Here is a 144,179-nt window from a genome sequence, read left to right on the forward strand (position 1 = left end):
GTCAAAAAAAAATAACGCTTCTCTTATGATATGGACTCCAGAAATCAATAGAAACAAAATAAGAGTTTTAATGGTAAGTAAAACTCCACTTTTAATCAGTTTGAATAACAAATGGTCAATTTTTTTCATAATAGATGAAGAAGAATGTGGAAGTCTGGACATTTACAGGGCTTCCCACGCTAGCTTCCCAATGCCCAGACTTCCATATTCTTCTTTATCTATGTTGAGATGTATTTTTTTTTAAATAACTCCTAATTGGAGATAATCCAGATATGTAACAAGTATTTGGACAAACTCAAAATGTTGTAAATAAAAATAGTTAATTATGCAGTAATATTTAGTTCTCTTGTCCGCCTTCGTAGTGTAATGGTGAGCACCCTGGGCTACCGTACTGGAGGTCCCGGGTTCTCTTCCCAGCGGGGGGTAAAATAAATGAAAAGTGATTTTTCACTACAATATTTATTCAATATTACCCTGGACTGGCTCCTGAAGCGGAGGGCTGATCACCTTTCCTTCATGTGTTAATTGATCAAGATAACACTGCGTTTATATGAAGCAGTGCCATATGCACCATCGAGTACAGATAAGGGTTAAAAAAAAATCTAAAATTAGTTCAGATTCAAATAAAAGGCGAAAAATAGTGCATTCAATTTGATAAAAATCACATCACTTAAGCCAGTGGTTCTTAACCTGGGTTCGATCGAAAACCAGGGGTTCGGTGAGTCAGTCTCCCGGGTTCGACGGAGCTCAAAACACACACCCGACTTATTGTACGATATTATGAAAAGTGATACAACATACAATTTATTCATTTATCCAACAGATCTAGTATATTATTTGAAAGGAATATATCAATCTAGCAATAAATTTTTCCAATTGAGGGTTCGGTGAACGCGCATATGAAACTGGTAGGGTTCGGTACCTCCAACATCGTTAAGAACCACTGACTTAAGCTATGGTTTTAGTCTGTCAATTATAATTTTTAAAACTCATATCATACCTTGACCGGCAAAGTTGTCTAATAATTTTCCAGAAGGGTCCTTTCCCTGTTGCGCCCAGGCGATGAGTGCCAAACATTTGTACATGGAAGTCCTGGTGACGGGACCTCGCCCAGGTCCCGATAGCTCCCATATTCTCTCCAGATAGGAGGACTCGAGACCCGTTAGCCGTAGGAGAGTCTGGAATACATCCCGAGCAACGGCAGTGCCGGAAGGAGAACAGATGTCAAAGATATCACGGTAGTATGAGGGCACGGAACCTAAAAAAAAAATTGCTTTGTGTTAGATCTGGTGTTGGGAGAAACAAATAAGCGGGAATACCAATTGCATCATTTCCTTTGACTAACATGCATACCGTTGTCCGCCTCCGTAGTGTAATGGTCAGCACGCTCTGCTACCATTCTGTAGGTACCGAGTTCGATTCCCAAGGGGGGTAAAATAAATATAAATGATTTTTTCACTGTTATATTTATTGAATATTACCCTGGACTGGTACCTGAAGTGGAGGGCTGATCACCTTTCCTTCATGCGTAAACGATCAAGATAACACTGCATTTACATGACGCAGTGCCCTATGCACCATTGGGGTGCGGATAAGGGTTTTATTATTATTATTATTAACATGCATACCAATCTTACAATTAGTAATAAAATCCAAATATTAATTTAAGACTTCTTCTAAATTAGGTGAATATGTTGGCAATTTTATATATTCTGACCAACTAAAATCTGTTAAGGATAAATAAGGTATTGTCACTCGGTGGGAATATCGGACTTAACAATATAAGTTTAGTCCAATTATTTTAACTCAATTATTTTATTAAAATTTTAACAGGTTTGTTAAATAAGCTATAAAATATAAACCAATATTTTCTATAGTACATATTTTAAATAAGTAGGTACCTTATAATATAACCATCTATTTAATTATTTATTTTGATTTTTTTTAAACATTTTTCGCAAAGATTTCCAATAGGTACCTAAGTATGAGAGCAAAAATATTTTAATCAAAATTAAAAAAACAACCGTGACATTTGACGTGCAGGATAGCCAAGCAACAGGTAGAACTCAGAAATAACACATGGAACTCTCCACATTTGCATTTAATTTGTTTGCAATAAATTTTAAATATAAATTTATAATATACTAACCTACTGTCATGTCGGTACTCATTGTTGTTGGGAAAGTTTCTCGGCGAATGATTGGACAGTTTAGACACGGGGGACACGAGTTATGTCAGAAGCACAGTCATGCATTGCGTTCGCGATCCGCAGATCAAAGTAATCATCAATTTCTAAACTGTCCCTAGGATGAATCTCAACAAAACCGCAACTTAAATCAAATTAAAAAACATAGGAACATACAGGTACTTCTAAAAACTTGTTTGCGTAAATAATAAATTTCGTAATACACGACTTCACAGATCGAAAACACTCCCGGCTCCCGCGCGCTCAACTACGCGAGTGTGAACGGATGACGTGATGACATTTTCAATAGAATACTATAGCTGAATTAATAATTTTACGTCATTACGGCACAACTAACATTACTTGTCTGTCGAATAAAAAAATATATAAACATAATTTATATCGTACACATAAATTATTCCACAAAAAATAACGGTCCGCAACATCACGAGGTAAATATTTTTGACGTTTAGAGAAATCAGCTGTCATTTTATAAACTTTTTCAAAATCAGCGGTAGAAAACCTTTTGGTAGATAATTACAATAAAATTACGTGGAAACGCTTTTAAAAAATTCGGTACGTATTATCACGATTCAGATATTTAAAAACAACATTTAAATACTTCCAAACTATTCATTGTATTACTGGAAATATGTGTATTTATTTAATATTTTGCTTAAAGTTTTCATTTAGAAATATTACCTATTTGATATTTACAAACCTGTCGTCCTGAAAGTTACCATTTACCAATAAAGGAACGTGTGCGAAATAAAACATGCCATTTTCTAACAACTCCCCACTCCAATCTTGACGCCTCGGCCTTTGAGAAGGATTGAAATTTAATGGTATTATCTTAGTAGAGTCGATTTCTTGCCATCTGAGTTTGAAACTTCTGAAATGGGATTTTATTATCATTTCAGATTAAAATATACCTAACTATCGGGGAAAACAAAGTACCATTCATAAAAAAGTGGAATTTGGTAAGCCATTATAAACATAAAAATTGTCGTATTTCGTAAAGATTTTATTGCGATTTTGCTATGTAAACAAAATAATATTATTCAATATCAAATATTGTTTATAAAGTTAGCTTATAAACAATATTTGATATTAAATGATAGACTTTGTTGTCATACTTATTTCTCTCTTGGTATCTTATCATATATAAAGTCAAAAAAAGTGCAAGCAAAACACTTTACATAGGTAGATACATTGATAAATAAACAATAAAAAGACTTAAAACTATTCGTGATATCGATATTACATTGAAAGAGTAGTAGGTAATACAGCAAATATATTAAAAAAATAATAATAATAATAATAAAACCCTTATCCGCACCCCAATGGTGCATAGGGCACTGCGTCATATAAACGCAGTGTTATCTTGATCGTTTACACATGAAGGAAAGATGATCAGCCCTCCGCTTCAAGTACCAGTCCAGGGTAATATTGAATAAATATGACAGTGAAAAAATCACTAATATTTATTTTACCCCCCTTGGGAATCGAACCCGGGACCTCCAGAACGGTAGCCGAGCGTGCTGACCATTACACTACGGAGGCGGCATTAAAAAAATACATATACAAATATACAAAAATACATAAGTATTATCGATAAAATAAAAATATGCCTTAATATTGCTGCATTCACACTACAGGTAACTAAAAAAAACTACAAATATTTATTTTAAGTAACAGATCAAATAAATATTATACGTTATACGTAGGTTATTGCTGAATGTTTTTTCGGAATTTCCTATTGTTTATTCCACGTATCAAAACATTACGTGCTGAGGCTTAAAAAATATATTAATGTTATAATTCATAGCTACTAACCTTGTAACTGAAAAAGAGCATAAAGATTTATGTTTCAGTGTTTCAAATGCAGCTATCAAGTAATCCGGTTTTATAAACGGAGAGGTGCATTGTATTAGCGCCAGAACGTCCACTTCGGCGTGGTATTGCAGAAACTCTTGTACTGCAAAAATGGAGGTCGCTGTATCCGTAGCACTTTCATGCGAACGGTTGTGAACTTGCGCTCCACCTTATTTAAAATAATACAAATTATTAAATAAACGTACAATGATGAACACTATCATTATTCATAAAAGAATAGCGAATTGTTCAAAAGGTTTTCCCTATAAGTATAATATATTCACCTCGCAAAGCGGGTTAGCTAGCGATTTTACAAATATTTTTCACCATGTTATTCACAAAATATTTTAGATTTTGAAACCATCTTTGGTGTTAATAATATTTGGAAAAGAATAATATAAAAGCAATGAGTATTATGATTATTACTACAAATGTTAGTGGATACTGCACTGCGAACTGCACTAAAGTAAAGTTGAGCTTCGTGAAAATTTTGGAAAAGCTGAAATGGCTTACATGCATCACTATATACTGTCTTTTTTTTAATGTATACCTATCATATTAGTAACGCAACGCATGGTGTTTTAATACAATGCGGGTTAGTATTTTGATTCATAAATTAAATAAAATTAAATAGTAGTTTAAAAAATAAGGTGATTTTATAAAGTCAGATTTAAAAAAATAAACATCACCTACCTTTTTGTGAAATAATAATTACGTTATAAATAAAATAGAATAACATAATTTTCTTTGATAAGAATACATCTAATAGCACAGTGTACATTATTTAATAACACGTTTATTTTTTTTCTCTAGAACACCGTTATGCAGAAAGTTTTCACAATATTCAAAGGTTGCAATATCCAAACAAAGGAAAACAATACTCTCCCATCAAAATAATATGTCTATATTTCTCCCAGTATTGTTCTGTATTGGAATTTTTCTCAATTTTGGTTTCTAAATTCCCACGTTCTTTCAGATAAATATTCTAATATAAAGGTAGGGAAACTTTGTTTCTACAGATGAAGACAGAGTGTAGGGAAAATAAGTTGAAAAAATTGAATATATATAAAACAGAATAATCGAATATTATGTATTTTACTATCCTCCAGGAACAGGAATCTCTAAACGTGATAGACTTCCCAAATGCCTGCAATGGACTTTTTGTCCTGCTCTATAATATTAATATGGAAAAGTATTGGCTATATTTTTTTATTGATGTAAAACGAATGCCTCGAAATGTAAATATTTAATGTAAAATATATACACGCACCCACATAAATTGTACGCGTCTACACGTTGCAAAAAATCAAACTTTATATACTGAGAAATCCAAAAATGACGGTACCACGTAGATGCCTAATCATCCACTAAACTATGCCTCACCGTACACATTTTTTCTATAAATCCGCAAGGATTTTGCTGTTTTCATGAATATTATTTACTAATAAAACACTATTTTCTCACATTTATTTGTAATGAAAGAAAAGAAGAAAAAAATCGTCAAAAGTTATAAATAAAATTACCTGACATTAACTCTTACTGGTAAAAAATATTATTATGATTCTAGGGTTTGTAGGTACTCGGTGTTGTGGTTGGCAAGTTTCACAAGAATATATACACCAGGGGTGTGCGATGACAAAAAGAAATATGTAGGTATTTTACTTAAAGATATAAAAAGCACAAAACAAGGTTCACATTCAAAACTCAACGGCAGTATACATCACAATATTTACTAATAAACCAAATGTATTTTGGACTTCATGAACGGTGTTTTAAAGTTGTTTGTCGATTTATTAGTAAGCCAAAGCTAAATTACTAAACAAATTCTTATTATAGGTCGCATACATCTAAAGGGACAATCTGCTAATATGGTGGGCTAATATGAACATTTATTTTGTAATGTCTTTTTACTATGTACGACCAATATTTTTTTTAACTGGGCTGGTCACAAGCAAGAAAATTAGAAACTAGAGGTTTTCTGTCCATGGCCGATATCTTGGGTTTCTGCACTACAGACGTAAATAGGTACGTTTAGGGTTAATATTATCCAATGTAAAATATATATACTTATGTAAGTCTTACCTTTCTTTGCTTCCTCGGCTATTAAATCGTGATCCGTGGAAACCCAAATAGAATCAAATACATCAGCCTGATGAATAGCATTCAAAGATCTTCTTAGTAATGGTACTCCTCCAACTTTAGCAATGTTCTTTAGTTTTATTCCTTTAGAACCACCCCTTGCCAAAATTAAAGAGGCAACATGAAATTCCTTCCAATTATCATGTGAACACGAAAGATCTTCGTTAACGTTGCTGTAAGCATTACTTGTCATTTTATCAATAATCATGTTATTTACAGTTTCCGAGAAAGAACTATCACTATTTTCTTTATTAAATATGTAAGCAATTTGCTTGAAAATTATGTCATGGAAAAAAATTGTCCACCTACCTTACAGCATCAGTTTTGCAAACTTTTAACAAACCAAATGTATCACTAATCACTTTAAATAATATAAAAACCTTGATGCAAAATTTAACTTCGCTTAACATTTTGTAACCTTTTGTTTATTATTAAATATAATCAAACGTTAACATAAATTTCAAAAGTCCTTTGGTGAAGGATTTACTCTCCAGAAATCTTTCTGCAGAGTGAATTAAATACTGTTGATACCCGCAATAAAATATCCTGACCCAACGACTACGATCTCACAACTTTTTTGTATGTAACTATCATATTTATTTATTACATAAATTTCATAAGTAAACGTATTATTGATAAAGGCTTATTAGCATACAAGTATACTCGGCATACCAAACCTACGGCAAAGATTTGAGGTGCGTAAATTGTCCGTATCTCGGAAATACGCGTAAAAAGCACTCTAGATACCATATTTTTTCATTGTCTTTATGCTGCAATCTTTAATTTGGACATAATAACAATAGAACATAGTGTAAAGCTTTCAAAGGTGGTAGGCCAGTAAGCTTTATTTTCAAAGAAAAATATTTAAATCTTATTCTGTGAGAGCCTAATCATATCCGTATTCAGACGTTCGTAAATAGAATGTCCGTATACCGAGGTAGGCTCGTACATAATAATATTATTGTTTGATAAATTAATAATAGCTGGTATTATTACTTCACTTGGAGCATCACAGTTTCATTGATTTGATATGATTAACTTCTGACATGCATCCGGTAAGTAATGCTCTCAACTGCCTACATATGGTACATGCTCTCTGCTCAGAGTGAGGAAATATCAAATTAATATGATTAGTTGGTGAATTGGCTTCTTGCCAAGTTTTTGAGTATACTCTTCGATTTTGGCGTAAACGCAACCATTTTAAGGATGCTTCATACCTATGTACTTTACCATATGCTCATGCTCAAGTTAAAAGTCCTTTTTGAAGTCATAGAAGTGCATTCGGATTTTCCGGAGACTAGATTTAATTTATCTAGCTCTTCAAATTACAGGTTTGGGCAGACATCAAATAATGAAGACACCGTACAAATTGCTCAAGAATAATATTTATGCTGTCCTTTTTTTAACCTAAATTTTACCTAATTTATTTTAAATCCGCCTTCGATAAGTTGTTAATAGTTGAAAAATGTAAAACAACGTATCGAAAAACAACGTAACATGGTTATGTAAAAGGCGTATGTTTTATTTTTGCAAATCATGTCATAATTTGATCTTCTCCGCCTAATTAATAAAAATTATTGTTTGCGTGTAAAATTCGCTTATATTTGCACGTTTTAGTAAATAAAATAAAAAATGAAAAATATCCATTGGTGCATGTTTTTACAGGTGTGTGCTGTATGAATAGTACATTTTTATAAAATAACATTCTTCGTTTTATTATTTGCTATATTCAAACAAAATAGTCGCATGCAAATTATAAATAAATAAAATACTCGTTTACTGTAAAATGTACGTTTAATTAAAATATGCATTTTGAAACAAAATAATAAAAGAGTATTGGATGATTATAATATAAACACATATTATGTCTTGCTGATTATCCCCGGATTTTTTGTACACCTATTGCACACAATTATTTCCTGTATGATTTACAAAAATTCAAAATGTTATGAAAGCCTGCAAAATTCACTGCGTGATTCGACATTACTTCTTGCCCGATCCTTTTGTTTGATTTTGAACCCGTCTGGAAGATAATTTGGACCTGTCGGATCTCTCCGTGGTTACACAAGGAGAACCTTCCAAGGAAAACCCTTTAACATTTTCATCGCCCATAAGATCATTTTTATTCATGTCATGAAGTTTATTCTTCAAGCTTTCTATCTTGGCCTGTCGCATTTTGATTTCATCTGCTCTAGACATAGATCTGCTGTTTGATTCTGAACCTAGTTTGTTACCGCTCTTCACATCATCTGTAGTCGAATTCGACGTTGGGGAAGAAACAGTTCCCGTCCTCGTGGACTGATTATTATTTTTGGATTTTGTTTGACTTTGCCTTCTTATGGATGAATCTAATTTTGTATCTCCTCTCGCTTGATGTTCATCAACACACAAAACATTAAGAGCGTCTATTTTTCTAATTCGTTCTGCAATTTGGTCTGCAATCACTTCACGATGTTTTACGCCTTCGCCCAAAGCCTCCATATCTCGGAGCCATTCTTCGCGCTCTTGAATTTGTGTGAGAACTGAAAATAAAAGCACAATTAAGTATGTCCGATAATGTAACTTGAACTTTTATGGAACCCAATAAAATAAATTTTATACCAGGTCTTTCATTAATTAAAAAAAAAAATCAGTTGCCTTATTTTGCTTCTTTTTTATTATTCTCATTAAGGTGTATGAATATCGTTACGCACTGTTTGGAATATTTTCATTTACTTCAACAGAGAAAAATGATAATATGCAAGTACCCATGTGTACACCTGTATTTACATACACAATACATATTAATATTTTGTAGGTATTTTAGGAATAATACATTTTTATCAAGTTTACTTTTAACTAGGTACATCAGTTTATGTTATGTATAAATTAAATATTTTATGGGTACATAGAAATTGACTCACGATCATGAAGGATATCCATTTTCGTCGGTAAGCTTTTTTTCTTGAATACCTTTATAGGATTCAGTTTAACCATAGCTAGTTGATCATCGTCATTCTTACCAAATTCCATTATATTTTGCAAATGCTTTTTTACAACCTCGCGATCTTCGATTCTCTTCGTTGGTTTGAATCTAAAATATTGAATATTGTTAATAAATTAGACAGTTATTATAATTAGCATATTGTCTAAGGCCCTGTCGGTCGCCTAGCAGCTGCCCAGTGTCGTAATGTTAAGCCGGCTCTGTACTTTATATGAAAAGCGATAATAATAAAAAAGAAAATACGTTGGCAATATTATAAATTGGGTTTTGGTCCCGTATGATGGATTCTGAGTTCCAGAGTTTCTGGGTTCGAGTGTGATGGACTCTTGAGTCATAGTTTCTGGTATTTTTAATAACGGGCCGCTTAGATCTACAAAAATAGTTTGAAAATGATTTGTGTATGTAATAAGAACACAAATATTTATCTTATTTTGATTAAAAAGAACAGATAATAAAATTTTAATTCTACTACATTTTTTTTACTTCTTTGACCTCTTTGCACCGAGATGGTACATTAAATACATCATTAAATTGACGCGGAGATAGTATGATTATATAAAGGCGATGTGATTAATTTTGCTCTCCGGAAGTCGAATAACTTATGGTAAAGAACATAACTACTATATGGGAAAGGAAATCAATAAGGAATGATAGGTAGAAAAGGGAGAATAGTAGTAATGGCTAAAACGCTCGTGGTTGCAAACATGTACTCGTACTAGTTTGTGTCACTGCTAATGTGTACAAGTCTAAAGAGGTTTATTTTATTACATACGTTTCTCTTTCCAAGTCTCCGGAATTCTTTATGACTGAATATGATCTTCTTCTCGAAGTTTTTGGTCTGATGACAATATCGTTTAGAGCGCTCCTACTTCTTGATTCTTCCTTAGACAGATCCATCAAAGAATTACCAGATCTAAGACACCAATCCATTTGCTTTCTTTGACTTAGTGTTAATTTAGCCTCTTCCATCAAAACTAAAACATAACAACAACAAAACTAAAGAATGGCATTTTTTGCAATTTTGAATGGTGTTGTAAAGGTGGAGACTGACCGGAGCATTTCGACGTAACATAACGTCGTAACATCGCTCGCGGCGAGCATCATCGAGCATCCGAAACTATGGATGGAGCGCTCGATTCGGTGCACTGACTGCCTGAATGCTCGCATCGTAACGTGTTCGTTACGACGAAATGCTCCGGTCAGTCTCCACCTTAAGAATTTATTACGATTAGCATTAATAAGTATTTGAAAAACCTTTTAGCATTTTTTGGGTCTCGGGAGTATATTGAACTTTTGCTTGGTGGAACAGACCACCAGGCGCAATACGTTTACTTGGCCATTGTTTATCAATGCATCCATTTTCGTCCATTTTATCGTTTTTGTATATAAATCAAAATAATAATCTGCAATGAACAAGCCACGTAAAAATAGTGTGCTTGAAGTGACTGACATAAATTTTTTATTGATTTAACATTTTTGTTTTCATAGTAACGTATCTATTGTATTTAGGCATTTTTTCTTGAGTATGAAGATAAAGAACAATATTTATTAATGCGAGTACTTACTTCTGATGTGCTAATTGCCAACTTTGCGCTGCAGGTGAGTTCTTTATTCAATTAAGGCCTTACTCACAATAATGGATTTCATTAAGCGCCTGGCTGCGTTGAGAGCGGGTTGTCACCTCACAACCGATTTTTTAACTAACTAACTAACTAATCATCACGCCGCTTCCCCGCAGGGGTAGGCAGAGAGAATAGAGCGCCACACCACTCTGTCCTTGCAAACATTCTTCGCCTCTTCCACGTTCATGCATCTCCTCATACATACCCGCCGATTGTTACGACTCCTAACCTGACCACTTTCAAGTATTTGGCATACCTGATCGTGCCATGTTTTTCTAAAGAAAAATTTACCGATTTTTTAAAGAATATTTATTGTATTTTTTTTTGTTTTTTAGAATATATATTTAAGAAAAAAAATTTTTGAACACTACAATTCAATAATTTTTTTCTTTTCAAAACAATACATGTATTTATTTCGATTTTTTTCTAAACAAAAATGGTGTTTTACGAATAAAATATCAATTACGTCAAATGTTAGTTAAGTTTACGATTCAATGTACATATCGCTCACTCCTTTCAAGAACGTCATAAATCAAAAAAGTAGATTTTTCATTAGATCGTTTTTCGAGTTTAAAAATGTAATGCAATGTATTGAAAATAAATATCAAGCCACTTATTAAACTTTTTATTGTGCAACAGATCTTTTGAGGTAAAATCTGAAGGGTTTTTCTCCATTTGAAAAATATTTAGTGTATCTAAAAAAATTATTAAATAATACCTTTTCTTCAAAATGCAAAAACATCACTCTCTGCCCTGTAGCGGGTAAATATTAAGTTTAAAATATGCCGCTTTTAGTTACATTTTAGTTACATATAGTACATTTTCTTGGCATTCCGAAAACATGCACAACTGAAAATTGACGATTTTCGATTTATGACGTTCTTGAAAGGAGTGAGCGATATGTTGGACCTATTATGTCCAACATACGTTGATTGTATAACCTTTTTTCATAATAAATTAATTTACTATAAATAGGTTACTTTTTGAATATTATGGTAAATACGGACGAATTTTTAAAAATGGTTTCATTGATATTTGAGGTGGAGCACTTCGATTTTTTAAATGTTTTTTTCGAGTAGAAAAATCCGGATTGTGAATTTTTGTATTGGATTTATTGATTCGTAATTCCGGAATAGCGGAAAACCAATGCATTGATCCGCCCAAAGACATTGTTAAAAAAGTTATGTTGGTATTTCTGAATTCATTGGACTGTCATATTTTTGAGGTTATGTTAATACAAATTAGTCTTTGGTTATGCTGTAATGTTTTTTTTTTAATGAATTTTGATTGCTGCGCAGATTTCGAAGTTATAAATATTCGCGAATGTATTAACGCTTTTAAAACATTACATTAAATCAATACTCATTTAAAATGCTGTCAAGGTTGATTTATTCAAATTCTCTTCGGTATTCTAATACAACAGCCAGGTATTGAAATACATTTCTTATAATATTTTATTTTTCGATTGATTGTTATGTATGAGTCGTAATAAACGGACATATTTTTTTAGATCCATTGTTCCTAAAGTGTTGTTTACAAATACCGATGTTTCTGTTCGTTTGATGTCTGGAACAAAAGAGGAGGCTGGAGTCAGTAAGGAACCACTTCCCTATTTTGGCAGTGAGGCATCCAAATGGAAAGCGGAATATAATCGCAGGGGTCCGGATCTAGACACGCCGTGGTATCAACCTCACGTAGTCACGATCAGTACAATTATATTTTTAGTTTATTTCTGCATCCTGCGAGAAGAAAGTGATATTGATCAAAAATTTAACCAATCACTTTTTACATCAGTGCCAGAGCTGGAGAAAACACAATTATTACTCGTTTACAAATATAATATGGATAATGGAAAGGATGTCAAAGACATCGAAGCAAGATTAAAGGAAATTGAGGAAGAGGAAAGGATAAAAGCTTTGAATCCGGTCAATTAAAAGATAAAACAAACTGCTCTGTTTGAAATGTTATTAGCACAGGCATTAGTCAGGCAAAAATATTCCTTAGAAGATTTAGAATATTCCAGATTTCTGTGCATATTTTAGATTGAATAATTTTCAGTTTCTTTTTGTCATGTGCTATATACTGCAAATACACCAATAATATTTATATGTTAAGTTACTTAAAATTTTATTTAAAATATAGTAGTTTTTAATAACAACCATTGTTTTACTTGTCTGAATCTTATAAGCCACTGCTAGACATAGGTCTGCCTCGTGGCTACCCCACCTTGATTCCTGTCCTGAACTTGGATCCTTTAAAACATGGCCAAATTTTAGAAATGAGATTTCCTATTGGGCCATAAAACTAAATTTCTTTAATTATAAAAAACAAACTTTTATTTTTTGTCTAAAGACGATATAAAAAATGATAATCAATCATATTTATTGACTTAGAGTTAGGCTATAATCAAACGTTTTTATTGAATTAGGGACAGGCTTATTTTTGAGAAATCAGTTTTCTTTTATGGACATAGAATTTTAATAACACTCTCCAAACATTCCTTAGCCATTTCACAAACTGAATATAGGTACGATTTTTTTGTTAGTATCATGGCTACTGCATAACTAGCTTTTTTTACAATGTATTTTGACTCTTGAATCACTCTAGTCAGTCGGTTATAGCAGCATCAATGTGTATTTAAAAGTCAATCGCAAAATGTAGTGATTGTTTGTTAAAACAAATATACCATAGATGATGAGATATTTCCATATATGGGATATGATACGAACAACGCACGATGGAATGTTCTATTGGTGGTTTTACGTACACTTAAAGAAAAAAATGTGTGATATGCTCCGCGGGCCACAAGAAGACACCTGGCGGGCCGCAGGTTGGCTACCCTCGCTTTAAAACATTGAATGTTCCTGCCATTTTGGTGGTGTCCTCACAGATCTTGTAGCTCCGGGTCAAAGACTAACTAAATTGCTCTAGGTTTCCAATTTAGCAGTCACTTCATCTGTTGGTCATCGGTTCGTTACTCATATCTACCGATATTAATATACCATTTTATCGTGTCTTGGTCAATTTTTCCAATGAGTGAAAATAAAACAAATTTTATTTACTGCTTACATTTATTAACATTCAATTTCACGTGAAGCTCATTGTTTTAAATTTATGAGATATATAGTTGAATATATAGTTTTACACACTGATCCCAATAGGTTATTATGGTATATTAGTGGTAATTACACAAGAAAACATCCATTTTTTTGTTGATTTTATAACATCAAATATCTATGTACGAGTATGTCAAATTTTATATCGGTTAAAGTTAATAAAATTTAACATTTTAACCATGATTATGTATAAAGAGGCCGTATGATTAACATGGAATAGTTCATAATGTAAATTAAAAATATTGTTTTTATATAATCCACAGCAATAACAAAATATAATACATATGTATATACAAATAATTAAGAGAAAATTCAATTTATTTGAAGGTCAAATGTGTCTACATAAAGAAAAGTAAATGGGTAAAAGTTCTGTGGACTTGAATAATGAAATATAAGAATACTTACTTGAGTTTCCTTCATAAAATACACATTCATGGAGAAAAACTGATTTTCAAGTAAATCAATATCTAGTATGTATACATCAATAAGTATAATTAACATCAATAATTATTTCTGGTTAAATATATGAATGATTTAACACACAAAGGATTAAAAGCTATTGATAAGACAAGTTCTGTATATTTATACCACTACCGTGTATGTATGGAATGCCGTGTGGACATCGTCACTAAATAGTTACACATAATATATGGGAGGACTTAATGTACACAAGTTTACAACATTCATTACTGCTGGGTGGTGATTCGACACTTCTAACAGTTATATTGTGAGAGTGTATTGTAGTTAACATCAATTCAACATTCATTGGGAAAATTTAAACAATGTCTTACATGTAAAGAATGAACATTTATACTATGAATGATTTTTACAAAATAAAACATAGCTTGATATCAGATCTATATCACAGTAAACGGAAGGAAATAATACAAATATCGAACTTAATGAATACTTAGAATTATTTTACATATACAAAAAATACTTTACAAGAATTTACAAGTGTGATGGCAGTCTCTGCCGCAATAAATTTGATCGTAATAATTACGTCTCGAGAAAATGGCATCCGATCTAATGCATTTTATGTAAACTTTTTAAACAGCGAATCATTCTGAGTATAAGATGCTGATGACTAAACCGGTGACAGGCAGATATTTACAATAAAAAGCGGGTATAAAACATTTGATTATACTATGTATTCAATTGAGTAAAATGATATTTAAAAATTAACAGTCTAATGCTTTATACGATAGATATAATAATGCTACATCTTTCAAGGCTAGTTTGCAGTCTTTCTACAATAATAAAACATCGCTCGAGATACGGCAGCAATGTGTCAAAACCCAAATGAGTAAAAAAATAGTAATGTTTTAACAATGTTATTAACAATAACTTGTCAATTCATCTGTCAGTAGTCATATGATTAATACTGGATTTCCAAACGTAAAGCGTTCTGAAGTTTCCGTACATATCCAACACGTGGACCTAATAAAGACAATTCAATATATTTATAAAATTGACATCAATCTTCAGTCATCATCGTACTAAAAAAAAAAGAACAAACTATATTTACAACTAAGCAAATGACTCAATTTCAAATGAAGTAAAAAAGATACAAAACAACATTATCAACTAATTCAAATAAATAAAATGGTCGATGGAAAAATTCAAGGATAGAAAAATATACTGTCTTAATAAATTCAATACCGCGTATGAGCTATTGATTTCACCATTCATATTTTTGGCGCTTTCAGTTAAATGCCACATAGTACATTGATTGGTGCATAAAAAAGTTAATTTGACCAATAATAATAAACAATCCTCACTAAAAAGCATACAAGACCGTTTTTACCCTTGATTGCAATTGCGAGGCTTTTTGTCCTCCTTTAAACATTTTGAAAAATGATTCATCTGCGGTATTGGACTAACAATGACAATATAATATATTTTATACATATATTTCACATGCATAGTCATAATTACTAATAGATTCTTAGCATAAACAGCAAGTCTTATGTCATATCATTTGCACGAGGGGTAAAGAACAGCTGAGAGATACACAGAATACGTGGGAAAATTACACAGAACGTTATTTGGTGCAGATGTTTGACCATTTATTTGCCTTTATTACATCGGAACATGAATCCATGGAGACTTCCTGACTCATCCAGTACTATGTTTGTAATGGTTACACAGTCTACACTCCATCGCAGTCATATTCCAGGACGGTCTTATGGTAGAATAGAAGATACCTTGAAAAAATAAATACATTTTAATACATAGAACAAAAAAAAAAAAAAAAACGTCATTTTGATGAGAAATTGTGAGGTGTAAATTGAATTAACAATTATGAATATATATTACCCTTCACTATCCAGAACTTCTCTCAGTGAGGCACGCGTAATCATGTGATCATCACACTTGAACCAGCATCCTTGCATCTGTCTCACGTATGCCGTGTAGTGGCCGGCATCCAGGGAACCCAGGTGGTTCACCACCGCAAACAGAGAATACCGGTTATCCGCAAACTGCGAAGCATCCCCTCCCTGGATGCCCGACGCCTCGGCGTTATTGTTGTTGTTGTGATGCCGCATCCTCGCGTCTCCCGCTTGCTGTCTCCTGTGAGTGGACATGAAGGGAGTCATGTCCAGTTCGGCGGGGAAGGAAATAAAGGTGGAGATCTTCCTGTCTATCTGGCTGGAGTGCTCGAAGCGCTTCAGGTGGAAACTGGCGACAATCGGCAACGTTTCGAGCGTCAGTTGCTTGGTAGATTCTTGATAGGCCCTGCAGTTGGAGCATTTGATTTTAGCCCCCGAGCCGAGATGCTCTGCGCGAGTGAACCTTTCCAGACATCCTTGCAACGATCCCGGTCCCCCCACATCGAGGGAGATATCCCAGAATGGATCGATGGTAGTAGAAACGCCGCTGCAAGACTGGCAAACCACATCACTCTGCAAGCCCCCGGTAAATATCTGATCGATGATGCAATCGCATCGGGTGTTTCCTTCTTTTTTCTGAACCGGCTCATCCATTCCATTCCGACAATGTCTGGAAAAAAGCAATATTACAATAACAATATTTGCAAACATTAAATAAAATGATCCATTTTATAGGATAATTTAAAAAGTAAATACCTATGCAAGACATCTAAGGTGGCAATAAAGAACTCGTGAGCGTCCTGTTGTTCATATCCTGCGAGATGTCGGGCATGTGTCCAGATAAGGTGCAGCAAGCGATGAAGAATCAGCGGGGTCTTAGATCCTGAATAAAATTCCTAAAAAACAAAAATTATAAAACTACTTAGTACTGTATAGCGAGAGAATGTGCAGGGAGTGTTTAAAAAATAATTGCTTAAATATAAGCCGAAAAATTATTCTTCAAGTATGAAAATAAAGGTAATATGCAAAGCTTTAAAAAATAATAATACAGGACAAAACATGTCAATATTTACCTGGAAAAGTTTGGACACTTCACAAACTAAACATTTGCCCGGTCCACCAGATGGAATCTTACACTTGTGTTTTTCTCCGAGAAAATAATCTCTCAGAAGAGGAGTGTGAATAAGAGCCTAAAACAATAAATGTTTAAAGTGTGACCAAAAACATCACAATAAAGTTAAACACATAAATGAAACACTAAACAGAAAATATTTTTTTTTCATTATTGTTCCTTTTCGTTAATTTTCCTATATGTATGTAATAAAAACTTGACATTTCATTGTTTTGTGGGTGGACTGCAAAATACATACATTGATTTAAAATAAGAGTAGGTAAATGAATTTTTCCAGACACAAGAAATAAATATTTCCATTTGAACAGGATACAACTCAAGTTCATTACTGATTTTAATTGGAAAATTTATTTGGCTTCCACGGTTGTGCAAAGGCAATGAAATTACTCAAATTCAGTAAGAAAAAATAATACCTTTCCTTATTCAATTAATATATGTATACAAGATATAAATATTTTTTCCCTTCTCAGAATTTTTCTTTGATCAATTCAAAGAAATGAGGCAAGAAGTTGAAATAAATAAATTTTAATGAAAAAAAAAATTCAATCAAAAAGTTTTTAATTAATAAGAGGAAGTGTGTCATGGGTTAATTAATTAACACATTTCTGAAGGGTGTGTTGCCTGCGGACTGCTGACGACAGGATTTGAAAATATAGATATAAAAATATGTACATATAGTTAAGACCATAAAAACAAAGAGACCGGTACATAATATTCATAAATAAAAACATTAAATATGTAATTCCTTTTTTTCTGAAATGAGGCCGGCGCAGAATGTAAAAATACCCTTCCCGTCCTTGAGCATCAATCGACCGAACAGGTAGAAATACCTTTCCTGTCTACAGTGTGATAGATAGGGTTTCATTTACCAGGAGTTGACCTTTTTTACGAGTCGTGTTTTTGCAATATAGGGGATGTAACGAGGTGATTACCTGGACGATGCAGTTCATGAAGCAAGTGGAGCCGAGGTTCTGGAGTCCCCGAAGGCCGATGGTGGTGGTGGAGCTGAGGACCCTACGTTTCCTCAGTCGACGAAGAGCCGCCACTTCGTTCTGACTCGGGATCCACGGCATGTAGGGGGCGCTCATGCCGAGAGATCTAGAAAGTTCGTGAATACTTTTCCGCTGATTAAATAAACTCCGCTAAGAATCAATTACATGGCAACTTACTAGGGTGACCATTTAAAACAAAATTACAGCATGCGCAAATATTACTCATCACTTTCTCGTCCAAGGTCAAATCAAACCATTTCTTGCATTGCATTTTTTTTCTCTTTGATAGCATTTTCTTATGCTTTTGAGATTGTAAATTTTCCCTGTAGTAGATTATTATTATTATTTTTGTATAAAACTATATGCAATATCAATATATATTTTTTAAATACATACATATTTAAAAGTCATCTCATTTTAAAAGGTCAATAATTTACTTATTTGGATGAGAAAGCGTTTGAGTAAAAAATTATAGTAAAAGAAACTTGAAAATTTAAATAAAAACATTTTGTGCCTTTCACGATTCATTAATAAACTGTTCAAAATTTGTATGTTTTAATTTACCTGCCTTTCAAAGATTGTTTAGCATTTATTTTTAACTAAGGATATTTTTTTATATAGATAAATACATTGTGGTATTTATTATAATATTTTTACAAACGTGAATTGATGTTTTTCTTACAAGTTATTTTTTTTGTAACAAAGTGGTGTATGAATTAGTTAATTACATAACAATAAAAAAAATTATTTACATTTCAATGTAAAAAGTATGAACTATTCAGTACATTTTTTAATTATTCATTCGTAGTCAGCTAAAACATTATAAATATTGAAAAAAATATTGACTACATAATTTTCAGCTGCCCGCCCTACTTAGCAAAATTAATATTATATTCCATCCACAATGAAGTCCAAGAGTACTAAAATGTTGGTGAAGGTATGTTTTAGCAATCATAAACAAGCAGGAAAAAATTAAAAGGATAACCATGTAAAAATGATACGAATGGTCACCCTATTTAAAAAAAATAATAAACTCAAAGAAATGTTAAAAAATATCGCATAAGTAGATATTTGAGTCTCCTAGCTTTATAAAACTTTCCGATACGGAGAAAAAAAACATCACAAAACATCACATAGGTTTTGGAACAGGACAAAGTAGTAGTAATCTATCACGCTCCGGAATGGGAAAGTTAACAACTATCACTAACATCACAACATTTTACGCAGGTAGAGAAGATGGAATGCTAAAATTGTTATAATATATCAAGTAAAATAAAAAAAACACATTTTTAATATAATACATTCCTTTTCTCTCTATCCTTATTCACACTTAATGGTGTGTAAATCACTGCATCGGAAGAGTTATCATAGTTGTAAATTTGATGAAGATAAAATTGTAAAATCTAGCCTCTAAGCATCTGACGAGATAAAAATACTAATATTATTTATTTTAATCTAAGGTAAAATAACAAATTTCTAAAACTTTAATTACTCATTGAATAGCAGTTTCCAAGGAATTTTTTACATGGCACCTAACAGCATGCAAAGAACATTTAGTGTCTTATTTTGACAATTACCAATAAAAGTATTTAACAAAAAAAATATTGCAAGTAGATATGCATAATTATAATTATAATTTCGTAACATTCGTAGATTATTCTGTACACACATTTTGATTGTCAATAGTCAGTTTATATTAATAAATAAAAAAAGTCAAAGGTTTTTTGCAAAAAGCAGAAAAGATTTAAGCATACAGATAAGTCTAACATCTTTGATTGGTAGCAAAAGTTTTCACTGTGATTACTACCCTTGAAATATTGAAGTACAACATATTTTTTTTTATCCAGACTGTTTTTTTAACTTTAGTCAGGGGAAAAACATACGATAAATTTATTTAGAACTAATCAAAATGTTGAATTAAAATAAAATGTGGGGTCAATACATTTATGATTGACATCATAAATTAATAAAATGCATCCAAAATACATTTAATGCATAAAAAATATCACCCATGAGGTAATATATGCCCCTTTGAATTTTTTACAGAAAAGGCGAAAAACTGCATAATCTAGATTTTTGTGTTGTATTTGGCACAATTATGTTTATATATATATAAGCATTAAAGTAAAGTAAATATAATGCAAAATCTAGATATTGAGTAGGTTTTTTGCCTCCCCTACAAAAAAAATACTATGCGACTTGCGAGACATAGCTTTGTTATAAGTGACATATTGTAAATTCATTGAAAGAAAATATATTTAAAACAATATAATTGAAGAAAATCGAAAAAAGAAAACATGCAATTTATGCGAAAAGTTCGATAAACTTACTTGGTTTCTTGTACTTTATTGATATTTCCTATATCAGCCAGTTCTCTGTCGTATATATAGTCCTGGCATTGCGCGCAAAAGACGTTTCCATGAGATAGGTCCACGTACATAAAATGTTTTTTCTGCTTGGAATGTTCCTGGATATGGCCGGAGTAGCAGCCGAAGAAAATGCAATGCAGACATGAGTGTAGCCGGGGTCCTGGTAAATGGCATATGAAACATAGACATGCCGTGGCCTAAAAACAATTTTTCATATTCAAATCGACCCAATTAACCGTAATAAATAAATATTTAAAAAATAAAAACCGAACAATATGCCGAGATTTTTTTTTACCGTCGCGCGCATGAAAACATTCGTATCAGCTGTTTTCCAGACCTCTCTACAAGTCTAGAGAAAATTGTATACACTGATACAAGAGGAAACAAAATTAAAAAGATATTTGCGCAAAATTAAAATTGGTATATTTTTACCCCAGAGTAGCGCGCAGTGTAAGAAACAAAAATTAAAAAAAAATAAACAGCTTTACCTTGTAGGTTCTGGCTTCGTAGGATGTGCACGCTACGAAAAAAGCGTGCACAATTTTGTAAGGCTGGGTGCCTTTAGCCGCCTTGAAGTTGTTTAAATGAATGCACCCACCGTCGTTCATTTTCGCTATTCAGTCTCTCGGAACTGCAGCTGGGTCAACCCAGCCAAGTCGAGGGCACGATCTGACAGAAAATTCGATAAACGCCAGGAACTGCACACCGCACACCGGTTCCCGTCCCGTACGAAACAAAGGTTTTACAAATTGCGTTTGTTACGTTGGCAATCCGAATCGGGAAAAATCAGCTGATTCAGTGAACGATATCCGGAAATATAAACCGAAAACCGACGTACGTTCCTCAGTGCGTCCTGTTTTATTTACAATTTGACAAACATAGTGACGTTTACATTTTCAAGTACTGCCACGATGGCGGAGGAATCCGTTTTAGCAAACGAAAAGACAATTATAATGGAAAATGATTCCTCTGAACTTGATATTGAAACGGTAAAATAAAATATAAATATGTTTCCCGACTGTCAGCCTTCTTTTGGGTCCAGTTGGCATACTGCCGCTAATGTTTATTTTAACCCTTACAAATTTCTTGCAGGAGCACCGGCCGCTCGAAGAAATACAATTTCAAGTCTCCCAGGTGATAGAACGCTTGGAAGCTGGGGCTGGTTTGGGGGAGAGGTCTCCCGTAGCCCTGAAGAAGCAGAGCACCGGCTTCTTGGGGCCTGAAGAAACGCCATTGGAAGATATAATGAAAACAATCGAAGACTTGGTGTTCAAAAACGATCCCAACACCGGGGAAAGTTCCTGGCCTCTTCCGACCCTTAACCACATAGCCAAGATCTCTGTGATGTCTCACAGTATCGGGGCTTACGCTGGCAGTTTAGAAAGGGGGCATCTTCAAAAGTTAAGCTCTCGTATTAATACTGACACAACACGGTGGCTCAGTCATTTATTCAGGTTAGTGTATCCAGTCTTCACCACTAAATCAATAGTCATTTCCAATCTATCGTTTGCTATTCCATTGCAAGAATTATGTATATTTCAATAATCTTTGTGTATATAATTTAAATACACAGCTACTACAAATTCATATCTATACAGAGAATCATTTCAACCCTTTTGAGATTATGTTTGTAGACAAGTAAATTCAATGTGTGATCTTTATAAATTTTCACAATACTTATCTAAAATATTTAAATACCCTAAAACATATTTTGTAAATGATATCCAATTTTTAAATAGCCTAGGAATATCTTTTAACATGCTTCATACATTAAGTTTTAAAATATAATATTGCACAATATGATTGGTCTGCTGATATTTGCAATTTTTGTTTAATGTGTTGTTTTCAAAATAAGAACCCTGAAACCATTATTTTATTTATTTATTCCAAAATGGAACCTAAATTGATTAATTCTGAAGTAGTATTTGATTCTTACAAAACACTTCATTTGTAGGTTTATTGATTGCAATGCGTGCTATCACCATGATCAGCTAGAAGGACTCGTGAAAGTGACCAGGTTGATGCTTCATTACAAGTATCCTAGTTATTTAGAAGAAGGAGGTAAATATAAAACTTGTTTTAATAGATAATTCAGTTTTAGCGCTGTATAAAATTGTTTATTCACATGATATAATATAATGGATATGTAAATGTGACCCATTAGCTTTTAAATACAAAGAAAATAAACAGGAAGATCATTAAATGATTTACGTATTTAATGTTCATTCCACAAAGTATCTTTTGATTTGTATCAATTTGTAGTCACATTGTTACCTTACCGAAAGAACGAAATACATACAGAAATACACTATTTTCACATGACATCGTCAACCATACTTTTTGGCCTGGTGCCCTTCAAAAGTCTAACCCGAATATTGTAAATCCTACTCATACCTGAATGAGACAGAAAAATGGGACTCCGAGAATTTAATTAGAATTTAATAATAAGAGAAGTGTTTATCGGTCTTTGTCCGTATATAATAAAACACATTGCAAACATATCACACTCTTAGTTTAAAACTATGAAACCTTGGCTTGTGAGATTACAAAGTAAAAATAAAAATTCACAATTTTTTAACCACCGTACAGACAGGCGCCATGGCGTAGTTTGGTAGACACTCAACTGCGAAACTGGTATTACATGTTGGATCCCCGCAAATTGCAAAATAAATTCAAGAAAGATTTATTTTCAATTTGTCTGGGTGTTTGTGAGTTATTTAAAAAATAGGCTATACGGTCATTGGATGGGACAAAAGGAAATCTGTAATTTTTTGTTGTTATGTTATTGGAAATTTGTTGCATAGCCAAGAAACCATAGAATTAAGTATGTTTTTGGTAAATAACATGATAAGATGCTATGCAGGGGCTAATTTGTGGTGTCTTAAGTTTCCTTCTTATGATTGAAATTTTTGACAGTTGCCAATTGTCCCATCTAATAGCAGTAAAACCCAAAAATAATACATTTTGTAGATACACGAGAAAGTGACCATGTGCATTTTTTACAAAAATGTGATTATGACTGTTTGATATCTTACTAGCTTAATATTGCCCTGAAAAATCCCAAAGTGATTTTAAACTTAGAAGTATAATACATTGACATGTTAAAAATGACTAACTGCATTGATGTTTATTTTCTTGCTAAGCAAAACTGACTTAATGGCCCTCCTGAACATTTTACGTTTTGTTAGTTGGCCACTTTCTCCTGTACGACTACAATTTGTGCGTTTTTTCTATTATTATATTATATAAAAACCATTCTCATGGTTTTTTGACGTAAGGGATAGCATTTTATTTGTAAGACCCCATCAAAATGTTCATTTTTTTGTGCTGAAAATGCTGTATCAGATACTTGAATATCAATGTCCACCACAATTTCATATTCGGCTTTTATATTCATCAAAAATATGTAAATATAAGTAGATATTTTTAAGCTCAATAAAATAAGCGCATTATAACATGCAAGTTTATTTTAATTTTAAAGATATATACATAATTGACAGAAAACTACCAGATACGAAAACAAAATATTCTTAGAAATCTTTTTTGCAAATTGCAATGTATATGTTTTTTCAATTCAGGATTTTTTCTCCCAAAGAACAACATTTCTGTTTTCCTTATAATATTGCATTAAGTACACACTTTATTGTATTAAAAAAAAAAACATGTTAGAGCTCTTACATTCACATATATTTTTACATATCCTGAAAAACGGTTCATTCTCTTATCCTCTAAATTATTTTAAGTGCTGAAATGTAGCTGTCTGATAAAAATAGCACACTATGATAACAATTTATTATGCTGTAATAAACCCGATACCCATATACCTAATATGTATTTAGATAATATGGCATTTCCAATAAATACATGTATTTTACGCATGGTTTTCAAATACATAAACCAATATATTTGCTTAGCTATATATTTGTTTAAACAAACCTTTGAACATAATTATGTTATTATGCATTACATGTATGTTATATACTATTATTCCAGTACTTTATGTACCTGCTTTGTTTTTATTTACCCATTTAATTTTTAAATGTTACTCAATTGTCACACTGTTATGATTTTTGTTGATTTAGTTGGTTGGATTATATTTTATCTTACATAATTAGTCAGCTTATATATTTTTACAAGAAGATTTAAACAAATTGTTCAATTCTAAATATTTTTTTAAATAATGGTTTAATGAATTTTCAATTTCACAGGCTAGTAGGGAAAATAATAACCCTGCTTTTAAAAATTAATTATATTTTTTTATTTTATATTTACATAAATTGTATACATTTATTTAAATCACAATTTTAAACATATTTTTATTCTTTTGCAAACCCACCAAGCCACCTTGTGTGTCTTGTCGGTGGAGTTCTTTTTGAATACATTTTTTATTGTTTTTAACCATTTTAACCTAATATACAAACCAAAAAGAGAGAAAAATAAATTGATTTCGCTCTTGTATAATGAAAGCTATTTTTTTGTTGTTGTATGTAACAATGTAAAAAAAAGGATATGATCTGTGAAGTACCTATTGTGCTTTTATCACTGATTGCTGTAAGAATAATATTTTTCTTCTTACCACTCCCCAATGCTCAAACCTCTCCTAGGAGCCAGTACCACTTACTTAACATTGCAACACAAAGCCGGCGAATTGCCGGCTGACCTTGGTCAGTTTGTCACTGACTCACAAAGACGGCAATTCGCCGGTTTGTCTTTGAAGTGATTTTGTTACATTTAAACAGAATGACAATAACTTTATTAATAAAAATGATATGGTAAAATACGAACAACAAAAAATTATGATTTTATGTTTTATCATTTTTATTTTGTTTGTAAAAATGTTATTGTAATAAAAAATGTGTCAAAATTAAAAAGTGTGTTGTATGAACAAATTATGTAATCTTTATTAGTGGTGCAATGGGTTAAGCATCACTTATTTAGACCAACAGTTCGTTGTTGTATGGTGTTTTTCACGATCTCAGAAAGGTAGTGGTGTCGAACAAATTGTATAACCTATATAAAACTATTTGTCGCCCATCTTTTGCCATAGACTTGGTTTTTCGACAAATTGATTGGACCTTTGTTTTCTTACCAGGTGGAGCCCTCATGAAGCAGCTTCCTTGTATATACAGTTCTGTGGCCAGCCCTCTCGGAATCGTTCAACACCTCTGTCGTCAGCTCAGCCTTCCTTTTGCGTGCGTCAGGCCTGTTCTTGTCAATACAGTTTTTGGTATGTGATAAACTAATTAAATTACTTTCCGGTCCAATCTCGATATTTGTATTTAAAAAAAAATAGTATCACTTTTTTTTACATTTATGACATCTCAACATAGATGAAGAAAAATATGGGAGTCTGGGCATTTACAGGGCTTACGATAGTCATAGGCCGGTTATATGATCACTTTACACACAATGTAACATTCGACAATTCTACTCATGATTGACAACCACACTACTCGAATTTTCGAAACTCCTAGATATATTGATCAATCATGTGACACAGTACATGTGAGTTCACAACAGCCATCTATGTTGGAATAAAAAATGCTTTCATTAAGCAGAGATTTATAAATACATAGCATAGATAAAGAAGAATATGGAAGTCTGGGCATTTACACTTTATGTTAACTTACACATGTGTAAAATGATCACGTAACCAGCCTACCAGGCTTGCCAGGTCGCAAGCCCTGTAGAGCAAATTGTCACCAATATTTGAGAAGATTTTGCAACGACTTTGTTGATAATGTAACAATTATGACTGATGGATGATTAATTTTTATATCAATTCATATTTTTAATAAAAAATATGTCATTATGTGAAAAGTTTATTCGTTGCATTATATATTTATTTTTTTACTTCTGTGTTTACTAAAAACACATCTTCTATTGTTTAATGATCTTTCACTTTCTGTTTGTCTAATAAAACGGAAATTAAGTCTTTATATTAAGTGTCTCAGGAAAAAAGAAAATGCTGACTGTGCCAGTTGTGAAAATACATGATGGTAAACAGGATGTAGAACATCTAGTATCGAACATAAGCATAATTATCATTAATAAATTCTTTCCGTACACTTATATCAACAAATAAATGTCTTAATGGGATCTTTACCTTTTGGTCTGGAATATAATTGGTGACTGCTATAACACAGCATATGAATAATAAATAAATAATATATTTGACAAGCTTGTGTAGAGTTGATATTGTATGTATGTTTACAGAATTTATATCGGTAGTGTAAAGGCAAAGGGGTATATCTGTCTCAGACCAAATTTTACAGGAGAGCAAAAACAAACTTGTGAAATTAAATAACTCATTTATTTTATGTATTTTTATATTCTTCTTCTCTAATTGTTTTATTTATGTCACCAAATGGACAAAAAAATATGCTGTCATAAGGAAATATTACTTGAAATCAATTTATTTAATTTGATCCTCCGTAGTGTAATGGTCAGCACGCTCGGTTACCATACTGGAGGTCCCGGGTTCGATTCCCAGGGGGGTGGTCACATAAATATAAGTTATTTATTTTTCACTCTAATATTTATGCAATATTACCCTGGACTGGTACCTGAAGCGGAGGGCTGATAACCTTTCCTTCATGTGCTAATGATCAAGATAAAACTGTGTTTATACAATGCAGTGCCCTATACACCATCTGGTGCGGATAAGGGTTAAAACTAACAAAAAAAGATTTTTTAAGTTGTAAGACAAAAATACATCATTCCACCAGTTTGTTGTTGCTATAATTTGCCTTTTTACTCAAATGTATGCTGAATCTGTATCATTTTTATACTGTTAAACATAGAAATTATATTAAGCTGGTATTTTCTCATTCTTATCGTAAATCTTTTAGAATCTTGCGCCTGTTGCAATGTGGTTTCTTTTTCAAACCTTCGGTGAAGCCATCTCGTTCTGATCTGCTCAGGTTCCAATCAGACAATGGACGTATCCGCCCTGCAGCGCATGATAGCCGAGGACGTAGCGGCAGGGCGGATCCCGCTGATGGTGCTGGCCGACGCTGGCACCACCATCGCCGGGCACTGCGACAACATATCCCGACTGCACGACCTGTGTCGCCTGCACGACTGCTGGCTGCACTTGCGGGGAAACACCCTCGCCGCTCTAGCTATCACTAATGGCAACACAGGCATTGTGAGTTGCGCAAACCTCTTTGTTTTGAGTAATAAGATAATAAAATTATTTTTATTCTTATTTTATATAGGTATACAAATTCTTTCATTAATTGATTCGGCAGTCACTTTGGGGTAAAATCTATCCATTTTAAATTAATGTTTTACTTAGTAAATACCACTATTTCTTCAAATCTACTGTGACACGTGTTTCGATGCATTCCGCATCATTTTCAAACACATACGGTGTTTGAAAATGATGCGGAATGCATCGAAAAAATACAAATTGTTATTTCCCGTAATATGTGTTGATGGTGGCACCCGCCGTGTGGCATGTTGCGCTATCTTGTTGAAACCACAGCTCTGTCACATCAATGCCATTCAACCGAGGTACGAAGAAGTCAGTAATCATGGTTCTGTAGCGCTCTCCATTGACCGTAACATTTCGTCGTAACGTAATGTCGTAATACGCTCGCGGCGAGTATCAGCCAGCATCCGAAACTATGGATGAAGCGCTCGGCTCGCTGTACTGACTGCCTGAATGCTCGAATCTTAACGTGTTGTGTTACGACAAAATGGCTCCGGTCAGTCACCACCTTAATATAGTATCTAAATTCTCTCATGAATGGCAAAAACTTCCTTTTTCCGAGTTATTACAATGCAAACCTAAGTATGGCAATTTTCAAATGATAATTTTATTTATTCGTATAATTTTATCTTCTGTGTCAAGTAAATACATGTATATTGTAAACTCTGAAACAAATAATTCACTCTCTTTTATCAGCATTGAAGTATGTACATATTTGTGTGATATACATAATTATAATTTATACGCTGAGATTTGTTTATACAGTACAATTTTTATTCTTTAAATGATGAGTATAACCTATAATATAGTAAAATTAACTGTTATTTTTTGCTTTTTCAGCCTCCGAGAATTTCTGATTCGATAACTTTACCACTCGGGACGTGGCTCGGTATTCCTGGATTGCCAACTGTTGTATCCTTTCTTAATATTTTTTTCAAACATATTAACAGTGTGCTACTGCCACTACTACTAGGAATAAACTGATTAGTAAATTTGTGCACCATTATTGGCTCGCTTACTGAGAACTGAATAATTTTAATTTTAATATATTAAACACTGATTTTTAGTTTAAAGTCTGCTAAATTGTATTTTAGTGTCAAAAACACATAGAAATTATTTCTTGAATGTTTTTCGCAGATATTTTGTGGCACATTTTATAAACTTAAAATTAAACAACTTTGTTTTAACCACTTTTTTATTATTAGTTTTTTATTATTTGTGTGTGTGTGCTCCACTTTACGTATGCGTGAGCGGCTTCATATTGTTTTTGGGTCATTCCATTCGTAGTTGCTATTTGAGGTTGCTTCGCAATGCACAATAAAAATAACATTTAGGATTTTTTACGGAGTGTGTGGAAGTTTTTGGTAAGGGAATGTAATTAATTATGAGTATTTTAATGTTTTAGAATTTAATAAACCCTGATGATAACATGGTTCTTGTCGAAACCGGTAAGTTAAAGCGTACTAATAATAAAAAAGTGGTTAAAACAAAGTTAATTTGATAAAGTTTACATAGACATTAGTTTGAAAATTCCATAACGAGGCGAAACAATTGTCACAAATTTTATTTTCAAGTATTTTTAACAATATAATACACATTAGTAGACTCAAAAAAATGAAGTGTTTGATTTTGACATTTAATATATAAATTAAAACGGAGTTATACAAATTAATAACCAAATCTATAAATAAGTTTAATTTATTTAGTTTTATTGTGTCTGCTTTGGCTTAAGGAGTTTGGTAAGTGTCATGTGGATATTTGAAATATCGTGCACCCTTGACTGATCTAATCTTTGGGTATTTAACGATATGCAAAAAAGATAATATAACTATTCGAGAGAGACTCGAGATAAACTACATTTGGACGAGAAAATTTGTTGGTGCAAGAAATCGTCACCAATAAGTCGAATCAAGGCTGCCCGAACTCCGCTCGGGTTAGTCAATAAAAACAAATACATAATTATAAATTAATAAAGATAAAGATAAATACATAAATATATTTGGTTGAGGCAAATTAATACCAAGAAGCCGGAATACGGAGCACAATAGCAGCACTCGGCTGATAATTACAATGCAAACTCCTTGCCCAAGTCACACTCGGGCTAAACTGGGAATTGGTTAATCAATCAATTGTGCCCAGTCATATATATAAGCAAAGGGACAATCCAATCTTGATATATAAACATTTAAAATTACTGCCGGTACGTGGAATATTGTGGATGAGTATCATCGTTGAACAACAAACTAGACAAAAATATCGAAATCCTTTAGTACACAACCATGATACACGATTTACACACAACGAAGGTTTGATAGTCCCAAAAATTAACAATAAATATGGGAGTCGAACACTGCAATATATCGTTCCGAACATTTTTAATTTGTTGCCGACGGATGTTAGAGGTCAAAATAAAATATGGAACAAAGGCAAAATAAAGGAATGGGTAAATGATCAAGAGTTAATTTTATGAAAATTGTAAAATGTTTATATTCGCAATTTTTTTCTCTTTTTTGTGTCTATATTAGGTTAAAATCGTTAAAAACGATAAAAAATGTATTAAAAAAGAACACTACCGACAAGACACACAAGGTGGCTTGGTAGATCTCTGCAAAAAAAAAAGTTCTAAATATGTAGATATTGTGATTTAAATAAATCTAAACAAAAAAAAATAATAATAAATAAATAAAAAAAATGCAAAGTCCTATGTATAAAGATGTTTGGTGCGGATGAGATTGCATTATTCCTTGACCGAGTATTAGACACTGTACCGGCTGCTGGAGTCGGGCGCCGGGGCCCGGGGGCGCGAGGGGGCCCTGCCCCTGCTGGCGGGGCTCACGTCTGACCACGCGGCCCGCCGCCTGGTGGCCCTGCCGCTGTGGACGGCGCTCAAGGCGGCCGGCCGGGAGGCCATCGTCTCGCGCCTCACGGCCGCCTTCAACAGCGTCTGGCTCGTGTGGAACGAGGTGGCCAGGATGCCGTTTATTAGGATACTAGTGAGTAATTCTTTATATTTTGTATATCGAAAGCGTTGTTAACTTTGTAGTATGGTAATATAACACTCTCCTTATCATTCATCGTTCACTTTGTGTAATACCACTTAAATAAAGACTAATTCGTGACAACCGGAATTATCATTCCATCATCAGGTCATTTAAATGAAATTATTATGGTCTGACATTTATACAAAAATAAAATTTTGAATTTTAATGACCTGATGATGGAATGATTATTTCGAAACCGGTGGTCACAATAAGTGTTTATTAATGTCTTCCTATTTGTCATCCGTTTGCCGTCAAATTATACCAATTATACAAAGGCAAGGTGATCGGTTCTACTCCACAGGTTTTTTTTTTAATGTTTAATAGATATATAGATTAGAATATGGTTTAATTAATTTACCAATTAATTTTACTTAAACTTGGTATTCTTAAAATCTATTTTAGCATGTGTTTCAATGCATTCCGCATCTTTTTGAAACACCGAATACAGGTTTATAACATATTAATAATCAAAATATTATATTTCAGAGTAAACAACCTGGCGGAGAAGGTGGCGCTTATTCCATTGAAGACCTGACTACGAAACCTCTCAACACAACGGTTAGTTTCTTACGATTTTCTTACCAAACCAAACATATCGCTTACTCCTTTCAACAACGTCATATATCAAAAATCATCAATTTTCAGTATGCACGTTTTCAGAATGCCCAGAAAATGTACTATATCCCAGCAAAAGCGGCATATTTTTAACTTAATATTTACCCGCTACAGGGCAGAAAGTGTTGTTTTTGCATTTTGAAGAAAAGGTATTGTTCTTTTTTTTTTTAAACTAAATATTTTTCAAATAGAGAAAAAACCTTCAGGTTTTACCTTAAAAGATCTGTTACATAGTAAAAAGTTCAATAAGTGGCTTGATATTTATTTTTAATACATTTCATTATTTTCTTAAACTTTGAAAACGATCTCCTGAAAAATCAAGTTCTTTGATATATGACGTTGTTGAAAGGAGTGAGCTTATATACTTACATTATTTTCATATACATAATACGCTTATCCTATCCTATTATTTTCAGACAATATTTGATGTGGCGGTGTCCTGCGTAGTTTTCCAATTTGTTCCTGAAGTACCCGAAGGAACTGTACTGGGAAGGGTCCCCCCCTATTATGATAAACTCAATTCCTGGCTAGGACAGATATTACAACGGGACACAGACCAGGTAAATGTCATTACAATTTGATCACTTTATTTATTGACAATTCTTGACGGGGTTCCCTGTAATTTTTAAAATGTGAATTGTCCGAATTTGGACAGTAAATACTTATGTTACATAAAATTTATGTATGTTAACACTGTATATTTTACATAATTTTTCTACTGGTTTATGTAAAAAAAAATACATTGGCTAAAGTCAGTATATTTACCAATGTTCTGACTTTAGCCAATGTATTTTTTTTGATGTTTGATGCCAAAAAGAATTAATTTTACATATCTTAGTTGTATAGGAGAAAGTGACCAAGTGTATTTTTTACAAAAATGTGATCATTGGCTATTTGTTATCTTACTAGCTTAATATTGCCGTGAAAAAAATTCCAAAGGATTTTAAACTTGGAAGCATAATATACTGACTTGTTAAAAATGACTAACTGCATTGATGTTTTCTTGCCAAGCAAAAGTGACTTAAATGGCCCTTCTGAACATTTTACGTTTTGTTAGTTGGTCACTTTCTCCTGTACGACGATGATATGATTAAAAATGCAACCACCTGTGTCATAAAAGTTTTTTGGTTTTGAAATTTCAAATATTTTTTTTTCAATGGGAATCCATAGCTGTATGTGAAATCAACGCATAACTTCCATAAATGCTAGTACTGAATTTTTTTTTAAAAGTATTAAATAGAAAACTTTTGTAGTAATTAGAAACCAGGTTTAGAAAATATCTAAATCAGGGATCTGTCACAATAGATCTGACAGGAGAATAAAAATAGGTTCATAATTGTTTTTTTTGTTTCCATTCCAGATAACCATAGAGATCTGCGAGTCGGACACGTACGGCATAGTGCTCCGCTACTGCCCTCTGGAGGCCCCGGCGGACGTGTGGGCGCAGGAGGAGAGTGCGGTGATGGCGGACCGCCTGGAGGGGCTGTCCCTGTGCCTGGAGCAGCAGGTGGACATCCTCATATCCACCGTCACGCACAAGGAGGTCTTCCAGCGCCTCGTGGAGGCCAACCCCTCGCTGCGCCTCGTCGAGATGCCAGGATGGGCGGGTACTAGTCTTCACTATTCTGTTAATTGATTCTGCAGTCACTTTGTGGTGAAATCAATCCATTTTTAATTTAAGTTTAACTTAGTAAATACATATATTATTAGATTAAAACCAATATTTTTAGCTTTTCCAATTTTTTTTATTTGACCAGCGACCGGGTTTCGTCGTTACCGACATCATCATTAGATGTCGGTAACGACGAAACCCGGTCGCTGGTCAAATAAAAAAAAGTGGAAAAGCTAAAAATATTGGTTTTAATCTAATAATATATTAAAAATGCAATTCCATCACGAAGTGTCAGTGGATAATATAAATCTATTAGTAAATACATACCACTATTCCTTAAAATCTATTGTGACACGTGTTTTGATGCATTCCGCATAATTTTCAAACACCGTATGTGAAGCTAAGTTTTAATTTTAGAGTTGTATCCTTGGGACTTCATCTACTTATAAGAAATAAAAAAAATAAGAAACAGATCCTATCGCCTCTTCAACCTTCAACATCCCAAAGACACAACTCTAAAATTCAGACTTAGCTTCAAATTAACGTCTTCGATTCAGAAATCCTGTAATACTTCATATAAATCCAAGAACTAGAAGTGTTTTTAAAGGGAGGGTTGCATTGTTTTTTCGCTCGCTATGTACAAGGTTTATATAACATCCAAACTTTTTGGTTCTTCAATGATAGGATCGGGAGAGTCGACTGTGGCCGGTTAATAAGAAAATAACTGAACCTATCGAGGAACTGTTCTCAGCATTTGCTCCGGTGACTGTATAACAACTGAAAATTTATTATCTTGGTGTTTTCCCTGGAGGAAATCATAATACTGGAGCATTTGCTATTAGTCATAATGTTAATATGCAAAAGAATGCACATTCTCTTAATTTTGTAGGCAAAATAAAAATGATGAATTTTGTCCAGCAAAGAATCTTGAGCGTAATACGGAAACTCACCAAGTAATTTTTCTTTACATGAGTTGATATCGCTTTACTTAATATTTTATGAATTCTTTAAAGTTTACAATATAAAATTGGTGTATCAGAGTAATATGTATTCCATTTGAATTTCAGAAACATGTTTATAAAATAAATAAGATTTATTCAACTTAACGCTCTCCTTATCATTCATTGTTCACTTTGTATCATCATCATCTTCTAAAGGCAGCGCCTTGTTGTGTCAGCCACTTGTCTCTGTCAGTCGCCATCCTCTTGAGCTGCGAATAGGAGGAGACGTCCATGAGCCGCTTCAAATCCTGGATGTATGAAGTTCTTGGGCGGCCTCTTGTTCGTTTTCCCAAGATTCTTCCTTCGAAGATGTTGCTAAGAAAGGTGCTATGTCTAATTGAGTGCCCTATTAGCTTGGCCTTCCTCTTCAAAATATGATTTATAAGCTCTCTTCTTTCTTTTACGTCCTGCAACACCTTTTCGTTGGACTTCCTTACGACCCATGATGTTTTGGTCATCTTCCTCCAAACCCACATCTCACTTTGTATAATACCACTTTAAAAAACACTACTTCGTGACTACCGGTTTCAGGTCAAATGTAGATTAAAATGAATTTTTTAGGGTCTAACATCATCATCAGCCTGTGTCCGTCCACTGTTGAACGTAGGCCTCCCGCATAAGTCTCCATCCTCTTCGATCCTCCGCCTTCCGCATCCAGGTCACTCCCCCTATTCTTCTTATATCGTCAGTCATCTTGTAGGGGATCGGCCGATGCTTCGTTTGCCAGTTCTTGGGCGCCATTCCAATACTTTTCTTCCCCATCGACCGTCGTCTCTTCGACAGATATGTCCTGCCCATTGCCACTTGAGTGTGCCTATTCGTTGGGTAGCATCCACTACTTGAGTTCTTCTGCGTATTTCCTCGTTTTGGATTCTATCTTTTAGTGACACTCCGAGCATGGATCTCTCCATAGCACGCTGGGTGACTTTTATTTTATGAGTAAGACTTGCTGTTAGATTCCACGTCTCTGCGCCATAAGTTAATACAGGCAGGATGCATTGGTTAAACGCCTTAGTTTTTAGACATTGCAGAATTTTTGCTTTAAAAATGTACTTTAGTTTTCCAAATGATGCCCATCCCAGTGTATGCGCCTGTCGATTTCTTTTGAGAAGTTATTTCGCCCAAGTTGTATTACTTGTCCCAGATAGGTATAGCCGTTTACAACCTCTATTTGTGTTCCTCCAATGGAAATAGGATCAAAGGTCTGGGAAATATGACTATTGATCATGGCTTTAGGGATCATTTATACAAAAATAAAATTTTGAAAGAGAAAAGAAGACGAATGAATCACAATGGGAATATTTTTTTTTTTTTTGGTATTACACAAAGTGAACGATGAATGATAAGGAGAGTGTTATATTACCATACCTAATAATTAACAATGCTTTTAATATACAAAATATATTTATTCAATTCTTTATTTAAGGTTTGGGAGGGGTCAGATACGTTCCCGAAGGTTGGGAAGCCCTGCTGACGCAACAGACTAAAGACGAGCTCAACTCTTTGAACATGTCCCTCGTGGAAAGTTTGAGAGCTACCGACGCAGCATTTTCTCTCGGTGAAGGGGTAGACGGCTTTGCTTGTGTCAGGTAGGTGCCGAGTTATACATACAAATAATGTACATTTTACAGTGCGGAGTAATCCTTATAAGAAGTTTTACATTTGAAAAGTAGCATTATATTTGTATGAATAAAAATCAATAATTCTATTCCTTATTTTCATTTCAAACTAAGTTTATTGAATTTCAAATAATAATACGTAGTATGTATGTTAATCAACTCTTAATTAATACGTATATCAAAAATGCTTTTACTCTTTAGAGCACAATGAAATTAAAATGGTCCCACCTTTTTGATACAAAAATATGCATGGTGGGCTTCACTGAAAAGCGTCACATACATACTTCTCAAAGCCAGGAAGCAGTCTTCGATTTGTCAGCACACAATTGTAGATCAGTAAAGTTTTAAACAAATAAAATTTCTGTGCAACTCTTTGGTTTTTTACTGTCTCAAATTCTATGCCTCAAAGGGCGATTGTCCACTACCCGGAATTTGACTGTCCGGCAGTCCAGTTTTGAAAAATGAGAGGGACCACGTCAGTTTAGCGTGATCGAATTTACGCGCAACGTGTTCACGCACCAATCAAGAGCTCTGATCCGGAGAAAGATGGATAAAAGCACAAGGCAATCCAAGCCAATCATCGTTTTAAAACGCTAACTGACGTGCCGGACGGTAAAATTCTGTGTAATTCCGTGTAATGAACAAACACCCAAAGAGTTAAGTTAATGACTTTTTTAAAATGTTTTTCTTTCAGATTTGGTATGGTAACTGCAGATACTGACGTAGAAGAATTGCTCAATCTTGTCAGTTCAGTTGGCAAAGAGTTTGAAGAGAATTCCAAAGTTCTGGAATCAATGACTGAAATAGTTATAAAAGGTTTGTTCATCTGACATTTCCCTGTTTAGTTTTATAACACGGGCTAACTTTACACACCAAAACTTTTATATTTGTCAACCCTTATATTTTTCATTGCCTGACTTAAAAGATACACTTCTTCCATTTCCATAAAATTGTGTTATCTCTGTGAGACATCAATAATGAATCTTTATAACTATGTTGTTTCGGCATTCAATTTGTGGTAAGACATGATTAAATTATAAATAAAACACTGGTTTTTTACCATTTCAGTATTTTATTTTAACAACTTGTTTTGGAAGCTACACATGCTTCCATCTACGGGTTTGAATAAAACATATTCGTATATTCAAACATGCTAAAATATAAGTTCTACTCATTAAATACCACTGTTTCTTAAAATCTATTGTGACACATTTTTCAATATATTTCGCATCATTTTCAAACACAATGCGGAATGCATCGTAACATGTGTCACAATAAATTTTAAGAAATAGTGGTATTTACTAAGTAAAACTAAAATTAAAAATGGATAGATTTTACCACAAAGTGACTGCCAAATCAATTAATGAAGGCAAAAATGTTTTAAAATCACTATAAATATTTTATTATAACTTAATTATAATGTCTACCGGTTTCGAAACTGCTTCTTTTCAATACTGATTAATACTAGTACTTCTAATTAATAATTATTACTAGTATTAATCAGTCTTGAAAAAGAAGCGGTTAGCTTCGAAACCAGTGTACATTATAATTTAGTTATAATAAAATGTTTATAGTAATTTTAATTACAAAATGTAATACTCAAGTGGTAAAAAACAAGTGTTTTATTTATAATCAAATCTTGATAACAATCCCTTACAACAGTGTTCCGCAAACTTTTTCAGTTCAAGGTACACCTACCAAATCAATAATTTTTCAAGGTACACCAAAGAAAAAAAAACAAAGTTTATTTAATGTTAATTTATTATTAACATTAATATAATCCGAATAACGTATGATGTTTGATGCGAAATGTGAGCCTACTTAACTGAGCACAAACGATAAAACTTTGGAGAAATTGTTGATGCTGCTCTCTGACCGTTGATCATCCTCAGGCGTTCTCTTTTTATTTTATTTAATAGTATTCAGAGTCAAAAACCCCAATTCGCATGCTCTTTGCGCAACAAAGTGCCTCACTCGCTTAGCTTTCAGCTATTTCTAGGTGTGTTATCTTCACAAAACTAAACTTTTTTCCGCGGCACACCAACCAATCACCACGGTACACCAAGGTGCCACGGCACACACTTTGCGGAACAGTGCCTTAGAAGATAAATCTTGTTTGTATTTGTATTTATGGATGTTTATGAAGCCTTTCTCTCTGTGAAGGAATCGAGGCGGCCACGCTGGACCTGCAGCGCGAGAGCACGGAGCGCCTGTGGCAGGAGGGGCTGCTGCGCCACGTGCCGGTGGTGGGGCGCGTGGTGGACTGGTGGAGCCCCCCGCCCGCCTCGGGGGTGCGCGGCCGCTGCCTCAACCTGCGCCAGGGCACCGTGGAATCCACAGAGAACATCTACAAGTAAGGCTTTAATTCAGTAATAGGGGTTCTTAACACATTGCTATCGGGCAGTTTTTTCATCAACCTTGACCATAAGTTTCTGAGGTCCTGGGTTCGATCCCCAGGAAGGGGGTCAAATAAATATTGATTTTTTCACTCTTTTTCAATATTACCCTGGACTGATACTTGAAGCAAAGGGTTGATCACCATTCCTTTATGTGTTAATGATCAAGATAATACTGTGTTTATATGATGCAGTCCCCTATGCACCATTGGGTGCGGATGAGGGGTTTGATATCTGAAGTTCATTACATAGATGTCCGTTATATTCAGGTTTCACTGAATTTTTATTACTATTTAAGCCGCGTGGCATTGCTGTAATATTGATTGTGCAAGAGCTATTTTTAACGATAATGTTGTCCCCAACTTGTGCAAATTGATAATTGTTTGTCTCTTTTCTAGATACCACATGCAGATTCCCAGCGGTACCATCCCGCACGGTGTGTCCAAGGCGCCCCCGCCGGCCGCGGTGCAGACGGCCGTGGGCGAGGGCGTCAAGCTGCCCGACAGCATGGACTCCTCGCACTCGCGCAGCTCCAGCCACGGCTCCACCGCCGCCGCTCCGCCCCCCGCCCCCGCGCCCCCTCTTGCCCCCGACACCGCTAATAAAACCTAAGTGCAATTCTAGCCTAGCGTGATAGGACAATCTGGTGCTGGCGGGCGAATCCACGCATAGAATATAGGGTAACGTCGGCTTGTTTGGCAGTACTTTTTTTATTTATTGTAACAGCAGACAGTTGGTAGAATTCCATTAAAAATTTTTGGGTAATTTATCCGAAATCAAACAAGGTTATGGGATTGAATTCTACTTTCATTTACATATACATAAATGATAATATGTGATGCGTTTCGTCTTATTAAGACGTCATCAAACACATGAATGAGTGTTTGATAATGTCTTTTTTTTTCAAATATTTCCTGCCAATTTATTTGAAGATATTTTCTGAAGTTATTCTGGAAGTAATGCTACAAAACAGTATTTAGGTTAAGTCGATTTCACTAATTTGTAATAGATTATGATACAAAAACTAATATTGTGAGTATAAATTTATTCGCGATCAATTGATGGCTAGTTTTGGTAATCTGAAAATATTTTATTTAAATTTTAATTATTAACTCAGTATTATGAATAATTGTATTAAATTTTAGAGAAACTTTGCAAAGAAACCCACAGATTGTATTTTTAAAATATATTAAGACTTTGGGATGTAATCCATTGGGTCTAGTTTTATTTGGACTACAAGGTCTCTGGACTCTGAAAAGTAAATATTTTATTTTTACTTTTATTTTATGTCTATACATCAATATGTTTTCTCTAAGGGCGATTTGACCTCTTTCAGTCAAGAGTCTAACTAATAGACTGTGTCTTTTCTTCATAACACATAACACCAAAACAAAAAACATATGTAGGGATTTTTCACTTTCAAATTACAGTATGATTTGTAATAATTTTATGCTTTGCAATATTTAGATTTGCTTACTATTATATGTGAAGAAGAAGGGTACCATTGCAATTGTTAGATGGTGGTTATATTCCCTGAACAAAGATAACATTTGATATTTTTGGTGAATTAAATAAGAATTTCAAAAAAAGTACCGTCAAATAATCTAATTTTGCCCTACGGAGGTCAGGTATACTTAGAGCAGTGACATGCATGGCAGTTGTAAATATAATATTACTTGATTCTTGTTTTCTACAATTAAAACAACCAACAATTGCATTTCTCAATAGTGCTGCACAAAATATGTGAAATATCAATATTCGACACTAATATTGTACTAACTGAAAAATCAAGAATTCACTTGGGAAACTATGAAGCCTTTTTACCCTAGACGTGCAAAATAAAAACAAAGTTACCATAATAATTTAAGCATTGAAAACATTCACCTGACAGTTTATTGTTATATCTTGGATGGTTTTCTAAACACATAATGAAAGTTTTTTTAAATTCTGTTTATCTATCAGTGTATTTATCATGTGTATTTATCAGTATTGCAAAAACTGAATTCAATAACAACTTCCTTGCAATATTTTTTTTTGTGAGATTTTTCACTTTTTACACAATAGTCAGTGCATTGCAACAAATTTATTGGTATATTTTGTATTTCTAACTTCTGGAGTACATATTCGACATCAAAAATTTAAGCTGGAAGGAGACATAAATTGAGAAAAAATAACAAATACCATCCCAGTTGTGTAGCCGAAAAATAACAGTTACCCATTAGGCAAATCTTTATATTTACTGTCAATTCATGGAGCGTTTAATTCTGATTTTGATGCATTAAAAAAAAAAATGCATTTGCCATCCATGAAATCGCCTTATGTATTTCTTATCTCTACTATGTTGAAACTTCGGTCACCAAGTCGCTTTCTTGTTCTAGTAATAATTTTATATTAAAAAAAGTTCCAATATGACGAAAGCATGTGGCTTATGTTAGGAAGTGTAGTTGGTTTTTTATATTGTTAGTTAACTCTAGTCGAAAATCCATTTATGCAAAGCTTTGCGAATATTTTTTTTATAAAAAAAGGCTGCTAAAGAATTGTTCTTATGGTTTCTTCTTTTCTCTGAAACCGTTACTCTACACCGTGTAAAAAAATCACCAGAGATAATCTTTAAATTTGTTTCTTAAATTCTTTGGTTCAGTCAATTGTAACCGTTGCCTATTTGAACATTATTTTATAATGACTTTCAAAAACAATTCATTGAGAAATGTTTCTATTTAATGTAATAAAATTAAATAGTGGATATAAAGTACAGTATGATTTAAAATACTGTGTATCAATAATTAAGTTTATATTATACAGGTTTTCGATTTTCATAACTGCTTGTGTATGAAATATATTTCAAAACATATAAGGAGAGAGGGGGGTAACTATGTACATAGTATGTATTTCGTTTGTAATGTAATTTTTTTTTTCAATACATCTTGATGGCCACAATAAAAAATCACACATATTTAAATACCGATTGAAGGATATATAAAGTTGAGGAATGCCTGTATAATATATTAAAAATAAGATTCCGTGTTTGAAACAAACATTTTAATGACTATTTAATGGAGATCAGAAAATAATTGTCCCCTTTAATTTTTATCACAATATGTGAAAATATTTTTATAATAACAACGCACTATCGCAATATAACATGTTGACCAGTGATTTGCCATGTCTATACTGTTTGGCTTTCAAAATCAACCAATATGGTGACCAGCACTAGATATACAGTTAAATTTTGGGCACTCATAAAGTGCGATAAATATTTAACCCAATCTCCGTATCTCAAATACATATTAGTAAATCATCCACTTGAGCTGTGAATAAGATTAAATATTTAGCAAAATATATAAAGAAACATTTTTATTCAGTCTCAAACATAAGTTCTACTGTCACGTCATATGGCATTTATGAGATATAGCTATATTTTATGTTTATCACAGATACATTTGTCAAACTGCAAGTTTTTTCCTTTAGTTGTGTGTTACTCGGAACAGTAATCAGTAACAGTTCCATACGGAACCTATTATGTTACAACGCATACCAAAATACAAATCTTTTTAGCACAGGTTTAATGTGGCATTTTGTATTAATTAGTTCTAATAATACATTATCCACAACATGGCAAAGTTTTTTTTTTAAATATTCCTGGTTCATTTTTACATTCCTCTTATCACCGATCATTGCCATTCGTGATTAAGTTTTGGATAATGTTTAAAAATGGTTTGTAATTTTCGAAAATATTTGGTCACATATATAATGCAGATTAAAACAACTACTAAATTTTTAGTTTTTATTTAAAGGTAAACTTATTTACTAAGTTCCATTTCCGTTATAAAACTAGCTTTCTTATTTAAGATTCATTTATATTATGTACATTTTTTCTATTTAGTTAATAAATGAAAAAATAAATATTTTAGCACAATATTTGTCGAGCACAATAATCATTATTTTGTATTTCGTATCTTTCGGTTTTAAAAGTGCCAAACAATGTAAGATTTATTTTCTTCCAAATGATGTTAAGCACGGGCTGAATTTTAAATTGTTTATGATATAAATACATGCATGCTATGCTATTTAATGGATTGTTCATTATATGTATTTTCCAACTCCAGTGTAATATATTTTGTATTTTAATTGCATTGTTAACCTTATGGTATGGTAATATAACACATCATTTGTTGTTCACGTTGTGACTTGGTTATTCAAAAATTAGCAGTCGTGGAATAGAAATTTTCAGTGTAATGTTTATTCATAATTCCTAAAAAGTTACCATTATTAATTTTATAAGAAAATTATTCAAGTACAAGTACCTCACTGCAAGACGCAGTACCTACACATAATTAATTTGTATACTTATTTTTAATTTTTCCTTCTTTAAAAAATCAGCCACGCCTAACGTTACATATGTACTATGAAATAAATTTAGAATGTAGATTTCTTATGACAATCATCTTCAATAATTTTTTCATTTCAATTTACCTGTTTGCTGATAACATTGATGATTTCTCTTTAACAAAAAAATAAAACAAATATGTTTGCCAAGAGGAATAACATTACGTCAGTGTTGTGTAAAGTTGGCCAAACTGTCAAATATCATTCTGAAGGATCCTCGGCTTAACTTTGGCCTCATACATTTTGGTTAACCCATACTTGACAGTTGTGTGAAAAATGTGTGTTTTAGGTGAACACTTATAGCAATTTCATATAAATATACATATTTCTAAGACCGTCTCAGAATGAAAAAACAACCGTATTATACAAATTAAACTTATCCCTTTACAAATAGCCCATCAACTATATTTGGAACTGTCGGTTGTCGAGTGTGCGTAGTTTCACCGTATTACAAAATAGTGAAATTGAGCTTACAGTGCCATCAGACAACTGGTTTTGTGCATTAGAATCTAGTTTTAGTTCATATTTATCAATTTATATATTCAGATTTTATTTCAAATGTTACTATGATTTCAATATTTGCTTTTATTAAAAACTACATTGGATAAATTTATGAATGTATTCTTTTATGTGATAATTTTTTTTTTAGTATTTTAGGCTAATGTGTAGAATATATATTTTTTTCCCTTAATTTAATGTTAATTTATTTCTGTAATTTGATAGAAATAGGTGTTTTTATCCATTTGCTTTAAGGTTGGGGAAATTTTAATAATATGTACATATTATGTATGTTCTAAATGGATTTAGTAGCTAAAACAGTAAACAACAAAAAAATACATATTTATTGTTTAAAAAAACCCAATCCCGTTGAAACATTTGATTTTTTTGTACATATTATTTTTTTATCGTTTTGTAAATGTATTTCTTTTTAAAATGTCCAAAAACATGAGGGATTTGCTTTGTTAATTTCTATCGACTTAATATGACAATAAGTGGTGTTTGTCAAAATTTAGCAATTTTAGGTATTTTCTTATGAAAAGTAAAAATATTTTTTTAAAAGACTTACTTTCTTTGGCATTTTTGTATTTAAATTTAAGCAATTCAATTATTTAAATATCTAATTTTAAGATTTCGGACTTATGTATTTAAAAACAACAAAAACTTTTTTCCAAACTAAGTTAAAAAAATTGTAAGAGAAAAATAATTCAGCAAATTTTATCAATGTACTATTTTTTTTGCAAGATCAGTGCAGCAAATATTCGTCCTAGTTCCTGTAGGCATTGTTTAAAACATGTTTAGTTTTTCTAGAAAAAGTCACAATGTGTTATTTTTATTTCTTGAAAAATTATGAGTATGTATGCTACCTTTGACTTTGAATTTAAAATTTATCACCATAATATAAGAGTTTAAAACTTTCCATTTTAATGTACATACAATATTATAAATAATGGGTATCCCCGAAAGTACATTATTTTCTTTTGTCTGTTAATACATATAGTATGTATTAGACAACTTTAGTAATGTTTATTATAAATTCTTACATGCTGCTGAACTTAATAATGTGCTATTCCTGTGTAAATTTATTTATCTTGAATTTCATGATTTTTATTACGCAAGTAAAAAAAATATCTTACTGCATTTTTTAGTGATCGTTTTATTTTTGCTTATTTACTACATAATTCAATTATAATTGAAAACTAATATAATATAGCCGACTGTCTAAAGAATTGTTGACAATTTGTAACATTATTACGTACTAGCAGAATGCCATAGTTTTATTATTGAATACATTATTATATTGTGAGTATAATTTTATTTCACTGTATGTATTATTTACAATACCAAAGATTTGAAAATTACAAGTCTTAAATTATGCAATTTTTTATTTCTTTCAAATGGAAACTTACCCATGCAACCTGAAGGTCTAGTCTTCTGACACCATCATATACAATCGTCATCCGCTAAACTGACAGAAAATCAATTTCTTGTACAAAATAAGAAAAAACAATTGGAATATTATGTAATATTTATTTGTATAAAGCATTGTTTCGTGTTGCCTAAATGTCTCCAATTAGACAAATGTTTTTTTTTATAAACCAAAAATACTGTGAGTTTACATAAAATGTACAACACAATACCAACTAAATAAACAAGAAATGGTTTTCTTTCAATTTTAAAAACAATATGAACTTATTTATACTCTAAATGACTTTCACATGTTATCCAAATACTGGGATTATATACCCGATGTAACATGAAAATATGTTGAAGACAGAATTCAACCCATAACTGACTGCACCTAATTCCAGCAAAGCAATTACCAGATCTATTTTGCTTCTGAAATATCACATAAATTAACATAGTCCCTTAACGCTTTTATGTCCAAAAATATATTTTAGATTGCCGTTTGCTATCTTAAATTCTTTGTACATATCATTTTGGAATTTTCAATGATAATTTTGTTTAACTTGTTCATAGAAAAAATCTTTCCTAGAATGAAATCAATCACTATCATTGTTGGATTTGGAACAAAACTTGTTGAGTGGAATGTTATCTTCGTCAGACAAATTATCGCAGACTAGCTGTTGAATTTTAGTTCTGAGAACTAACTTCTTTTTCATGTCCAATGACCTAAAGTACGGCAAAAGGCTGTGAAGAAATAACACATCATCATCAGTTGCATCCAGATTAAGGCTATTGGCTTTTTCTTTTTCCAATTCAATGATATCTTTTTGGAAACTTTTCAGCAAATCTGACAAAACTGTGCTCGGCTTAACATTATCTGTATTAAAGGACTCTTGTGAAATATGAAAACTTTGCTGCGGATCTATAAAGACAGTATTTTTGTCTATTTCATTTTCATCTGTGGGAATGTTGCAATTTTCTTGTTCTTCATCATATGTGGTTTCTAGTGTGCTCAATTCATTCATTAGATCGTCTCCAGAAACATTGCTATCTTCTTCTACTTTTGGTTTTACAAAAGATGAAGTTGTTCCCTTTTTCCCAAGTGATAGCTGACCCTTTAAGAATAACAAAGGTACAAAGTATCTCCAACGATGTATAACCTTTTCATTGGGGTGTGTTTTGCGAATCAATATTTCTCTTCGCAAATTTCTTCTAAACGAGTCACGAAGGCCTCTCCATTTGTTTTTAACTTGATCGGCTAAAAATAAATATTACATTTAATAGATAGATATATTTTTATGCACGTAGATTGTTTTGGAAAAATATGGTAGCTTGCAGCAGATTGGAAAAATGGCTGGCTTATCACATTTTGAAAACTTGACAATGTACATATATTGATTATAATGAATAAAATTAAATAAAAAAGTTCATAATTGTCCTACAGTATAAATTACTAGACAACATACTGCTGGCTCATTTCAAGTATGGGATTTAAAATTATTATATCTTAAGATATTGAGGTTTAATGATTTGTAATTTTTTAAATATTTTTTTCACTGGGATTTTATTTATTATTTATCAACACAAACATTTGTGTTGAAACACATCTTTAAATTGTACCTACACTTTTTAATAATTTAAATCATTCTTGCAATGGAGTAGTGATAAATATTTAATATTTTTTCATGTTTATTCATGGAGGGATATGCATTGCATTGATGCAGTAGGTATAATCATACAGTATGTGAAGGCAAGCAAGTCAGTTAACAATAATTTGGAAAGGAAAAAGTGCATTCATTTTTATATTAATCTCATAACAAATAATCGAATATGGGTTTTCAAGAATGACGGCCAAATACAGTGTGAAGCAGGCGTTTTTTCAAAACAAATATCGGAGGTACTTACTGCTTGCGCCGAATTTTTCGCTCAATTGATCCCAATGAATTTCGCATGTTTCACGGTGACCATAATCTGGATCATTTTTATCCCATAAAGCGGGGCGAAGTTTGACTTCCTTTATGAAATTTTTGCATTCGTCCACATTTCGACTAGACATAATTTTCAATAGAAAACCCTAAAATACATTAAACAAATAAATTTAAAAATTGCCTAAAAAAGTATACATAATAATCCAATCCGACGATACTTACAATTCCGTTTGACGATTATATTTGATTTTTTATCGAGTTTTGAATCTTTGATGAATAACGTCTACTATACTTTTCTCATATCTTCTATTTTGTAATATCTCTTCTTTGATGATGATAATATTAATGTAGGCTTATATTAAAATGCGGTACAACACAGCATAATACGACACGGTGCGACACGACACGACACGACAAAACGTATGTCAGATTTCCTTCAATTTGATGCAATATGGCCGCCGAATAGATAGAAATTGATATGGAACGATCGGATCATTAAACCGGTTTACATAAATAAATTGAACGTTTATCGTTTTCATTGAAGCGGTTCTTTTTTTTTGTTGATAAATAATCAAAGATTACAAACAAAATACAACTGTCGCCACCATATTCTAAGGTCACCATCGAGTTAGTCCACTAGTAAAGTTGGTCAATGTGTACAGTTTGATAAACTTATCTGAAGAACGAAAAATAATAAACACCACCAAATATACGAGATATTCAGAATGTCCGTAATGAGAGCTAAGGTAACATACTACATCAGCTACATGTTCGTCAACAATTACTGTTACCATGATCCATTATTTTCCGTATTATTTTTTGTTGTTTGTAAATTTAGTATAGTTTTCAGTATAGTGATTTGCCGTGAATATTTAAATGTATGTGTTATTGTATTGACCCTTTTCAACAATAATAACAGCTTTTGTGCGGTTTATTGCTATGTTTTTAATATAGGGTTATTGTTTTTGGAGGATAGATTCGCGGTTCTAGTTCAAAAATCTAGATCTCATTTCTTGGAACCGGGTCAGAAAAGACCAAAACTAGGTAGCGTTCATTTCCTTATACTGCTCTCCGGACGATCACTTCCATGAAGTTGTATACGATAAAAAATCGTATAATCAAACGCAACCCCGCCATGTGCCATGTGACAGCGCAACCGGTCTGTCAGTTTTCTGGTTTATTATCTTTGCTGTCAATTCCAGTATGTGATCTTGTTGTCAATCTTTGAGTCTGTCATAAATTACAATCAAAACACCTATTTATCAAGATGGGTTCTCACAGAATATTAGAATTATTCAGTGGCATTGGAGGCATGCATTTCGCATGGAAAGGTATTAAAATACAGTGACGAACAATAATTACTTTGTCCGTGAACTATGATTATTATTTTCGTATATAATAAAAATAATTACGATTTTCAGATTCCGGTATAAAAGGAGAAGTAGTTGCTGCTGTGGACATAAATACGGTTGCGAACCACGTTTACATACATAATTTTAAACACGTCAATATTATGAATAGAAATATTCAATCATTAGATGCTAATTTAATAAATAAATTAAATCCTGATGTTCTATTAATGTCACCTCCTTGTCAACCTTATACAAGAAACGGCTGTCAAAAAGATTCCGGAGATGCAAGGGCATTTTCCTTTACTCATCTACTATCTATCATGAAAGACTTGGCTTCACTGAATTTTATTTTGGTAGAAAATGTGAAAGGATTTGAAACATCTAATTCCAGAGAAGCTCTCATAAACACGTTAAGTGATGCTGGTTTTCATTACCAGGAATTTTTACTAACACCTCAGCAATTTGGAATACCGAATTCTCGATTAAGATATTACTGTCTAGCTCGGAAAAAATCTTTTAATGTTTCTTCTGAAGAAGCTCCTATAGTGAGTATATAAAGATTTCTATTTACAATAATGTATCTATAACTACTACGGAAATGTTTCCCATTGATGTATTATTTTCTCTGTCTTCATGGTGTAATGGTTAGCATGTTTGGCTACCGTGTTGGAGGTCCCAAATTTGATTCCCAGGGGGGGGTCAAATAAATATAAGTGATTTTGATTTTGATTTCAAATAAATATAAGGACCCTGGATTGGTCCCTGAAGCGCAGGAGTCACCTTGCCTTCAAGTAAGTAACAATCAAGATAACACTGCGCCAGTACGATGCAGTGCCTTATGGATAAGGATTAGAAGGAGAATAATTTTTATTTTATACGTTATTACTCTTATTTCCAAACAACTTAAATGAATAACAAAAACAAGAATAAATAACAAATCATTCAGCACAACAATTGCAAATCTAAAAATGACAATTTATAACATATTATATGTTAGTGTAATAATAATATAATATGATCTTTGTTTTATAGATGTACGATTTCCCTATCAAAAATGTTGAAAAAGCCTACACTATTACAACTATCGTCGATGAAACTTGCGATGACTCATATAATCTCCCCAATAAATTCCTGAAACGGGCTGCCGTCTTAGATATCTGTTATCCTAATTCTGACAGATCATGTTGTTTTACAAAAGCCTACACACATTTCCTGGAGGGAACAGGGTCGGTTTTTACAAAATCAACTCCGGAAGAAGTAAAAAAGGCATTTGAAGCATGCAACAAATTACATAATGAATCACAAGAATATTACGATTGCTTGAGTAAGCTAAATCTTCGATTTTTCTGTCCCAAAGAAGTGTCTCGCTTGATGGCATTTCCAAGTTCATTAACCTTTCCGGCAGATGTTAGTAAAAAACAGCGCTATAGATTATTGGGAAATAGTATCAATGTCAAAGTTGTCAGCGAATTAATAAAATATTTGATTGAAAGTTAACTGCTGTTTTAATTGTAATGTATACTTATTTTGCTGTTTTGTACATCATGTAAACAACTTAACTCACGCAAGCTCGATGGGCTGATACCTCCCCTTAATTGTTGTCATATTGCTAACATTCAATAATGAATATTATTGTCATTTTATTTATTGTTTCGGCATTAACTTTGTGGTAAGACATGTTACAATGATTAAAGAAAACACTTCATTTTTTTACCACTTGAGTTTTATTATAGACTACATGTTTCAGAAGTTAAACTTCCATCATTCAGGTCTGTATAATAACTAAAATATAAAATTGTTCTATAAATAAGGAGAGGGGAAAGTAAGGGGAAGGGGTTAGTCAAGGGACGGAGTTTGAAAACAAAGGAAAAATGGAAAGCAAAGGTGAAGAATTTTGAAACAATATATTATTTAATAAATTATTATTAGAATTTAGGTTTTGTTGGATTTCTAAATTTTCAAAATAAATGTTCCAATTAGACCAGTTGTATCATACGTGAGTGCGCCAAATTATAAACTTTGTAAATTACTAAATCATTTAATTATATGTCATAAAATTTTTCACCAATATATAAGCATAAAGAATACTTTGGAATTTATCGAGAAAACTAAATATTTGAATATTCCTTCTAATGCTAAAATTATTTCATTTGATATTGTAAATTTATTCACAAATGTCCCAATAGAAGATGCCAAAAGTGTTTTTATGAAACTATTATGTGATTGAGATTTAGATGATTTGTACGTAAAAGAAATGACAAGAATTTATGATATTTGTACATCTCAAAATTATTTTGAATTTAATAGCTTAATTTATGAACAACGAGACGGACTTCCAATGGGTTCTCCTCTTTCGCCAGTATTAGCTGATATGTTCCTTAATGATTTTGAGACAGAATTATTAAATTCTAGTCATCCTATTGTAAAAACATGTATTTTTAGATGGTTTAGGTACGTTGATGACATTTTTTGTATTTTTATTGGGACTGATAGACAACTAGATTCATTCCTTACCCACATCAACACATTACATAATAATATTAAATTTACTATGGAAAAAATGATGATAATACCCTTAATTTTCTTGATTTATCGATTAAAGTTATAAATAATAAATTAGATTTTAGTATATATCGTAAACCAACACACACTGACACAGTCATTCCAGCTGATTCCATTCATCCTATTTCACATAAAATGGCCAGTTTCCATTCATTATTAAATAGACTAATTAATATCCCCCTCAGTAACTCAAATTATAATCGTGAATTAAACACAATTAAACTAATAGCAAAAAACAACGGGTATAATAACGTGCTAATAGATAAAATGTTAAAAAATAAAATTAAAAATAATTTAACCAAAAAATACATATATTCAGCTCCTAATAATGATTCAATCAAAATTAAATCTTGGCGAAAAATTTTATATACGGGTTCAATAACTAAAAATATTTCGAAAATCTTACCCTCCCATATCCAACCTGCATATTATACAAATAATAATTTACATAAAATCCTCGATAACTCAAAATCTAAAATTGATTTATTACAAAAAAGTGGTGTATATGAAATTTCGTGTGGAGATTGTGATAAAAAATATATTGGCCAAACTGCGAGAAATTTAAAGATTAGAATTAAAGAACATCATAGCGGTCTTGTTAGTAATTATTTTTCGGAATTTGCAAATCACATAATAGATACTAATCACTCATTTTACTCTCATAAATTAAAATTATTACACCTTGTTCCATATAAAGGCCAAATTATGAATTATCTTGAAAATTTAGAAATCCAAAAAAACCTAAATTCTAATAATAATTTATTGAATAATATATTGTTTCAAAATTCTTCACCTTTGCTTTCCATTTTTCCTTTGTTTTCAAACTCCGTCCCTTGACTAACTCCTTCCCCTTACTTTCCCCTCTCCTTATTTATAGAACAATTTTATATTTTAGTTATTATACAGACCTGAATGATGGAAGTTTAACTTCTGAAACATGTAGTCTATAATAAAACTCAAGTGGTAAAAAACGAAGTGTTTCTTTAATCATTGTAATATTATTGTTACTTATATAATTGTAACAAACAATAAAATAATAAATAGTTATCAAAATAATAAAACGATTAATCTTCTTTGCTTTGGTGATTTAATGAAACATAAAAAAGTACATATACTGGTTTTAAAAGCTCATAGGTATAAATAAAATAAATTAACAATCCATTTGGTGTGCAATATATTTATAAAAAAAGGATTAATATTTTTTGGAACCTATCTGTAGTAGTGAAATTTTACAAAGGGCCCTTTTTACTAAATAATTAAAAATTGTTTTGTACCACAGCCATTTCCATAAAAGGAAGACATATTCGAAATGATTTTTCAATAATTATTGATGAATAATAAATTATGGTAATTTTTTGACATCTCCACATTGATGAATAAGAATATGGAAGTCTGGGATTACAGGGCTGTCATAGGCTGATTAAGTGATCACTTAACACATGTGCAACATGGACCATTCTACCAATAATTGACAACCACACTACTCAAATTTTGGAAGTCGTACATATATGATCAATCTCATGACGTTCCATCACAACAGTTTTCTATGTTTGGATTTAGAGAAAGCTTTTATTAAATGTAAATACCCAAACTTACATATTCTTCATCTATGTAAAAAATGTTAAAAAGTGAAGAAACACAGATTTGAGAACACAGAGACTATTTGGACACACTCAAAATGTTGTAAATAAATGATTAATTTTAAGCATTACACATTTTTAATGTGCATTCAATGTTTTGGGGGCAGTTAGAAAATGATCAGGTAAGAACTTAAATAGCCCACTGGACCGAAAAAACTAAGGAACTTTTAAATGAACCAATGTCATTTTGACATTGTAAAATAATTAAAATTAGTTCATTATACACAAATACATAACCATATTGAAAAGATTTTGTTTAATCTAATTGAATATTGTAAAAACAGTATTACAACATGACTGCTCAACAAATTTACAGCGCTTCAAATCTCCTGAAAAGTATTCTCTTGTCCTTTTATCTGGGAATGTAAGAATTATTTGTATTCTTCTGACCCTTATCCGCATCCAATGGTGCATTGGGCACTGTGTCAAATAGAAGCAATGTTTTCCTGATCGTTAAATACATGAAGGAAAGGTGATCACCCTTGCGCTTCCGGTACCAGTCAAGGGTGATATTAAATCAATTTTAGAATGAAAAATCACTAATATTTATTATGACCCTCTCAGGAATCGATCCCAGCATGGTAGTCTAGCGCGTTAACCACTACATTATGGAGGCGAACAATTTGTATTATCAATTTTGGCGGATTGATTGTATTAGCCACTTCTTCATTATATTCACATTATTTGTCTCTTGGTCACAACTGTCGTCAAGAAAAGGCGATTCAGTTGGCTTGGCCATGTACTTAGCATGCCTCCCGAGAGCCTTAATCAAGCTTTTACAAGATATCAGGTTTACAGCGCCTAGGACAATCACTGTCGACAATTCTTCGACAGTTCTTGTCTAAACTTCAGGATGCGGACCTGATTGAGAGGATGCAAAGGAGCTGGCGGCCAACAGAAAAGCCTGGAGACAGTTTGTTCGCTCCTTATGTGGAGCATATGGTAAAAGAAGAAGAAGAAGAACATTTGTTTTAGTATGAAATATTACATTTATATTTATATTCTTGTTTTAATGCAGAAGAATCACATTGTTAAGATGTTCGGTTACATCACATCACGAGAGTCCATTAGCAAGTTGATTGCTGACCCTTATCATTGCTTTCCTATTAAGTGTTCGTTGTCGGTAAACTACAGTAACGCACGATATCACACCGAGAAGACAAGTCCATCCCATGAACTTCCAAAAGGCTCTTTCTTCTAAATATGCAACCTTATCACAGCTGTAAAGGAATAAGAAAAATGAATATTAATACATTTTTAAATCTGCGTTAGACCCAGTACGAGTACACAAGCTTATTTTAACACATTGTTGTCGGGTGGTTTTTTCATCTACCCCGACCCTATAATACTAATTCAATCTTCTTCAAACCCTTATCCACACCCGATGTGCATAGGGCACTGCATCATATAAATGTAGTGTTATCTTTATCGTAAAACATGAAGATAAGGTGATCAGCCCTCCGCTTCAGGTACCAGTCCACGATGGACCAATCAAGTTAAGTCGGCAGCAGCCACCTCGGCGGTTGGAGCGCTACGTGCAGCGCATCAAGGGATAGCTGGAGAAGAGTCATTGCTTCCACAATGGTCACAACCCTAATGAGGAATAAGACAGAGAAGAAACTAATTACAAGTAACCGCAAACTCAATTCTGATCTGTGCAATGTTTTTTAGCGTCTCTCGCGCTATACCAAAAGTAAGCAAATAGAATGCTTATAAGTATCTCACGCTCTCTACCAACAGTATGTAGAAGATGCTTTTAAGCATTTCCCGCAAGTGTTAAAGGTCATAAAAATATTTATATCCCGTCCAACCACTGGTGTATTTAGAAGTAACAAGTTACTGAAATTTAAAAAAAATACATATATCATAAATGACGCTTCATGTTTGAGTTTACGGGAACCATGTGTGAGAAAGCTTTTATTTAGCGGAGACCATTTTATTTAGATGTATGCTCTTGCATACATCTAAATAACTTTCTATTTAACATCTAAATCAGCTTCCTAACTGGATTACTTTACATAGTGGGAGACGCCTGAAAACATAATTTTCATTATTTTTATGTAGTGTTCGCCTCCGTAGTGTAATGGTCAGCATGCTCTGCTACCTTACTGGAGGTCCCGGGTTCGATTCCCAAGGGGGGTAAAACAAATATAAGTGATTTTTTCACTGTAATATTTATTCAATATTACCCTGGACTGGTACCTGAAGCGGAGGGCTGATCACCTTTCCTTCATGTGTAAACGATCAAGATAACACTGCGTTTATATGACACAGTGCCCTATCCACCATTGGGGTGTGGATAAGGGTTTTATTATGTATTATATTATTATTATGTAGATGAAAAAATCCAGATTTGTGAACAAGGATTTGAACACACCCGAAAACGTTGTGAATAAAATAATCTGGTCAAATTAAAAGCTGCCTATTATTACCTTCTAGTGACTATTTTGCCATTTTTGCATTTGAGAAGCTCCTTATAATGTGTGTGTATACATACTCCAATGCTTTTGCTTTTGATTTCGAATTCTGAAAATGAAATAAATACAGTAAAATTTCTCATAAAATGTGAAACATTTGATAGAATGTACAGGGTGACCTCAACTTTCGCACATGATTGGTTCCTGAAAATGTGTGTGAAAGTTAAATGTTCGAAAGTAGAGGGATGTAAAAAGATAATAAAAAAACACTAAAAATTGTACTTTAAAATTTGCATTTATCAAAAATTACTAAGTACATATTGAATAAAAATTATATTTTCTTAAAACTAGTCAAGAGTTAGTTGGATTTTAATATTTTTTTCTTTTCTTCATAGAGTTCTGTAACATGAAGTACTATTATGAATCGCCCTACGCACTTGCGATATGTGCTCTCTATTGGGATCACATTCTTCCATAATTTTTTTAATGTCTTGAGACGCGTAAAAGCTCCGTTCTTATTTTTATTGTTAAGATTCTGATGCTTTCTTCAGGTTCTTCTTTCTAACTTTGAATTTGTACATTATTTTCATTATCTTATCGATCCATTAGAAATTCATTAGTCAAGGGTTCAGAATGGGATTCAATCATCTCATTAGTATCTTTACTGTTATAATAATATGTTCACTGCACGGAAACAAAACATTTTTGCATTATTGCCAAAATATATATTTTTTTAATGTGCGAAATAGCGAATTGTGTGAAAGTCGAATGTGCAAAATACGAGGTCCGCCTGTATACAATAAAATACTTTTTTTTTAAAGTTACCCGTGCATGGATGACATTCTTTCACAATAGTGTATTCTTGATGAATCCAGCATGTCGAATTATTTTCTGTTGGAAAGGTTTTACCATCCTGAGTCAAATTTGAGCGAGATAAACTATCTGATGCAAACTGCGATTCAAGTATAAGAACCACAATTGTCAGTCTGAAATAATAAAAAAATAAGTATTTAATTATAACAAGAAATGAATTTGTGAAGGAATAATAAAGTAATCTTTAAACAACTTTTCAAAATAATATAATTTTGATGAAATACAGCAAACCATAGTAGTTTATCGCAATTGGATGAGACAGAGTTGGCCGCCGTATACTTTTTTCCATAATAGGTTGATTTGTGAGCCCATAAATTCACTTATTAAATACATCCCCGTGTTTGTGATTTCTCAAGTACTCCATTTGCAAAGATATGTTTACAACTCCATTTGCCCTATCTATTGACGGAAAAAACAACAGTTTGTTTTTTAAAGGTATTAAACATATAAAACAAATTAAAAACTTACAATACTAAAAAAACGATCCCGATTATCATGCATTTCTTGGGACAAGTTTCAATCATTTTGAAATTGTATTTATTTGCATGATCAAACTAATCAATATGGTTGTTAAGATTCAGAATGTCAGATAAATGTAGCCTAAAATATTAAATCAGTTGACAATTCGTTCTAATTTAATACGCACATCTGACAACATCAGACAAGCAAGAAACCACAGCAAGAAACTTCACCAAATTTGACATACATTTTTTGACGTTTTAAGAAATGTAGACAAATGGAGATTTAGTAATCATAGAGAAATAATTCCAAACCTTTATGGTAGGGACTGACTGGAGCCATTTCGTCGTAACGTAAGGATAGGGACTGACCGAAACATTTCGTCGTAGCGTAACGTCGTAACATCGATCGCGACGAGCACTCCGACTGTGGATGGAGCGCTCGGCTCGCTATATTGACGATACGAATGCTCGCATCGTAACGTAACACGTTACGATGAAATGGCTTCGGTCAGTCCCTATCATTAGAGTTGTAAATAATACGAAAAAAGGAAAAAGTAATCAAGAGATTCCCGGGAAGATTCCTGGGATTCCTTCATTTTACTTGGTGATGGATTGATTATTTCGAAACCGGGAGCATTGAAGTAGTGTTTTTTCAACACAAAATGAAAGATGAATGATAAACATAATATATTATTCCTGGGAAGCGCTACTGCTCGATTTTTTTAAAAAAAATTGATTTTTTTTATCTCAAAAATTACAAAAGTCTGCTTTCTTTCTTTGTTTTTACATATAAAATTGTTCAAGTGTAAAATAATAATAATTTTTTATCGGGGTTCAGTTAAATTTAGCAAACCATGGCGCAAATCGTTAAACATGAATTATGAACGCATTCTGTAGATTCTGTAGGCAGTTTCTATGGAAACTAATTTGACGTTTTGATTTTTGACGGGATTTTTAAAGATTCTTCGCAAAATGTCCTATGTCAAAATATTTAACGCTGCAGTAAGGGGTAATGTAATTGTTAATTAATACTTATATTTATCGTATGTAATGAAGTACAGTGATTAATCTGGATACTGAACAAACAATAGTGTTACGCAACTGTCAGATAGCTCCACATAACCTATAGGCTTACAATAAAAGAATTTTAAAATTATATTTTTTTATAACTGCGCAATGTTTCATTTCACACATGGCTTTAGCGGCATTTTATATAAACATTTAAAAACAAACGTACTCAGTAACAACGTAAAAATCTGGAGTGTTTTTACAATGTTTATATTTTTTTTCTATTTCATTCACCTTATTACAAATTTTGATTTTTTTATTGTATTTCAGTGGGAAGCAAAAATGTGCGACTAATGAGTAATGTTCCTTCCGTTCCATCGTCGTCATCTGGGTACAAGTACGTGAATGATGCGGTGGAAGACATGAGTTTCACAGCCATAACGAACAGAGCCGCTGCCACTATGTTTTGGTCAGAACTTTTTCGCGGTGCGGCAGTGACATTGGCTCATATCTTCAAGGTAAATCTTTTGTTTTTATTTTCATTTCTTAGAATGTTAATTTCTTTACTAAAACTATAATTTCGATGGCTTTAACTTTATTACGAGAAGAAACAAAAAATAATATGTTGAATGTATTCAAATCTTTGAAGTGCACAAATACTGGATTTGATCATAGAGAGAGATATTATTTTTGACATCTCATCAAAGATGAAGAAGAATATGGAAGTCTGGGCATTTACGGGGCTGACGACCGTCATAGGCTGGTTTAAGTGATCACTTTACACACGTGTAACATTCACCAATTCTACCCATTATTGACAACCACACTACTCAAATTCTTGGAAGTTCTGTAAATATGAACCAATTTAGAAACCTTGTTCTTGAATCAATAGAACTTCACTAGAGACATCTATTGGTGAGATGTAAAGAAGCTTTTTATTAAGCAGAAACTCTTATATTAGTATGTGAGAGAGATATACATTAAGATATTTACCATTTATTTTGCAAAAATCTCTAGAAATTTTACATCTCACTCGCATGTCAACAGGTGCTTGGGTATTCAAAATGAAAATTCCCAGTTTTAAGTGATATGGATGTTCAATTAAAGGCCAATATATGATAAAACGCAACTTTATTTTCTTTAAACGCAGGTAACATTTGAGACATATTTTTTTTTACTTAAAACACCGTTTGAACTGGAAATTTAAAAAAAAAGTATTTATTCAAAGTAAACATATGTTTCAAAAGAAAAAAGTTATTGAAAGGTAAGGAGTTTAAAAACTTTCCTCAAGTGTATAAGGTGATCACTTAGGCCAGCCGATGATAGGCCACGAGCCCTGTAAATGCTCAGACATCTATATTCTCTTCTCACAAAGAATTGCTTTGTTTCTGTTTTTTCCTTAATTTCATTCAAACCCTTATCCGCACCCGATGGTGCATAGGGTACTGCATCATATAAACGCAGTGTTATCTTGATCGTTAACACATGAAGAAAAAGTGATCAGCCCTCCGCTTCAGGTACCAATAAATATTAGAGTGAAAAAAAAAAACAAACAAAAAAATTGTTTTTAACACGTTGTCGTCGGGACACGGCATTTGCCGTTTTTCGCGGACTGTCGGTCAACTGCGGGACACGGCAAATGCCGTTTTTGTCGACTGTCGGTTATCGGCGGGAAACGGCAATATACGGGTTTGTTATCAGCGTGAAATAAAACGCGTTGAAGGGTAATCTGCTACCTGGGTGCTAGGCGATAGTCTGTTGACGTTATTTGAGATGTCTTGTCCAGATTGGCTAGTGTGTCGCTTGTAAAGGCATCCCCAGAAATCTAGAGTTTTTATGCGATCTCAATCTCAAGTTTAGTTTGAGCCATTTCACGTATTGGACTATTTTTCATACTGCTCGCACTGTTTTGTTTACTGTTTGGTGTGTTATTATTTGAATATATTAGCATTGTATAGGGAATGATACCTCGGAGGGGAAGACTATTTTTTATAGTTTACAATGCTTCTAAAATTGTGAAATACGGAATACTTAATTAAAAATTATGATTATAATTTATTTTTGATGATCAAATGTCATATATGATTTCTTTGAAAATTTCAATCGAAAATATTATTTGGTTTAGAAATTGTGTCAATTTTAAGAAAGCGATATATTTTTGCGCCAATCGCGAAAAACACCCGCTTTAGGCTAGAGTATATTGTTCGAAGCGCCCGACTACAATGTGTTAACTGGTGTTTATTATATCTTGGGGGAATTTTATTGTAGGAACCAGCAACTATCAACTACCCGTTTGAGAAAGGGCCCCTCAGCCCTCGCTTCCGTGGTGAGCACGCTTTGCGGAGGTACCCCAGTGGAGAAGAGCGCTGTATCGCTTGCAAGCTGTGCGAAGCCATCTGCCCAGCTCAGGTACCGAAGATGTCGCAATGTTAAAATGTTAAACTAAAGAGCACATTTTAATATCAATCTTATTTTGATATGAAACATTTTGACCATTCTGATTTGGCGAATTGAATAAAATAATCATTAATTTATATAAGGTATTTGTAAATTAATTCAAGGTGCCGGGTTGTGGTCCCGTGGTTAGTGTCACAGTTTCTGGGTTCGAACCCACTCTACCACAATTTGATACCTATTTTTAATAATGAGCCGCTTAAGCTCACAGGAATAGTATGAAATTGAAGTATTTTTGTAAATAATAAAACACAAATATTTAATAGATTTATATTATCCACTGACACTTCGTGATGGAATTGCATTTTTAATTTATTATTAGATTAAAACCAATATTTTTAGCTTTTCCACTTTTTTATTTGACCAGCGACCGGGTTTCGTCGTTACCGACATCATCAGACTGGTCCAGACCAGTCTGATGATGTCGGTAACGACGAAACCCGGTCGCTGGTCAAATAAAAAAGTGGAAAAGCTAAAAATATTGGTTTTAATCTAATAATAAAAAATCACAAATATTTCTTTAAAAATTAAAAAAAAACAACTTTGGCACATGTAGGAAAATTTTACTTAACGTAAATAACTTTGTGTTAAAATGAAAAATTACCTTATTTCATAAATACTTTAAAATACTATTATTTAGAATATAAATTTACAATATATCCACTTGTTGTATCAAAAATTTTACCTCTTTTCGTTGCAATTTCCAAGGTGAAATAATTTTTTTTTATTAGATGTACTGTACTGACATTTCGTGGTGGAACTCCATTTTATATAAAAAAAAAATAACTATGTATACAGTTTTTTCTACTTTTAATTTATTTGACCAGTGACACTGGGTTTTGATTTTCATTACAGACATCATCATACTGGTGGGAGGCTGTCTTAATTTACATACAACAATCCATTTCTATAATAAAATTACATAAAATCCTACTTAACAAAAGTAATATGTAATTATTATTATAATACGCTATTAAAATTAATTTGTCAGAATAGTTACATAAAATTATGGTTTTCAACCCCTGTCTTGTTGTTCTAGTAACACAGAATTTTGTCTAACCACCCACCAGTCTGATGATGTCGGCAATGATGAAACCCAACACGGGTCAAAAAAAATAAAAGTGAAAAAACTAAATGGTTGTTGTTTTATTACTTTTTTTGAAAAAAAAGTTTGTGTGAAGAGCATTAATGAACGATGAATAGCACTATATATTTTTGAAAATTAATATAGCCATCATGCAAACAAAATGTCCATCATAATGTACTATACAAAATATATATATGTTGGTTTTTGTATTTTTTTTGTCGCCTGTAAAATTCTTGTATTTTTCAAGCTTCTCTAGTACATACTTATATTTGGTTTTGTTTTCAGGCTATTACTATTGAAGCAGAAGAACGTGCTGATGGTTCCCGCAGAACAACTCGCTACGATATTGATATGACAAAGTGTATATACTGTGGATTCTGTCAGGTATGCAAGAATGTTTGTGTTTTTTGTTGTTGTTGAAGAAGTTACTATGACTATCCAATAAGTTCTCTCTATTAACATTAATAGTCCTATAGAAATGGAATATATACTGTGGATTCTGTCAGGTATGCAAGAATGTTTGTGTTTTTTGTTGTTGTTGAAGAAGTTACTATGACTATCCAATAAGTTCTCTCTATTAACATTAATAGTCCTATAGAAATGGAAAGCCAAAGGTCTGTTTCTTTAGAATGCAACTAATAGAAATTAATCATTTAATGTACATCATTTGTGCAAATTGGGCAAGAAGTGATATACAGTTGACCTGCTGTAAAAATAGATAAACTGCAGCCGTTGATGAGTGGTAGTTTGTTCTTGTTGTGTTTGCCTTCGAACTAGTCACATAAGTTCCTTCATACATAAGTTAGTGTCTGCGGTTTCAATTAGCTGCATCCTAATTAAATCCACCTTTAGAGGACAGCAATCCTTGTAATGGTTAAAATTTCAAATTCTAGGAAGCTTGCCCCGTCGATGCCATAGTAGAAGGACCCAACTTCGAGTTTTCGACAGAAACTCACGAGGAATTGCTATACAACAAGGAAAAACTTCTCTCCAACGGAGATAAATGGGAGAGTGAAATTGCTTCAAACATCCATGCCGATCATCTCTACAGATAAATTTAGAAATTTGGTAAATTATTTAATTTCTGTTAGGGAAGTTAGTGTAAATTATTAATAAATGTGTCACCAATCAATTTTTATATATTTATTTATCATTTGAATAAATTGACAAGTTTAAAATGAGTACAAACAAAATATTGCAATAAAACAAATTACACACCTATATAAAATTAAAGTACGTGTTAATGATCAAATATATTAATTTAATTAAATATTAATCCAGGATAACCAAACACAATCTAACTATTTATTAGACCCAGTGTTGAGAGTATATGTATTACACTCAGAGGTTTGAGACAGGTGCTGCAAAACTTTTAACGTCAGCTTTTAACTTTTAGCTTCGAACGTAAATCTATCTTTTTGAAATTGTTTAGATAGCACAATTATTAAGGTGAACAGTTTATTAACTAGCTTCATGTCAATCAGTCATTTTCCTGTACAACCACAAAGGGCTAGAGGCAACCATTATTGAAATATAATAGAGAAATTAGTTTAAATTAAAAATAGCTAAGTAAACACACAGAGTCTAGCTATTTGTAAAAAAAGCAGACATAAGACACAAAAATAAATATAGAACCTTTATATAATAAATATAGATCCATAGTTTACTAAATTTTTAATAAATAAACTTTGGTTTAAACAAAAAAAAACATGTATCTATACTTATAAAACTAAAATGAAATGATAATCAGTAAATAATTTTGAATTCAATAGAAAACAGATAATTGCCTCTGGCAATTTTAGATGCTATTTATGTTTTATATGAATTTTACACAAATTGAGGATAGTGCTTAAGTATTTCAAATCAGGAATTTTAAATTTAAAAAACAAACAAAAAATTAAGGTCAGAGTTTCATTAAATCAATAATAAAATATAAATACATATATTTGAAGTATTAACATACACGTAAAAAAAAAATAACATCAGTCTTATAATAAAGGTTGTATAAAAATATTTAGGACATATTTTTGTCCAAGTTTATCGAGATACTTATAATAATGTTATATCTAAGAAATTAAAAATTAAACAAACAAAAAAATTAGTAGACATTGTTACTTCCGACTGGGTGGTAATGAACTGCAAGAATTTTTACAATTGTGTAAAAATTCCTGTTTAAAAGAACCATTCTGTAAAAATTTAAATCAATTTAAGTTAATATGTTAAACAAATCTTATCAAGTCAAATTGATTAACTCCTTCAGGGTCATTATTAATATTTTTCACTGATATCCTAAAAGATACAAAGAATTTAATTTTTTTTTGCAATAATAAAAACAAAAATCGTATATGTTTGAACACATTCAAAATAGTTTTTTAACTACATATGTGTGCAGTTTGATTTCGAGAGATCAAAATCAAATCTATGGGTTAAAAATTTATGTCATTCTGTTATAAGAAGCAATCTAAACTGTACAATTGTGTTGTTATTTCTCAAAACAGCATTCTTAATATAAAAACTGTTTTTAAAAAAAGCAGATAGCTAATGAACAAAGTATAGGGTGAGCCATAGTTAGGTGAATGATAAAAAGTTTCACAATTTCCAAATAGCACAATTTTCATACTTCTTTGGCAATTTTCAGTCTGGTTTTGATTTTTTATAAATGGCAGATAAAATAAATTTGTTACAAAATTAAATACATGTCAAAAAGTGAGTAGAAATGCAAAAAAAAATAGGGCTATTTTGCAGAAATATTTTGTGAACTTGTACATAAATTGAAAGCTAATATTCAATGTTTTGACAGGAACACTGAGGCATGTCTTAGAAAGTGTCCAAACACAAGTCATTTATTTGCCGAATATAATTTTTACACCTAAGCAAAATGAGCTGTAGTAATATCATTAAAAGATAGCCATCACAGTTTACATTTTTTCTTTTAGTGATTTAGTAATTCAACAAACAAATCATTCATTACTTAATAGCTTACCGTATTTCGCTCACTCCTTTCAACAACGTCATATATCAAAAATTGACAATTTTCAGTTGTGCATGTTTTTAGAATGCCCAGAAAATGTTCTATATCCCAGCAAAAGCGGCATATTTTTAACTTAATATTTACCCGCTACAGGGCAGAAAGTGTTGTTTTTGCATTTTGAAGAAAAGGTATTGTTTAATTATTTTTTTAAATATACTAAATATTTTTCAAATGGAGAAAAAACAGATCTGTTGCACAGTAAAAAGTTCGATAAGTGGCTTGATATTTATTTTTAATACATTTCATTATATTCTTAAACTTTAAAAACGATCTCCTGAAAAATCAAGTTTTTTGATATATGTATGATGTTGTTGAAAGGAGTGAGCGATATATTAAAGATTTAATAATACTCATTTGATGGGTCGATATGTTAATTTAAAAATAATAATAAAGGCATATGATGAATACGATGATAAAGGCAAGCAACTTTCAGTTGTTGCTTTAAAGAAATTAGTAAAAATACAGTCAAACTCGGTTATTACAATCATGGAAACATTGACATTTTGGATATATAATGAGGAAACATTTGTTGACATTTTAGTTAATGAGTTTCTTCATACATTTGTACACTTTAAAAGCGAGCTACTTCTCAAAAAATCTTAAAACTGTTAATGTGCGGATTGATAAGTACCTAATTGGTATTTTTGCTGATAACATCAAAAAAGTATCCATGCATATGGTTGAAATTGCATGTAAAACATCCAAGCTTTATGAAGTCAGTAGGTATCTACTTGCGCTGGTGGCTCAGCACTTCATCACAATGAGAAAGTGTCTTTAAATTTGTGAATAGGTGGAAATCATTAGTGAAAAAGAACTCGGCATGAAAAATGTTAAAGTGTATAAAAAGTTTTCATTTTCCACAGTGTCAACATTGGGGAAAAATAAGAATGTCCTTTTATATGCATTTGAAAAGGACAGCACGGACATGAAAAATATTAGGAAATGTGATCATACAAATGTTGATGAAGCTTCGCTACAATGGTTTTGTACCTAAAGAAGCGCAGGAGTTTCCAAATTTTATAGAAAAAGTAGATTGACAGAAAAATATGATATGTGTGTAATGGGTGTATTGCATATTCTTATTTGAATTGCTACCTTTTGTGTTATGTGACCTTTCCAGATACTTCATGTCATTGGAATGTTTATAAAAATACCTATTCTCTGATACATATAATGAGTAACCCTTTTAACAAGCAAATTCAGTCGGTCCCATCTTCCCGTAATAACCGAGTTCGTGTGTATCATGAAAATTCTGTGTAAAAATAGATTAACACCGAAAAATCACTTATTGTTTTGTCCTAAATAAGATGCTTTCGTCTATTTATAATCATTACTAAGCATCTCTGACAAATCACTTACTTTATTCACATCTGTGAGAATAAAGTTATGAATATAGTTTGATTTTTGGTTACAATTGAAACCTAATGATTGTCAATACAGAAGTGAGACAGTTAAAATGAATCATTGGTCAGCATTTTTCGTCCCTATTTAAACCCATAATGGTCGACGTGTGATCTTCCAGCTGCTTGAGTACTCCATCTAGATCTTGATTAGCATCGATAGTAATAACTTTACAGTCAACTTGTTCCGGAGTGTTGAGCCATTTCTCGTACGAATCATGAACCTGTTGAATTCAAACAAGTTAAAGGAAGTTTTAAGCAATTCGTGTGTTGGATGCGATAATAAGGATATTTATGAGAAATTCAAATAAGTTGAATGGTATATTTCAATTAAATTTATGAACCTGTTTGAGATAGTCCAGGGGCACTTCAGATTCTTCACTTCGTCCTCTCTTCATCATCCTGTGGAATACAACTTCAGGAGTGGTGCGTAAGTAAACTGTAAAAGAAAATATTTTACAATAATGTAACAAACATCGCCAGGTGATATAATTTCATTAATACAATAATTTGGCGGTGGATACTTTTACTACTGAGCCTTATTCGCAATCAATGGTGCTAGGCCACTGCATCAAATTTATGCAATGTTAATTTGATTGTTTATTATATGAAGGTATCAGGTGATCAGTCTTGCTCTTCATAAATATATTTATACATCCATACATTTTCTTCTCTTTGATTTTTACCTATTTTTTACCTATCTGCTCCCAATGGTGCAAGGCAACGTGTCAGATCAAACCAATGCTTACTTGATCGTAAACTATAAAGGCAAATGATTAGTCCAGTGCTCCAGATTCTTGGATATACACAAGAGTGAACTATATTTGATTAGTATAGGAGCATGGGGTGAAGGCCCGTTACTGATATATGAGTAAGATGGAGGAGAATTAGTAGATGGAAAAGGAGTTTGGCAGTAATGCCTAGGGCACTCAGGGTTAATACCTGTACTTGAAAAGGTTAAATATTATTTTAATTTCATTTGGACTTGTGTCCTTGGGACGTTGTAGGATGGAGAGAGGTAGTTATTCCCACTGATAGAAAAATTAAAATTTCAATAATTTCACCTATAAGATCTAAGGAGATGTCCATGTGCTTCTCAACCCAATTGTACCAGGCTACTAGTGCTTCAAATTCACAACCTTTCAGAAAATTGTTTCTTCTTGCATTTTCTATGAAACAGTATCGACTATTCTGCACCGACCTGTGTATACAAGCATAAAAATAACATTTTATTATAAAATAAACACTTTTACAACGTTGAGTAGTGACCTAGTCAAATGGTACATATCATTTTACCTTTCAAACATTTTAACTTCCGTGAGATCAGAAGATGGCGGGCTGGTTTGTATCTTGAGTCGGGTGAGATGGACATAATGCTGGAAGGGAAAATTCCACTTCTCCAGATCCGAGTAAAGAAGACCGAGCAAGTTATGTCCCGATACATTTCTCCACTGGTCTATCGGCTCCTGTATAAATAATATGACAGTCAAAACAAATCATAATTTGATGGAGCAGTTCTTGGAAGATAATAAAGTGAAATAAAATGTACATGCAGTAGTCAAAAGCAGTCTGCCTCCGTAGTGTAATGGTCAGCACGCTCGGCTACCGTTCTGGAGGTACCGGGTTCGATTCCCAGGGGGGGTCCAATAAATATAAGTGATTTTTTCACTCTAATATTTATTCCATATTACTTTGGACTGGCACCTGAAGCGGACGGCTGATCACCTTTCCTTCGTGTGTTAACGATCAAGATAACACTGCGTTTGTATGATGCAGTGCCCTATGCACGATTGAGGTGCGGATAAGAGTTTGAATGAAAGTCAAAAGCAGTGCTCCGCGGCCAGTGTGCCTTGAGCAGGGGCGTGCATTCCATGTGTGTAGTCAGAAAAGCAGTGCCTATCCTAACTTATCCTCGTGACATATAAAAACGCAACCAGTACCTACCCTACCTTTCTGAGTAGTACCTAGCTTACCTTACTACCTACCTCTACCCCCTACCCTAGTAAGCAGTACCTAGCTTACCTTACTACCTACCTCTACCCCCTACCTCTACCCCCTACCCTAGTAAGCAGTACCTAGCTTACCTTACTACCTACCTCTACCCCCTACCCTAGTAAGCAGTACCTAGCTTACCTTACTACTTACCTCTACCCCCTACCCTAGTAAGCAGTACTTAGCTTACCTTACTACCTACCTCTACTGCCTGCCCTAATTAATTCTCTGTGCACACCACTGGCCGTGGCCCAGATACAGGTGTGCCTCGGCCGAATTCAATGTATTTGACATTTTACATGATGTAATTTAATACCCAATAATAAATTATTTTTCACAATATTGTATATTTTTCAAAATGGAGTATAGAATTAGTATAATAACTAAATAATTTTTCAATGCTCTACATATTTTAGCTTTTGGTGTGTTGCAGAATTCTAGGAAGAATTTTTGTGTGCCGTAGGTGAGAAAAGGTTGCGAAGCACTGGTCAAAGGTATGCATAGATGCAACATTGAGTGTTTGCTTTAATTTTTTATGGCCTTTGTCTCCAATTATATTGGCTGATAGATTATTACGTTAACTGACTGAAACGGTGGTGTTGGACAAAATGTGTGCAGTCTTGGGCACTGAACAAAAGCTTAAATGAAATCAAGACTGGAAGTAAACTTTAAGATTAGAAAAAGCTTATGATTAGTAATTCCATACTTTTATAATAATACTAGCTGTATTCGGCCAAGCGTTGTCGTGGCTCAGTCTGGTTAAATACAAAATATTTATTTTGCAATGCTTGTGAAGCAATGAAAATATAAATCTATGAAACAACAATGCAATAAAAAACATTTAAAATATTAAGTGACAGCAGCTGTCAAGAAGAGAGCAGATGCCATGAGTAAATTCTTAGTATTGTGTGTTGCTGTTAGGTTCGCTGTCATTGCGGTCAAAAAGGGATTTTAATTATCTACACAGATTTAGATAAAAAGGTGCTAATTCAAATGCAATGCTGTATCAAATTTTCAAAGCAACCAGTGAATTACTTTAGGAGATTTAAGATTTTGAATACAAAAATATTTACATTTTAACTATATGAGCATAAAAATAAACTAGAAAATAATGTTATAAAATTAATATTACATATGTTAAAAAAAAAATTAAAAAATTTATACAAAGAATCACGAAAGATCTCGTACTTTTTAATGTTGTGATTGCTCTGTTGATAAGCTTAAAACTAAGTGTCACACATAGCTAATTTATATTCAAATTTTAATACTTTGTACAGTAAATACTCAATATTATATGAAACTTGTAATTGTTTTTTTCTATACAAAATTCAGTTATCAAACCATTTAAATCAATCTAATATAAATACCAGACAAAAAGTCCTGCATTTTATTCCTAAGAGTCAAAATAAATGCTTGTTTTCACTCAAATATTTATAAATTATTATCCTGGACTGGTAACTGATGTGCAGGACTAATCAATCACTGTCTTTATATAGTTAATGAGCAATTTAGCACTGCATTTTTTCAGTGCAATGAGATTATTTTATTTTATTTGGTAATTTTACAGAATAGTTACATCAATCAAGTCATCCACACAAAAAATTTACACAAAAATTGGACATTTGTGAATTTGTAAAAATACCTGGAAGAGGTACTGGAGGGAGGAAAAGGGATCAAAGCTCAAGTCAAAGACAAATTGTATGAAACTAGGGGACACACTACTATATAAATGTCGAGTGAACAATAATTGTTAGCAACGAGAGTCGGAAGAAAATATGGATAACTTCACATGAATTTTGAGTTTTTGTGGATTATTAGGGCGTTTGTGCACTACAGGAATTTTGCTGTCCGGCAGTCCGGTTAGCATGATAAAAAATTGATTGTTTTTGAAGGCTTGGATTGGCTTGCGATTTTGGCTGTTCTTTTTCGGTGCACGATCATGGTGCGATCACGAAACTAAACACAAAACTGTCGTAGTCGCGTTTATTTTTAAAAACCGGACTGCTGGACGGTAAAATTCCATGTTGTGCACAAACACGCCTAAGCTTGTGCACTATACGGAATTTTACCATCCGGCAGTCCGGTTTTGAAAAATGAAAGCGACGACGACAGTTTAGTGTGATCGAATTTACGCTCAACGTATTCACGCACCGATCAGAAGAAAGATCAGAACAAAAACACAAGCCAATCATCCGTTTTATATGCTAACTGACGTGCCGGACGGTGAAATTCCGTGTAGTGCACAAACGGTCTAACTGTGTCATTCTTGTTTTGAACTAAATGATTTGACATACCGGATGGACTTCGACTGCATTCCATTTTTGAAAGAATTTGAGGCAGGTTGACTTTCCAGAACCGATATTGCCCTCTATGGAGACTCTAAATGGGCGTGGCTTCAAGTTCAACTTTGCAAATGAGGATCGTGACATTGCGCTTGGGAGAATGGAGCTCAAGAGTTGTTCCTGGAATAATGAAATAAGTCATTAATAAATCAATAAATATATAAACTTTATAAAATTAAACAACTTTGTTTTAACCACTTTTTTATTATTAGTACACTTTAACCTACTGGTTTCGACAAGAACCTTGTCATTATCAGGGTTTTTTTAAATTCTAAAACATCAAAATACTCATACTGTTTTTAGGTGATTCCATTCGTAGTTGTTATTTGGGGTTGCAACAATGCATAATAAAAATAACATTTAGGATTTTTAACGGAGTGTATGGAAGTTTTTGGTAAAAGAATGTAATTAATTATGAGTATTTTAATTTTTTAGAATTTAATAAACCCTGATGATGACAAGGTTCTTGTTGAAACCGGTAGATTAAAGTGTACTAATAATAAAAAAAGTGGTTAAAACAAAGTTGTTTAATTTTATAAAGTTTATAAAATGTGCCACAAAGATCTTCGAAAAGCATTCAAGAAATAAATAACTATCTTACATTCTCAGAATTAACCATATTTATTTTAAAATTATACATACAAGCAATTTTATTTTGATGGAAGATATTTCAAACAATATTTTCTGTAGTTTATGAACACTTCAACCACAATAATGCACTAATATGCACTTGACTCGAGAAGCGAGTATTTATATGTAAAAGCTGGTATTCCCCTGACTGTATGCTGTGAATGATATAGATAAGATATTGGAAAGATAAAAATAGGAACCTTTCTCAATTGTATATCATTATTGCCCATATACAAAGCCTTGTGTATGGGCACAGGACTTTCCATGTGACGCGGTGGAACGGCGTTCCGGCACTTTTTTTCATTGATAATTTTTTGTTTTTAGTTTTAAAAATCAATTAGACGAAACAATGTTTGTGCCTACGTAATTACAATATTTATTTATATAATTCTTCAAAATGATAAAATATAGTATTGTAATGAATATTTAAATGATATTTAAATATGATTTTGACATGAAGTGGTGACATTTTGACATAAGGTGTATGAAAGTTAATAAAAAATACATTTTACAAATGGAAATACAAAAAAGTATTTAAATAATGACTTATTTTATCTGTGCAACATCGCGAGTTCAATATTGCACTGTATTAATATTACCCACAAAAGAAACAGCTCATGCGAGGATCATATTAACCAGTCTTGCAAAGCACCATTTCTTTGAATACATGTGACTCAAGTCATTGCGCCTGTTAAATGGTTATAAGAGTTTGGTACGCAAAATGTTTTTATTCCCGAATACATGAACTTACCCATAAAACGGACATTACACTGCCATCTATATATTGTGATGTAAAATAAGATTTTCTAAGTTTATTAAAAAAAAGAACAAACAATTTTGTTATACAGGATACAGTGGAACCTTTCATAAATAGTAATTTGAATAATGAGCCTAAAAATGTGAAAAAGTTGCTCCTCAAATGGGCAAAATTACGCAAAACGAGTTACAGAGAAAGTAAATGTCCCTTTTTCATGATATTCACTTGTGATTCAATTCAATTCAATTCAATTCAATTCAATTTAATTCAATTTAATTTATTCAATAAGTAATATATACATTACAAACTAATATTTAACGCCTATATATTAAAAAACAAATTTAAAAGTAAGCAAGAAGACTCTTGTTAAATGTGTAGAAGAATCCCGCTTCGGAAAACTCCTTCGGACACATGAAACAGATCAATATCCAATGTGATATTGTTCAACATAGCGGTAGTTCTTCCTTCAGGCATAATCATCGGCAGGTTGTTCCTGTGTATAGGAATGTGAAACAATCTATGCCGAGGCTGTCTTAGGTAACTATCGGGAACATACAGACCAATGCTCCGGAAAATTTCAGGATTATCGATCATACCGCGCAACAATTGAAAAAAATGCATAATCAAATACACATTCCTTCTAGTCTCTAAACTATTGTAGCCAAGGGATATTGTATTGTATTGTAGCCTGGAGAACATGTATTGTAACATGACTTATGTCTAACATGTATTGTAGCCTGGAGAAACTCGGTCGGTGATCCGCGTAACTCAAACCAAAAAAAATGTTTCCCTTAATGAGTAAGATTCTGGAATGAATTATTTAAAGGTTAATTTATCTTTATATCAAAACAGACATTCCTTATACTGGGATGCCCCATTGTATAGAGAAATTTAACATTATCTGTTTTTACAGAGTATGTATATCAAAGAATACTTTATTAGATAAGGTTAAGTAGCATCAAAGATTACAGATTACACATAGCACTAAAAATAAGTTTTTTTTTTGTATATATATATATATAGATATTTTATAAGACATTTAAAAAAATATTATTACAGGGTCATATAAGTTTTATATATCGTGATTAATGTGACAACACAAGATAAAATATATCATTATATGTACAAAAATAAACTTTTAATTCCTAATGTAAAGGTTATCAAAACAAGTCAAATTTACTACACCAAATGACAGTATGAAAGCAAAAGCACAATTTTATAATATTCAATAAGGATATATTGCTAAAAAAAAATAACTAACCATCACGTCGCTTCTCCGCAGGGGTAGGCAGAGAGAATAGAGCGCCACACCACTCTGTCCTTGCAAACATTCTTCGCCTCTTCCACGTTCATGCATCTCCTCATACATACCCGCCGATTGTTACGACTCCTAACCTGACCACTTTCAAGTATTTGGCATACCTGATCGTGCCATGTTTTCCTCGGTCTTCCTCTGCTTCTTTTCCCACTAACATTCGCTTCATAAATTTGTTTAACCGTTCTTTCCTCACTCATTCGTTCGACATGTCCAAACCATCTCAACACACCTTTCTTAATTTTATCGATAATGCTTATCTCAGCTTTGCATTCCTTCCTTATTTCACTATTCGCACATCTATCATACATCGTTTTGTCGCACATTCTTCTGAGAGATCGCATTTCGACTGCATTCAGTCTACTTTCATCCTTCTTTTGCCAACTCCATGTTTCACTTCCATACATTAGAGTTGAAACCAGGACTCCGTTGTGCACTGCCAGTTTAGCTTCCGCTGATAGGTTTTTATTTGCTATAACTGATTTCAGTGCACCATTCACTTTGTTCCCAGCATTCACTCTCCTTTCTATGTCTTTATAAATCTTTCTGATGAGAAGCTGGTATTCCGTGTAAAATAGAGTACAAAGGGTTAATGATACAAGGTGTGGGAAAATCTTTGGCTTGCATATTTGTCATTAAATTGAGTGATTTTTTTTATTTCTCAGATTGTGATATTATAGTTGGAAATTTCTACACGTTAATGTAACTTCTTAGTTCCAAAAACAGATCGCTCACATCATGTCGTTGGTCTATAAAAGCAAGTAATTCAAAACATTTGAAGCAGTGATAAACTGTAAGGATTTCAGGCGTTTCCGATATATTTTAGGTTTTAAATAAGCAACTCAAGAAATATTAAAAAGCAAACCAAGAAATAATAAAGTACACTGATGTTGTGTTACTAATAACTGCATTATAATAGAAAATCAATGAGCATAGAACGCTTTTACAAAGCGGTCTAATTATTATTTCATCATTTGGTAATATAAAAAACCAAGAATATAGATAAAATATAGCCCTACAGCCATTACACAGACTACTAATAGAACCATTATATGTACATATTACGATATACGTACTTTGATTATATTACTGAACATTATACCAGATGCCACTAAAATATTCGCGCCAAAATATTAACGATATTGACATAATGACTTCGTATGTCATTGAAATACAATTAACAGTTGCCTTAAATTTTAAGAAAGTAAAAAACTTATGTTATGTAAAGTTGATAGCGCTATATTATATTATTAGCACTATATTGTTGTTTAAATATACATACTTCGTCCCCGATACCACACCGCCGTCAAAACGGATCCCGCGAATTTAGACAATAGCACAGACAAAAATAGAGTTAGTCGGGGCTACAAGAATTTTATTTCATAATAAAATAATAAAAAAATAGGTACTTAATTAGGGTTACCTGACATTTTTCAGATTATAGATACAAAAAAAAACAACATCCTCCATACACGTGGAGGAAAGAGCGCCTGTGAGAAAGAAATGTGAAGAGCAAAGAGGAAGCTAGAAAATACTGAAAACTGGAAAGTTTTATTTATTCATTTTACATTTTATTTCTATAATGTTTGTTATGGTTTTCTCAATTTTAAAAAAAAATCATTATAAATGAAATTGATGTGATAGATTTTCCAAATCGTAACCAGCAGATTTTTTGCACAGTGTTTAGTGAATTTGACTCCTACTTGAGGTATCGGATTTGATTATCAGCAATGTTTAAAATGAGTATTTAAAATTTATTTAAGGAATTATAATTATTTTATAATTTACTCTATTCTAGTATCTAAGGCTTTAGATTTCAATCTTTTTTGAGTAAAGTTTGATAAACGCTAAACCACTTCGATAAGTCAAAAGTCAGTTACAAGATTAACATTCAATAAGCTGTTTTTTACACTAAAAAATCAATATTGGCGTGGTAGATAAGCATCTCAAGTGCATTTAGCTACCATGTTAGAAGTCTTGGATTTGATTACCAGGGAGGTCTAACAAACCTATGTGAATTTTCATCGTTACATTTACACCCCTTTTATGGCACCAGAAGCGCAGGGTGAAAATTTACTTTCATGTTATTTTTCAAGGAAATTTGCGTCAATACGATGCAGCCTTATGCACTATTGGGTGCAGATAATTATTAGAAAAAGATGAGTATTTACCTAAACCGGAAAACAGGTCTCTCAGGTTTCATGCACCGCTGATATTTTGTTTGGTAATGTTGGTATAATGAATATTTTGACATATTTACATTCATAAAAATATTTATCTAAGCACTAAATATTATTTTTCTGCTGTCAGGTGGTTTTGTTATTGTTATTATTGCGATCGATAATAATATTCCAAATGGAATCACTAAGTTTTGGTACACACAGGTAAAAAGGATTTACAAATGATTGGATTTTTTTTACCGTTTTGAACTTTAAAATTATTAATCATTTCTCGTCTTTTATTTAGATTGGTGCATTTGGATCTCAAGGGTGCTCCTCCCAAAATATCGTATTTTGAAAAAGTGAGTAAAATGCTAGCTTCTTTGTTTTATTTTTCGATATACCTTGATTAGGATCTAAAATTACTTCTTTTTGAAAATTTGTTCAAAGCACACTTAATAATAAGCGCGGGTATGAATTATTGATCAATCTAATATTAACTATAGTTTGAGATTGGTCACATGTTATTTTATTTTTAATTTTTAATCTTAAGTATTAATTAAATGTCTTTTGATTATATTTTTTGATAATTTGCATTTAATAACTGTGTCACTTTCGTTTCTCGATACCAGCTTCAATTTCCAAGAGGCCGACCAAATATTGTGTAAAAAAGATTTTTTTTTATAAATAATTCAATGCAAAGAAATAAGGTCAGGTCTATTTTTGATAAATTTAACTTATGGCTGGATACTTTCATAACAGTGGAATTTAAAACAGTTATTAAAAAAATACATTTTATACTTATCAAACACGGTTTGTGTTTTATAAAAAAAATAAAACACAAACACACATACACTATTTTTAATTAATTGTTTTGGCATTAACTTTGTGGTGAGACATGATGAAATTGTAAAAGAAAAAAACTTGTTTTTTTTTACCACTTAAGCTATATTTATTTTATTTTAACGACTAGTTTCGGAAGCTACAGATGCTTCCATCTTCAAATCTAAATATAAATAAATAATTATCCATACTGTCATTAAGTGAGGAGGGGTGGTATAGGGGGGGGGGGGGGTGAGTCACGGGGTGGAGTTTGAAAGTAAAGGAAAAATGGAAAGCAAAGGTGAAGAATTTTGAAATGAAAAAATATTTTTAAAATTATTATTAAAATTAATTTTTTTATTTCTTATTTTTCAAAGTTATTCATTATTTGGACTTGGTGTTTTTGTTACACTCAGTACCACACAGGGATGAGGAAAGCTTTTATTGAGCAGAGACTCTTTCCATTTGTATGTGAGGTCCGAATCCTGGAGTGTATATTTACATACTTCAGAAATGATTGAAAACATTATTTTCAATTAATTTTAGCTTATCATTTGACCAGTTAATTTACTAACATTTTGAGTGTGTCTAAATATAAGTTATTTTTTAAATAGCTCCTAATTGGAGATAATCCAGATTTGTGAACAAGTATTTGGACACAGTCAAAATGTTGTAATTTATAGTATAAGACTGTTTTAGGTGATTTGATCAGTAAATTGATATTTCCTTTTCAGTTGTTTCCATACCTCCGTGACTGGGGTGCCACAGGTCTGCTGATAGAATGGGAGGATACCTTCCCATACGTGAGGGAACTGCGCCCTCTCGGGGGCCTCTCAGAGAGTGCAAGCTCCACGTCAGCCCCGTACTCCGTCCAAGAAGCCACGCATATCTTGGACATTGCTTCAGAATGCGGACTGCAAGTGGTAAAGTATAATTTTTTTTAGGTTAAAAAGTTCACTGCTATCTGACATTTAAATTTAATTATAACCTATATTTATAACTTCAAAAATACGTTTATTAATTAGTTAGTACTCAAGATGAAGCTTGTCAGGAGCTTGGTTCACTCCATTTTTCTCTGTGCTGTTGAAACATGGACCATAAAAGCAGCAAAAAGGAGAAAAATTGATGCCTTCGAAATTTGGTATTGGAGGCGCATGCTCCGAATTACATGGACAGCTAGACACACCAATGAGTCCATTCGCCAGGAACTACGCTTGGATGGCTTGACTCTGGCCAATGTCTGTACCCAACGGATTCTCCAGTTCTTTGGACATGTTGCGCGTGGCAACGAGGATAGCCTGGAACGACTAGTTTCAAGCTTCAAGCACAACAGCTTACTCTCTTTATTGAAGACAACAGTGTAACACATATTAAGATACGTTAAAAGTAGAAATGTCTAGCAAATGAATCAAATTATAATATTTTTTGTTAAATTATAAATTGATATAAACTATTTTAAATAAAAATGAAAAAGTTTTTGCACTAAACTTCTTCATTGCTATTATTTGTGGTTCTGCACATTTTCACAAAATATATTTTTTTATATTATATAATCGCAGGAGAGCCTTACCCAAGAAGTATATGGATGCATGTAATAAAGAGAGACGAGTCTCAATATTCAGCTTTTACAACCATTTATACAAATGGAACCCTTCCAAACACCAAAATACTATAATATAAGTAAATGAAAAGCAGATTTTTTTTATAAAATGATTATTATGACACTGTCTCGCATTTTTCCTTACTGCACCAATTGATATACCCTTATTTTGATTAGATTCCACTGGTGCAGACATTGGGCCATATGGAGTATGTGCTGAAGTACCCCGAGTGGAGTGGTCTGCGGGAACTGGAACACTTTCCCTCCTCCATGTGCCCTTCGCACCCTGAGGCTCTCCCCCTCGTTCAGGCCATCCTGCGTCAGGTTATCTCGCTGCACCGACCTGCTCAACTCAACTATATCCACATTGGAGCAGACGAGGTACTATTCCCCTTAATCTATCCGTGCGTACCGCCCCAATCATGAAGCCCTAAAATACCAGGTCAGATGGCGTGTGGCCCCACGATTGGGGCGTAGTGATTATTTCTCAAATGTTTCCAGATTATTTTTTTATCTCGGGATTTGGACTACCATTTTTGTTGTGTCATCTATTGATGATACAACACAAATCATTTATCGGCTAGTTACATGTTTTACTGACTGAACAAATGATGTTTTAAAATGGTTAATAAATACTAACCACTTGCATCCTGCACTCAAGTAGTATTTGACATCCCCAATATTCCTATCATTCAGTGACATGTAACATATATGTCATTGTCGCATTGTCAAGTTTTTTAAAATTAAAAATATGTTATTTAGAAATTGGTATAGCAATGAACCCGGTTATTTTCACTTTGTTATTGTTTGGTTGATTCAGTCATTATTAATTTACAACTAAATGATTTATTATTTCAATAAAATTGTTTTTTTTTTCTAGGGGTAAAACAATATGAAAAAAAGGGGTAGAATGATGTCAATTACAATTTTTTTCTCAATCTGTTCAGGAGATATGATTATTTTACATAAACTGTTTTCTAGTGTGGCCCGCAGTCAATGTTTCATCTTTAATGTCAACCGACAGCCAAAAAAATTGCCCATCCCTAATGTATTATGGTAAAATAACCTAGGTTTAGCATTGATAACAGAAAGCTGAAAATTGTTGTATATTTAATTAATGAAAAATATATTGTAGTCAGGAAAAAAATCACATAGAAAAGGAAGTCTTTTAGCTACTTTAGCTGTCTGTTACCTTAGTTGAAATATTAATTATACCCTATTCATTGTAATCACTCGATGACTTCTGTTATATTTTTGACCAAATTATTGTATACTGACCATTTTTATTTAAAAGTATGTATTGTTACAAAACAAGATCTTTTTTGTTATATGCAAATAAAACAATGATAAAAATGCTCAATATTTTAAATACAACGAATACTGAATAGAGGAGATAATTAAAATGTGAAATAATTATATCTTTGTAGGCAGTTACTTTTTTTTTCAGACATAATAATATAATTTTATATATAATTTTGTTGTGATTATTTCCTCTATTAAAAATTTACTGTACGTAGCTTTAGCATTTATAGGCATTGTTTTATTTGCAAATGAATATGTAAAAAAAATCAATACAGTTTAATTTATATAACTGATAAATACTATCGAGGCTTTCAAATGATATTTTATTGACAAATTCATTTGGGCGGAGGATTTGCTAGAAATGTCTGATTTCTTTTTTGTCCTTTGCATAGGTCTGGCATATGGGACTGTGTCCAAGTTGCTCCAGAAGAGCATTGGACAGTAAATATGGGAAAGCTGCGCTGTTTCTGGATCATGTGACTGCCATAGCGAGGTTTCTCAAGGAAACTCACCCTCATCTCAAAATCATCATGTGGGACGACATGCTGAGGAACATTGACACTAATACTTTGCAAGGTTTGTTATGCAGTATGCAGAGTATTTCCTCGGTATTTTGAAATCAATTTTATTTCTATTTTGTTTGAATGTTTATTAGATTGTGTTAATTATCATTACAATTATCATTTTGATTTACCATAATATATGGTCATGATGGCATTATATTTTCTAATATTCATCACTGCTTAGTAAATAATAAAAATATCATAGATTTTAATTTTAACAAGAATTTTAATGATTAAATAATGTCAATATGTATTGAGATATAATATTTAAATTTGATATTATATTATATTATATTATTTCGTTAAAAATGTGTCTCTTCAAAAAAAAAATTATAAATAATGTTAATGGTGACTGTGTGCAATGGTAATAAAGTACCGTAAAGTGGGTATACATTGCACCAAAATACTGCATTTTTTCAAAAAATTGTCTATTCAGATCATGTTTTTAACTTTTTCTGAGGTTTCAACTATTGCAATGTAATAACACATATACCTGTAACATGTCTGATACATTTTTAAATTTTTATCTATTTTGCCTATATTTTTTTTAATATTTATGTTTTGGTGCAAAGTATCCCGGGGTAAAGTACAACTTTGCACCATGATATTTTCTCTACACTTTTCGTACTAAAATCCAAATTTATGCAAAGTAAAGGCTATCCTACAAGTTTCATTGCACTTCGTGAAGGGTTTTGGCTCACAGTTCACTAAATGCAGATTATATTATTGTATAATTATGGAAAAATAAGACACTTGATAGAAATTTTTTTTTTTAAATAATAAAAATCTAACAAAAATGTTTTTTTTTTCCAATACTGAAGGTTTAAAATTATATAAAATAAAAGGTGGATATTAAAACATATCGTTCTATATAGATAATAGGAATTAAAATTAAATTAGGTCTAAATATGGTCAAGTTCCGGGACGGTAAAGAAACCTCTTTTGGATTGCATTTTCGGTTATTTTATGGAACCCACTACATCCTTCCAAGAATATTGAAGAAAGTCATCCTTCATCGGCCACTTATACGATTTGAGACTCTCCTGCATGGATTTAATAACTCTGTTTTTCTTTATTTCTAAAATCTGTCCCGGAAAATTTTATCCTTCATAATGAAATACGACTTATTCTCCCACCTTCTTTTTTACTGGTCCTAATGACACTGAGGAACAAATACGATAACTGGTTTCAGTCATCGTTTTTGTTCTTCTCCCTCTTCCTCAAAGCTTCCGTGTGAACTATTATCAGTTAATGCTAGATATGCTGGAAGTTTCAATGCGGAAGGTGGGATCATTGATGTAGTTGATTCAGGTGGCATTTGTGTCTCGTCAACGTTCATTTCGACATTTGGATCGTGAGCAATGCTCTTATCTGGTTCTATCGGTATCGTTTTCCTGCGTTTTAAGACTGAATTCTTTGGGTTGAATCTGTTTTCTTCCAAAAACTGTTGAAAACTCTGGCGCACGTCATCGTCATACGCTTTTAATGGCAACCGATTAAGCAACTGACTAGTTTTAGCGACAGTCAAGGTTTTATGTCTTTGCAAAAATGATGTTATCCATTCAGAGCCTGGTACGATGTTCTTTAATATTCGTACTCTTCTGCCAAATCTATCCAAATAGGCTATTAGAATGTAGCGAATGTTAAAAACACTCACTGGGAAATCGTACTCACTCATGTCTACTATGCAGTTTACGAAAGATTGCTCTTCGCCCTTGTCACATATCGGAGGTTTTCCCACAGGTTTTGTGTGCTGACCTTTGAGTTTATAGTTAATCGTCCTTCTGGGGATTTAGAAAAATTTTTCAGCCTTTCTTTGACTGATTGTACCATTTCGAATAGCCTCCAAACACTGCTCCACTCTCTTCGGTGTAAAATCGCAGTATCGTCTGGCATAAGGCCGCTGCTTGTGTGTTCTTGACATTTTTGAAAAAAATATACCATCAGGAATTAAGTAAGTACACTAAACCTATAGATATTTAGCAAAAATGTCAAGTTGTATTAGCCGTTTTAAGACTTTTGATCAAATTGATTAACTATGGCCCTTTGTGGATACTTTGCACCAGGTGCAATGTTACCCCAAATATAGTCAATACAAGTAAGTTCTTAAAAAAATATAATTTTTACATAAACTTGACAACGTAACCAAAAAATACAACATTTGAGAAAAGCAGGGCCTACCTACCTACGATTTAGAGACCACTCACTTGTTGTACCTTGCTTCAGTATACTGATTACATTGGATTTTTCCGGACACAATTTTCAGACAGAAAACTTTCTTTACGTTCGGACAGGAAATACGCATTGAAGCAATAGCGACTGAATATTACTTCTTTAAACTAAAAAGTAGATTGAAGTGCCATCTATCAGAAACAATAGAAAAAAGAATGAAAAATGACATGTATCAGAGATGACCAGCTCCACAATTTCTTTACAGAAGGTGGTGCAAAGTATCACCCATGGTGCAAAGTATACCCACTTTACGGTATATTAATTTAAAAATACGTAAGTTTTTTTTAATATTCCAGCTTATGAGTTGGGTAGTTTGGTGGAACCAATGGTTTGGCATTACCTTCCCAGAGAACATTTCCAGCTTGGTCCAGAGCTTTGGGAAAAATATGCTAATGTTTTTCCACGAATATGGGCTGCGTCCGCCTTTAAAGGAGCCACTGGAAGCTGTCAGGTATTTATTTTTTACAATATTTTAATGGTTTAGTGAACAGATGAGTTATAAGATTTTTTCTTAACATATTCCTTCTCTCACTATTTGGTGCTGCTGGTCGACAGCGACTAGCGTTCCATACTATCAGGGCTGTAATATAAATTAAGTGCATTTGTGGACTGGTAATAGACAATTTGTAAGCGTAACTGTAGTCATAGATAGTCTTTCAATCATTTCATCTGGAATGCGTAGGATTTTCAGATACATTCTCTGTTGCGGTTTTATGTGTTTCTTTATAAATATAAAAGAGGGTCCATGAAAAGTAGTGGAAGCTTTATCAATGATTATTTATTGCCTGGAATACTAAATATATTTTTAATTTTTGATTTGGTAGACTGGAGTTTAATGTAATAAATGCAACATTTATGCTTTGATATTGAAATAAATAAAAATATTACCTTTACAGGTTTTACCAATTATGAAACACCATGTAAGTAATCATGAAGCATGGCTAAACGAAATAGAGCAACACGGAAGCAAAATGCAGAGATTTATGGGTATTGCATTCACTGGCTGGTCTAGGTAAATATATAATAATTTTTGCATTTATGTTTAGTCAACAAACCATATTTTTTTCATGATACCTGATTTGTTTGATTTCTTTTTGAACTCGACTACAAGGCTTTTGAAATGAGCCAGATGTTTTAGAAGATCCAAAGTATTGTGATACGATCTGCATTTCTTCAAATCGAGTAACTCACTCATTTCTATCCAATAAGATCCATTGTTTTGTATGAGTAACATATTTTCTACGTCAAATATGACTCCCGTGTCCATACAAATTGCAGCCACGCATTGAACACAGGAGTCGTGTTGAATAAAGATAAGGATTCGTAGCCGGTTTTATATGTTTTGAAAATACAAAGGAATACACTTATTTATGATGTTTAAATAGAAAGTAGAATTTGATTTTGAACAAAGTTATAAGTTTTTAAAAATTCGCAAATTTAAGTTGAACTGTATGACAATATTACTTATTTATTTTTTACAAAAATGTTAAGAATATTAATAAACAACCACTCACCGAGATTTTTATGTCTAACGGTTTCGAGACGTACCCGTCTCTTCGTCAGGACAATCACTACTAGCATGATATTATTTTATACGTAGTGAACGTGTTAAGCACAAGTTAATAAAATCTGAATTTTTATGCAGGTATGATCACTACGCTACTCTCTGCGAGCTACTTCCGACTGGTCTTCCTGTTTTGGCCGCCTGCCTTCGCCTGTGGTTGGCTGGCGGAGGCTCCCGGGGGGGCAACGGAGCGAGTAGCGTGGCGGATGGTGAGGCGGCCGCGGGGGAGGAGGACTTCCCAGGGTGGCAGGTCCTGAGGGGGGTCAACATATTCCTCAATTTGCGGGAGAAGTACAGGATGATAGCGTACGGAGACCAGTGAGTGTTCTAAAACTGACGTTAAATAATAATAAAAATAATGCTGCTGTGGTGTAGTGGTTAGCACTGATGATCATTATGAGTTACCACCAGGTTTGATTTTAGCATGGTTTTGATAAATAATAAGTATCTATATTTGCCATAAAGTTTTTTAACTGGTCTGTTTCATCACCTCACCTGCCGCAAGATTTGAAATATAAATAACTTCCGTCATTCTCAAATAGTTATTATACTTAAAAATATTATATTGTCATTGAATCGGAGTTGATAGTTGTTTCTTTTTTTCAATTTAGAAAAAATTTCATAATAAAAAAATTACCTGAAATTTTTAATTGAATTTTGATCCAAATTTCAAAATATATTTAACTTTGAATAAAATCACACACTTCCTTTTATAATTTTTTTTAATACCAAATAGTAATGAATCAGTGAATACCACTACCATTTACCTTATATCATTTGGTAATTTTATTTTAAAATAAAGCAAAATTGTTATAATTCAGGAAGTTTGTGGCGGTAGTTCATTTTTGTAAGCTTTATTGACGTTTCCGAATAAAGACTCTAGAATTAAGTGAATAATTCCATTTGTATGCACCCGGGCTAATTTGTAACTCTCAAGTTTTTTGTTTTTGTTTTACAGGGTACAGACATGGTTGAATCCCTGGCAAGTACAAAGTAGATACACTAATCCTATGCAGATACAAAGTTTGATTCCAATCTTAAATGAGTAAGTTTTATTTGTTAATCACTTATAGTTACAGATTTTTTTGTATTTTTTTTATGTGTTTGTGTTTTTTTTCACAATATTGAAATAAAATTAGTTGATTTTAGATAAAAATATTATTTTAGAAATTTGCAGATACGTGTCAATCTTATTTCTGAATTTTTTTATTTGAAGTACAAATTATAAGAAACATTAAAGAAATGAGTTTCAGTATATGTATAATATTTGTGAAATGTTGAAAGGAAAAATTGTGTAATTTCAATAAACTGCTTTTTGTATTTTTCTTTATTTTATCACTTAGTAGGGTCTAAGATGAGAGTGCAATTATGGAAAGATAACCTCAATCAGATGCAAATTATACTGTGAACATTAAAATATGTTTTGTTGCTGTTTTTTTTTTTTCAAAAGAGAAATATTTGTGTTTTTATTATTTACACGAATATTTCCATTTCATACTATTTCTGTGAGCCTAAGCGGCTCATTATTAGAAATAGGTATCAAATTGTGGTAGAGTGGGTTCGAACCAAGAAACTGCTGTCTGTAAAAAGTCAAGAGTTGAAGTCAGTTTGGTATAGATTAGGTTAAGTTTTGATGTTGATCCCGGTTGCAGTATTTTATCTAAAATTTCTCAATTATAAGATGATAATTGAGAATTGTGTTATTGCTGTAATTTTCTGTGCTGTGGATACATTTTACATTATTTTTAATAAATATTTTAAATTATCTTTATTTATACGTTTCGTTATTTTTCCAGGCTGCTAAACGAGTGTTCATCCGTAGAAGTGTACTTACAAGGATACATGGAGCAAATATTCTATCCTTCGACATTAGACGAGTGGATAGGAACTAACATTATCCCCATAAAGTCACATTTACACCAACTGAAAGCAGACACTGAATTCCAACTGAGCATGGGCTGTTGCATAAGAGGATATAAGAAAATTTGTTAATTTAATATGCTTACACACTGAAGTGCCTGAATAAAAAAAGCTGTTTCAATGTATACATTAATTGATTCAATAATATTACAAAAATCATGCGGTTATTACTCGAGTTATGAATCTTTTATTTGACTCTAATTCAAGCTGGATTATAGTTTTCTAGTGTAATTTCAAAATGCCTGTGAACAATAATGAGCTTATACTAATTCCAGCTGAGTTATTATCCCTTGCATCACTGCCCACTATATAATAAAGAATCTAGGAATCTGCTGACAATTTTTGCATAAATTTGATCTTTTATCAAAAATGCACACCAAAGTATAGTTGACTAACACTAAAGTATAGTCGAATAATATAACCGAACAAAACAAGTTTGGCCGATCAATACCAAAAAATGCAGTACATTATATGTATGTATTTATTTCACATTGCTACCAAATTTTTGGTAAATATAAATTTGTTAGTATGTATTATTAAAGAAAACACTTGTGTTTTTACCAATTGAGTTTATTTTATGATGACTAGTTTCGGAAGCTAAGCTTCCATCGTCAGGTCTAAATGTAAACTAAAGTTTACATTTAGGCCTGAAGATAGAAGCTTAGCTTCTGAAACTAGTCGTCATAAAATAAACTCAAGTGGTAAAAAACAAGTGTTTTCTTTAATAATACCATGTCTAACCACATAGTAAATTCTGAAACAATAAATAAAATAAATTTGTTTGTGTGAAAAAACTCTTTGTTTACCTATTTATTCATTAGTTTGAATATTACTGTAGTTTTGTGGTATTTTCACATTAATTTGGATTAATATATGAATATTTAGTTTAAATTATGTCTTGCCTCGTCTTTGGTGTTTTTTTTATACATGCACAAATACCTTTTAATTCTCTGACCATTGTTTGGCGTCACATTCGGATGTGTTGTATTATGTATTATGATATTGTCCATTAGACATTATTAATTAGATATTTATACTTAATATCTAGCTCCTTTATACATTTCAGTAATTTTTCTAGGCACATATTCCTTATACTATTTTATTGTAGATGATCAAAATGTTAGTTGTATAGATAATTAGCTTTTAGCGTACCTAAAGATTTAATAATTTTTTGGGGGTGAAATTGTGATTCCTCAGTTATGTTAATATATGTAATCATTATTATTCAATATGAAAAAAGACATTCTTAAAACATGTAAGCTTAAATTTTGGTACAAATTGATTTTAATCTAATTAGAGTGTAGAATATACATCAAATAATTATGTATTTATGGCATATCTTTGAATTTAAAAATAATCATTTGATTGTAGTTACCATTTTTCATACACATAATATTTCTTACCGTCACATTTGTCTGTTTGCAACTTCATTTTGACACCAAAATGTATAATGTACATATTACTTATGCATACTAAGTAAAATTGAAAACTGATAACTCTTTAACAAATACGGGATTGACTATTTTTAGACTCTAAAGCCAGCAATTTGTAGTCACAAATAATTAGACGCTAATATTGAATCCTGTTTTTATAATTGAGAAACAATGATTTATATTTTACACGAATCGGCTGACCAAAAGCTAAAGGTTTTGCTTTGAAGCAGGAAAAAATGTGTTCATGTGAATGTACATTACATAAACGGAAATGTAAACTATAAATTATTAGTATTTCTCCTGTGGGAGCAATATACGGCTAATAATGACATTGATTGACAATGTATTTAATCATTTTTTTTTAATGAGAACCAAAATGTGGGGAAAACATCTTAAATATAAAACATCTATGTACAGGTGAAAAAGGATTTTAAAAATTTTCTTTTTATTTAATGACTTTCTGTTATTTAGAGCTATCCATATGAGTTATTTAAAATAATGCCTGACATTTTTGATTAACTGTAACAATGTCTAGATATGTATGTACATATTTTAGTATACAAATTTGATGGATTGATTTTTAACAACACTATATTTTTTAATGCATATAATTTTTTCAAAATTATTTGTATCTTTCCTAAAACGTTCAATAATTAAAAGAATCACTATCGCATATAATATTTACATATACATATGTAATATAATAATAATAATAATAATTCATGAGATTTATAAGGGTACCTGGCATAAGCATTGTAATACTTGTTCACGAAATTTGGAATTAGACATTCACTAATTAGGTTTTATTCAAATAGTGAGATAGATTTACCGTTTTATGTCTATCAGTTACTAAAATAATATGATATGTATTGATATTTTAAGCATAAAAGCATTCTGTGATATGACAAAAACAGGAATGTTATACCTACTCATGTTTTTTATTATAAACCATTGAGACTAGTTAAAATTATTGCTTTTTAAAATTCCTTTAGGAATTTGCAATATTCACAAATTCTTATATTTTGTATGATATTTTTGCTGATTATTTCACCTATTCGTGCATATTCTATAATTATTCGCATTCAAAGTGGATTTTCATTCGTCATGTGATTAGTAATTTAGAAGAACATTTGAATTTTGTAGTTAGTGTTAGTTATCCTATTATGTTTATGAAATTGTTCCAATAAAAAGATTTATTATTTAACGAAAGTGTTTTTCTTTTTTTTGAGAATATGAAAACAGTATATAGTAAGAGATATGTTTGTAAATGTGTCTCTCACATAAAATTTATATTATAGTGCAACAAAGTGGAAATCAGTATGCACTTGGACTATCTTCTATTAAGCGACTTCTTCCAATTACACATGTTCAATTCATGTACAATATGAGTTTCTATGTGAAGTTTTATTTTACAAAGTATTTTTCTGGGATTTCTCCCTTAACACTCATTGCAGATTTCACTTAAAAAGTAATGATTTTTACCCATCATACTATTACATTCATATCATGATTAATAAAACAAGAAATTTTTAAGCATGTAGCGCTGAAACATATCTATGAATATTTTTCTCAATACACATATAAAAAAAAAGTATGTATGTAATTCTGTTTCATATGAAATTTCATATTATATGTATTCTGCATTGCTAATTTTTCATACAAAGATCCCCATATTTTTGTACAAATCATAAATATGCACCATAAAGGAGAGGAAATGACAAAATAGATACATGGGAATGTGGGGACAGAGAAGTCTGTACAAATTACTCGATCCTAGAAAAACTCCGTTTTAAGAAAAGACTGTCCTGTTGAAAATTACAGAATCCTCTGTTACTATGGACATGTGATGCGCCAAGGAGAAGAACCCATGGGACGACTTGCTGTCCAGAGCAGTGATCACTCTCCATATGCTAGATAGACAACATTTGGAAGCTAACAATTTCTCCTATGAACGGATGCGCAAGACAGCCCTTGCAGTGTGACAAGTAGCATTGAATGTCACAAGGACAATGGCAAGAGTGAATAATGAAGATGAAATAGATAAAATATTCTTTTTTGCTGTGATTTACCAACTTCTTAATATGGAATTTGCAGATGCTTATTTCATAAAGAAATATTTCTATGGACAAATTATGATAACATAAAAAAAAATAATGAAAAAAAGCTTTTATTATATATAATGTAGGTATGCATATATAATATTACAATTATTTAGGTAGGCATTCGCGATTTCAGAACTTTATAATGTCAGACAAATGAATATCGCTAAACTGTCAATTTTAAAGTTCAATATTTATAGGATGTATATTTTTCGAAATGACTTCTCAATTTTTATATAAATATAAACGTTTTAAAAACATTTATTTGCTATTAAATATATTTTCAGTGATATAGTTCTCGGCGTGTGATATTGAAATGTGTGATAATAGGAATGATCAGTTTAATAATCGCTTGGAATGTGTTTTGAAACTAGTGAAAAATCTAAAATGCAAGAAGAAAATTCAGCTGTGTGGTGCTTGGATACATCGACTAAAGCAGGTCGATACCGATGAGTATGATTTGAGAAATGCCTACCTCAACTTAATGTACCAACAGCTCTCTTCGGGACAATTGAGTGATCCATTCCTAAAATGTCCAGTTTGCTTTGGAAAGCTGGCGCCATTGGAAAATATGGTAAGAATAATTATTTGTTTTAAAATTTAACATGTGTGTATACTTCTTTGACTTTTAAGTTCATGCAATTAAAAAAAAATTACTTATGAGATGACCCAATACTCATTTTTAAATTCGATTCTTATTTGCCTTTCTTTTGCACCCTTTAAGGAGTTTTAATTTTGAATTCTTATAAAAATATAAATACCAGTAAAGCATGCATATTTGTAATATGAAATATGTTTAAAAAGTAAGGCAGTGAAATAATGTTTTCTTTTACCACGTGAACCTTATTTCCCCCCCCCCTCGTACAAAAACAAACACACACATATACACACTCACACAAAACTATTATAGTCACCTACAGGAGTACTTTGGTATATGCCATTACTTATAGGGGCATTGGGATTGGCACTGGCCGTACATATATGGCATCACTCCTGAGTTTTTAGGAGAAATAATTATGAGATCAAATAAAAAAAAAAAGTGTATTTATGTGTTACGTGTTATTATCATACAATTTTTTTCTAAATAGCAATATTTTCCACAGACTTCTGAGTACAGCGAATCGGGGAAGTCTTCTGCTAATAGTCGCAGCTGTTGCAAAACAGGTTGCAAGGGCAAGAAATGTTCTCCCTTAACTTGTGGATTATTAAACAGAGCCAAATCAGTTCCTGAAATAAACTGCCAGAAATTACAGGATAATATGATGGCTCCCGAAATAAGGATAAACACACCACTAAGCAATTCATCCTGTGGGTCAATGGCCTATAGGTATAATACACCAGAAGGAGTGCCCGGGGTAATGTTTGAAAATTATTCACATTTGGTTGGTTTTGAATTTAAAATGAAATTATATTGAGAAAATGACAAACTATTTTGATAAGTAATATGTACCTGCAAAATGTTGTAAATAAATTAACTGGTCAAATTATAAGCTAAAATAATAAAAATGAAAATGAAATTTTCTGGTGTTTCTCATGTATGTGATTATAATCCAGGATTCGGACCTCACATACAAATAAAAGAGTTTCTGCTCAATAAAAAGCTTATTTTCATCTTACCAATATATGTCTTGTGAAGTTCTAGTGATTCAAGAACAATGTTTCAAAATTGGTTTATATATATAGAACTTCCAAGAATTTGAGTAGTGTGGTTGTCAATAATGGTTAGAATTAGTGAATGTTACACATGTGTAAAGTGATCACTTAAACCAGCCTATGACGGTCGTCAGCCCCGTAAATGCCCAGACTTCCATATTCTTCTTCATCTTTGATGAGATGTCAAAAAAAAAGAATGTGTATTTGTTTTCATGTTTTTTATTATTTTGGAATTGTTATCATATAGAGTACATTGAGGATACAAACAGACCCAATACCTTGCGGTAACTCCGCCAGAGCAGACCCAAATTCTGAAATGAGAAACTTTTATGAATTAATGGGAGGGTCAGGAAATGACAAAAGGCTACCTTCACAACCATGCTCTCAATCTACTACAGATAGGCCAGATGTAAGTAGATTCCTGTATTTTTGAGCTGTTTTATTGCCACAAGGGGCGTTGATATACACTTTACATTTTGCTGGTCACAACACTGACTATTTAAAAATCATTTGTTTATGCGTACTACTTTAAATGCCAGGCCCAATGTAAACATTGGACCATTAACATGGAGACATCTCTAGAGATCATTAAGACATACTAAACATGGCAATTTAAAATAATGAAAAATCACATTGTGCACCATCATATTAATAATTATCCCCAGTTAAAATATTGATAAATGATTTTATTTGCACGTAAGTAACATTATTTTGCATCATGTAATATATCATACATATTCTGTTTCTGTAGTATAGTGGTAAGAATATTTGGCTATCACTTACAAGGTTATAGACTTATTTCTCAAAGTGGTTAGCAAAGATATTTTTGCTTTTTAAATTGCGTTGTTTTCAATATATCTGAAACATAAAACTAATAAACATATCTTTATATATTTTTATGATCAAGATAACGATTCATCATTCTGATTTTGTCTCATTTGCACCATTGCAATTGTATGGTGACAAGATATGAAGAAGATGAGTTACGTTCTCTAGTCTGTTAAAATAGAATACAAAATAATTTATATATTATTAGATTAAAACCAATATTTTTAGCTTTTCCACTTTATTTTTATTTGACCAGCGACCGGGTTTCGTCGTTACCGACATCATCAGACTGGTCTGATGATGTCGGTAACGACGAAACCCAATCGCTGGTCAAATAAAAATAAAGTGGAAAAGCTAAAAATATTGGTTTTAATCTAATAATATATTAAAAATGCAATTCCATCACGAAGTGTCAGTGGATAATATAAATCTATCAAAATAATTGAGTTTGCTGGTATAGATTATACGATAAAACTAAAATATTTATATGATATTAATGTACGATATATTAAAATTTAATTAATTAAATTGGGAGTCATTAAATAGACTACTTCCATAAAGTAATCAAATTACCCTCAAATGGTTTTCTGATTCCAAAAGGGTTTAAATGAAAAGATTTTTAGTACACTTTTTTTGTGACAGACTAGAAATTTTAGTTTTTTTTTCTCAGGTTAGAAGACGGCTAGATATGGACGACAGTAAATGTGACAGTAAATCAACTCAGAATTCACAGTACTTGCTTATCAATGAGCCCAACTCTTGCTCTGAAACACCCGAGGACTCTGCAAGAAGCGCTTCACACCGCCCCTCCTTCCAGCCTAAATATATTGATGCAGCTTTCAAAAGGCGATTAGCTGAAATGAATGTCATCTACGAATTGAGGATAAATAACCTCAATGAGAAGCTGGCCTTTGTATCTTCTCAAAACAACACCCTGAGATGTAACTTTGGGCAAATACAGGAAAGGAATGAGGCTAAAATTAGGGCGGATCAACATACTATAAGGGAATTGCAAGAGGAAAACAGACAGTTGCAATGTAAACTGCAGGTGAGATTCCGTTTATATTCCGTGTTTTAGAGGCAGACTGCAAAAATACAGAAGTATATTCTTCTTCATTATCTCATCACTAGAAAAAGTCTTTACAATTTTATATAATGTATTTGTGATTACAAGTATGTTTCTTGTAGACATATTTTTACTTTCTAATAGGGTGGGAAATGTTCACCAGTGGAAGTGGAGTGGTCCCTTGGTAATATTAAAGGAGCATCTATTTTTTTTCCAAAAAATTAAAAGGATTTTTTCTTAGTTTACTATGAAGAGTATGTATGTGAATTTTATAGTCTCTGCGTTAAACACCATGTATTTTATTGTTAATTAATTTTAGGTCGATTCCCAATTGGAATTGTATTTTTTAACGTAAAATTGTTCACTTCTATAGCGTGTTAGTCTGCTATGCTTGAGGTCCCAGGTGTGATTCCCAAGGGGGTTAAAATAAATGTACGTGATTTCTCACTCAAATATGTATTAAATATTCTCGGAATTATACCTGGTGCACCAGGACTCATCGCTTTGCCATAATTAATCATCAATATAAAAATGTGTTGATTCTATGCAGTGCCCTATTCGTTATTTGGTGTGGATAGAGGTTAGGAGAAGAAGAAATAGCTTAGTATAATGTGTTACCTTGCCTTTGTATGATTTCCTGTTCTTTAGATGTTACAATTTTTTGTTGTTGTTGAGTTAATAGAAATCTGGTGGATGTGGTCCTGCGCAGAATGCTGTTGGAGAGTCTATTGAACATATCTCTCAGAAGTTAAATGAGTCAATTTGTACGAATAATCAATTGCAACAATCTATTAACTTATTAGAGGGTAAAATTCAAGAAACTGAAAGGTGTAAAATAGAGGTAATTATTCGATAATTATGTATTTTATTTAAAAGAAATAGTGTTATAGATACTAGAAATTAAAAGAAAATAGATTGTTGACATCATTAAAGTTATCTATCACTAAAAGGTAAAAAAATGTCTTGCGAGTGTGTACCTTTAAAAAAAAAGAATTTTTCACATTTTCACTTAAAATTGGTGAATGCGGTGAATATAGTTATATTTTAATTTTAACTTGCTAAATCACATTTTTTTTATAATTCAAGGAAATATGTAGAATGAGGCAAAATCATGCACAGGAAATTGAAGATTTAAAGGACTGTAATAGGCAAAAACTCATGACTATCATTAATGATTATAATGGCAAATTGAATTGTATGGATGAGTCTTATAAAGAACAAATACGGTATTAGATACTTTTATTTTTAAATAAAAAAAAGCAAATATAAATACCAGGTTTATTAAAAATATTTATTGACTTAAAATAAAATTAATATTGTGATATTGTGCATTGCAGAAGTTACGTCGAACAACACGATGGGAATATTCAGCAGCTTATTGCGGAGAATGATGCCACCTTCGAAGAATTCAGGGATTCCACTAATCAGCTGTTATGCGAAAAGAATGAAGAAATTTCAAGGCTTAAGACATTGCTTGAAAAGCAGTGTAAAAAGTAACAAAGACATTTATTTTTGGTAGAATTACAATATATTTTTTTTATATTTTACTAGTTCATTGTTTTATCTACAGATTGAAGACCCAAGTTGAAGACATTAAATGCAAAGTAAAGGAAGAGTGTATGAAGCCCGAATGCATTGCAACACGGGAAAAGTTATGTCAGTGTCAGAAGTGGTTGCATAAGATGAAGAATGTGAAGGATAAATGCTTAAAGCATTGTGATGGGAAGTTGTTGGATATCCTTAAGGAAAAACACAGGCATGAAAATATGGTCAGGGTAAGTGGAAAGGATATTTTATATAAAACATTTAATTTGTAAATGGTTTAAAATGCATACTAAAACTGTTCTTCTTCATTTGGTATGTTTAAAGATGAAAAAAAGTGATGGCACATTATGAATTATATGTACCTTTAATTCAGGCCTGGCCAACCCAAATAGCATCCCGGGCCGCATCGATGACATAAAATTTTCTCAAGGGCCGCATACAGACATACGTTTTATTTTTTTATAACAACGAATTTCATACTTATTAATTTTTACATTAAGTACATATTATAAATTATTTCAATGCGGAGGTAATCAAAAAGTAAAATCATGGTAATTGTGAAAGAAAACATTTTTACAACCAGAAGTGAGTAGACAACATACAATGAACCAACAAAAAATGCATTGCTATAGTAATAAACATGTTGAAAATTTTTAACTATCAATATTATTAATTAGGTCACATAAATCAAACAATATTAACATTTTTATTTTAATAAACACCAATGTATAAATGACCACATAGTTTGAGATTTGAGTTTCTCTTCTCTTACTTAATTTTTCTAAATCTATTTCAATAGTTGAAGTTGCACACTTTAACTGGTTTTAGAGATTTTTTTGAGATTGCGTTAAATTGGCAATGCTGAAGAGCGTCTGAACGGATATTGTTCACTGTTTTTATAACAACATGCGTGACATGGGTCATAGAATACTTGAGGACATAAATTTTGTTGATGCATCAAACCCTGTATCACAAATATATCACTGGTTTAAAAAACATATTCTTCACACATAGTCGCAGGCCGCACGTAAGGGCGTCGCGGGTTGGCCACCCGTGCTTTAATTAATGATTTAGTTACCCAATTACTAGAGCATGCTGTCATGACTGTTGTTATGAAACTGCATATAAATAAAGCATTGAGTCCCAGCCTACAAAACTTAATTCAAATAAAAACAAAAATTATTTCTTCCCTTCAATACTTACTCTTTTTATGTAATATATTATCCACTACCTAAAAAAAATCATAACAGTAATAATTTTTTATGCAGTAAATATGTACTTTACATCATGTTTGTATTTTTGACTTTTTTAATACCAACTAACATTTGTGTCGTTAACCAAATGTTGCCTTAATGTTCTATTCAGTGGATGGCACAAAATTTTCCTAGTTATAAAAAAATAAAAGTTAATAATAGCTACCTAAAACTTTGGAGTTGTGAAGTAGGTATAATTATTCTGAGGAAAAATGTAAATTTTTCCACTTTAGATGCTGTTAATGAAGCAAAATGCGGAGATAACACTTCAAGTTTTTACTGAAAGCCAATTAGAGTTGAAGGACGCTGTGAGTCAGTTTCAGGAACGATACAAGAGGATTATCCAATATATGCAGGTATATTTATTAATTCAGTCTGAATCTGCAGTCACTCTAGTAATACATGAATATAATAAAGTAAACATACTTTGTACATACATGTATTTATTTTTCATGGCATTCTATTGAATACTGAGCAAGATAAGAAAGATGAATATGTTTTTTTTTTACTACACTTTTCCAGTTTATTTCAAAATTCTTTTGCATATTAACTAGCTACCTAACTAACCATCACTTCACTTCCAGGGGTAGGTAGAGAGAATACAACCCCACATCACTCTATCATTTCAAACAATCCAAAGCCTTTTTTACATTCATGTATCTCTTCATACATACCTGCCGATTATTCCCACTTCTGACCCGACGACTTTCAAGTATTTGGAATACTTAATCATGTCAAGTTTTCCTCGGTCTTCCTCTGCTCCTATTTACAATCTACATGTAATTACTGATCATCTTTCACCTTCTACTTCTTCTAACTCTTATCCGCACCCAAATAATGCATAGAGTACTGCATCATATTGACACAGTGTTGTCTTGATCGTTACTTACACGAAGGCAAGGTGATCACTCCTGCGCTTCAGGGACCAGTAGAGGTTAATGTTTAAAACAATATTAGGGTGTAAAATCACTCTCATTTTTTTTCACCCCCCCTTGGGAATTGAATCCGGGACCTCCAGAACGGTAGCCAAGCGTGCTGACCATTACACTAAGGAGGCGGACAAATAGCTAGTAATGCTTATTTATAATCCACCAACCTGCCGATGGTTATGCCTGTAGGAAGACCTACTGCTATGTTGAACAATATATCATTGGATATTATCTGTTCCATGTGTCTGAAGGAGTTTTCCCAAACAGGATTCTATTACACCTTTAGCAATAGTATTCTTGCATATTTTCGATTTTAATGTATTTTAATGGATTGCAATGTACATGTTAATTGAAAATAAAAAAAATTGAATTGAATTGAATAATAAACCAACCAAAGTCAATGTGCTAGCGAGTTATAACTGATCATCTTCCAACACCTTAGTATATAACAGTTATAAATGCATGTTCTATAGTTTTTAATCTTTTCAGAATCAAATTTCCAACAACAAAGTGGAGGTGGACGACTTGATGGATATTGACATAGGCCGACTGGGATCTGAGAAACGAAGGAGCAGTAAAAATATTAACGAATGTTGTGATAGTAATGAGGGTTAGGATTTATGTATGTAGATTATGTTCATTTTAAGTTTTTGTAATGAAATATTGTTTTTATGTGTGAGATATAATATTTAAAATACAAATGTAATTTTTATTGTTATTAATTTTGTTTTAAATAAACTTATTCAGAAGGTATTTTTTATTGAAGTTGTATGATTTAATTTTTATTGCATTTATCTTCACATAGGGTAAACAGAGGTATTATTGACACCCAACCAGTTATTAGAATATTATCTGATATTAGAAACATATTGAATTTTAGGTATTTCATTTTAACGCCATAAAAATCCTATATGAGCAATGATGATTTTCTCTAAAAAAATTGTAGTTTAACAGTAGGATAATATGTGTACCATTTTTGGGACTGATTCTTAGATTTAGGAGATCTCACATCATGTCTCCACAATTATTTTCTGTTATATACACAATTTTTTGTTTTTGTCATTTTCTTATTTTTGTTTTATAATAAAATGCTGTAGTTGTAAACAAAATATGGCAAAGTAATGCATCCAACACTTAATGTATATAAACTGCAATAAAAAATATTTTTATTATTAAATGTATAAATATGTAAAAAATATATTTAATGTACAACAATGCTTTAATTTGTACCTACCAATTTTGAAAAATGGTTAAATTGCCATGCTGATCCTTATCCGCACCCAATGGTGTATAGGGCACTGCATCAAATTGATGAATTGTTAATTTGATAATTTATTATTCATAAAAAACAAGGCCTGGGAAACATTAAATGAATATTAGCGTGAAAAAACAGTTATCTTTATTTTGACCTCCCTCAGAATCAAACCTTGGACCTCCAGTATGGTAACCAAATATGCTAACCACTACACTACTATTTTTATTATATTTTTTTTTATCATAAAACTTGTATGTTTACATGTTGTTACTCAAATACTCAAAAATATCTATGGTGAAAATTAAAAGTATACAGAGTGTGTATTATAATTACTTTTTAATTTTAAAAGTTTAAGAATAAAACATTTGAAATTGAGAAATAGTTGAATTTGAACTATAAATTTTTTAATATTTAATTGAAAAGAGAAATATTTGTGTTTTTATTATTTACACAAATATTTCAATTTCATACTATTTATGTGAGCCTAAGCGGCTCATTATTAGAAATAGGTATCAAATTGTGGTAGAGTGGGTTCGAACCGAAAAACTCTGACTTTGACCTTTAGTCCGTGACACTAACCACGGGACCACAACCCGACACAAGATTTATTGATTAAAAAATATATTGACGATATATTGACAAGACAGGTTCTTAATTGATACTTTTTAACATTCTCTTCGTAACTGTAAAATACCTGTTACTTGATATTCTTTGTATGTAACGCTGATATTTTCTTATTTGTTATATCACGCGAATATTCCCAAGTCACCTGTCCATTCCTATTTGGGTCACATTACATTCAAACATAGTGGCAACCCGACAATTCAATTTATAAAACGGACATTAAACCGTAATGGGAACGATTCCGTGTATAGAATTATGATTATCCAATTCTTATTCGGTGCGCCGCTTCGGCAGATTTTCCCGACGACCCCTCAAAATGACTAATTAACATAACGCCACACATGTGACTCTGCCCAGGAACGGAGGAAACCCTCCCTAATTCTTTTTTTAATTGTCAAATTAAATGGAACGACCGCCATTTGTATTCCGTTCCCGCCTTTTCCCACGTCAGCCGGAAAACGCGGCAAATGGTGTAACGTGCGTTTACACGCGCAAGGAAAGTAAGTACCTAAACATTAACTGCTTTTTTATCTTTCGTTGTTGTTAATTTATTTTTTAGCACATTTCTAGGGAGAAGTTGGGTAGTATATTTTAGTTGTCTGTAAGAACCGAAGTATTCTTCGCTTCAAATGTTTTTTTTTTAAAAATAAGAGCCACTTGAGACTGTAAGAAAGTTAAAATTTCAGCTAGATACTTCAAGAAATAAGGGTGTTCAGGATTTTGAAGATTCTCGTTGTGTTTATTAAATTCCGAAATATCAATTACTTTATTTATCATTTTCAAAATATGCTTAGCAAAATAAAGCATTTTTGTAAGCTGGCAACATAAAGCATTATTATGCATATGTATAGTTTTAAAAGGTTGGCAACAATATTGATGAAATCAATAAAAGTTCAGGCGTCAGTTGTTTTGCCTAGAATTTTCACTCATGAATTACATGAAATTATAGTAACTTTAAACATAAAGAGTAAATCCACTCACGAGTAGGGCTATGAAATTGAAAAAGTTGAAGCCTGAGTAGGGTCATGATAAGCGGTGTTGCATAAGCCGAAGCTAGATTTAAGAGTCACTTGGACGTTAGTTAATTAAAAAAAAGATCGCTTGCAGTACGATATTAGTTAACAGGGTACGTAAACTCCGGGGTAAACGGTTCACAAGTTTTGCAATTTTTAGTCTTGCCATTAAAACAATCAATGACACACGCATTAACGTCACAATTGCTCGATTTTTCAGACAGTTAAAGTAAAGAAAGCTTTATCCGTAATTTTTTTCTTCACATTTCAATAAGCATAATACCGATTGTTGTATGATTTTTTTGCAAATAAAATAAAATTTTAAAATATGCCCTTTATAATACATATAATTTACTGTACAAATACATAAAAGACAAGACGTTAAAATTGACCATTTATAAAACATACAATATAAATTCTGGATATATAATATGCAGTTGTATTTTTGATTAGATATTTAGGTACCATATAGATTGATATTTGATTACCCGGTAAAACCAATGTAACAGTTTTCAGATATGCTAAATAAAATTTATTTTCAGAATTCATATGAAGTTTCTACCATGACAGAATTTTATTGTTATTCCGCTCGGGTCAAAGCAATTTTTCGGATAACAATAAAATCGACTAAATTACTCGCGGTAGAATCGCCCGATTATTTGGAATTCAAAAGCATGACGTCCGTTTATCGCCGAGAGGAAATAAAACAAATATGTATATGAAGCAATACAATGCCTTCTAGATAGTAAATACAATGCAGTGGTGTAAGAAAGATTGAACGTGTCTATAACAAACATCACGTAATAATAATGATACAATTTGAATAATAATAATGATATATTTTGGTTATTGGAAAACAAGTTTTCTGATTAAAGTCCATATTTATTTGCGAATATTTTAAAATTAATGCAGTAACGGAATAACAAAGGTTGGATTAATAAAATATCTGAGGCTCAAATTAATTGTCAAATAAATTGTCAGCAAAAATTGTCGCTTTCTAGAACCTGGCTCCGCTGGTTCGTAAAAAAAACACACTTTTAGTAAATCTCTGCATTAATAAACTAAACATACATCCATCAGGCCACACAATAATCGTAAATAGTGATACTTGATAGGGATGATTGATACTTTTTTTGGCAACACTAGTATACTTCTATCGGGGTGGATCGCATTTTTCTTACTTGACTTCTGCGTTTACGGTATGAAAAACGCTTTTTATTAAAAAAAGTTGATTACTTTTCACCACAAATAAAATATATTAGCATGTACGGAATCTTGGTTTACCGATAATAGCAATTGTTGCGATTTCGGGTACGGCTTACATTTAATAAAGGAAGCATTGGCTCTTTATGTAAAAAAAAGTTGCACCCGATATTCTCTTCACATTCACAATACGAATGATATTCCCAAACAGCTTCGCTTCTTACTGGTATCGTATCTACCCGAGGCGTTATCTTTCTGCTATATTTTCGGGAAAAATATTTCATATGAGAACTGCCACGCGGCAAACAAGAGACACTCAAAAAGTTTTTCAGTTAAGCATTTGTTAGCGTAAATTCTGAAATTTAGCGGAGTGAGAGTTTTCGCCGGTACTGCGAGCAAAGTGAAAATGAGGGGCGTTTGTATTATATAAAAAAACTTTCTTATCTTTTAAGCTCGCAGTGGGTACATTAATACGAGATTAACTTGTTTTCAGAGAGGTGGCAAGCTCTGTATCCATGTTACATCTGTATATTATTGCCTGAGTCAACGTAAAGAAAGTATATCTCCAATAAAATTATTTGCAACTCTGGTCTTAAACTATGACTAAATAAATTAGTACCTTAAATAGAAACAAGCACAAATTGTGCAATTCATTTGTTTTTAGCACCATTGCTCGTTACAGGTTTATGGTCTAATGTCCGAAAATAGCAAATAAATGTGACTTTATTATTTATTCATATGACTGTATTTATCGTTTAAATGAAAATGAAAAATAAAATTGATTATTTCAAAATCCAGGCTCAAAGAAATATGATTGAAAACATAAAAAAACAGGTACAAATACGTGGAAATTAAAAAAAAAACCTTTATAATTTAATCGTTTAATCCATGGAAAGTATCTACGTAGTTTAAAAAAAAAATTATAGCTGAATAATAATAATTTGGTAAGCCAGTATATTTAATTGAATGACTGATAAATTTGGTAATCAATATTTAAAAAAATCCTATTTCTTATCCTGATGATGTATGTTTAATAAATATAATAATATAACAACTATTCAGTAAAAATGCCAACTATTTTATATTGTTTTGAAATTTAAACTCCGTTTTTGAGTCGTTTAAAAACGCATTTGATATTTTGGAAAATAGTTGATTGTGTTAATCTAATTACGCTTTCAATAAATAATTTTCAATTTTGGTGATTAAATAGTCATTTTGCTTTTCGCATAACACTCAAATAATATTTGTTCTCGCATTTCAGTGTTTAAATTATGCATGCATCATAAAGAAATATCCTATGACGGTTGGTTTTATAAAATAATTAATGAGGATGCAATAAATCAATTTGAAAAGAACACTGTCAACATGGCCTTAAGTTAGAAAAGTTAGGTAAGCCGATGATTGTAGGTAAAAAAAATACCTCGGAAGTTTAAGAGGGAATGAAATAGTGTCGGCAATTTCCCATAATTTATGGCAACCCCCACGACAAGTTAACATGCGAAAGTTCGCGCGTATCGGGAACAAAGTTGTTTACGACAAAACATTAATTCAAAGTTACTGTGACCTGGTCAAAGTTTTAATTAAAACCCGAACAGGCGAGAGAAAATTCCCTTTTATAGGCCAATGAATGTATTTCGGGGCTGATCTGGCAATATCGGACTAGCGTCCCGGATTTGATGAGGGTAGGTACCCGATCACACCGACTCGATAATTTGCGACTAACTGAAATAATATGTGTCCATAATTATTGGGAAACTCTACCATTCGAATATGGTGGATGATTTGTGTCTGCGTGTATAAGTTTAATACCGGAATCATAAATCATAATACCTCTTCCGGATGGAAATAATTAATATCAGCTGGAGTCTCGATTAAATGTATTCGTACGGTATTAATATAGTCAAATGATTTAAAAATATTTTGTTTTGGAAAAAGTATTGGGTTTTTATTTATACATGGCGATCATTTTATTACAACCGACCAAACCGCGTTTCGTATAGGATTCCATTTTTTTAAAATTATTTTAATATACTAGTATGTAAAGCTGTTGATTTCGTGGTTTATTTGGAGATCATTGAGATATAAATTAAACAAATCTTTTATTTGTACCACGTAATTGAGTATTTGTTTATGTTTTCTCTGGAACGTTTAATTAAAATGTATCTACATATTTTAATTTATAAGGGATACTGTGTGAAGTATAATGTCTATATTGCGGACTAAAGCAAATGCGAGGATGAGGATATCCTGGTTAAAGCTGAAAATCTGATCTACAAGATTAGGTTTTTCGATTTATTTAAAAAAAATACATATTATTTATTTGTTATTACAATGAACTTAAGTGGCCAAAATAAATACCAGTGATGTCTTCATAAATGGATATAATATCATAATGTATGTTTTTTTTAAAGAGAGCGTGTTATTCTCGCATTTCCTTCTCGAATTAATTTCAGTTTTATTAAAATCAGAATAAAATGTGTTTTGCTAATCCCATTGAGTTTTTAAACGCTTAATGCAAAAGGAAATATTAAATATCAACACTCCTGGAAGCTGGCTGGATATAACTTGATTATACTGGTAGCTCGAACCCAGTTGAGATGTATTGGTTTGCATTTTAATAAACTTTTATCGTTGTAAATATTTCCTCCAATAGGATTATAAGATTCATCTCTAATAGCCAGATTTAAATAAAAATGGTACCATATATATTTAAAAAAAGTTTGTTAGGATTAAGTTTAAGACTTTCTAAATTAAACTAAAAAATATATATATTTAGCAGTCACCCAGTAAGAGGCATTTCTACCAGTGTGAGTCTTATTTTTATTTACAAACAAAACAATAAAATGTTTTTAGCGTTGCAAAAAGGAAAACTGTAAAATAGTTTTTAGACTAATTATTGTAATTTACGGGTTAGTTTGGCATTACACTTAAGGAAAAAGCACATATTTTCAATGAGGTGCTATACATATTTAAGATACTGTTTTACGAAAGTGATGCTTGATAAATCCAAAGAGTTTTTAGTTATTTTTTTTTTTAAATAAAGGGTAGTATGCTAAATCGTAGATGATAATTTGTTATTATTATTATACACAGTTAATCTCTATTTTTAAAATTATTTCAAGAACATTTCTTGATGGATTTGAATTTTATATAATAAAAAAAACAACTATTGTAGATAAAGTTAAGTATCAACAATATAGTTTAAAATAGTAAGAACGTTATATCTTTTGAAGTATTTTATATACAATTATTAAAACAGAACACTATCGAAATTCATTTAATATAAATTAATGTTGTCTGAAAAATAAAATAAAATAAGGTCCTCTACCCATGCCTTATTGTATATAAGGAAGAAAACCGAAAAAAGTTGTTTTATTATACAATCTGTCTTTGTTACAGTTAAGCTTTTATTGGCAAGTCCTACAGGGATAAGATGTAATGGTTTTTTGAAGTATGTAGGTTTTATTTCTGAATTGGTTTCAATTAGCGCAAAACAGGCCATAGATAAAGTACGTACGATTAGTCTAACTAAATCGCTGAACTGTCGGAAAATACGAGTAGGTACCACCAACACGCTGCAAATTCGACAGTATTTAAGCCAACAATCGCACCGTCAATTAATACGTCCGGCTTACTACTACGATCCATCAATTAGACGGGATTAACAGTGCGTCTGTTAGTTTAGCTGGATTTTGGCCATTTCGCGTCTATAAATTCGCTGCCATAATTTGAATTTGCTTATCGATAGGATGACGCTGCGTGTTTCCCGCGTTTCTGCTCCATTGACGCGAACACGCTGCCAATATAGTTGCGAGATTACCGCGCGAATTTGTCGCCAAATTCGTCCGCGGAAATGCTCGTAATTCGACACTTTCCTTAGCCAGAAGAGATAAAGAGGAGAGAACGCGGCCGCCAGTGCGTCGGCAATGCGCCAAATTGAGTGGGATCTATCGGAATGGATTACTCTTTCGGGATATTCGCCGAAAGTTATAGATAGCTCTCCCGGGGCCGGACGAAAAACACTTGATAACACCGCAAGGGGTATTTACAAAGGGGTTGGGTGGTTACTTCCAACTTTTATGAACGTCATATTTTATAATGTGTGCTTTTATTTATACATATTCAAACACATAACAAATTCTTCTATTTGATTTATTGATATTGATTTATAACAATGGTAAACATACTTTATTTCGATGCCTTAATGGCTAAACGTACTCAATTTCAATGATGGTGAGTCTTTTATTGAATTTTGTAGTTTTTAATCATTAATTTAGTAGTTGACAATTAAATGATCGAACAATAAACGTTGATATGTTAATTTTTTTCTAAAACATTGTAAATGGAGACACAAAATAAGTATTGTATAATCCACAACACAATTGCAATCTATTGAGACAGTCTTTCCTAAATAGAGTATTGTATGACCGATGGTTATAACTATCTTTTCTTAATAAGAGACACAAATTTCACTATCACAACCATGAAGAGTTTATTTATTATTTCATTCAATATTATAACATTTCGACATCAATTCATTGATTCAAAATATTATAACTTTCAAAGAAAGCATATTGAGTATCATCTGGAGTTAGAGACAACATAGAGTGTTCACGCATTCGCGGAAACCTGGGTGTAACTTACATCAACAATAAGGTAGAGGAAAGGCAATTGATATGGTATGGGTACATAAGACGTAGAGAACCTGAAAATATTGTAAACCAGGAATTCGCACTGGATCTTCCCCGAAAGACATCTAGGGGATGATAAAAAACTCATGGATGCTAAAGAAAAATAACATGATTCGAAGGCATGGTCTAAGTGACTATGATAGGACTGACAGCCTGAGGCCGAGGAGAGCTGACCCCAACAGTTTACAAAGACGATAAGTTGAGATGGAGAAAGGAGAAAAAACAAGATACAAAATACTATATGATTTCCGGGATTCAATTGTAGTATAAATTAATAAATATCTAAGTCTATCCGATTTTTCTCGTGTCCATTGTAATAAAGCTGAGTACATTTCGTCTCGCATCCTTTTGGGTAAGTGTGCGACAGGTAGATAGGAGGCGTACATTATGGCATTATGCATATTACTGCACATATTCCGGTGCAATTTTAATTAAGCCGCCGAGTGCACCTGAAATTCTGCACATTTTTAGATAACGTCCTAATTAAGTTAAGTTCTCCCGTTCCTAAAGTACCTATATACGTTCAGAATAAAACAGCCAGGACTCTTAACACCCGTGTCACTAGGCACCTATTCCATAAAGTAAGAGATATTGTATTTTTTTGGTAATAAATATTAAAAAAAATAAACCTTTGCGTTGCGTTGTATTTATTAAAAAAAAGAGAAGGAAAATGAAGCATGATTTGTGCTGTACGTTTAAAGCCAAGATCTCGAACGTTCAAATCAGAACACATTTAACCGCGCTGAGGGCTAGACGACCTTATGCGCTCATTTTTTTAGAGTATATATTGGAATTTGACTTTTTTAAAGAACATGAATATATTGAAAAATATGTTTATGCATTTTTTTAAAATTCAAAAGTAATTTATCGATTAGTATCTAACAGTTGAATACAAGCATTGTGACGCGAAACATTTTAATAAAATATTTTTCCTATTTTTTATTTCCACGATTATGGTTTACGCACGAAAAGGAAATTTTAATTTTATCTTCAAAAGGGAGCAGTAATAATTAAATTTTGTATTACTAGTTATGATGTTTATATGATGATGATATGGTTGTATGTAAAATTAAAGCTATCAATAGAACGCAATTGAAGCAATACATCCCTATAGAATCCATACCGAATGGAATAAAAATTGGTTTCTTGACTGAAAGCTGATTGCAAATTTGTATCAAGTTCGCGCATCGCTTTACAATATGTCTCTTATTGAAGTCTGATCTATCGCTGTAATGCTTTGTGCCGATTCTGTTTCTCTGTCTGAATGGGTTGAAAGTACTTTTGTCCGTTAATAAGTTAAACTTTCAGTGAAAAAAATGCAGAGATAATTCTCCGGGCGTTTAATTTAACTTGTGTCTGAAAAGTGCTTAAATGTTCATTTTAATGTTAGTTTATATTAAAGTAGGTGCTTCCGAGAAATTGAAACTCATTAGTTAGTGGTAAGAGGACTTGTGTAAGCGCTTTTTAATGAGAACATATTTGATACAGTTTGCTGTCATGTAGTGAACAAATAAATTATTCACATCTCAATTTAGATGAATAAGAATATTGAATCTAGGTATTTGCAGGGCTTACGACCTATTATAAGCTGGTTAAAGTGATAATTTCATAAACGAGATAATGTTATATGTATTAATTACGATTTTAAATTGATGAGGGTAGAAAACAAGGAGTGAAGACCCGTTCAATTATTTTTTCTGCATATAATTTTCGTTTGGAGATCAAACTATGAACACAATCACATAAAACGCCCAATAATTAATTCACAATATTTTAAGCATTTCCAATTCTTCGTTCACAAATCTGGATTTCGTCCACTCGGAGATTTTTAAAAATATTGATGTGACGTAGATGAAGACGAATACGAAAGTCTGGGTATTTACAGAGTTTACGATCTGTCATAGGTTAACTCGATTTTGGAATGTCATAAGGTTGATCATAAATGTATGGCATCCAAAATTTGAGTAGTGTGGTTGTCAATCGTGGGTAGAATGGTGAATGTTACAAGTGTGTAAAGTGATCACTTAACCAGTTTAGACAGTTGTAAGCCCTGTAAATACCCAGACTTCCATATTCTTCATCATCTGCGTTGAGATGTAATCATTATATTGTAGTTATCATTAATTTGTAATTTTCGTAAATATTTAATGTAATATAAAGTAGTTTCTTAATTAATACAGCAGAAAATTGTAATTTATGTTTTTTTTTTTTAATAATATATTTGATGTTCAAGCACTATCTAATTTCTGATTGCAAACAGTTATATAAAGAAACAAACGTTTTGACCAATATCACTAGTCTGTTTTTGGTTGGTTGGAAGATATTGGTTCTTAGCAATAAGCCCGCAAATGTACATATTTTTTTTCTGTACATGAAGTTTAAATAAATAAAAAAAATAATTATGAGACAAAATATATAAACGTTCCGTGACCCCAAAACAATTAAGGTAAAAATGTACCCTTGTTTTTCCGAGGTCGTGATTTGATACATTAAGTCAAAAAAGCGGACAACCAAAATTTTGACTTCCGTCGTTTTATCGCAGGGGTTGGTGCGACGCATTAAAATAATCCTCTTTAACACCGCATTAAAAAGCGTTTTTCCATGACCTGGCTAATTTTTAATTTTCACACGCGTTAATTTTTGCATCGCCACGCTGTCTTGCGTTTAATTTCAGTTTATTTAGAGGGTGTGATTTCAAAAGTAGGATTATACTGGCGGTTTTCCGAATGGTTGCCGTCGGATCAGTGTCCAAAGTGAAAAGCCAATTAGCAAGTTGGGCAGTTAGAAGGTATAATAAGGGCGCTTTTCATCCCGTTAATATTTAACGGTTTAACAACTTCTGCTCGTTTGCCTTAAGAGAATAAGGAATGCAAATTTAACGATACTTCTCTCTTCATTACTCGACTTTCTTGTGCAGAGTTTGAGTATTAAATAACGCTCGAATTTTGGCTCGATCGATTTTATCATCCGAAGTTTTTAGCACTCTATAAGTAATCTACTTCTCCAAATCTTGATGATATTAGCTGTACCTTATTTGGAATAATCCTATTCTTAATTATTGCTAAGGATAAGTTGTCAATAATCGTTACAATGAGTAAATAATTGAATTCTTTTATTATTTTTCGACATCTCATGAAAGATGAAGAATAATATGGTCTGGGCATTTACGGGGTTGACGACCGTCATAGGCTGGTTTAAGTGATCACTTTACACAAGTGTAACATTCACCAATTCTACCCATTATTGACAACCACACAACTCAAATTCTTGGAAATTCTATATTTATGAACCAATTTTGAAACATTGTTCTAGAATCACTTGAGCTTCACCAGAAACATCTATTCATGAGATGTCAAAAAGTAATATGAAAAATAACTCCTATAAATGGAGATAATCCAGATTTGTGAACAAGTATTTGGACACACAAAATGTTGAATTCTTTTGCATATATGATGTAGGTAGATAATATTTTGTTGTAAATTTGCCATGAATTTCATTTCAAACATTCGACACTAGCGAATTTTCAATATTAAAGGTATGCGAGCAGTTTGTACATAATTAAAGTAAAATCCTTGACCGCTGTTACCACACTGTTTGCTAGTTATGAAAAATATTCATATATTAGAAATAACGAGATCAATGTTTTTATCAGTTGTAAAATAATAATAACACGAATATTTACTTTTAATTAAATCATTATTATTTATGTATTTTTATTATTTTATGCAATGTTGACTCTATTCTTTGAATTCACTAGTTTCATAGATATTTGATGTAGATCGGTAATAAACGGATATTATCCTACCTGTAATTCATCTTCTTCAAACCCTTATCCGCACTCAATGGTGTATAGGGCACTGCATCATACAAAAGCAGTGTTATCTTAATCGTTAACATATGAAGGAAAGGTGATGAACCCTGCGCTTCGGGTACTAACTAGTCCGGGGTAGTATTGAGTTAATATTAATTTGAGTGAAAAATCACTTATATTTATTTGGAATCTGGGAATCGAACCCGGGACCTGGGAGCATGCTGACAATTACTTCTGATTTTTTTTTAGTTTTAGAAGTAGATACTCATGAAAATGTATGTATCAGACTTATGCTTGATTTTATTGAATAAAATATATAAAAAAAACCGTTAGTTTTATTGTCTGCCGTACAAAGGCGCCGTGGCGTAGTTGGGTAGACGCTCGACTGCGAAACTGGCGTCGCGGGTTCGATTCCCGCCGATTGCAAAATGAATTCAAGAAAGATTTATTTTCAATTAGTCTGGGTGTTTGTGATGTATTTTCACATTTACCCACCCTATCCTTACTATCCTACCTGCAGACAAGCATCTAAAATAGACGCTTTGCGGGTTATTCCTTTAAAAAAACATTTTGAATTATTTTTCTGAATTTCTTGAAAAGAGGGAGTAAATCTAATTTCTGCAAGTTTTCGCTATTAAGCAGGTACGATGAACAGTGATTTGGTATTAATAGGGAGTCGATTGCAAAGGAAAGTTTACACACTATCTACATAAGTAGAGTAAATACCTTTAACTTTACACATTTTTGAATCAATAATTTTAGCTTCTTGAAAATTTAGATTTTAAAATGCTAAACTCGTTATAAAAACTGAATTAATGTTAAAGTTATCTACGCTGCGTAGTTAGCACGTTATCAAATCATTGTAATCGACCACCAGGTATACTCTCACAACCTAAAGTTAATGTATGCGCATACGAATTGAAAATATACCTAAACCAATATAGGTTATGTTTCCTTCCATTAGGTTGAGTACCTCCGCGTAACGAAGAGCCAATAATGGTTGGTTATTAGTGAAATGTACAAATATAAAACCATAAACCTAAGTTGCGGCTGAATGAATTATACATATTGTTATTCCACTGCAGGGTTGTAAATTAGAACCGACCCTTTTGGTAGGGCTATCTATTATTTAGGGCTCTAAGAAAATCTCTTTCGCGGTTTCTGCGTCTGAATTATTAAGCAGGAGTTCGGTTAAAAATTTAATTTGAATCAATTATTACAATACAAAATCTTCTGCGGTAAGTAAATTAAGCGTTTAAATTTGCCAACCTCAAATCGATCAAATATTTACTAAGCAAACTGTTGTAATTAATTTGAAATATTTAATTGATCGCCTGTCAGACTGATTTCTACAAATCCAAGTCAATACTTATTATTAAACCTACTATTTAAGACACTGTACAAAATACAAACAGTTTATTCGCTTTCATAGTGTAGTAGCTGGCGCCTTTTTATGTTGGTGTGAGGTCAAGAGATCTTGCATCCCTTATGCCACTGCGACCACATTAGGTTTATTGTGACCTTAGCTGGCGCCTTAGGCTACCGTGTAGGAAGTCCCGGGTTCGATTTCCAAGAGGGTCTAAATAAATAAGAGTGATTATATTTCTAATATGTATTTATAAATTTTAACCTGGACTGGTACTAAGGGGTGACAACTTTTCCTTCGCGTAGTTAACGATCAAGATAACACTTTGCAGTTTTATGACAGCTGGAAATCAACTTCGCAGGAGTCTAATCCCTCTTAAAAACAGGCTACAGGGATTACACCAATAAGAATAAGAAAAAGAAGAAGAAGAAGAATACTTATCACTAACTTTAAGGCATATACATATAGCAAAATACTAAAGAAAAATAAAATGGCTCGGGAGATAAGTTGAAAGTACGTATTTAAATAACTATACATCAATAAAGGGTGTACATTATAATTTCTAAAATTTCTAAATCGACAATCGTGAAATCTTTTACCGTTAAAAAATAATTGTGGAATAAAAATAGATTAATTATATTTTGTACATTTTTTCAGATTATAAGTAAGATATCCCAAACTTTATAAACATGAAAATGTGAGCATTAATCATCGTCAAAGAGGCTTTTTTACTGAACTAGTTACACAGTAATGTAGCATTAATTTAATGATCACAGCTGTGTTAAACGTAAGGGTATTTCGAAAGGTTTGTAAAAATCTGAAAATAATGTTTCGTCTGGGCTTATGACGTCGTTATCAGGGCTACTGTAATCTCAATATACGTAAACAATGCTTAATTTAAATACCATTGGCAAGGTCTAGGTTGACTTAAGTAATGATACCAACTATCAAAGTACGTAGACATAAGATTCCTCACTCTGCCATAACATGTTTTATGGTAAAATGGTCTTGGTATTACTTGAAAATGTCATAAACCAAAACAATATATGTAACAGTCAAAAATCCTCAGTTAAGATTATTAAGATTCAAGTACTATGTTTCTAAATTAAACAATACATATATAATATATAGAAGTAGAAAGAATTTGAAAAGTGTGTGAAACATGTGTGTAAAGTGATCACTTAACCAAGTCTATGACGGTTGTAAGCCCCGGAAATGCCCAGAGATCCATATTCTTCTTCATCTATGTTGTGATGTTAAAAATTAATATAGTATAAGAGTCAGCTATTGCTTATTGTTATTTGCTAGTACAGCGTTATTTATACAGAGTATGATAAAATATCGAATTTTCAAAAAGATTCACATCACTATATTATTAAAATATTAATCTTTTTTACTCGTACTGACAGCATCTTATGACTGCAAATAGTCATAAATTTTTAATTGATAATTTATAAAAGGTTGTAAGATCAATAGCGTCTAACACAGAAAGCCTGGAAACGCCTAAACTCTTTACCTTGTGGGTATATTTATGGAAGATCACATGATATTTGTGGAGTAAAATATTACTAAGTACGAGAAATTGTGACAGATTTTTTTGATGATGTATTTGGTTTTAGCAGGATTTGGTTTCTTATCCTGAAAAAATCATCAATAACGGATGTAATAGATTTTCATTCCCAACATTTTGAGTGTGTCATTTGTTCAAAATATTGTGAATAAAAATAACTGGTCAAAGTATTAATTGAAAAAAAAGATCAGATATTCAGGAGTTTCCCAGTATGTGAAGAAATCAATGTTGCGATCTTGCATACAAATAAAAGTTTTAATCATAATTTTGAGTAGTGTACTCGTAGTTGTCAATCATGGGTGGAATGTTGAATGGTACAGTGGTCACTAACTAGTTTATGACAGGTGTAAGCACTATTAACGCTCAAACTTCAATTCTTTTTTTCATCTTTAATGAGATGTCAAAAAATGTAATATATTTTCATTATGTGTTTCACATCAATTTATTTATATATTCCAAAAATATATTTCATACGTAAGTCATATGTACATATAATATTCCCGGTGAGTAATTTCTATTTCTCATTTTGGGACATGGGATTAAGGTTAACAAGACTGGAACACAAATAATAAAGTAACATTTTTTTTTAAATATCAAAACTAATACTAATACATGACAAAATATAAAAACAATAAACAGGTATAATAAATAGGCATAAGAATCATATTTAAAATAAATAAATGAACATAACATAAGGTAAGAAGCATAATTATGTAAAATAAACAAATGAGAAAATATAAAAAATGAGAAAATATAAGAATCATAAGGTAAAAACAAAATACGAAAATATGACTAAAATGACTTTAGAATACACAAAAAGGTATAACATACAGCATGCACAACATTAGATAACAATTTTACCTCTCCTGATGTCTTGTTTTGTTAACAAAGCGATCCGATAATACGGTTGCTCCCTTATGAAGTACCCACACAAATTATTAGGGGCTGCCAGCCAACATATAGGGATATATGTCGGCTGTTCCCGGCGCGGGAACAGGAGCACCTGGGATTGTCCCTAATTACGTATGTCGTAGCCAAATGGAATTCATTATCGGAACACATTTTACTTTTTCCCCGACCGATGCCAATAGCGTGATTTATCGACAAACTTTTCTCGGCGATCTGCGGGCAAATGTAACCGGCGAATGGCTCCAAATTTGTTACAGGGTTAATGCTCTGGTTTTGGGCTAACGAAAACCTAACCAGAAAATATCACACTTGAAATTTATATGTTTTTACTTTGTAGATTTATATATGAATTTGACGTCTTAATAATACATAATTACATATTATATTTAATTAATATTTCATTATATCACATGTATTATACTAAATAACGTTGGTTATTTAATATAATACATAATAACAAGGCATTTTTTTGAGTGGCATTGCAACGCATGACGAGTACACGCTACTGTTAAATATATTTTTTTTAGTAGGTATTCACTTATTGAATGATTGCTTATATGGCAAAAAAGATATGGATTCGAAATAAGTGGTTGCACTTATAATAACAACATATAGATTTTGGTTGAACCGTGTAATATCACCTTCTTTCTACGTTTCGGTTACTCTTAGAGGAGCTTTATTCAGGGCGTTATTACAGAAATTATGTAGTGTAAAGTGGTTTAAAATTTTAACGTAAAAATGAAGTTTTACTTAGTAATTACCTATATTCATTAAAATCTATTGTGACACGTGTTTCGATGCAATCCGCATCGTTTTCAAACACCGTATCACGATAAATTTTAAGTGTCGTCACGTGTCACAATCGATTTGAAGAAAAAATTGTATTTTCTAAGTAAAATTTTGATAAAATAGATTTTACTATAAAGCGATAACCAAATCAATTAATCAAAAGTGAAATTGTAGATTACAATGTTAAAAGTCACTGAAAATCTACTATCGCACTTATTAAACTTATAATAGTGCTGAAAATGTTTTCAAAATCTAAATTTAATGTGTGCAGGGATAAACTCAATATATTTTTCATGAATTTGATTTAGATTTTAAAATTTTTATTATATTTAAATATATGTATACCATTTAAAATCTAATAATTATAATTTTTTTCTAATGGAATATTTTATTCCATCGACATTTGTCATTATCTCTGTATGTAAGTATGCATATGTTAATATATTTATGATATAAATAAATAAATACAAATATTCGTTTGTAAAAAAATAGTAAATCTAAAGTAATTCACTGATTTGCTCATTACAAATTTTAACTCAACATTGCATTCAAATACACACGTACACATGTACACCTAAAGATAAAATATTTTTCCGAAAAAACACCTGGCAGCACCATTTGTTGAACGTAACAGCAATACAAACAATATTAAACAATATTCTTGAAAGCTACTGTCACATTATTGACGCCGGCATTATCAATCGATTTCAGCGATTACACTGCAAAATAATAATATGTTTTTTAATGTATATATATAAATAGAGCATTATTGTTTATTTTGTGAGGTGAAAACAGCAAATACACCCAATCCTGAGGATTGTCGTACCTTTTTGTTGTTATGGCAAGAGTTCGTCCGGAAAACGGAGGGGGATTATGATTCCATTTCCACCGGATCGTAATTCGAGTACTCTGAGAGTAAAGCTTATATGGGGGAGGTGCAAAATACATTTGTTTTATGTCTTTTGTCGTATGGACATCAAAAATACCACTGATATAAACATACTTACAAAACATAGCAGGATCCCTATATTATTTTGAATTCGAAGGTTTAATTTCCGTTTAAAAACCGTGTAAAGTTGACACGGTAAACAACACCTAGAGGTTGTTTTACTGACTTTATTATCCTAGTCGTACTAACTTTTTGCTCGTCTCAGTAACTGACGATATATTAAAATATGCGGTTTTTATAAGTGTTATAACAATACCTTTTAATATATCGTTGGTTCACAAGCAACAAGGGTATTAACAAGTTAGTCGTAAGGGATAATAAAGTCGAGAAAATCTCTAGGTGTTGTTTACCATATAACGTGAAAGTTCACACGAGCATTTGTATAAGATAAAATTAATTCAAGTAAATTTTAATGATAAAATAAATATAATGTTTTTATTGGTGTTTGTTTATCTCCAATATGGAGTTGTTTTTTATATTTGATGACATATCAACATAGATGAAGAAGAATATGGAAGTATGGGCATTTACAGTTAAGTGATTTTATACACGTGCAACATTCACCAATTCAACTCCTAGAACTCCTAGATATATGATCGATTCCACGCTACAGTACATATGAGTTCACAACAGTCATCTATGTTGGATTAAGGAAAGTTTTTATTAAGCAGAGACTCTTTTCTCTTTCCCCGATTTTTTTTAAATGGAAATGCCTCAATTTTCAATTTTTTATACAGCTTATAATTTGACCAATTATTTTTATTTACAACATTTTGAGTGTGTCCAACTACTTGTTAATAAATCTCGGTCTTCCTCTAATCTTTTTTATTAGTACATTCGGTTCATAAACATGTTTTACCGTCCTTTTCTCACTCATTCATTCGACATGTCTAAACCATCTCAACACACCTTCCTTAATTTTATCGATAATGCTCAGCTTTGCATTCTTTAGTCAGTGAATATTTAAACTGGTTTCGTAAATAAAAATTGAATTTTATTGATGGTAAATCGATAATCGGTTTAGTATTTTGTTACAAATGTGTACACGGATATGTTAGCAAAGAAAAAACGTTGCTAATATGGCGTGACAAACATGAGAACATAAATAATAAATCGCTCTGGCGCCAGGATTATAAATTTCATCTGTTCGAACAGCTAGATCCGTGAGTGAAAGGTAATGATGAATCATGATGTGGGTTTATCACTCCCTTTGATGGAACTAAGAGGATATTTCCGAGTGTGTAACAAAGACGTATTTTTACCTTCGGCTTCCCAAATCTGTATCCGAGAAGAGGCTGCCTAGGAAGTATCATAATTCCGCGCAGAGAGGTTTTCCGTGCTAGCACTTTATTTTTACGCCGAAATTCCTCGCCCGCTATAAATTTTTAAAAGATTCTCGCGGAGTGAGTTGTGTCATTATGCTTTTTAAGGCCCATATCATCAGGAGAGAGAGAGTCTAGTCAAGTATTTTGTCGCTTTGTAAAAAAGTTGATAAAGTTTGATGTTTTACAAAAGTCGTTGATATGTCTGAGGAGTTTTTTTTAATCGAATGATGACTTTTTACAGCTCGTTAAGAAGTGGAAGAATGGGTCAAAATAATTCTATTTTCTAAGCATTTATATGCCAACTGGATTTTTATTGATGAAAATTTGCGATAGAAAAAACATTTATCTCAGTTTATAGTCATAATCAAAAACAATTTTTTGCATTACCTGCCTTTATCATTGTGTAAAATGTTGAAATAAAGGTGAATGTTGCATATGTGTAAAGTGATCATTTAAGCAGTCTATAAAATGTTATAAGCGCTGTAAATACCAAGACATCCATGCACTTCTTCATTTATATTGAGATGTAAAAAAAATATAATGTTCAATTCTAAATGGAAAAAACCCAGATTTGTGAACAAGTATTTTGATAATAATGATACACTCGTAATGTTGGGATCATTGTAATGTATTTTTTTTATAACAGTACTTTTATTTTATTTTTATAATTTAATTAGTGAAACTACTTATGTTTCATTTATATTGAAGAGATTTGTCAACATTAACAGTCGATTGCCTTATTATTTCTACAACTTACGAATAAACTTGTGATCCGAATGTCTTATCCATTGTTTCGCTTGAAAAAAATTATTAAAGCAAAAATAAGGAAAAATTGTATCTAACTGGTATTTCCCGCTTACACCGGACAGAAAATTTACCCGACCGATATTTTTCTTATCACACGCTATTTTTACTTTCTACAAGCCTTCTATCAGCAATTTGGAATGCCCGCCATAAAAATGTTCGCCAAATGAAGCTACTCGCTTTGGCTGTTCATAAGAGCTTTAGTTTATCATCTAGCGGTGTAACACGTACGAAAATAACCTCAAGTGCATGAAATGAATTGAGATTTTCGACTTTCCTGATAGGCTTTTATTAAACCAATCCTTTTTTGAAATTGCAATACAACTTTTTTATATTAAGATGAATTGTTGTTAATAATACTGATACTAAATATATACATTTCTATTAAATAAATAAATATATATTTATATAAATATATATATATATATATATGTAAAACTAGCATATATTTTTATATATAATAAATCTGTACTTGAATGTACTCTGCTGATTGAGGAATATTTTTAGAGTCTTCTTTGTATTTCGTATAAATTTTCGAAAAATAAAATTGTATTTTCATTTTTTGAATTTCCTTTTCGAAAAAAACGTTTAAGAGAGTTGGCAATATAACGTTTTGAAATAATATAAAAAAACGAATTTTATCTCCTTCCCAGAGCGCGCGCCAATCATATGTGACGCTGCTATAGAGATCCCGAGGTCTATGATGGGGAATTAGAGTTTTTAAAAATAAGTATTATGTATTATTTTTTGACATCTCATCAAAGATGAAGAAGAATATGGAAGTCTGGGCATTTACGGGGCTTATGACCGTCATAGGCTGGTTTGAGTGATCACTTTACACACGTGTAACATTCACCAATTCTACCCATTATTGACAACCACACTACTCAAATTCTTGGAAGTTCTATATATATGAACCAATTTAGAAACCTTGTTCATGAATCACTAAAACTTCACTAGAGACATCTATTGGTGAGATGTAAAGAAGCTTTTTATTAAGCAGAAACTCTTATATTAGTATGTGAGATCCGAATCCCGAATTATAATCACACACATGAGAAACGCCAGAAAATACCATTTTCATTTTTATTATTAAGCTTATAATTTGACCAGATAATTTATAATAAATTATCTGGTCAAATTATAAGCTTAATAATAAAAATGAAAATGGTATTTTCTGGCGTTTCTCATGTGTGTGATTATAATTCGGGATTCGGATCTCACATACTAATATAAGAGTTTCTGCTTAATAAAAAGCTTCTTTACATCTCACCAATAGATGTCTCTAGTGAAGTTTTAGTGATTCATGAACAAGGTTTCTAAATTGGTTCATATATATAGAACTTCCAAGAATTTGAGTAGTGTGGTTGTCAATAATGGGTAGAATTGGTGAATGTTACACGTGTGTAAAGTGATCACTCAAACCAGCCTATGACGGTCATAAGCCCCGTAAATGCCCAGACTTCCATATTCTTCTTCATCTTTGATGAGATGTCAAAAAATAATATGAAAATAACTCCTGTAATTGGAGATAATCCAGATTTTGTGAACAAGTATTTGGACACACTCAAAATGTTGTAAGTATTATGTCTCACCTTGACGTCATTCACCCCAATATTTTTTCCGCCATTTCTCTCAATCTACATATTCTATGATAAAAGTATCGTTTGTAACATGATCTTCACGTAACACGTTCTTCGTTTATGTTGACATGCCAAAAAGTAAAAATAACTCGAGAAAAATAAATAACTTAACCTAAATTAATGTTCAGTGGAGAAAACAAAATTTGTGATCAAGGATTTAGAAACACCCCAAATTTTTGAGAATCGACGAGTGCGTACTTAAAATAAAATAAAATATACCCGAATGATTTTGTGTATTCTTTCTGAGAACAGTTCATGGATATGGAATGAAGTTTTATACACAAATATGTTTGTAACTCAAGGGGAATTCATGTAAATTATTCAAAAATGGGACAACAAACACATCTCTCGCGTACTTTTGTTAGAACTAGCAGAAGGGCACTATAGCACACTACATTATTTACATGAAGTCGGTAAACCGCGGAGGTTATCATCTATGTCCCCTTCACGTGACGTGTCAAAGAGAGTTCTCAAAAAAAGCCCACGTAAGAAATAGCTCCATCAATACAGCCTGCGACTTATTTGAGCTGCAACTTTTGCAAAGAAAAATAATAAAATAAAGGAGGTTGCTTCGTTTTTATTCAATTTTTACGTGGTAAATAATATTTTTCCTTAAAATCCATTTGGACACGTGTTTCGATGCATTTCGCATCATTTTCAAACACCGTATGCGAAACTAAGTCTAAATTTAAAAAAAATGTGTCTTTGGAACTTTGGAGCCACTTTTGCAGGGACTTACTTCAGGGTATAAAATTGTGTATTGAGGGTGTTTTTCCTACTTCATTTTGTACCTTATTGCAAGTTCCTTGAAGGATAGTTTAAACTTTGGAAGAAATATATATTATAACAGTAATTAATTAAAAAAGGAGGGAGAAGTTTTGAGGAATACGAAATGAGTTAGGTTGTAATCTCGTGGTTAGTGTTGCGGTGGGCTTTGAGTCAGAATTTCTCGTTTAAGGCCCACTCCACCACCATTTGAATCCTTTATTTAATAATGGTCGGTTTCTACGAAAAAAAAATGAAATTGAGATATTTGAGCATATATGTAATAAGAACAAAACACTTTTTCTCTTTAAAGAAAACAAAATGCAGTGAAAATTGTCTTTTGTTATTGTGAACTATAAATAAAATCATTTTGTAAATAATATTATTTGGTGGTATGTATTTAAGATTGTGGAATATAAATAGCTCAAAATAGCTTAAGTTATTTAAACGGGGCTGATTTGCTATTTCTTTGAGGTTTTATCACCCCTGGTTACTTTGATGATACAGTCCGTCATCCCGAGCTGAGAATGTGTGCATGCCGTTCCTACAATATTTACACCAACTCGCAGTTTGTTAATTACAGAAATATAAATGGAAGTGGTTTTCGCTAAATTGAGTTAGTTCAGAATTTCCGGCTCTGACTGTTTTGTAATAACGATGGTTTTTAATTAAGCGGCTCAAATTAAGATGGGTGCTGTTTTTAATGTGTTTGCCTCGTAATTATTACCTATTATTCAAAACTTTGCTGAGTTTGTAGCAGTTAAATACCAAAGTATTTATAACAATTTTGGTACAGTAAATTTTGGTACTGATTTAGCATTTACCGCCCTTGAGGAAATATTTTAATTAAATTGAGCTAGTATAATTAGTCATACTTATGACCATCCTATGTAATACTTGTCTACTGATCTAAATATAGAATTTTAAGATGAAAATATCAGGAGTATGTAGAACTAACTGGTAATAAAATGATATATTTTTTTTACATCTCATCAAACATGAAGAAGAAAATGGAAGTCTGGGCATTTACGGGGCTGATGACCGTCATAGACTGGTTTAAGTGATCACTTTACACACGTGTAACATTCACCAATTCTACCCATTATTGACAACCACACTACTCAAATTCTTGGAAGTTCTATGTATATGAACCAATTTTTGAAACATTATTCTTGAACTAGAACTTCACTAGAGACATCTATTGGTGAGATAAAAAGAAACTTTTTGATGAGCAGAAACTCTTTTATTAGTATGTGAGGTCCGAATCCTAGATTATAATCACACACATGAAAAACGCTAGAAAATATCACTTTCATTTTTATTTAATAATTATATAATTTGACCAGATTATTTATTTACAACATTTTGAGTGTGTCCAGAAGAATTTTTTTTAGACATCTCATCATTGATGAAATGTCAAAAAATAATATAAAAATAACTTCTGTAATTAATAATAATCCAGATTTTGGGAACAATTATTTAGACAGACTCAAAATGTTGTAGATAATAAAATGGTTTATAAAACATTTTTCCTATATATGTATATAAAAAAATCGTATAAATTTTAATATTTTTATTAAATAGGGGAAACCATATTTAAATAAGACGTAGTAAAATTTACTATCGCTAATATCCGTATTAAAAATGCACTACTTGATTTTGGTCGAAAGGTAAGAAACGTTGAATTTTTAAATACAAATATTTTTTTATAAAATCTTCGCCAGGACTTCTTTCCATTGAATTATGTTTATTGTTCTTTGATCAGGACAAGTGAAAATAAAACATTTAAAAGGATTTATTATTACTTCAAATAAGAAGAATGTGATAGACATGTATCTTTTTCAAACTTTAAAAATATTATTCAAAATTTCAGTTTTCCTGCTATCTAGCTGAAAACTTTGTGTTCCTACCTCTCTGAGCATGGTCTATCGCTTTGCTTTTCCCAGGAGAGAACACTTTTCATTTCTTGCCGTAATATCACATCATTCTACAGTATTTTCTTTTCTGCACAAGCTACTAGGCTATAGGATGAACTACCTCTTCTTGTAGTGAAAGATGCATCTTCTTTAATAACCTTCAAGATACGCCTGAAACATAACTACCTATCCCTATGATCTTAAAAGATCTTTAATACACTCTTTTCGCCTCCTTTTTTCAAGACACCTTTCCTGCTCCCTTAACTTTTTTCACACTATCATATCTAAACTTTTTGAGTGTGTCCAAATACTTGTTCTCAAATCTGGATTATCTCAGATTATAGGAGTTATTTTTCTTATATATTTTTTTGACATCAAAACATAGATGAAGAAGAATATGGAAGTCTGGGCATTTTCAGGGCTTAGGACCGTCATAGGCTGGTTTAAATGATAATTTTACACACGTGTTACATTCACCCATTCTACCCATGATTGACAATCACACTACTCAAAAACTTCTAAATATATTGATCAAACTTGAAACACAGTATGTGAAAGTTCACTAGAAACATTTATGTTGGAATGAGGAAAGATTATTCATTTGTATGTGAGGTCCGAATCCTGGATTATATTCACATAATTGAGAAACGCTTGAAAACGTCATTTTCAATTATATTTGAGCTAATAATTTGACCAGTTACTTCAAACACTGTTCACAAATCGTGTCGAAATGTGGTAATGTATTTTATATTATTGAACAAATATATGAACTAACTACAAAATTACTTGTTATAACTACTTAAGTTATCTATTAACGTGTACATCTATATAAAAATACGAAATCGCACAATGTGTCAAGCAGAGTTGAAACTTTAAAAGTTTGACATATGTTATACGAAATTTAGTACTAAAGAGAATAGTTTGTTTATCTTATAGTATTTGTAAATACAAGCACGGTATAATGTTACTGACTACACGAAATAACGTTTTACGCGAAAATGATCATACCAAAAGATAAAATTCTACGAAAATTTTCCTTATCACGTATAGTTAAGTGGTGCGCAAACCATGGGTTTACGTACTACATGTTCTACGAAATAAGATCTATTATATCTACAAAAAAAGATTTATTTGTCTACTTAAACCGTCTAGGATAAAATAATGTACGGAAATTGGGTAAAAAGAACTGATTTTTGTTTAAGTCAAAAAAAGAATGATAGAGACATACCTCATTCAACTTAATATGTTTAAATTAACATACCATATACGGATGATATTTTTAGTAGTTTGATTATACCTCATGCACTATAAATTAGTTTTTGATTCACATAAATGATTATAATACTTTAAACCTTCTAATAATAAAAATGGAAGTCTCTTCCATTTTAATTTTAAGTAAAAAAAGAACGGCAAGAATGATAGACATACCTCATTCTAACTAATATGTTTAAACTAACGATCCAGTTTGTTGACTTTTAAAATCACTGTTGATACTATAAACGACGATATTTTCACCCCTTCCCCGATTATTACAATAAAAAAACATAAAAGCTTAATCCAGATGTGATAAAATATTTATACCAAATTAGGTATTGAAAATCAAAATATTTTACGCGCCACTGACGCGGAAACATGAAATGGGTGAATTTGAGTAAAATAGTCGCGTAATTTTGTCCTTGATTGCATCTTGAATATATTTTGGTATTACGTTGTATACGGTGCCCCAGGTGTCTAAGTAATGTAGGTCCTTAGGGGTGCTTTTCCTGCCAAGAAACTTGGAGGTTTGGATATTCCGAGCCACCCTGTTGTGTCAAACTTTGCCATTTTGTTTATCGAAATAAGTTAACCATAAACATATGTAGCTTTTGGCAAACAAAACTTTACAGTGTATAGACTGCCTCCGCCTACATGATAGAAACAAGGAGATTGTTTGTTCACGGCCTCATCGACGCCATTTTGAATAGGTTTAACCCTTGGATAAGCTTTATAAAACCATCACTCATAGTAAGTCTGTTCACTTGTTGAAGGTGGATAAAGATAAATAATTATGTTAATTTAGTGTTAGCATATGTAAAAATATTCATAACTTTATACCCCTTTAAATGCGAGTATTATAATATGATTCAATTAACCACCCAACGACTTAATATTATTTTTCGAAAACAATGTAATATATATTTTCATATTTTTTTACGAAACTAAACTAATTTCAATACTTTATTCAGTATTTTAAGTACACTATAGAAATTTGCTGACGGGCATTCTTGTTTTATGGATTATTTTTAAAGGTTATGTTTTTCATTTGTAAATACAATATTCTGGTATATGGTAAATATGAATATATAATTTTATGTTCCCACAATTTACTAAAAAATAATTGAGGTATTGAAAATATTTTATAAGAATGAAATATTTTTAAAACTACATATTTAAATTAAAAATCGTTTAATCAACAAGGCATTAAAAATACTATCAGGATTAAAAAAATGTACGTTGGTTTGAGTTCAAAATAATAACATACTATTGAAACTAGCTATTCAAACATTTTTTAATTTTGTTTTAAATACATTTAAAAAAGTAAACCATCCCTACTTTTGAGTAATTCAGACACCGTTTAATTTTTGAATTACTTAACGGAATTGTGCGCTTTTGAAGTCACCCCTCAAGTTACTTTTTCTCTACAGTTCCTGAATTTAAAAGCTGTCGTAAGATTCATGTTACCGGCTGAGAGTTAAGGGAAAATGAAACGTAGCTTTTAGGTCTCTCAGAGGAATTTTACACAAAACTGCCGTAGAGCCTTATTGGCTCTACTGAAATGTTACAGATCTCAGTGTTCTCAACTGCATCTTTAGTATCAAGCTTTTAAATATGTTTTATTATGCTATTTTTTTTTTTTTTTATGTATGGTACTCAATGATTTACTAATTATTTAATTTAATCTCTATTTTTTGGATAATCATTTGGCGAAACGGTTTTGTTACTAGACATTGGAACAGCTTTCATTCAGAATATATTCCTTGTTTTTAATACAACAATTCCAAAGGTTCATTAACTGATATTCTAGTAGACATTATATGGTAGGTTTTTTAAAAAATATTTTACACTTTTTTCTCTTATAAAAACAGAAAGTTTAGTATTTTCAATATTATTGATATTTAAAGCATTTACTTTGTGGTTAGTCATTTTTACTTATTTTTTTAGCAATAATGTTAATAATATTAGTATATAACCACTCACCGAGATTTTTATGCCTACCGGTTTACCGGGAGACGGGTAAAAATCTCGGTGAGTGGTTATATACTAATATTATTAACATTTTTGTAAAAAATAAATAAGAAAATTTAGACAGATATTGTAACTGTCAAAAAATTGTGCAAAAAAAATACTCAAAAAAATACGTACAAAATATGTAAGAAACTAATTTTAGATGAAAAAAGTATTAATAATTTTTTTTATATTAAGAATTTTTGTCCGATTAAATTCAATGAAAATAAGTATGAATATTTTTTTTTTTAATAATTTTTGAGCGATTAAATTCACTTTAAGATTTTAGACTTACATATTGATGTAAGTTTATTTGTAATATTTGATAAAATTTATGCTTCATACGTAATATCAGATATTGCAAATTGTTGATTTCCGCTTAATACACTGAAGCTTTGGCATTTGCAGGTATCTGCCGATCGGCATATTGATTCTTGCGCAATAATAATAGTGTCGATAATTCACAAAGTTAGGGGAACTCTTAGTATTCACGCTGCAGGCTCCCGTAGATGTAAGGGAAAATTTGCCTCCATTTTAGGGGCAGTTAAGATGTACCATCCCCAACTCATGAATAATGCAACCTGCAAGGCCACCCTTGCGCCTCGTTACGATATCATTACGCTGTACATTGAAATAGAATCAGTGGAAGAAGTAAATTAACTCTCATTAGTATAACTGGATCGTAAATAATTGTCTCTCATGAATTACAGAGAGAAAAGAAAGACTGATTTGGCGAATCAATTGGTAAGTACTTATATGTTTATTATTGACACTTGGTTTTGGAGCAAAATTTTGATTGTATTAAAAAATTTCCATGATCACATTTCTGTATAATCTCTAATTACACGACTTATTTTTCATATTATTTTTTGACCTAGATGTCTCTAGGGAAATTCTAGTGATTCAAGCACAATGTTTTGAAATGGGATCATATATATGTGTATGTGTATATATATATATACAATATATATATATTTATATATATATATATATTTATATAAATATATATATATATATATATATATATATATATATATATATATATATATATATATATATATATATATATATATATATATATATATATATATATATATATATATATATATATATATATATATATATATATATATGGGATCATATATATGTGTATGTGTATATATATATATACAATATATATATATTTATATATATATATATATATATATATATATATATATATATATATATTTATATATATATATATATATATATATATATATATATATATATATATATATATACATATATATATGTATATATATATATATATATATATATATATATATATATATATATATATATATATATATATATATATATATATATATATATATATATATATATATATTTATAAATGTATATATATATATATATATATATATATATATATATATATATATATATATATATATATATATATATATATATATATATATATATATATTTATATATATATATATATATATATATATATATATATATATATATATATATATATATATATATATATATTTAGAACCTCCAAGAATTTGAGTAGTGTGGTTGTCAATCATTGGTAGAATTGGTGAATGTTAAACGTGTGTAAATGATCACTTTTAAAAATTGCTCAATAAACATGTCGCTATCTTAAAAATTCATTTACGACAAAAAAAATGTAACTACAATGCTATACTTCTACGTGAATATATAAAGCAGTGAGAGGATGATAAAGATTTATTTAGTTCACGAATTTTTATTTTAAAAATATTGAAGTGCGTATGCCTTTAATATTCCCATTAATTTTAAACAAAGTAAACATTGGGCTAGCTATATATATAATAGTTAAGTATTAAAGGAATGGAAAAATCGATAAAGATATAAGGATATAAAGGAGAATGAATGATGCACTGAAATCAGTTATATCTCAAAAATGTCATACTGCTACCTGAAAAAGCAGTACACAACGTAGTTCTGGTACCAGCTCTTTCGTTTGAAAGTGAAGAAAAAAGTCAGCAAAAGGAGGGTGAAAATAGACCAAATTCAGTTGAGATTACCCTAGACTGGTATCTGAAGTGGAGCGCTGATCACCTTTCCTTTGTGTGTTCACGATCAAGAAAACACTGCATTTATATAATGCAGTGCCCTATGCACCATTGGGTACGAATAAAGGTTAGAGAAGAATAATTTATTTCGAATTATTTTAAGATTTTTTCCGAGCTTTTCCGAAATAAAAAGGGGTAAGTGAAGGAATAAAGCCATTTGGGAAAACGAATTATGTCATGTAGAGCAGATTTTAAGGGATTACGATAATTTCATAGGGAAATGTTGTAGGCTTTATCCATTTTCGGGTGCCGCGATCCTTTCTCCGTCCTCGCAAATCCCCAGTTGATCCCGAATTCACTTTGGCTTCTATTGAAAATCGTCAACATACTCCTCGGACTTGTCCCGTTATACTGATTGACTCAGTTGTGGAGATCCTCACCAAAACGTTACATTTTCATTATTAATGATTTTAAGTAATCAGGAATTCTAGCTTGTAAAATTGATACGATCTGGTGTGATAAAATGATTTCATATTGCTTTTTTTTTACAAAAATGTTAATAATATTAGTATATAACCACTTACCGAGATTTTTATGTCTACCGGTTTTGAGACGTACCCTTCTCTTCGTCAGGACAATCACTATTACAGCATGCAAACAATACCACCCTTCACCACCATAGCATAACATTAGTGCACGTTGGTCTTCGGGTCGACCAAAAATCGCATGTGTTAAACATTGTGTGTAGTTTTAAGTGTATAAATGGTGCTATGGTGGTGAAGGGTGGAATTGTTTTCATGCTGTAATAGTTATTGTCCTGACGAAGAGACGGGTACGTCTCGAAACCGGTAGACATAAAATTCTCGGTAAGTTGTTATATACTAATATTATTAACATTTTTGTAAAAAAAAATATAAAAAAAGTAATAATGACTAACCACAAAGTAAATGCTTTATATATTAATAATATTGAGAAGAATTCATATTGGTTTAACACAGTATTGGTCACGTGTTGTCGCAACTTTAATTAAAATTTCGATAGAAAACAGTAAACAGAAAAGATTTGCTTTTTTAGGATTTTTTGTGCAATATTAAGAATGTAACTTTTTGGTGAGGACCTCCACAGCTGTACTTCGATATAACATTTACATTCAAATTTTTCAAAGGATACGTATCAGCACATAAGGGTGAATTTTATTTTCTAGAAAATTGCGGTCAAATGGGGAGTTTATCTATATGACCGCGGGTTATTTGAGGATAATAACAAGGATACACTTTTAACCAACCAAACCATTGTTATATAGATGTTATAATATGACATAAAAGTCTACAGTCAATTTACACCAATGCAAGGTGTAGATTATTTTAAACATTAAAAACTCCCAATTGCATTTCCGGTTCTGATACTAAAGCTCTAGGTTTCCTGACAGTCCACACTACAAATCAATAAGTATTATAAACTACGTAGAAAAAATTATAAAAAGCGTATAACAGAATTTTGTCACCATTTTACCGTCAATTAATATTTGATAACATTTAATATCCCTGCTACTTCCATATAAATATATGTAAATATGAGTATCGAAAACTACCACCGAGTTTTTAGAAGTGTCCTAGTAAACTCAGTGAAAGGGATTAGTAGTTATTTATTACAGTTAGTCAGCTAGATCCGATTCCAACCCAACAGTTACCAGTACACAAGAGCCTCCACAACCCTGACCAGCATAGCAGTTGAACAAGGATCGTGCCAGTGCATTTGCCAATAATGTTCAATCATCGTTTCCCTACTCAACCATTATTCACCAAATAATAAATCTATAAAAAACATGAAAGTCTCCTAATAATTACAATAAATTGGAGAAAAATTTAACGAATATGAAAGTTTCCACCGAAGATAGTGCCGAGTACTCACGTGAAAAAACGTATCAATTAAAGGATATATACAAGTTCTGAAATTTTAGTAGTGTGGTTGTCAGTCATGGGTTGTATGGTAAATCTTACACATATATTAAGTGATCCCGGTCGTAAGCCCTATAAAAACCCATATTTCCATATTTTTCTTCCAGTTTAGGTACCAATATACATAACTCCTAAATAGACAAGCTCAGATTTGCCACAAAAGATTTGAAAAAACACACTGAAAATGATGTGAAAAAAATCTGTTAAAAAAAATTAAAAAAAAAACAAGAAAAGAAATCTAGGAAAGGTAACAGAGGTATATACTTACTAATGAATATTGTTATTGGTGCTTGAATACATTATAGAATTTCGCATAAATTTTAGTATAACGTAGTCTCTTAGGGAAAGGTCCGCCAGGATTTTACACCCTTTTTGTTTAAGACCAATACCTCTCCGTCCAATGTCCCGAGGGTCCGTGGACTTAATAACGACAAATATATTCCAACACATCCACCACGGATGTAATCTCTTAAACCCAATCTGGTTGTAATAAGGGTAAAATCCCCTTTGAAAACACCCCTATGTGGGCCGTATTATTATAATAAACATAAATACGTATGTCTTTAGGCAGCAGACGTTTTAATAACAACCCCGGAAAAGAAAAACAAGAAAAATAATATTTCCCTTCCATTTCGTGTTTGCGGTTCCCGAGAAAAGGTAGATTTCTTCATCCTGATTCATTATTTTGAAGAAGTTTGTATATAAATAAGTATAATATAATAACGATACACATAATTATATATGTGTATAGTAACGATAATTAAGTTAAGTCTTCGAAATTTTTAATTGTCATTTTACAAGAGTCCCAAAAATAACGAAAGTGATTAATTTATTTTATTTCTACGGGGTACATTATAATTATATTTTTTATGAGCCCCGAATTTATAATTATTACCCTGAACAATAATTATAATTATATTATTTAACAGGTAAGAAAACCAATTTCAGTAAATTTACACCAACATAAAACATATATATAATAAAAAATCATGTTTATTTCATGGTATAAATTTAAGGAAGTCCTCACAAAAATATATATAAAACACGTGGTTTGTTTGTTGTTTTGCATTATTTACCATTACTCTATCGTAAGTCAAGAAAATAAACACATACATTATTCATTAAAATAATATTCCATGAAGTCTTCAGTAACTTAATAACAAGTATTAAAATTATTCCTTATTTATTTTTCATAGTAACTAAACAATGCATCAATTCTTTGACCGAGCATAACAAAATATTTTTTAAATTAATCAGTAATTTTCACCTGAATTTATTTTGAAACTTTTTATACCTGGGCAAGATAAAATATTTGAAAAAATAATAACCTTCATAAAAATGTGACCGTTATAAACAATAATTGTTGACATCAATTATTGACATCTCAAATCTCAACATACATACTAGTAGATGATGATAAATGTAAGTTTGAGTACACATATATTTATAAAAGAACTCCTTAGTGATCAAAGATTTGGACATTGTATTATTTACAATATTATTCCTGTCAAATTGTAAAAAAGGATAAATGTACGGTTATTCATTCATAAGAAGAATGGTGCATATACTTTAGTATAAAATGATCACTTAAACCATAAAATTAAGTTGTAAGCCCTGCAAATGTCCATACTTCCATATTTACATCTCGAATTCGTCTCCGCTAAGATATTAATAAAAATATTATATTACGAAAAATCAAATATTCAATTGGTTTATTTGTTAAATATAATTAAGTAAGAGGTAATCCATTATTTTGGAAAAGCAAACATTTAAAGGAAAACAAGGAGAACATTATCGTAACTCGAAAGAACACCAATTATCTGATAGTGTCGCTGCTTAGCGAGAATTTAATTCAATATCCTCATTACGTATAATATACGCATGGAAAGTAGGATGGAAGCTGAATAAGCCGAGAATTTTAAAGGAGACTCGCTCGGGGTGGATCTTATCTACTCTGGGGTAGAATAATGCCCCGGTCGCGCGCGGGATGCAAACCCGTGTTACGGGGACTAATTCCCTAGTAATTACTGCTTATCTCCTCAACCTTCTATCAAATCTTGCCAGCCCATCTTCAGAGGTCGGTAACCAATCCCGTGAATACTCCATTAACTAGGATTTGAAACATTATTAAGATTATAGACTTGCTGGAGAGAATACGTAAAGGACCTAAGAACAGGAATTGCTATTTAAGCGAGGATTATACATGCATCGATTTTCAATGTCTCCTTAAACAATTCTAGTCGAAGTCAAGAATGGATAAAGAGGGTGGTCTTCCATTTGGCTGAATAGTCACATTACGTGGATATTGGACGCTGAAATGAAAACCGGGATTTCGAATATTACAGAGAGCCAATATTAGCGTTGAAATGATTACGGTAATATGAAAGTTAGTCTCATTACTATGGTATGGGTAGATGCACTGAGGTTTAAAACAATTTATTTGATTACTTCATTAACTTGGTTTGAGCATATCAAAAGTTATATTGTAATATGTTTTTTGCCTGGATATTTTACCCCTCCAAAACAGTAATGTAAAAATGATAAGTGAACCAATTAATTTGACAATAAATAAACATTAAGTTTTCTATTCTACTAGCTTTACTTAACCAGGAGTATCTTAGTCTGGTTAAATAAAAAGAAAATAAGAAAGCTCGCATTATTAATTTGTTTAATTTCGCAAAGCTTGTGTTCTTAAAAAATAGACCAACGCAACGTTGTGTCAAAATTTAAAACGAATCGGTGAATAACTTAGGAGATTAATATTTGAGAGAAACAATTTTTCATTATTATTTTCATTTACTTACATATAAATACGCCTGTTTGTGAATGCAAAGTTGTGTTAAAAATTTAAAGCTTTCGCTGAAGTTTTTAAACCAACGAGATTTAAGATTTTGAACGTACGCAAAATAACACATAAAAACAAAAACGTATTCAAATGTAATATTGAGTCAAAATTTAGACTAAACGTTACAAGTGATTTAAATCTAATAAAATTTAAGTTTATATATTTTTATGAAAGTATGTCAGTTCAATTTATTATTACAATACTCGTATATATACACATATCAAAACGTGTTGCTAAAATTAATAGCAATGTTATGAGGAATATGTTTATGATTAAGTATACAGTAAAATAATATTATTTAGCAAGGTACACCGACAATCTGTTCCAGGGTATACAACGAGCCAATTTCCCAGCACAATACAATAACATACAGTAAAATTTGTGTGTATTCCTCCATTTCAGTAGTAAATTTAATTGCGCTGTTAATAAATGCCTTTCCATTATGTTTGTTCGACCCAAAGGGAAAGTATATTAGTTGAACTCTGGCAGGGCTAATAAGGTGCCTACGAATGTCCCGCAGACTAGCTTTAATTGGGGAAGAGTTACTGAATAATTCACCCAATTTAATGCGTGTTGTGTAATTTTACCCTTTCATTTCTGATTTAAGAGGCAAATATTTGAATTATGTTCAAACTTGACAACAGTTTTAGATTAGGTTCATCATAAACATAATAAGGGTACATTCACATGCGAATTTAGAACATGATCACTAAATTTGTAATTCATATTTCATGTTTAGGGAAAATTAATTACATCGCCCATGTTGAAATATTAAATAATGCTTTAAAAGAGCTTTCAAATAAATCTCTACTTTGATTTTCGATGTCTCCTTGTTTTACTTGAAAATTTTAGCGACAATTTACTCAAAGAAATAATCCACTTTTATTTTAAATTATATTTTTTTTTGTGTACAAATAAATATATTTAATAAATACATATTCTTCCTGATCTGACCACTTTCAAGTATTTGAAAAACTTGATCATGCCATGTATTCTTCGGCCTTCCTCTGCTTCCATTACCAACATTCACAATCGATATTATGAACATTGATATACTGTACTGTTAAAATTATTGTAAATTGTAAGATCCTTACAATGATTTTTCAAGAAAATGGCGTAAAACGAGTATATAAGTATATGAAAAATACCATTATAACTTGTTAAAATAATTTAAAAGCATTAAAAAAATAAGTTTTTGTATCAACAATTTTTCATTCAACTGGAAAAAATACTGAACGCAAAATATAGCAGAAGAATTTCCGCGAAATGAATTTAAATTATTTTCCACGACTATTAATGTACGTAAGTATTAATATATCCAAGCTTTCTGAAAATGTATAATGTTGAAATTCACCGACCCGCTTTCATGAGCACAACGGCGTTACGAAAAAGCGCCGCGACGCGCCGGCCTAATAAATTATTCCGACAATTCAACGACGTTCATTCATTTCGGGCGTCAGATCCTCAGTGGTTTGGTTGCGGTCGCTACGCTTTTACGAACTTCCATACATCTCCACGAGCTTTTACAAACTGCAGCAAGACTACACGATTTTTGCGAGAACTGCTTATCAGATACGTTAAAAGAAAAAGCAAGTGCTTTGGAAATGGGAGTAAAAATCTAGGTCAATTTTATTTTCTTTTCATTAAGAAAAAGCTTGACGTGAGAACCCTGTTTCGAAATCTTAAGCATTTTGATAAGTGAATAAAAGGGTATTTTTTTGTAAAAATAAGTGAAAAGGTTCATTTATGATAATCCACAATAATTTATTTGTATATATTGATTTGATTACAAGAATTAAATCAAATCTCCCAGAGCCAAAATGTTAATACTTTTATATTCTTGAGAGATTCTTCATTTCTGTTGAGATATCTAATAAACCTTAATTTTAAAATAAAACAGAAGAGGATTTTTTCTAACTTATCCAATTTTTTATTCTTGAAAATTTTCCAATTTTTTATTCAAACCCTCATTCATACCCGATGGTACAAAAGGCACTACATAATGTTAACGCAGTGCTAAGTCATTAAGTCATTAAGTTTTACTCGGTAAATACCACTATTTCTTTAAATCTATTTTGACACGTGTTCAGATCTTGATCGTTTACACATGAAACAACGGTGATCAGCCCTCTACTTCAGGTATCAGTCCAGGGTAATATTGAAAAAACATTAAAACGAAAAAATCACTCAAAAAGTACTGATAAATGTTAAAAATTATCATATTTAATGTTAACAGATAAAATAACTTGTTAAAATAACGTTTACTATAAGCAAAAAGATGCAGACGGTCAAAATCTTATATTCCGTAACTGAGTGTGTTGGCGTCTGAAGTAACGGAATGAAAAAAAAAACTATGATGATCTACGAGAGAATCTTACTTTAGAATTCGTGTATGGTAGTCTAACGTTGCAGTAATGCACTGAGAAAGTGGAAATAAATTATTTAGAAATAAGTTTTTCTTGGTAAATACCAATATATCTAAAAATCCATTGTGACACATTCCGCAATATTTGAAAACAATGCGGAAAATGATGCGGTTTGTATCGGAACTCGTGTTAAAATAGATTTTGAGAAATAGTGGTATTTACCAAATAAAACTTAAGTAAAAAATGGATAGATTTTACCACAAAGTGACTGCCGAATCAATTAATGAAACGATTATTTTATTTTGGCTTTAATTAAGACCTTAAAAAAGTTTTCATATTATCTAAGTTGTTATCAACAGTGTGTGTTAAAAATACTATGAAATTAATGAGATTGTTAGATATCAACGCGGTTTAGCGTGTCTGTGTCACCAAGCTATTTATTTTTCAATTTCAACATTTTCCCATTGTAAATATTGACTGTGTAAAGGGAGAAGGGATTGAGTTACAATTATTACAAAATTCTACGAGGGAAGATAAAAATCTACTGATTTGTACGTTTTATAAATACCACATTAATGTACATGTTTCGAGAAAACAATTAGGCGGATATTAATTTCTATCCTGTATTTTATGAAATACGTATAATTTAATTGGTTTATGGTACAAAAAGAAAAATATTTATTTTACGAAAATCTTCAGAATTATGGTTTAAGACAAATTTGTTTTTAAAAGGGTAAATTTTATTTTATGTTTAAATTAATTATTTACCAATATATATTTTTTTGTAATTCAAAAAAGTGTCTTTAATAATAATCTCCCACTGCCCACAGCTGCTTTGTTGTCGGACCATCTTTTTTAAGGTCTTCCGATGCCTCTTTTATTCTCCATCTCCAAATTTTAGGGATCACCTCGTGGGGTCCCGTCATACATGGTTCCTGACTTTATAATTTTCATTTTTTTTATCGTAAACCAAATTCTGTTACTGAACTATTTTGTTTATTGTTAATTTTATCCAGTAATATAAAAAAAAACCACTATACAGTTTTTTTCACATAAATTTTCTTTGACCAGCGACCGGGTTTCGTCATGGTGTTGTCGGTTATTCCAAAACCCGGTTGCTGGTGAAATAAAATTTATGTGAATTTTTTTTATATAATTGTAATTTTATTATATAAAATGCAATTACACCAGGAAATGCCAGTACAAAACTAAAATTTATCCGGTAAGTTTTATAAGTAATCACGAGATTGCGGTCGGTATATTTGAATTCATATTTGTAGTTCGTTTTATGTTGTTGGGTAATATATCCAAAATTAAACACGATTATTGGATTGAATTCTACTTTTATTTACATACATATATATGATAATATGTGATGCGTTTCGTCTTATTCAGACATTATCGAACACTATTGAAAGTGTTTGACAATGTCTTAATAAGAAGAAACGCGTCACATATAATCATATATCTCCTCACTCCTTTCAAGAACGTCATAAATAAAAAAAACTGATTTTTCAGGAGAACGTTTTTAAAGTTTGAAAATACAACAAAATGTATTTAAAAAAAATATCAAGCCACTTATTGAACGTTTTACTGTGTAACAGATCTTTTTAGGTTAAACCTGAAGGGGTTTTCTCCATTTGAAAAATATTTAATATATTTAAAAAAATAATTAAACACTATCTTTTCTTCAAAATGCAAAAACAACACTTTCTGCCCTGTAGTGGGTAAATATTAAGTTAAAAATATGCCTCTTTTGCTGTGATATAGTACATTTTCTGTGCATTTCTAAAACATGCACAACTAAAAATTAACAATTTTTGGTTTATGACGTTCTTGAAAGGAGTGAGCGATATATGTAAATAAATGTAGAATTCAATCCAATACCCGCTTTAAAATTTGAATACATTACACAACGATTCAAAATAGAACTCTACCATCTGTCTGCAGTTTCAACAAATAAGTTCATTTTATAATATCCATTTTACTTTTAGTTGACAGTTGATTCGTTGTGAATTCATGATCTGTCGAGGAGGTTGGGTACTTCAGACATGTCACACAGAGCCATTAAAGTTGCATTAGATTAACTTCGGCCCGGGACGTCTGAACTGAGTTGGTTAGTTGTTAAAATCGAAATAGACATCGAGCCTGAACCTGTCGGCTGACGTCATTATCTATTCAATAGAACCACATGACAGCCCGGAAAGTGCAAAGTTTCAGATTTGGAACTGAAACTCAAACTTGGAGCTTTCCAGGACTTAGTTATTCTGACTTATTTAAATATTCGCTTATTTAATTTCTTCGGATTTGTAAAACAAATGCCGTAAAAAAGTTTTTATAAAAATAATCCAAAGCATAAGACAGTAATAATCATTATTCGATTGTGATTAAAAGAGAAAATAAACACTTAAAAAAATAATTTTGAACAGTTTTTCCTAAATTGGGTAGTATCACCAAGGTCTATATTATTAAAAAGACAGGGTTGGCTGGATGATTTGATAAAATACTGAAACATGTAAAATATAGTTTATTAATATTTTTAACCCTTATTCGCACCCGGTGGTGCATAGGGTACTGCATCATATAAACGCATGTTGTATTTATCGTTAACACACGAAGGAAAGATGATCAGCTTTCCGCTTTAGTTACCAGTCCATGGTGATACTGAATCAATATTAGAGTAAAAAATCAATTTGATTTATTTGATCCCCCTCTGGAAATTGAATCCGGGACCGCCAGTACGGTAGCCGAACGTGCTCACCACTACACAACGGAAGCGGACAGATATATATATACACATATCTACGCGTGCGGGCTACCCTTCTGCAACATCTAAGCGTTTATATTTCTCTATTTCCTTTTCAGTTAGCTTTTCGCAGCTTCTAAAAGTATAACATAATGCAATCGCAAGTGTGTATCATCTCTTATATTTTTATAAATGTATTTATTTACTGGATCTCCCATCTCACTTCTGCTGCATTAATTTGAGATTAATAAATGCAAATACAGCATAAGCTCCATATAACGGACCTCTTTTTAACAAACTTTAGATATAAGGGACAAAAATCCGGTAAAATATATATTTTGTAATCCATTCAATATTTAGCATGGTAAAATTTAAGTATCGCCACATGTTAACCATTTAAAGAGGTCATTATAATTGCAAATTATGTCTCAAAACTTCAAAAGTGCAAAAAAATATCAATGTCACTTCACGACGAGTGCCGAAGACAATAAATATGTAGAATTTTGTTTGTGTTTGTTTATTTACGAGTTTATATAACTACAGTGTTTATATTCAAAAACTTTTTTTTTTGGATTTATTTTTAACGTATTTTTATAAAACGGACTCTCTTCTTTAACTGATACCCCCTCCCCAAAATTAGTCAGTTATATCGAGGTTTAACTGTATAATACAATAGGTAACACATTAGATATGTGATAATTGTTAATTGTTACCTTTTCGGTTACCTGATTGCAATGGTATTCGTTACTTTTTCTCGGCATATAAAAGTTTTCGATTATTTTTTTTATATTTGGATACATTGTCATATTTGGATTACATTTGGCTCTATAAAACTCAATAATCAATCAAATTTGGCTTTATTAGCTTTGAGTGACTGAATCCCAAAACAGAACGTGACGACTTCTTTTTAAGAAGTCGTATTTAATTCGGTTTGTTAATTCGATCGCTCGCGTCTACTACACATGTCCACACGGTACACACATACGTTTACTTACGGCAAACAGGGGCTATTTACTATTTACGTATGTACATGAGCCTGAGCCGGCCCTGTTCCCCGGTAATTGCGCAGGTTTAACGTAATTTTTAACCCGGTCCCAAACGTCCCTGACATGCTCCAATCAACGTTTGCCTTTCCAATTGGCAATTCTCTACCTGATTGCCGGCGAATCGGAGCTCGGAAAATTGAAAAGAATTCAATTTAGCAGCCTGCATTAAAAGGCTTCGTATCAACTTTTGCCGGCAGTTGATTACGTGCGCACTGTCTTCCAGCCGGGCGGGTAATGACGCCAGCGGCGATAATTAAACTGTTACGGGCAGCGATTCTTTATTAAATTTATTAAAAGTCCAAATAACTCCAAAACATTATTAAACTCTGATCGGGTTTAGATATTAAATTATTATTTTAGGATATTAGTTGCAAGGTTAGAATTGTTAGGTAAATCCATTTTGTAAAAATACACATTTTCTCGATAGCAATATATAATAAGTTTTACAATTTTATTATCTTGCTAAAAGAGATTATTATGGTAACGTTATTTTTGAACCAATAATTTGTTTTTTAATTATGATGGATCATTTTTTATTTGACTCCTCGTTAATTTGTTTCTTCATTAGTCTATATTCTTAAATACAGCAAAATGTTTGTTTTTATTTAATTTTTAAATTGTTGTACCAACCCATGGAATTGGCAAAGGAAGGGAAGTAGACTGAATGCATCCGAAATGTGAATTTGTAGCAAAACGATGTTTGATGAACGTATGGTAAAATTAGAAAAGAGTGCAAGGCTGAGATAAGAATCATCGATCAAATTAAGAAAGGTGTGTTGAGATGGTTTGAACATGTGGAACGAATGAACGAGGAAAAAATGGTAAAACAAAGACATTAGGTGAATATTTGTTGGAAATAGAAGCAGAGAGAGATCAAGGGAAACTTGGCATGATCAAATATTCAAAATACTTGGGCGTGGTCAGGTCAGGAGTAGGAATAATCGGCGGGAATATATGAGGAAATACATGAATGTGGAAGAGGCGAATAGTGTTTCCAAAGACAGAGTGGTGTGGCATTATGTTCTGCCTAGCCATGCAAAGAAATGGCGTGATGATTACTTAGTTTTAATTCAGTATATATTTTTCATATTAATGTCCATGGATGAAAAACAGAATAATAATTTTAAGCATATTACTTAATAAATTGCGAGAAGTGTGTTTTGAAGTAACGTATTTATTTTTTAGATTTATTTATGCTTGACAATGAAAATAACATTATACTCATGTCCCTGATGTGTCTTCAGTGGGCAATAGAGGATAAGGATGCGGACTGTTTTACCGACCAAAGTGTTGCCAACTTTTTTATTATTTTCTCTACGTCGAATGAAATATGAGCAAAACTTTCTAAAAGGCAAACACAAAATTTGTAAGGCGAAATAAACAAAGACAATAAAGCGAGAATAAATTTATTGTTAATGTGGTTTTTGTATGAAAGGTTTTTATGGAATTTCTTTTTTTCCTTATTGAATATTTGTCACAGGAACATCAAGTCACGCTGACGCCAGCCAGCAAAATATATCCTGTACTTATTTATTGATTTCGCGTTTAATTTGTAGAACTCCATTTTAATTGATGTATTTTATTAATTTTAAATCAAACACTAATTTTTTGAGTCTACTAAGTTGTATTTTATTAACAAAAACACATAAAAAATTTATATTGTGACAATTGTTTCACCTTGTTAGGGCATTATCAAACGAAACATTCGTTTTTATTATTTACAAAAATATTTCAATTTAATACTATTTCTGTAAGCCTAAACGGCTCATTATTAGAAATAGGTGTCAAATTGTGGCAGAGTGGGTTCGAACCAAGAAACTCTGATTTAAGAGTCCGCGACACTAAGTACGGAACCACAACGCGACACATTTTATTTTTACATGTTTTCGTTACATCTGGTTTCAACATATAATGAATGGCATTTTACTTCAAATAATAATGATTCTAACGACTCTATAGTCGTATATGCCTGTTCATAGCATTTTTCTTTGAGATCCAATTCTAAAACAAGTCTCATTATATCTTTTATACAGACGAAAATTTATATATGAAAGTTAATAAAGCAACATATTCTTACCTGTCTGTAATATTACATTTTTGTATTATTCAAATTCCATCCCCCTTCAGTTGGGATGGGTGAGTGAAGAATGGTGGGACAAGGGTCAAGATGAATATAATTAAAAGGTTATCTTTACTTTAGAGACGTTTAATTAAAACCTAGCTTTGTCATAAACACCGCTCCTTAATAAGAGGTGCTCACGTTCACTTTAATGACATCAAAAATAATTATATTCGTGTCACCCCGGAAGACAAAAGGCTTTGAAGAACTTTTGAAGTATGTATATTCGCTATTTAAGGCGGATGTTCATCCGAAAAAAAAGCTTTATTCTTTTCGACTTCATTATGTTTGTACCTACTTATCGTTTGATAATAAAAATGAAAATTCATCTTACAGGAGATTGTAGAATTCCGTCATTTCTTAGTAATATCATATAATTTGAATTTCGAATATTTTAAAAATAAACATTTTTATTAAACTTTAGATGAAAAATAAGTATTTATAGCAGTTATATATGCATACATATAAAAAAAACATAAAAAATATTAAAATAAAAATGAATTATAGTACCTACCCACAAACGTAAATAATAAGTTTAAATCCCTTTCCAAGTACAAGAAGTAAGTCTCTTTATTATGGAGAACTGCGTTATTAATTTAAATATTGTAAAGATAGAACTGTCAAAAAAAATTATAAAAATAATCTTTTGAAACCATATTAAATAAAAAAAACATACACAAGCACTATAAATTATCCACCTCCGTAGTGTAATAATGGTCAGCACGTTCGGCTACCGTACTGGAGTTCCCGGGTTCGATTCCCAGGCGGAAGGTTGAAATAAATATCTGATTTTTCACTGTAATACTCATTTAATATTACCCTGGTCCCTGAAGTGCAAGCGAGCGAGTGATCACCTAGCTTTCGTGTAAGTAATGGTCAAGATGCAGTGCCCTATGCACCATTGGATGCGGAAAAGGGTTATAAGAAGAATATACCGTACAAATATATCTGCATACTCTACAGTCCAGGGAAACATCTTCGATTTAAGTTTTGAACTGACATTTCTTTATGGAACTGCATTTTATAGAATAAAAACTATGTATGTAATTTTTTCCACATTAATTTTATTTGACTAGCAACCGGGTTTCGTCATAACCGACATCATCAGACTGGTGATGTCGGTTACGGTGTAACCTGGTTGCTGGTGAAATAAAATTCATGTGGAAAAAATTACCTTCTTGTTATTTTATTCTATGAAACACCTCCGGAATAAATAAATAATTTATTACAATGTTTATAAAAAATATATCATATTTTATTATTATTCTAGACACATAAAACCAGCCAAACCTTTCAAGATTGAATTTGTTTCTGAAGAGGATTTCCAGACATTTCAATTTATTTTGCATGAAGTGAACGTCACCACGTGACATTGGTTTTCGACAGAGAACTGCATTATTGCAGCAAAATGCAGTTTTACGATTCAAGCGAGGCCAATACAGTCGGCACCTCTGGCGGAATTCTGTCAAACCTTTATTTTCCCACTGCAATAAAATATGTGTACAGACCTTTAGGTAAACTACTGCAAATTGTGACATTTGGTATGAACATGAACAAATGCATCCCGTAGGTCTTTATTTTCTCAATTGAGCATTATTTTGGATACGGTCATGTGTTTATATAATAGTTTTAAAAAAAAGGCGATTCGGCTCGTTATTTTAGAAATTCCATTAAATGCCTAACAGTATATAAATAATTGAGTAATTTTCAAATACAACCGGTTTCAGGAACCGAAGCTTTTAATTAAGATTGCTTGAATTTTAGATTAAAAAAGACTAAAATAATTGAAAATAAATATGTCCGTCATAACATAGAGAGATTTTTTTGTTAAATTGTAAATAAAAAATTCAATCATTGATTTGGCAGTCACTTTGTGGTTCTATTAAATTTTATTTGGGTTTTATTTGGTGAAACCTAAATAAAATTCCACCTCCGTAGTGTAATGGTCAGCACGCTCTGCTACCGTTCTGGAGGTCCCGGGTTCGATTCCCACAGGGGGGTCTAATGAATATAAGTGATTTTTTCATTTCAATATTTATTCAACATTACCCTAAACTGGTACCTGAAGTGTGTTAACGATCAAGGTAACACTGCGTTTATATGATGCAGTGCCCTATGCACCATTGGGGTGCGGATAAGGGTTCGAACTTGGTAAATACCACTATATCTTAAAATCTATTGCTACACGAGTTTCGGTGCATTCCACATGATTTTCAAACGAACGATACGAAATGTATCGGAACACTTGCCGCAATAGATTTTAAGAAATAATGGTAGTAACAAAGTAAAAATTTAATAAAAAATCGATAAATTCATTATTCATAGCATTCAATATCCTAATTACCGAGACCCTAAATACATACACAATGGTAAACAATCAACAATCAACAATATTCTGTTAGTAGAAGATATTAATTGCTAATTAATAATTAAATTGAAGTACCATCCCGACTGGCTGATACACAGCCAACCCTACGGACCCGATCAACATAACAGACTAACACACAGGCATGGTATAATATTGTATCGAACAATTATTCCTACTAAACATATTTTTACTTACAAACTATCCATAACTCTAACAAACATATACTCCATACAAAGCCTTAACCATTACACAGATAGTCGACAATCCTCATACATCTTATTGACGCAGTGCCCTTCCCAAAATATAATATTTTCAAAATCTGTACAACGCTTTGCAACGTCTGATTCATCTGTATCACCAGACTATCCCATCATCATACCCACATTTACATTACAAAAATCTTATTTTTTATATTTGGCAGTCACCCAGTGAAAGGATGCTTCTGCAATTATAAAGTCTTATTTTTATTTTAATAAAATTTTATTATATTAAAAATAACAATAAAACATAATACTAACGATTTTTTTACCGTCAAAATGCGTTTGCCTTCATTATTTTAGAAATTATGATCGAAATTCTAGAATAAGGTACAGAGAGAAGGGTGAATACTTGGGTGGGGAGTTGGATTCCTGCCTGTGTTAAGCTATTTAGAAAGTTCTTCTTCTCTCTTGTGAATGGACACTGAAAGAACGTATGTATCTTGTCCACATTAGCAATATGGTGATTCAGTGGAGTTTAGTGTCATAAAATTCTTTTTCATGTATCATAAAGTACAATTGCAGGACTTGAGTTCAGTTTGGCCAGCCGCATTGTTAAATCTCGCATTTCCTCCTTGCAATATCAGTTAACGTAACGATATTTATATGTTTCGACATTTTTATACATGCGTTTAACTCGTAGGTATTATAATGAATTGTTTGAGACGAACAGTACAATAGTCAGCTATGTTCCATATATGCACTTAAAATCGTTCAACGATCAAAAATGGCACCAAACATATTTAATTAAAATTACTAGCTTACCATAATCAATTAGGTTGAACAACTTTATTGGTTTTTAAAATTAAAGGGTATTAAGTGCAACGATAAATGTAATGAGAGTAAACTTTTATATTTTACGTGAGAATTTTCATGATTTAAACTGCACTAATAAATAATAAATGTAATTGTGCATTGCCATTAGTATTAAAACACATCGACACTCGCCGTATTGTAAATTGATGCATTGTAAATTGTAAACATGGATGTTAAAAGAGACAGCTGGGAATTAAATTGCGGTTTTAAACCATTAAACGAGGTTTGTGACGCGCGAAATATTAATACAATGCATTATGTGGACGCATTGACATAATTGAAATACTCAACGAGTATTTCAATTATCAACTTAAAATAAGTATTGAGTTTATTCAAGTGTATAACTTTTCACGAACTTATATTTTGTCTGCGTCCATAGTGTAGTGGTTAGCACATTTTGTCACTATAACGTAGGTTCCGGGTTTAATTTCCAGGGAATCAAAATAATAATTCGTATTTTAAAACTCAAAAGTTTATTTAATATTACCTTGGACTGCTAATTGAAGTGCAAGACTGATCGCCTTGCATTAATATAATAAATGGTCAAATTAACATTCCATCAATATGATGCTGTTTCCCATGCACCATTGTGTAAAGTAAAAAATGTACTTTCTGTATTGAAATAAAAATAAAACATAAAGCCTTAAAATGATATATTTTAAAAAAAAGAAAAAGATATTTGAAAAAAATCTTTCATAGTGAAAATGTTTAGCCATAATCATTTTTGATACTAAAGTAGACCAATATTCTTAATACATAAAAATAAGTTACTCACTTAAAATGTCAATCGATTTTATATCAGATAATACATATTTACATAAGCCCTTAAAGCTTACCTATTCACCATATTTAAATTATAAACCAATGCTTTAAAACCAACTTTGTTTTATCATGAATATTGATGAAGATCTGCCACGCAAATGCCGACTTGATTTGTGAATGTTAAAATATATCGATTTATCAAAAAGGGTATTTATTATAGTTGGTCCTACTAAAACTCATCCCTGGAAAAAAGCAGTATAATAGCAATTTAAAGAGAATGGCAATTTATTCAGAACACCTGACGAACTGTGAGATTACAATGAAAGAGCTCCACATTAATGACTTTAGAATGGAGCTGACAAAGGGAGAAATACCAAATGAAAATTCTGCCAGAGTGAGGATTAATTAAGAACAGTTTAAGTACTAAGTTGAAACGTTTCGCAATCGTTACCATATTAACCGATTAAGACTTGTGTGGTAGCTAAGTACCCTCAAAGTTAGATATTTTCAATCAAATTAGGAGAAATTAGAGACACTTCGAATGTCAGTGATATAAAGGATTAATTAATTTTTGAAAATCACTTACAATTTTTTGTAGCACTTGATTTAGGTGATGATAAAACTTATCTCAGAAAAATATAAATACTGAATATAGGAAGCGTTGTTTTGTCAATCCAGAATGAATAAGAAATGCCTTTTAATTCTCCTTTGTAACTTAGTTATAAATAATGCTTATGAAAGCTTACAGCTTCCGGATTATTTATTTACCTTGCTTTAAGCTACGCAAAAAAGCAATTTTCCAAAAATAAAACAAATTCAATGTTCTCGTAATAAATAACGTATTGTTTATAGAATCTTGATATATGGCATGGCAAATGTCAAATTAAATATGACCATAAAGACCATCATCGTCAGACGAAGTCAACAAAATGTACCTTCAAACGATCTACTAGTCTCTGATGTTTACGACTGTCCTTCAAGCAGCAGTTCACATTGACTTCCCTAAATCCTTATTTTATAAATTATTTTATTGTAACATCATTTGCAGTAAATTTTGAAAGTAATTATTTAAATAAGTAAGTACAAGCAACATAAGTAATAAATAAAACGTGATAACTTTGTATTAAAATTTTATTTCTGGTTAATTACCATATATTTACATTATAGGTGTCTCAATTTGTGACGAATTAATTGAGATGATTTAAATTAAAAGAATTGTTGTAGGTATTATCAATAATGCAATGCCTTTTATAGATACATGGTTAATTAATAAAAATAGAAAATGGTGAATTCAATCAATAAAAAAGTTGTTAAATAAATATTGGCATGCCTTTTATAGATAATAGATGTTAATTGATTTAAATAGAATAGTAATTATTTTATCATGATTACAGTTTCGTAATTAAATATTGTAATAACTATGAATAATATAAGCAATCATATGTATGTGCTATCCAACACTACAAAAGGGAGTTGAATAATAATTTCTAATGATTCTTATTATTAGTCTGTGATTTAATGCTGTTTGTATAGAATAGGTACTTATTCTAAGTGTGTAATCAAAATTTTGGTTAATTCATCACTCTGGAGGTATCATGCAGTAGTGAGGGTAGATAGTCTTTAACGCAGAATTAATTAAACCTCGGAGTGCTCTACCCGCGTTTAGACGTCATCAGACTTATTGGACGTAAAACCCGGTCGCCATATTGTTGAGCCATTTCCCGCCATTTCATGGACTAAGCTGACGTCACAGTTTGACACGTGCCATATTTCAAAACGAAACTGTTTGTTTTGTCAGCAATAGGGAGCTAATGCCATTATTAATATCAGTTTGGGAACCTGTAAATAAATGGCATTTAAAGAGTTAATTTAGATTTTCAAAGCATGCATATGATCACTAAGTCTCAAATTTGTAACTTTCCTATTTCACAGGTATTAAGTATTTGATTATTGTTATATCGATATATTTTCTAAATTAGTAATTAAATAAACCTGGAATTGATTTATTTTTTTAAAATTAATGTCGATAAAAACATAAATCTCTAAAAAAAGTTTGACCACTCCGAAGTGTTAAGTTTATATTTTTGATGAAATTAATAATTTCATTAATTGATTCGGCTGTCACTATGTGTTAATTCTATCGATTTTTTAAATTACTTGCCTCACCAAATATGAACATGTC

At 31.7% G+C, this 144,179-nt stretch overlaps 13 protein-coding genes across 17 annotated transcripts in view; 6 read left to right on the forward strand and 7 right to left on the reverse strand.

The window, feature by feature from the left end:
- LOC148305539 (sorting nexin-8-like) overlaps positions 1 to 2,460 on the reverse strand; it is a 14,935-nt gene extending 12,475 nt beyond the window's left edge. The window contains exons 1-2 of the mRNA XM_088266498.1: positions 2,150 to 2,460; positions 1,001 to 1,258 (exon numbers count right to left, since the gene is read on the reverse strand). Coding sequence (XP_088122624.1) covers positions 1,001 to 1,258; positions 2,150 to 2,171 — 280 coding nt within the window. The 5' untranslated portion in view covers positions 2,172 to 2,460. The remainder of the gene's footprint in view (positions 1 to 1,000; positions 1,259 to 2,149) is intronic.
- Positions 2,461 to 2,659: 199 nt separating this feature from the next.
- Positions 2,660 to 7,175, reverse strand: Csas (CMP-sialic acid synthase). Its single transcript, XM_088266499.1, has 4 exons — positions 6,509 to 7,175; positions 6,143 to 6,372; positions 4,022 to 4,229; positions 2,660 to 3,077 (listed from the first exon to the last, which is right to left on the reverse strand). The coding sequence occupies exons 1-4, from the start codon at positions 6,607 to 6,609 to the stop codon at positions 2,888 to 2,890; spliced, it is 729 nt and encodes a 242-aa protein (XP_088122625.1). The 5' UTR covers positions 6,610 to 7,175; the 3' UTR covers positions 2,660 to 2,887.
- Positions 7,176 to 7,974: 799 nt separating this feature from the next.
- Positions 7,975 to 10,684, reverse strand: LOC148305541 (UPF0193 protein EVG1 homolog). Its single transcript, XM_088266486.1, has 4 exons — positions 10,437 to 10,684; positions 9,955 to 10,156; positions 9,103 to 9,272; positions 7,975 to 8,721 (listed from the first exon to the last, which is right to left on the reverse strand). Exons 1-4 carry the CDS (start codon positions 10,549 to 10,551, stop codon positions 8,183 to 8,185), a joined length of 1,026 nt encoding a protein of 341 aa, XP_088122612.1. The 5' UTR covers positions 10,552 to 10,684; the 3' UTR covers positions 7,975 to 8,182.
- A 1,301-nt stretch (positions 10,685 to 11,985) lies between these two features.
- Positions 11,986 to 12,957, forward strand: LOC148305542 (uncharacterized). Its single transcript, XM_088266483.1, has 2 exons — positions 11,986 to 12,231; positions 12,315 to 12,957. The coding sequence occupies exons 1-2, from the start codon at positions 12,176 to 12,178 to the stop codon at positions 12,736 to 12,738; spliced, it is 480 nt and encodes a 159-aa protein (XP_088122609.1). The 5' UTR covers positions 11,986 to 12,175; the 3' UTR covers positions 12,739 to 12,957.
- An 887-nt stretch (positions 12,958 to 13,844) lies between these two features.
- On the reverse strand, positions 13,845 to 21,481 carry not (ubiquitin carboxyl-terminal hydrolase nonstop). 2 transcript variants are annotated; one of them, XM_088266513.1, is made up of 7 exons: positions 21,235 to 21,481; positions 20,708 to 20,943; positions 18,318 to 18,483; positions 17,327 to 17,443; positions 17,010 to 17,149; positions 16,240 to 16,923; positions 13,845 to 16,127 (listed from the first exon to the last, which is right to left on the reverse strand). In XM_088266513.1, exons 1-7 carry the CDS (start codon positions 21,352 to 21,354, stop codon positions 16,073 to 16,075), a joined length of 1,518 nt encoding a protein of 505 aa, XP_088122639.1. In that variant the 5' UTR covers positions 21,355 to 21,481; the 3' UTR covers positions 13,845 to 16,072. The 2 variants fall into 2 exon arrangements, with proteins under 2 accessions (XP_088122639.1, XP_088122638.1); XM_088266512.1 differs by having other exon boundaries at positions 18,318 to 18,501.
- A 41-nt stretch (positions 21,482 to 21,522) lies between these two features.
- On the forward strand, positions 21,523 to 44,510 carry LOC148305544 (putative pyridoxal-dependent decarboxylase domain-containing protein 2). Its single transcript, XM_088266511.1, has 14 exons — positions 21,523 to 21,735; positions 21,839 to 22,200; positions 22,701 to 22,807; positions 25,839 to 25,973; positions 27,670 to 27,896; positions 28,803 to 28,874; positions 30,722 to 30,955; positions 31,490 to 31,561; positions 32,035 to 32,178; positions 32,979 to 33,225; positions 35,658 to 35,820; positions 36,545 to 36,666; positions 38,014 to 38,203; positions 38,645 to 44,510. Exons 1-14 carry the CDS (start codon positions 21,658 to 21,660, stop codon positions 38,856 to 38,858), a joined length of 2,367 nt encoding a protein of 788 aa, XP_088122637.1. The 5' UTR covers positions 21,523 to 21,657; the 3' UTR covers positions 38,859 to 44,510.
- Positions 41,762 to 46,889, reverse strand: LOC148305545 (uncharacterized). The gene is made up of 3 exons (XM_088266516.1): positions 46,688 to 46,889; positions 46,443 to 46,611; positions 41,762 to 45,795 (listed from the first exon to the last, which is right to left on the reverse strand). Exons 2-3 carry the CDS (start codon positions 46,591 to 46,593, stop codon positions 45,134 to 45,136), a joined length of 813 nt encoding a protein of 270 aa, XP_088122642.1. The 5' UTR covers positions 46,594 to 46,611; positions 46,688 to 46,889; the 3' UTR covers positions 41,762 to 45,133.
- A 145-nt stretch (positions 46,890 to 47,034) lies between these two features.
- On the forward strand, positions 47,035 to 49,530 carry Mt2 (tRNA (cytosine(38)-C(5))-methyltransferase). Of its 2 annotated transcripts, none has more exons than XM_088266515.1 (3): positions 47,035 to 47,211; positions 47,887 to 48,362; positions 48,850 to 49,530. In XM_088266515.1, the coding sequence occupies exons 2-3, from the start codon at positions 47,979 to 47,981 to the stop codon at positions 49,312 to 49,314; spliced, it is 849 nt and encodes a 282-aa protein (XP_088122641.1). In that variant the 5' UTR covers positions 47,035 to 47,211; positions 47,887 to 47,978; the 3' UTR covers positions 49,315 to 49,530. The 2 variants fall into 2 exon arrangements, with proteins under 2 accessions (XP_088122641.1, XP_088122640.1); XM_088266514.1 differs by lacking the exon at positions 47,035 to 47,211 and adding an exon at positions 47,233 to 47,796.
- Positions 49,531 to 51,348: 1,818 nt separating this feature from the next.
- On the reverse strand, positions 51,349 to 56,022 carry JTBR (jumping translocation breakpoint protein JTBR). Its single transcript, XM_088266517.1, has 4 exons — positions 55,778 to 56,022; positions 55,262 to 55,422; positions 54,452 to 54,545; positions 51,349 to 53,239 (listed from the first exon to the last, which is right to left on the reverse strand). Exons 1-4 carry the CDS (start codon positions 55,831 to 55,833, stop codon positions 53,074 to 53,076), a joined length of 477 nt encoding a protein of 158 aa, XP_088122643.1. The 5' UTR covers positions 55,834 to 56,022; the 3' UTR covers positions 51,349 to 53,073.
- Positions 56,023 to 56,672: 650 nt separating this feature from the next.
- ND-23 (NADH dehydrogenase (ubiquinone) 23 kDa subunit) lies at positions 56,673 to 61,451 on the forward strand. Its single transcript, XM_088266459.1, has 5 exons — positions 56,673 to 56,779; positions 57,109 to 57,296; positions 59,047 to 59,187; positions 60,605 to 60,703; positions 61,213 to 61,451. Exons 1-5 carry the CDS (start codon positions 56,743 to 56,745, stop codon positions 61,372 to 61,374), a joined length of 627 nt encoding a protein of 208 aa, XP_088122585.1. The 5' UTR covers positions 56,673 to 56,742; the 3' UTR covers positions 61,375 to 61,451.
- Positions 61,452 to 61,595: 144 nt separating this feature from the next.
- Positions 61,596 to 73,126, reverse strand: LOC148305549 (deoxynucleoside kinase-like). Of its 3 annotated transcripts, none has more exons than XM_088266457.1 (6): positions 73,069 to 73,126; positions 69,037 to 69,204; positions 66,047 to 66,216; positions 65,815 to 65,951; positions 65,095 to 65,189; positions 61,596 to 64,974 (listed from the first exon to the last, which is right to left on the reverse strand). In XM_088266457.1, the coding sequence occupies exons 2-6, from the start codon at positions 69,169 to 69,171 to the stop codon at positions 64,819 to 64,821; spliced, it is 693 nt and encodes a 230-aa protein (XP_088122583.1). In that variant the 5' UTR covers positions 69,172 to 69,204; positions 73,069 to 73,126; the 3' UTR covers positions 61,596 to 64,818. The 3 variants fall into 3 exon arrangements, with proteins under 3 accessions (XP_088122583.1, XP_088122581.1, XP_088122584.1); XM_088266455.1 differs by lacking the exon at positions 73,069 to 73,126 and adding an exon at positions 72,863 to 72,947; XM_088266458.1 differs by lacking the exon at positions 73,069 to 73,126 and adding an exon at positions 69,727 to 69,810.
- Positions 73,127 to 74,038: 912 nt separating this feature from the next.
- On the forward strand, positions 74,039 to 84,121 carry LOC148305550 (hexosaminidase D-like). The gene is made up of 10 exons (XM_088266510.1): positions 74,039 to 74,170; positions 74,253 to 74,307; positions 75,502 to 75,690; positions 76,545 to 76,748; positions 78,062 to 78,245; positions 80,761 to 80,915; positions 81,361 to 81,476; positions 82,110 to 82,346; positions 82,987 to 83,073; positions 83,825 to 84,121. The coding sequence occupies exons 1-10, from the start codon at positions 74,142 to 74,144 to the stop codon at positions 84,018 to 84,020; spliced, it is 1,452 nt and encodes a 483-aa protein (XP_088122636.1). The 5' UTR covers positions 74,039 to 74,141; the 3' UTR covers positions 84,021 to 84,121.
- Positions 84,122 to 87,655: 3,534 nt separating this feature from the next.
- Positions 87,656 to 95,505, forward strand: LOC148305551 (uncharacterized). The gene is made up of 10 exons (XM_088266487.1): positions 87,656 to 88,054; positions 88,584 to 88,835; positions 89,381 to 89,542; positions 90,632 to 91,009; positions 91,710 to 91,868; positions 92,114 to 92,253; positions 92,365 to 92,520; positions 92,598 to 92,802; positions 94,059 to 94,181; positions 95,244 to 95,505. Exons 1-10 carry the CDS (start codon positions 87,797 to 87,799, stop codon positions 95,367 to 95,369), a joined length of 1,959 nt encoding a protein of 652 aa, XP_088122613.1. The 5' UTR covers positions 87,656 to 87,796; the 3' UTR covers positions 95,370 to 95,505.
- The last annotated feature ends 48,674 nt before the right edge of the window (positions 95,506 to 144,179 follow it).

Source organism: Brachycentrus maculatus, unplaced genomic scaffold, assembly GCF_059751285.1.
Source record: "Brachycentrus maculatus isolate JH-2025_06_01 unplaced genomic scaffold, ASM5975128v1 h1tg000269l, whole genome shotgun sequence".
In the NCBI taxonomy this organism is placed as follows: Eukaryota; Metazoa; Arthropoda; class Insecta; order Trichoptera; family Brachycentridae; genus Brachycentrus; species Brachycentrus maculatus.

What these genes read in the sequence shown, in the direction of transcription:
- LOC148305544 (XM_088266511.1), top strand. Translation starts at nt 21,658, where the DNA reads ATGGCGGAGGAATCCGTTTTAGCAAACGAAAAGACAATTATAATGGAA. An exon ending in TCTTGTCAATACAGTTTTTG is followed by an intron (nt 25,974 to 27,669) that starts GTATGTGATAAA and finishes TGATCTGCTCAG; the next exon opens with GTTCCAATCAGACAATGGAC. An exon ending in TCCACAGAGAACATCTACAA is followed by an intron (nt 38,204 to 38,644) that starts GTAAGGCTTTAA and finishes TCTCTTTTCTAG; the next exon opens with ATACCACATGCAGATTCCCA.
- LOC148305541 (XM_088266486.1), bottom strand. Translation starts at nt 10,551, where the DNA reads ATGGACGAAAATGGATGCATTGATAAACAATGGCCAAGTAAACGTATT. An exon ending in GACCCAAAAAATGCTAAAAG is followed by an intron (nt 10,157 to 10,436) that starts GTTTTTCAAATA and finishes GTTATGTTTTAG; the next exon opens with TTTTGATGGAAGAGGCTAAA. An exon ending in AATGGATATCCTTCATGATC is followed by an intron (nt 8,722 to 9,102) that starts GTGAGTCAATTT and finishes TTTTATTTTCAG; the next exon opens with TTCTCACACAAATTCAAGAG.
- LOC148305550 (XM_088266510.1), top strand. Translation starts at nt 74,142, where the DNA reads ATGGAATCACTAAGTTTTGGTACACACAG. An exon ending in AAATATCGTATTTTGAAAAA is followed by an intron (nt 74,308 to 75,501) that starts GTGAGTAAAATG and finishes TTTCCTTTTCAG; the next exon opens with TTGTTTCCATACCTCCGTGA. An exon ending in GAGCCACTGGAAGCTGTCAG is followed by an intron (nt 80,916 to 81,360) that starts GTATTTATTTTT and finishes TTACCTTTACAG; the next exon opens with GTTTTACCAATTATGAAACA.
- Csas (XM_088266499.1), bottom strand. Translation starts at nt 6,609, where the DNA reads ATGTTAAGCGAAGTTAAATTTTGCATCAAGGTTTTTATATTATTTAAA. An exon ending in AGCCGAGGAAGCAAAGAAAG is followed by an intron (nt 4,230 to 6,142) that starts GTAAGACTTACA and finishes ATTTTAAATAAG; the next exon opens with GTGGAGCGCAAGTTCACAAC. An exon ending in TGCTCTTTTTCAGTTACAAG is followed by an intron (nt 3,078 to 4,021) that starts GTTAGTAGCTAT and finishes ATCCCATTTCAG; the next exon opens with AAGTTTCAAACTCAGATGGC.
- not (XM_088266512.1), bottom strand. Translation starts at nt 21,354, where the DNA reads ATGAACGACGGTGGGTGCATTCATTTAAACAACTTCAAGGCGGCTAAA. An exon ending in ACGAAGCCAGAACCTACAAG is followed by an intron (nt 20,944 to 21,234) that starts GTAAAGCTGTTT and finishes AATTGTTTTTAG; the next exon opens with GCCACGGCATGTCTATGTTT. An exon ending in TCATGAACTGCATCGTCCAG is followed by an intron (nt 17,444 to 18,317) that starts GTAATCACCTCG and finishes TTATTGTTTTAG; the next exon opens with GCTCTTATTCACACTCCTCT.
- LOC148305549 (XM_088266455.1), bottom strand. Translation starts at nt 72,883, where the DNA reads ATGTTCAGTAATATAATCAAA. An exon ending in CATCTCCTTAGATCTTATAG is followed by an intron (nt 65,190 to 65,814) that starts GTGAAATTATTG and finishes TTTCTTTTACAG; the next exon opens with TTTACTTACGCACCACTCCT. An exon ending in CCCTGGACTATCTCAAACAG is followed by an intron (nt 64,975 to 65,094) that starts GTTCATAAATTT and finishes TGAATTCAACAG; the next exon opens with GTTCATGATTCGTACGAGAA.
- LOC148305545 (XM_088266516.1), bottom strand. Translation starts at nt 46,593, where the DNA reads ATGTCTAGTCGAAATGTGGACGAATGCAAAAATTTCATAAAGGAAGTC. An exon ending in CGAAAAATTCGGCGCAAGCA is followed by an intron (nt 45,796 to 46,442) that starts GTAAGTACCTCC and finishes ATTTATTTTTAG; the next exon opens with CCGATCAAGTTAAAAACAAA.
- LOC148305542 (XM_088266483.1), top strand. Translation starts at nt 12,176, where the DNA reads ATGCTGTCAAGGTTGATTTATTCAAATTCTCTTCGGTATTCTAATACA. An exon ending in TATTCTAATACAACAGCCAG is followed by an intron (nt 12,232 to 12,314) that starts GTATTGAAATAC and finishes ATATTTTTTTAG; the next exon opens with ATCCATTGTTCCTAAAGTGT.
- JTBR (XM_088266517.1), bottom strand. Translation starts at nt 55,833, where the DNA reads ATGATTGAAACTTGTCCCAAGAAATGCATGATAATCGGGATCGTTTTT. An exon ending in GGGATCGTTTTTTTAGTATT is followed by an intron (nt 55,423 to 55,777) that starts GTAAGTTTTTAA and finishes TTATTATTTCAG; the next exon opens with ACTGACAATTGTGGTTCTTA. An exon ending in GGCAAAATAGTCACTAGAAG is followed by an intron (nt 53,240 to 54,451) that starts GTAATAATAGGC and finishes ATTCCTTTACAG; the next exon opens with CTGTGATAAGGTTGCATATT.
- LOC148305551 (XM_088266487.1), top strand. Translation starts at nt 87,797, where the DNA reads ATGTGTGATAATAGGAATGATCAGTTTAATAATCGCTTGGAATGTGTT. An exon ending in CTGAAAGGTGTAAAATAGAG is followed by an intron (nt 91,869 to 92,113) that starts GTAATTATTCGA and finishes TTATAATTCAAG; the next exon opens with GAAATATGTAGAATGAGGCA. An exon ending in TCTTATAAAGAACAAATACG is followed by an intron (nt 92,254 to 92,364) that starts GTATTAGATACT and finishes TGTGCATTGCAG; the next exon opens with AAGTTACGTCGAACAACACG.
- ND-23 (XM_088266459.1), top strand. Translation starts at nt 56,743, where the DNA reads ATGTCCTATGTCAAAATATTTAACGCTGCAGTAAGGG. An exon ending in ATTTAACGCTGCAGTAAGGG is followed by an intron (nt 56,780 to 57,108) that starts GTAATGTAATTG and finishes ATTGTATTTCAG; the next exon opens with TGGGAAGCAAAAATGTGCGA. An exon ending in AAGCCATCTGCCCAGCTCAG is followed by an intron (nt 59,188 to 60,604) that starts GTACCGAAGATG and finishes TTTTGTTTTCAG; the next exon opens with GCTATTACTATTGAAGCAGA.
- Mt2 (XM_088266514.1), top strand. Translation starts at nt 47,733, where the DNA reads ATGGGTTCTCACAGAATATTAGAATTATTCAGTGGCATTGGAGGCATG. An exon ending in CATGCATTTCGCATGGAAAG is followed by an intron (nt 47,797 to 47,886) that starts GTATTAAAATAC and finishes TACGATTTTCAG; the next exon opens with ATTCCGGTATAAAAGGAGAA. An exon ending in CTTCTGAAGAAGCTCCTATA is followed by an intron (nt 48,363 to 48,849) that starts GTGAGTATATAA and finishes TTTGTTTTATAG; the next exon opens with ATGTACGATTTCCCTATCAA.